Source organism: Papio anubis, chromosome 3 (genome assembly GCF_008728515.1).
Source record: "Papio anubis isolate 15944 chromosome 3, Panubis1.0, whole genome shotgun sequence".
Taxonomy (NCBI): Eukaryota; Metazoa; Chordata; class Mammalia; order Primates; family Cercopithecidae; genus Papio; species Papio anubis.
The window spans coordinates 2,224,626-2,368,804 of record NC_044978.1 but is presented as its reverse complement, the minus strand read 5'-3'; the positions used below and the strand labels follow the sequence as shown (position 1 = coordinate 2,368,804).

The following is a 144,179-nucleotide window of genomic DNA, read 5'->3' as shown; positions in this document are numbered from 1 at the left end:
TCTACTTCAGACTTTTGAATATTAACATGGTGATTTAAACATAAGACAGCTAATACACATATACTTCTGATTATGTTGCAAACTATGTTCTAAACAGTCTCATTTAATTCTTACGACAACCTTATGTAATAGAGACTTTTATTTTCCACATTTTTAAGATGCGGAAACTGAAGCCCAAAGATGAAAGACCGGTTAATACAGGATTAGTAATGGCAATAAGCTTTGAAAATCTCCTGAGAAGAAGGGAAGCATGACCCAAGATCCAGGAAATGCATTTCCACCTCCAGCCATTCTGGAGTAACTCTCTACAAGCAACTCTAAAACTAAACCCTAAAAACATATATGGAGAAATGGTTTTCTGGCATTGCACAATAGAATCACATGCTTCATGTGATCTCTGAGAGAACGGGCCTCGAAGAGATCAGATGCATGGCCGCCCCACTCTCAGCCTGGAACGATTTTCAGACCAAAACACAAGGAGTTGAAGTCCAAGCAGAGAACGATGGTCTCATTGGGATGAGAAGTGGAGATCAGAATCTGAGACTGCTGAAGGGGCTGCTATCTGCAGGGCAATGGACTGAAGAGATTCATACTGACACGATGTCTGTTCTCCAAAAATCTATACATGCAGTGCAATTCCAATCAAAATTCCAACTGACTTTTTAAAAATTGGCAAATTGATTGTAAATGTTGTATAAAATCAAATGACCTAAAAAATTCAGCAATTCTGAAAAAAAAAAGAAGTAACCTCAAAGTTGGAAGATTTAACCTACTTGACTTCAAAATTTATTACAGGGCTACAGTAAACAAAATATTTAATGTTGCATAGGATCAGTTAAATACACTAGAGTCCAAAGTGTGCCCACACATATGGGCAATTGATTTTTTTATAAAAGCACCAAAGCAATTTAATAAGGGGAAAATAGTCTATTTTCAACAAAGAGTGATAGAATAGTTAGACATCTGTATGCACATGAACAAAAATGAACCCTGAATAGGGTAGCGTGCTCCCTCACACTAACACAGTAATTAATTTTAAATGGATCATAGAATTCAATGTAAATGCCAAAACAAGAAAGCTTTAAAAAGGAAACACAGAGGAAAAACGTTTTTGACCTTGATATAGGCAAAGATTTCTTAGAGAATACTTAAAAAGCATGAAACACTTTTAAAACGATGAAACAGACTTTAAATTAATTCTGCTGTTAAAAAATGCCATAAAGAAAATGAAAAATCCAGCCGGACTGGAAAATATCTGCAAATATGTATCTGACAAAGTACTGATGTCCAGAATATAAATAGAAGTTTTACAACTCAATGGTGAAATAAACAACCCAATTACAAAATTGTCAAAGGGCTTAAAATAGATGCAACAAAACAGAAGATAAAGATCAATAAACACATGAAAATATCCTCAATATCCTAAGTTACCAGTAAAATATAAATTAAAATAAAATGGCATACTACTTACCCACTAGAAAGGATAAACTTAAAAATTGACAATATGAGCAATTGGTGAGAATGTGGAGTACCTGGAGCTGTCATACACTGCACGTGAAATGGTGAAACAATGCAACACCTGAAAACTGCTTGTTAATTTCCTATAAAGTTAAACAAATACTTACAACATTGTACAGCAATTCAACTTCTATGTATTACCTAAGAGAAAAAATATGTCCATACAAATGTCTATACAAGATTGTTGACAGCAGCATTATTCTTAGTAGCCTGAAAGTGGAAACCAGTCCAAATGTCCATCTACTGATGGATGCATAAACAAATTATATAATATTTATATGATAGAATACTATTCAGCACTAAAGAACAACCAGCTGATATGCTCAACAACACAGATCAATCTCAAAATGTAATGCTAAGTGAAAATAGCAAAACACAAAGATTCCATTAGGGTATCTTTCCATTCATAAGGCATTCTAAATAGGCAAAGTTAATCTGAAGTGATAGAACTAGATCAGTAGTTGCCAGGAGTGGAAGACTAGGGATTGTAAAGGGAGTGTTCCAGGGGATGAAAATGTTTTGTGTCTTGACCATGATGGTAGTTACAGAGGTGCGCATGCTTATCAAAACTGATCAAACTATACATTAAAATTATTGGTGTATATTAGTCTATGTAAATTAGACAGCAAGAAAGCTAAGTTTTTACAAATATCAGGACTAACCCTGGAGTCTTGCATCCATTGGCAAGAATATCAAGCATCCTATGGGAACAATTGTAGCCACAACTTTCCAATGGCTTGATCTTGGCTGAGTTTGCAACTCCTTTGGCTCTTGTCCTGCTTTAGAGCCTGAATTCCCAGGCTTTGCTTTGCTTGTAAGCTTGCCAATGCTTTCACTTTATTATTATTTGCTTAAGTTGGTCAGGGTGAATCTCTGTTGTCTGCCTACAAGTAGGCCTACCTCCAGATATACAGAAGCAGAGTGACATAGGCTGTAAATATGAAAAATTACAGTCTGCTTTTTAAAAACCTAACTCTTTCAGTTATGTGTTGTTTGATCTTCAACAAATTTTTTCCCTACTATGTGATACAGTCTCCTAATTTGGTAAGCATGCCTAATTTCCCATACAACTCTTCATTAGTACTGTGTCCTCTGCACATTGATTGACTGAAAGTTTTATTCCTCGTAAAGGCCCAACTATATCAATAATAAGTGACCAGTAAAAAATATGTTGGTAATTTACAGTATTTTCATTCCAACCTATCCTACTTTCCTTCATGACATGAAAATAAACTGTATGTATACATGCACCATTTGAAAACATCTTGTTTTGTTCATAAATGTTATAGGAAGTCACAACATAGACTTTAAAAACATAATTGAAATACTGATTACAAGGTAAAATCATGTAAGAAATATCACTGGGCATCTGCCTAATTTCACATTAAATGAGATCTAATTAATAGTTTCTTTCTTTGGAGACACATGTTCTACCTCTTAAATGTTTTTAAAATGTTCATTTCTTAATTCAACAAGTAAAAAAACAAATAACCCAATTAAAAAGTAGGCAAAAGACATGAATAGATACTTCTCAAAAGAAGACATACAAGTGACCAACAAACATGAAACAATGATCAACATCACTAATCATCACAGAAATGCAAATTGAAACAACAGTGAGATTCCATCTTACAACAGTCACAATAGTTACCATTAAAAAGTTAAAAAGCTCTCTAGATTCTTCCTCTCTGGTCAGGGCATCTCTGAAAGAAAGGTAGAAGCCCCAGTCGGGGGCTTATAGATAAAAATCCTGTCTCCCTGAGACAGAGCCCCCCTGGGAAGGCGCGGCTGTGGACGCAGCTTCAGCAGACGTAAACGTTTCTGCCAGCCAGCTCTGAAAAGAGCAGCAGATCTCCCAGCACAGTGTTCAAGCTCTGCTAAGGGACAGACTGCCTCCTCAAGTGGGTCCCTGACCCCCGTGCCTCCTAACTGGGAGACACCTCCAAGCAGGGGTTGACAGACACCTCACACAGGAGAGCTCCAGCTGGCATCTCATGGGTGCCCCCTGGGACAAAGCTTCAGAAGGAAGGAACAGGCAGCAATCTTTGCTGTTCTGCAGCCTCCGCTGGTGATACCCAGGTAAACAGGGTCTGGAGTGGACTCCAGCAAACTCCAGCAGACCTGCAGCAGAGGGGCCTGACTGTTAGAAGAAAAACTAACAAACAGAAAGGAACAGCATCAACATCAACAAAAAGGACGTCCACACAGAAACCCCATCCGAAGGTCACCAACACCAAAGACCAAAGGTAGACAAATCCACAAAGATGAGGAAAAACCAGTGCAAAACGGCTCAAAATTCCAAAAATCAGACCATCTCTTCTCTTTCAAAGGATCGTAACTCCTCGCCAGCATTGGAACAAAGCGGGACAGAGAATGATTTTGACAAATTGACAGAAGTAGGCTTCAGAAGGTGGGTAATAACAAACTCCTCCAAGCTAAAGGAGCACGTTCTAACCCAATGCAAGGAAGCTAAGAACCTTGAAAAAAGGTTAGACCATTGCTAACCAGAATAACCAGTTTAGAGAAGAACATAAATGACCTGATGGAGCTGAAAAACACAGCACGAGAACTTCGTGAAGCATACACAAGTATCAATAGCTCAATCAATCAAGCAGAAGAAAGGATATCAGAGATTGAAGATCAACTTAATGAAATAAAGTGTGAATACAACATTAGAGAAAAAAGAATGAAAAGGAATGAACAAAGCCTCCAAGAAATACTGTACTATATGATAAGATCAAACCTACATTTGATTGTGTACCTGAAAGTGACAGCGAGAATGGAACCAAGTTGGAAAACACTCTTCAGGATATTACCCAGGAGAACTTCCCCAACCTAGCAAGACAGGCCAACATTCAAATTCAGGAAATATAGAGAACACCACAAAGATATTCCTCCAGAAGAGCAACCCCAAGACACATAATCGTCAGATTCACCAAGGTTGAAATGAAGGAAAAAATGTTAAGGGCAGCCAGAGGGAAAGGTCGGGTTACCCACAAAGGGAAGCCCCTCAGACTAACAGAAGATCTCCCTGCAGAAACCCTACAAGCCAGAAGAGAGTGGGGGCCAATATTCAACATTGTTAAAGAAAAGAATTTTCAACCCAGATTTTCATATCCAACCAAACTAAGCGTCATAAGCGAAGGAGAAATGAAATCCTATAAAGACAAACAAATGCTGAGAGACTTTGTTACCACCAGGCCTGCCTTACAAGATCTCATGCAGGAAGCACTAGATATGGAAAGGAAAAACTGGTACCAGCCACTGCAAAAACATACTAAATTGTAAAGACTGTTGACACTATGAAGAAACAGTATCAACTAACGGGAAAAATAACCAGCTAGCATCATAATGACAGGATCAAATTCACACATAACAATATTAATCTTACATGTAAATGGGCTAAATGTCCCAATTAAAAGACACAGACTGGCAAATTGGATAAAAAGTCAAGACCCATTGGTGTGCTGTATTCAGGAGACCCAACTCACATGCAAAGACACACATAGGCTCAAAATAAAGGGATGGAGGAATATGTACCAAGCAAATGGAAAGCAAAAAAAAAGCAGGGGTTGCAATCCTAGTCCTTGATAAAACAGATTACAAAAGGGATCAACCCAACAAGAAGAGCTAACTATCCGAGATATATATGCACACAATACCAGAGCACCCAGATTCATAAAGCAAGTTCTTAGAGACCTACAAACAAACTTAGACTCCCACATAGTAATAGTGGGAGACTTTAACACCCCACTGTCAATATTAGACAGATCAACAAGACAGAACATTAACAAGGATATCTGAGACTTGAACTTAGCTCTGGACAAAGCAGACCTAATAGACATCTACAGAACTCTCCACCCCAAATCAACAGAATATACATTCTTCTCAGCACCACATTGTACTTATTCTAAAATTGACCACATAATTGGAAGCATAGCACTCCTCAGCAAATGCAAAAAAAAAAAAAAAAAGGAAATTATAATAAACAATCTCTCAGACCACAGTGCAATCAAATTAGAACTCAGGATTAAAAAGCTCACCCAAAACTGCACAACTACATGGAAACTGAACAACCTGCTCCTGAATGACTGCAGGGTACATAACAAAATGAAGACAGAAATAAATTAATTCTTTGAAACCAATGAGAACAAAGACACAATGTACCAGAATCTTTGGGACACAGCTAAAGCAGTGTTTAGAGGGAAATTTAGAGCACTAAATGCCCACAGAAGAAAGCAGGAAAAATCTAAAATCAACACCCTAACATCACAATTAAAATAACTAGAGGCTGGGCACGGTGGCTCACGCCTGTAATCCCAACACTTTGGGAGGCTGAAGCAGGCAGATCACCTGAGGTGAGGAGTTCAAGACCAGCCTGGCCAATATGGTGAAACCCTCTCTCTACTAAAATAGAAAAATTAGCCAGCCATGATGGAGGGTGCCTGTAATCCAGCTACTTGGGAGGCTGAAAAGGGAGAATGTCTTGAACCCAGGTGATGGTGGTTGTGGTGAGCCAAGATTGCACCACTGCACCCCAGCCTGGGCGGCTGAGCAAGACTCCTTCTTAAAAAATAAATAAAGTAAAATAAAATAAGATAACTAGAGAATCAAGAGCAAACAAATTCAAAAGCTAGCAGAAGACAAGAAATAATTAAGATCAGAAAAGAACTGAAGGAGATACAGAAACGAAATACCTTCAAAAAATCAATGAATCCAGGAATTGGTTTTCTTGAAAAGATTAACAAAATAGATCACTAGGGAGACAAAGAAGAAAAGAGAGAAGCATCAAATAGACAAAATAAAAAATGATAAAGGAGATATCCCACAGAAATACCAGCTATCAGAGAATACTATAAATACCTCTGTGCAAATTAACTAGAGAATGTAGAAGAAATGGATAAATTCTTGGACACATACACCCTCCCAAGACTACACCAGGAAGAAGTCAAATCCCTGAATAGACCAATAACAGGTTCTGAAATTAAGGCAGTAATTAATAGCCTACCAACCAAAAAAAAAAAAAAAAGCCCAGGACCAGACGGATTCATAGCCAAATTCTACCAGAGGTACAAAAAGGAGCTGGTACCATACCTTCTGAAACTATTCCAAACAATAGAAAAAGAGAGAATCCTCCCTAACTCATTTTATGAGACCAGCATCATCCTGATACCAAAACCTGGCAGAGACACAACAAAAAAAGAAAATTTCAGGCCAATATCCCTGATGAACATCAATGCGAAAATCCTCAATAAAATACTGGCAAACTGAATCCAGCAGCACATCAAAAAGTTTATCCACCACGATCAAGTTGGCTTCATCCCTGGGATGCAAGGCTGGTTCAATGTATGCAAACCAATAAACGTAATCCATCACATAAACAGAACCAATGATGAAAACCACATGATTATCTCAATAGATGCAGAAAAGGCCTTCAACAAAATTCAACACACCTTCACGCTAAAAACTCTCAATAAACTAGGTATTGATGGAACATATCTCAAAATAAGAGCTCTTTAGGACAAACCCACAGCCAATATCATACTGAATGAGCAAAAGCTGGATGCATTCCTTTGAAAATCGGCACAAGACAAGGATGCCGTCTCTCACCACTCCTATTCAACATAGTATTGGAAGTTCTGGCCAGGGCAATCAGGCAAGAGAAAGAAATAAAGGATATTCAAATAGGAAGAGAGGAAGTCAAATTGTTCCTGTTTGCAGATGACATGATTGTATATTTAGAAACCCCTTTGCCTCAGCCCAAAATCTCCTTAAGCTGATAAGCAACTTCAGCAAAGTCTCAGGATACAAAATCAATGTGGAAAAATCACAAGCATTCCTATACATCAATAATAGACAAAGAGCCAAATCATGAGGGAACTTCCATTCACAATTGCTACAAAGTGAATAAAATACCTAGGAATACAACTTACAAGGGATGTGAAGGACCTCCTCAAGGAGAAGTACAAACCACTGCTCAAGGAAATAAGGGAGGACATAAACAAATGGAAAAAGATTCCATGCTCATCATGGATAGGAAGAATCAATATCTTGAAAGTGTCCATACTGCCCAAAGTAATTTATAGATTCACTGCTTTCCCCTCAAACTACCATTAATTGTCTTCACAGAATTAGATAAAACTACTTCAAATTTCATATGGAACCAAAAAAAGAGCCCATATAGCCAAGACAATCTTAAGCAAAAAGAACAACACACTACCTGACTTCAAACTATACTACAAGCGTCGTACTGTACTAAAAGCATCACACTACCTGACTTCAAACTATACTATAAGGCTACAGTAACCAAAACAGCATGGTACTGGTACCAAAATAGATATGTAGACCAATGAAACAGAATAGAGGCCTCAGAAATAATGCCACACATCTATAACCATCTGATCTTTGACAAACCTGACACAAACAAGAAATGGGGAAAGGATTCCCTATTTAAAAAATGGTGTTGGGGAAACTGGCTAGCCATATGCAAAAAACTGAAACTGGACCCCTTCCTTACACCTTATAGAAAAATTAATTCAGGATGGATTAAAGACTTAACTGTAAGACTTAAAAGCATAAAAACCTAGAAGAAAACCTAGGCAATACCATTGAGGACATAGGCGTGGGCAAAGACTTCATGACTAAAACACCAAAAGCAATGGCAACAAAAGCCAAAATTGAAAATGGGATCTAATTAAACTGAACAGCATCTGCACAGCAAAAGAAACTATCGTCAGAGTGAACAGGAAACCTAGAGAACAGGAGAAAATTTTTGCAATCTATCCATCTGATAAAGGGCTAATATCCAGAATCTACAAGGAACTTAAACAAATTTACAAGAAAAAAACAACTCCATCAAAAAGTGGGCAAAGAATATGAACAGACACTTCTCAAAAGAAGACATTTATGCGGCCAACAAACATATGAAAAAAAGCTCACCATCACTGGTCATTAGAGAAATGCAAATCAAAACCACACTCAGATACCATCTCACGCCAGGTAGAATGGCAATCATTAAAGAGTCAGGAAACAACAGATGCTGGAGAGAATGTGGAGAAATAGAAACACTTTTACACTGTTAGTGGGAGTGTAAATTAGTTCAACCATTGTGGAAGACAGTGTGGTGATTCCTCAAGGATCTAGAACCAGAAATACTATATGACCCAGCAATCTCAGTACTGGGTATATACCCAAAGGATTATAAATCATTCTACTACAAAGACACATGCACATGTATGTTTATTGTAGAACTGTTCACAATAGCAAAGACTTGGAACCAACCCAAATGCCCATCAGTGATAGGCTGGATAAAGAAAATGTGGCGCATATATACTATGGGATACTATGCAGCCACAAAAAAGGATGAGTTCATGTCCTTTGCAGGGACATGGATGAAGCTAGAAACTATCATTGTCAGCAAACTAACACAGGAACAGAAAACCAAACACCACATGTTCTCACTCATAAGTGGGAGTTGAAGAATGAGATCACTTGGACACAGGGAAGGGAACATCACACACCGAGGCCTATTGGGGGGTGGGGACTAGGGGAGGTAGAGCATTAGGAGAAATACCTAATGTAGATGACGGGTTGATGGTGCAGCAAACCACCATGGCACATGTATACCTATGTAACAAAGTTGCACAGTCTGCACATGTGCCCCAGAACTGAAAGCATAATTTAAATAAATAAATAAATAAATAATTACAGATACTGGCTAAGCTGCAGAGAAAGGGGAACACTTATAAATGGTTGGTGGAAATGCAACCTAGCTCAGTTACTGTGAAAAGCAGTTTGGAGACTTCTCAAAGAACTGAAAACAGGTCCACTATTTGACCCAGAAATACCATTAACTGGGTTTATACCCAAGGGAAAGTAAACTATTCTACCAAAAAGTCACATACATCTACATGTTAATTGAGTCACCATTTATAGCAGAGACATGGAATCAACCATGGAATTGGAGACACGCCAATCAACGGTGGATTGAATAAAGAAAATACAGCACATATACCCCGTGAAATACTACACAGCCATAAAAACTAATGGAATTGTGCCCTTTGCAGCAACATGGATGCAGCTGGAGGCCATTATCTGAATTAAATTAATGCAGGAAAAGAAAACCAAATACTACATGTTCTCATTTATAAGTGAAAGCCAAACATTGGGAACTCAAGGAAATAAAGACGGTAACAATAGGTCAGGTGCGGTGGCTCACATCTGTAATCCCAGCACTTTGTGAGGCCGAGGCAGGCGGATCACGAGGTCAGAAGATTGACACCATCCTGGCTAACACGGTGAAATCCCGTCTCTACTAAAAATGCAAAAATTTAGCCCGGCCTGGTGGCGGGCGCCTGTAGTCCCAGCTACTGGGGAGGCTGAGGCAGGAGAATGGCGTGAACCCAGGAGGCGGAGCTTGCAGTGAGCTGAGATCGCGCCATTGCACTCCAGCCTGGGCGACAGAGCAAGACTCCGTCTCAAAAAAAAAAAAAAAAAAAAAGATGGTAACAATAGACGCTGGAGACTAATAGAGGGGACAGGGGGAGGGAAGGGTTGAAAAACTAACTTTCGGGTACTAGGCTCAATATGTAGGTGATAGAATCATCTGCACCTCAAACCTCAGCATCACACAATATACCCATATAACAAACCTGCATATGTAATACCCTTAATCTAAAATGAAAGTTGAAAATAAATAAACAAGTGAGCATAATACCTAAATGAATTTTTAAGAACCAAAAAAGCAAAAATATAAGATAAATGAAAGCGTTCATTGATTTTTAAATGCTCATTGAAGAAGCCATAATTTCTATAATATTATCATGTAACTCTAGTGGAATTTAAGTTCATATCACATCATGAATATATCATTTCTAAATTTTATTTGGTTGTATATATTACAAAATAGAGATATTCATTTAATTTAAAGAGTCTCATAAATGCAGGAAATTGTCTTGATTTTGTTTTTTATTTCATTGTCTATATAAATTTCATAATATAAGCAAACAAATTCCATGTTTAAAATGAAAGCATTCATATGATACTCAATTGCTATATACTTAGAGTCATCAGGCCGGTTCCTAATGATTTGACAGTCTGTCAAAAAAAAAAATGAAAATAGTCATTAGAACATTCCCTTTCCTTTCAGACTTAGATTGTAACAATTATACTGTCATGAAAGTAAGTCATTCAATCCCAGAAGACAACATACATGCATAATTTAAAATAGTAGGCCATAGTACGTTGTCTGGTCTAATTAGTGTCATAAATAGTGCACAACAATAACTGGATTTACAAGAAAAATTTTAAGCGATTAAAGAGATTTTAGGCATCACACAAATGATGAAAAAGAGGGTATTTTGAATCTGGACAGCTGCTAGAGATGTGAAAGAAAATGAGACATCGTGAGTGTATCAGATTTCACATATTAAGTGAGAGGCATAAAATACATTTTTGGTGAGCTGCACATTTGTCCATGCTTTTCTTTTCTTTTTCTTTTTCTTTCTTTTTTTTTTTTTTAAATTGAGACAGAGTCTCATTCTGTAACCCAGGCTGGAGTACAGTGGAGTGATCTTGGCTTACTGCAATCTCTGCCTCCCGAGTTCAAGTGATTCTTGTGCCCAGCCTCCTGAGTAGCTGAGACTACAGGTGCACACCACCATGCCTAGCTAATTTTTTGTATTTTTAGTAGAGACGGGGTTTCACCATGTTGGCCAGGCTGGTCTCAAACTCCTGACCTCAGGTGATCCGCCCACCTTGGCCTCCCAAAGTGCTGGGATTACAGGTGTGAGCCACCACGCCCAGCCTGTCCATGCATTTTCAAACCAAGGTTCATTTAATTATGCATAGTGTCTACACTGTAAGTATTTGAGACTTCAACTAAAAATCCTATCTTTTAAAAAATATGGGGTAAGAGGGAGAACAGTAAGCACAATGAATGGCCTATTCAACTTCTCTTCAACTTCATTTTAGATACTGTATATATTGTTTGAAGATATTATTCCTTTCTAGTGTTGGTTTTAATAAAAAGTGTTTAACTGTGTACATTGAGATCAATAATGTTTTATTTATAAAAATTAGTCATCTCTACTACAGATTCTTGCTCTCTGGCATGTAAGAATGATTTCAGGACCTTCATCGGGCCAGTTGTGATGAACTTCAGAGCCATTATTTTTCATCTAACATTTAAAAAATTGTTATTAGTGGTTGAGTGCAGTAGCACAGGCCTGTAATCCCAGCACTTTGGGAGGCCGAGGCGGGTGGATCACGAGGTCAGCAAATCGAGACCATCCTGGCCAACATGGTGAAACCCCGTCTCTACTAAAATACAAAAAATTAGTCAGGCATGGTTGTGGGCCCCTGTAGTCCCAGACACTTGGAAGGCTGAGGCAGGGAATCACTTGAACCCAGGAGGCAGAGATTGTAATGAGTCGAGATTGCACAATTGCACTCCAGCCTTGTGACAGAGTGAGGCTCCGTCTCAAAAACCAAAAATGTTATTAGCATTATATTAATGCATTTATGTATTTATTTAAATATTTCATTGGTAATAGAATTACCCATTTTGTTCCTCTTAATATAGTATTTTGTAGCAACGTTACATCAATGACTAAAATAGGTTTTGGAAAGAATTAGCATTCTGCTGAGGTAGCCTTGACTGCAGACTGAGAATGATAAGGTATATAAAATTAGTACTAAATGCCTTCCTAGGGTCAAAATAATGACAGATGTTAAAAATGCATGCCAGTATAACATTCTCAGATTAATTTCCAGAAAATTAAGTAAACACTATGGCGGCATATAAATCTTTGGAACTGTTCTTATTTACCTTTCATCTGTCGTTGCTAACGTCTCCAAATTGACATGACTTGCCATGGTCTCTGAATTGTATAAATGTGCTTTGGCTTGAATGAGCATGGGAAATCCCCACCAAGTTGCAAGTTAGGGAAATGTGTCAAAATATTTCATAAGTAAAAGACTATGAAAGCTGCTTCACTGAGGGATCCTAATGGACCTCAGGCCGACCTCCTTCCCAGTAAGATGGCCAGAACAGTGTGCCCACAGGATTTCAAGGGTTCTGAAGTGCCTGCAGTATATCTGGGGGTATCTGGCTTCCTTTTGTATGGAGAAGTGTCATTTTGCATTATGGGATGAGTAAATCGAGCCTCTCCATAGTTTGGATCAGCCTATCTGAAGTAATCAGTGTCCCTATGCTGTGAGTACATAAAGATGATCAGTGCAGCCCAGCTATTCCACTGTGCCTCAACCTGCCATTCTGTTCAGAGCAGAGTCTCTCTAGAAGCCTGTCTGGCTGTCACTAGCTAGGCCCATTGGGAGATGTCCATGAAGCATGACACCCACATCTTCTCCCAGTTGAAGTGCATCCAAATGGAGGCCATTTTCGAGGTCAAGGGTCATCAACTCCCTGGGTGGCAAACCAGTACACACAGCAGCAGGTGAGCAGGAACAAGGGGGCAATCCCGCCTGAACTCTGCCTCCTGTCAGATTGGAGGTGGAATTACATTCTCATAGGAGCATGAGCCCCATTGTGAACTGTGCATGCGAGGGACCTAGGTTGTGTGCTCCTTATGAGAATCTAATGCCTGATGATCTGAAGTGAAACAGTTTCATCCTGAAACCATCCTCCACCCTGAAACCATCCTCCACCCCATTCATGGAAAAATTGTCTTTCACGAAACTGGTCCCTGGTGACAAAAAGGTTGGGGATCAATGGTCTAGATGACATCAAAGTGAGCAATTTCTTTGTTTCCACTGTTTCAGCAAAAGCCCTCTGACTTGTGGATGCTTCCTAAGAGCCTTCACTTTGTAAAGGATCATCTTCCCTTCCCTTTCCCCACATGGCCTCTACTCCTGCTCTGCAAATCCTATCTATGATGCTCCAGGACCTGGGAAGATGGGAGAGGGAACCCCAGGAGACACCCCCACACTATCCAAGTCCAAGGACATCCGACGTTTGTGGAACACTAAGACTGTGAAAGAGAAACAACACTGCAGTGAGGACTGCTGATTCAAAGTGAGAAATGAAGAACTTTAAACAATTCTAATTTCGTAAAAGATGTGAGAACACACATTACCATAAAATAGTTATAGAGGCTGCAATGAGGAAAGACTCATCAGAGACTAGGAATCAACTCTTGGAAATTAAAATAAGGTTGTCAGGTAACTACCCATGAAGCTGAATTCCACACTAGTCAGCTTGAAAAAAAAATTTAAAAAAAAAAAAAAAAAACAGTACAGGACATTTCACAGAATACAAAATAAAAATGCAAAGAGATAATATGAAACTAACTGTAAGAGAAATGGAAGCTAGATCCAGATGGTCCAATAAATATCTAATACAGGTTTTTGAAGGACAGACCTGTGACAGCTTGAAAAGCCTCTCTTCTCCAATAATTAAAACGTAAGTCCTGGAATTCAGTCTCACTGGACTAACTTGAATTGCAACCCTATCCTTGAAGCAATTACTGTACCAGAGATATGGAGAAAAAAAAAGTGATATATTCATTTTCAAATGTTAAGATGGCTTAAAGACACAACAAAAATGTAACAATTTATGGATCTGAATGAAAATGTTATCAGTCTTGCCTATGTAAATATAAAGGTATAGTTTACATAAGATGAGAGAAAGAAGTATGTAAGATATGTGTAGAGAATAGGTCTCTTAAATGGAAGCTTCAAGTGATGTTTAAAATTGTCAAAAAAAAAAAAAAAAAGAAAACCATTGATGTATATTATTTAAAGGTACTATAATATTAACTGAAGAACTAAAATAACTTTCCTGAATTTAAGAAGAGGGACTGTCAAGCTAAATCCCTCCTTTTATGTAGAAGAGAATCAACAGTTAGCACCTAAAGCTGATAAGTATGTTATTTACAATTATGGTAGGGAACACCAGCAGAATTTAAAAGAGAAATTACTACAAGTTCTCTCTGAAGAGTTGGATTTGGTTTCAAAAGGGATTGAGGGGACTCGATTAGCTTTTATTTCATACCCTTCTCTATCTTTTAAAAAAAAATTTGCATGTAGTCAGCCCTCTGTATCTGTGGGCTCCACATCCGCGGATTCAATCAACTGTGGAGAGAAAATACTCAGAGGGAAAAACAATTGCATCTGTACTGAACACGGACCGACGTTTTTCCTTCTTGTTATTTCCTAAACGACACAGCATAACAACTATTTACATAGCGTTTACATCGTATTAGGTATTGTAAGTAATCTAGAGAGAATTTAAAGTATAAAAAGGATGTGCATGGGTTATATGCAAATACTACACCATTTTCTGTATCAGGGACTTGAGCATCCCAGGATTTTGGTGTCCCTAGGTGTCCTGGAACCAGTCCTCCATGGATACACAGGGTGAATTGTATTATTTTGTGATAAAGATGTGTGCCTAAATACATGAGTAAAATATCTAAATTATAAAACTAGAAAACATTACTTTAGATTATCTTAGAAAAGTATCTGTAAACATTTAAATGATATTACTATGTATACATGTAAAACGTTTCTTGTGTGAGCTTGGGAAATATACCTATTTTTGCACTTGTAAGAACTGTTAAGAGTTGGAAAATAGTTTTCTGTTCTGGCAGTTGACAGTTTCTTTCTGTAAAGGGCCAGACAGTAAATATTCAGGGCTTTGTAGGTCATGAGGAACAATTGAGGGCATTGTATATGTACATATGTAACAAGGGGAAAAAATCCCATGATTTATATTGTATTGTCAAAATTTAGAATATGATAAAAATTGACTATGATTTTGTCATAATACAAATTTACTAATGAGAAGAACCAAAACATTTTTTGAGGGGAGAGGTGATAATATTTTGCTTAGTTGGGGTTCAAAGTGAGTGTTCCCTCTTGTCAAATCAGTTGCAAACATTCATCTGTAAAGACAGACTCATCTGTGGGCCATTAAAAAAACCACAGGTGGTGGATGGGATTTTGTTCATGGGCTACATGCAGTTCACTGACTGCCGCTCTATTTAGTCTGCTGCCATTTAGCGGGAATTCAGACTTAGGCTTCTCAGCTATCTATGGTGAATCGCCAGGTTTCTTCCCAGATTGTTGCAGAATCAATACCCTCTTAAACAAAATACAAACTGAGTTATTATAAAAATGAAATTAAAAAAACAGACATACAAAATACTGACCCCAATATTTAATTATTGGAATCAATAAACAAAATTATGCTGCTAAATTACTACGAAAGTTTCTGAATACTTAACGTTTTCAACTTCCATATTTATATAGTGGCAAAAAAGATAATAAAGAGCTTTGCAGCCTGATCTCAAATAGTTCATTCATCATTTTGGACTTTAAAAAAATATATGTTTCTACCTGCAGTGTAGTATAGTTACCACCTTCTACGGCATTGCCAAAACTTGGAATGTGCTTTTCCGCGTCATTACTGACTTCTGACTCCTCCGATTGGAACCCACATGTGTTGGTTTCCTTTGCAGGCCTAACTGGCAACACTATAGACACCCTAGAGAAATTGAGGAAAGGTGGATAAAGCAACTGAATGCTTTCTTCAGGACCCTTTAGTCTATTTCCTTCGTGACTTCGTTCATTTGGAGGACAACCTTAGAATGAGCATTAATTACCCGATTGAGTCATCAACTAACTTCCAAGAGACAAACTATAATTTACTGAATTTATTACCCAGTATTTTATGCCAATTGTCTTGCAGTATTTTGCTGTCATAAGATGCATTTATTACTGATGATTTCCATCTACTAAGTCATAAGTCAAACCACCATTCCATTTTGTCACACTTCTGTATTTCATATTTAGCCAACTTAGAGTTTGATGGAATAGAAATACACTGTCTAAATTACTCAATTACTGTATTCAAAAGTTTCCACAAATGATGTAGGTACTATGAGAATATTTATGTAAATTCACATTTCCCAGCCATGCTCATCTGACTATGTTAGTTTAAAACGCAAGAGTTAAAATTTTCATTTTGCGGTGATACTATTCCCAAGTGCATTATGTTCATTGCATTGAAGAAACATCTATTACATCTTAAAACACACTTGCCATCATTTTCTTTCTTTGTAAGAATAAAAACACTTCAGAGCTACAGCAGACTCTCAATTAACTTAAGAAAAAGATGGAAAAAAAAAAGCCTTGCTTCCTTTCTCTGTCTCTATCAGGCTGCAGGAGGACTACATTCTTGAGTGGGAAATGAAAGATTTACGACATTTTCGAGACTACAATTTTTAATGAGATGCACATTCCTTTTCTCATGTAAGCCTCGCCTCAGGGGGTCTGGGAGCAGAGAGGGAAGCGTTTTTTGTCTGCGTCTCCTGATGGTCCTCACTGGATAAGTTTTGTGGAGTGTTCTTCTGTTTAAGAATTATCTTCTTTCATATTGTTTTCCCCATTAAACACATATCCTATGGCATATTTGTTTTGTGCCGTACAAAGGAGATGAAAACGCTAAGGCCTGTTTATGGCACCTGTTTACCTAAGTATCTGGAATCTATAGTGAACGGTTTTCTCCAAATTATTTGTACGTTTCTATTCTTTAAAGTGCAAGTTAATTTTAAAACAGTATTCTGATGTGTAACTTCCAAGATCCTAATTTCTCTCCTACATATTGCTACTAATGGCCTGACATAAAATGAAATATACTTCATAAACTTCTCTTTACTTCAGTCACATTAAACCTAAACTGTGTAAAATTGATCCTTCTTGAATACAGAGTTGGAGCTGAAACATTGTTGTATGTTCTCATGTCACTGTTAGAAAAACAAAAAGGTGCTTTTAAGATCAAAGAAAAACATAAACCCAGAATACACAGTCATGGTTTGAAAACATAGTTTTAGAAATGTACATTTTGATCTTAAAAGATCAATGAAGGAAAGGGTTTGTGCACTAGACTCTGCCACAAATGAGTACCTACACTTTGCATGTGACATGCTGAACGTAACCATATCAACACTAGTGAATGAACGTCAGGGCACGCCACAAACAGCAGCTCTTTCTGATTAACTGGTTCATATGCTGTTTTCAGTCTTCCTCTTGGGAGAAAAGTATCTCATATCAACAAAGTTGATGGTTCTACAACTAATGTAATTCCAAGCCACTGTACATAGCCTAACATAGCAACTATGAGGCGTTAAAGCATTTTTCTTATAGAATATTAGGACTCACAAATGCACTTCTAAATCTGCTTCAAAATACTTTGAGTTCTCATCAACATTGACACTAAATTATCCTGGGTATCCACATTATAAAGAAGCAGATGAGAATAATCTCATGTTTTTGCAATAAAACGATGCTATGTAGCTCATACTCCATAAAATTTTCAAAAATAAAAATTTTGGCTCCATAGCCTTCATTTCAAGCATCTTCTGAATGTGTGCCATTTCTGCAATCAGGCAGATGGCGGCTGGATGGTAGTCTGAAGGTGCTGATTAGAGGTGTTCAGGGATGAACCCAATCAAACCAGTTAAGGGCAGGGACCTGCCAGTTCCGGGGAGTTTCACACCGAATGGAAAATATTGAGCAATCAGAATCTCAAGCAGTGGCCAATGACACAGAAAACTCATAAATACTCTAAAATAAAAGTGTTGCAGGAATGCCACCTAAATTTTTAAAAGTCTTTAACAACAATTATAATAGCTAATATAGATTAAGTGCTTACTATGTGCCAGGGACTCTTCTAAACATCTTTACATCATTTGAGTCTTACAGCATTTCTGTAAGTATAATATTATCCCCATTTTTAAATGGGGAAATAAAAACACAAAAAAAGTCAATAGCTTGCCCAAGATTACACAGCACATAAATTCTGTAAATAAGATTTTAACTCTGATAGTTTGGTCTACAGCCTGGGCTCTTAACCACTAGGTATAATAGTAAGCAAACATTTGTGAAAAAAACAGTCCTTATCTAAAACTATGAAAATTAATCTTAACATCATCACCACCACCATCATTTAAACATTGGATATGCTTGGGTTTAAAGCACAATTTAGTTCTGCTACTTATGAACTCCGTCATTATCATCATATTTCTTAACCTCTGTAAAATGGTACAACAGCTGTCTTTCAGGGTTATTGCGAGATTGTTATGAATGTACGTAAACCGGCCGGGCGCGGTGGCTCAAGCCTGTAATCCCAGCACTTTGGGAGGCCGAGACGGGCGGATCACAAGGTCAGGAGATCGAGACCATCCTGGCTAACACGGGGAAACCCCGTCTCTACTAAAAAATACAAAAAAAAAAACGTAGCCGGGCAAGGTGGCGGGCGCCTGTAGTCCCAGCTACTCGGGAGGCTGAGGCAGGAGAATGGCGTGAACCCGGGAGGCGGAGCTTGCAGTGAGCTGAGATCCGGCCACTGCACTCCAGTCTGGGCGACAAAGCGAGACTCTGTCTCAACAAAAAAAAAAAAAAAAAGAATGTACGTAAACCACGAACACAATTTCCCGGCACATCGCAGGTGCCCCAAAAGGGGTATTTTTATTACAAGTATAAGGGGAGTGATACATGCACGCTGCATACATTAACTGCTTACCATATGATTAAGCAGATATAAGTCTGAATATGAATAAAAAATATAAATCCCACACCAAAACACGTCTCAATAAAACATTTCAAAAAATGCATTGGGTCATGAAAAAGAACTTCCTCGATGTAGTGTTTTACTGTTGTGTATCGCATACGTAGAACTTAGGCCACAAGAAGAAGTCTTGGCTCAGACTTCACAGCCTCAGTTTTGAAAACAGGGTGTCCAGGGAAGGTGTTTGATACATGCTTGGGGCTGATGTTTATGCTGAGTTTTGATGATCATTCTCCCACATTAATAGGTTTGGCTAAAAATATTAATATGCAAGTAGCAGATGTGTAAAGCAACTCAAAATGTGTATATAGCATGAAACTCATCTATGCAAGACACAGACTTTGGTGGTAGAATCTCCAAAGCTTGAAAGTAGAGGCCATTTAACTACAAGGCAATGATCCCAATCTGCTGGTCCCTAACACCACCCCTTAAGGGTTCCCCCAACCTACAATCGCACCAAGCACTATTTGCAAATGAATCACAAGCTGCTATTCTGAGTAACAGACTACAAATTAACTCAGATGGATTGTTAAAGTCATAGTAGAGTGTGTGTGTGTGTCTGTGTGTGTGTGTCTCTGTGTGTGTGTGTCTCTGTGTGTGTGTGTCTGTGTGTGTGTTAGTGTGTGTGGATGTGTGTGTGTGTCTGTGTCTCTGTGTGTGTGTGTGTACAGAAGATTTTCTTTCTCTCAGGTAAGTGCCCAAGAATGTGACTGCTGAGTCATAGGCTAAGTGCATTTTTAATGATTTAAAATGTAGTAGACTTTATTTTTAGAGCAGTTTTAGAGCAAGTGCAGAGAGTATATATACCCTCCCCCTCCACACATGCACAGCTTCCCCCACTACCAACGTCCTGAACCAGAGCAGAACATTTGTTAGAATCACGAACCTACTTGCACACACCATTATTACCCAAAGTGTCTGTGGTATATAGTAAGGTTCATTCTTGGTGGTGTACATTCTACGGGTTTTGACAAATGTATGAAGATATGTACCCACCGTTTTAGTGTCATCCAGCAATTTTCATTGCCCTAAACATCTTCTGTGTTCTGTCTCCTCATCCCTCCTTCCACCCCAATTCAAGGCATTCACTGATCTTTTTTCTGCCTTTTTCAGAAGATCATGTAGTTGCAATCACACAGTATGCAGCCTTTCCAGAGTGGCCTCTTTCACTCAGTAGTATTTATTCAGGATCCTCCATGTTTGCTATCCTTGACAGTTCGGTTCCTTTCGTTGAGGAATGCGAGTCCATGTCCTGCTGAAGGGCATCTTGCTTGCATCCAAGTTTGGGCAATTCTGAATAAAGCTGCTGTAGGCATCACGTGATGGTTTTCGTGCGGATGTAAGTTTTTAACGCATTTGGGTAACTATCAAAAAGTGCAATTGCTGAATCCTATGGTAAGAGGATGCTTAATTTTTAAAGAAACTGCCAAAGTGTCCTCCAAAGTGGCCATAGCGTGTTGCTTTCCCACCAGCGATGAAAGTGAGTTCCTGCTGCTCCTCAGCAGCATTTGATGTGTCCATGTTGTAGATGTTAGCCATCTTAATAAGTGTGTAGTGATATTTCATTGCTGTTTTATCACAGTAGCTTTTCATCATGATATAGTATCTCAGTAAAAACACAGCAAAAGTATAATTATTTAATCATAAGGGGAAACTCAAAATTTTGTTGGAAAGAGGGACTCTCATATTCAAAGAGGTTAGGAATCACTATGTAAAAGGATCCTGATAAGAAAATTGTGCATTTCAAAGTACATATGCAAAAATGTCCCCTTTTACTTTCTGGCCACACTCCATTCCTTTGCCTGAAACTCTGGTGCAGCCTCCCAGGTCAGGCTGCACCTCCTCTTTCTTCACAATTTTGCATTCACTCAAAGCACGTAAGGAAAAATTTCTCTTTCTCTTTCTCTTTCTCAAGAGGAATCCTCTAAAACTGTGCTCCATGAGATCCTGATATTATGCAAGATGTCATTAAAGGTTCTATGAAACAAAGATTCCATCTGTTTAATGTAACTCATGACACTTCTTCCTCTCTCCATGCATGGAGATACACAACATGTAGCAGCTCATTAAAGGGTTTGAGAAGCATTAGAATTAAAACTATTAATAAAGCAGCATTCCAAACTATTTATATTCACATGTCCGGGGCCCCATGGGTGGAGGAGAGAGATTCATCAGAATTTTTTTCTTTTGTTTTCTTTATTTTTGAGATGGAGTCTCGCTCCGTGGCCCAGGCTGGAGTGCAGTGGCCGGATCTCAGCTCACTGCAAGCTCCGCCTCCCGGGTTCCCGCCATTCTCCTGCCTCAGCCTCCCGAGTAGCTGGGACCACAGGTACCCGCCACCTCGCCCGGCTAATGTTTTGTATTTTTTAGTATGGACGGGGTTTCACCGTGGTCTTGATTTCCTGACCTCGTGATCTGCCCCCCTCGGCCTCCTAAAGTGCTGGGATTACAGGTGTGAGCCACTGCCCCCGGCCCAGAGATTTTTTTCAGGCAGCACCGTTAATTACCTAGAAAACATCGTGGTTAGAAGTCCTGTGTCTAAGACTATCCTTTCTGAAACAAGGGAGTAATTTCTACTTTAAAGATTTTTTAAAAGGTGAGAGTGTCTGGGCACAGTGGCTCAGGCTTGTAATCCCAACACTTTGGGAGGCTGAAGTGGGCAGATCACCTGAGGTCAGGAGTTCAAGACCAACTTGGCCAACATGGTGAAACCCCCCTCTCTACAAAAATACAAAAATTAGCTGGGCATGGTGGTGGGCATCTGTAATCCCAGCTGCTCTTGAGACTGAGGTGGGATAATCACTTGAACCCAGGAGGCGGAGGTTGCAGGGAGCTGAGATCACACTATTGCACTCCAGCCTGGGCGGTAGAACGAGACTCTGTCTCAAAAAAATAAATAAATAAAAGTGTGAGATAAAATATAGTGGAGATACGGATAAAGAAGTCAGAGGAGTATACAGGACATCACCCTTCCTTAGATCATCAGTAAAAGTCTGCAAGACAAGGAAAGTGGATGGTACTAGATTTCCTATATAAAACAGTGATGGACAGACCAGCACACAAGGTGGCCACATGGACAAGGGATAGTCTGCATGGACAAGGCACAGAAGGCCATTGTGGGCCCTGGGTTCCTGTCAATGAGATCACTCAGCTCTCCCTACCAGCCAGAATTCTGCCCACTCGAGTCAACCCAAGAAGCTCAACTCCAGATACCTGAAACCCTTTAGAACATCCTATGATAAGATGTAAACAGTGTTCCCTCTCATTTGTGATGGCTTAAACTAACTATACATTCATCACCTATAATGATAAATTCATCAGCTTTTTCCACTTAAACTTGGCCAGGCCACATAGAATCTTTGATCTTGAACCATACTTTTCTCCAGACAGAGACTGATAAATGACTTTTTTTGATAGTTAGAACTGAACCTTTATTCATTGTTTCAGTATCTTCGCTCTTTATGCTCCTTTATAAAAAACTATAAGAAAAATAGACATCTTCACTAAATAGAATTCTTTAAAAATTGTCTTTTATGATATTTGCTAGATTTTATTTGCTTATAATAGATGATGCTCAACACAAGGCCAGCTGTTGATAGTGTGTTATTACATAAAACTAAGCAAACTGTTTGGTCCATAGGGATGGGTCCACAGAATACCCCAGAATCAAGACAAGTGGGCTCTCAACACGCTGATTCCTAAGGCTGCCTTGGACCTATTAACCCTGAGGACCCAGGACGTGGCCAAGGAATCTGAATGTTAATGGTCTCTGAACCACTGGGTTGGATCTTCATAGATAGCAAACCTGGCCCAAACAATTACTCAGAGTACAAAGAGAACACAAAAGAATGAAGAAAAAGTGTTGAACGTTTTCCATTTAGGGGCTGTAAGGGGCCTTAAAGGACCATTTAGCTCAACCCTATGTCTTTATAGTAAAGGAAAAATATGTTATTTAACCCAGATCACCAAGTTGAATCAGCTGACATTCTTTCCCATCTAAAATGTCTTTAGTCTAGAAACTAAAGAAATGAAGAAAATCTGAAAGAATGAAAAAGGAAAGAAACATATATCTGGAAGAAGTCAACTAATCAGTTCCAGAGAAATGTTCTAATTGTTCAAGATGTACTCAACTTGAATCTGTGATCTTTTCTAAAGACTTATTTTTTTAACCCTTAAGATTTGCTTTTCAGTATTGGTGTTGCTTGAGACAATAGCAGCTCAATATTTGTGGTAATCTACATCATGAACAGGTACTCGCTTGGGCAGCAAATTACAGAATGAGTAATCATTTTCTAATTTCAAGGTTCCTATTCTTTTAGTCATTTAAAATTCAGACTTCAAGCCAATCTATGAATGCCAGGTTTCTGTTAATTACAAACAATTCATCTTAATTAGCCTGAAAGACTGTTCTAACAAGAAATAAATTATTGAGCACAAAAAGCAAGTTTTGTGACATGTTTAATGTTCATTTCAAATACCTTTCAAAACAAATAGCAGTTGAGAACATGGAAGGTTAAAAAGATAACTTTTGTTGCTGGATTGATTTCAAATCTTCCCTGGCTGCTTGCAGGTGTAGCACTGTTTACTTGTAAATCTACTGTAACAGATCACAATCATTATAATCACCATGGTAATCAATGTTCATTAAAGATACAATGAAAATCCCATGATTAAAGGCCATTTGTTTCATCACAATAAGATCATTTATTTATTATTGGGTAAATGGTTACAAATTGCACATGGTTGGGGCAGTCGAAACAGGGAATATGAGTTTGGAGATTGAGGTGGTGAGTGCCTTTTACTTGGTGAAATTCTGACAATTCAAGGAGAAGACTGCGTGTGGCCCATGAAAGAAAGTCAGGCTGTGCTTTTACTCACTGCACAATTCTACACGGTGATCTGATGGTCATTATTCCTCCCAACTCGGCTCTTCATTTTTCTAAATCAGACAACGCTGAACATATCCTGGTGCTATAAATGGTTTTAAACAGCATGCAAGTTGCACCTTTATTTAATTCCATTAGCACGCTTAGCTAGTCTACTATGTAATAAGATAGTTGAAGACATTATATGGGCTTCTTCTCTTTATTTTTGTTTTCATTTCAAAACCAAAGCAAACATCTCAGGTCAATTCAAAAGGAATGAGCAGGAAACCCTCACCAAGATGGAAAGTACTAACATTTCATGTGAAAATAAGGTTTTTCCCTGAATTATGCTCCCTGTTTAACCGTCTAACTCAGATTAACACTGTCATACTTGACAGCCACCAGCAAGATTCATCTACCCCTGCCATTCAAATGCCAAACAGTCAGTACACACAATTTTTTAAGACAAATTCAACTGTTCTAATGTAAAACGGTTTGGGGCTCATGTCCAGGCCGAACACACTGGCTAGAGAAACCTCTTTGCCGTGCGACAAAGGTTGTTGCTGTCATTCAGAGTTGTTCCTAGAGGATGGCCAATCAGACATGGTGAGTCAGATGGCCCCAAGGAAAGAGAAAGAAGACGCCACCCACCCACTCTGCGAAGGTTCCACTGGAAAGGTTCCATATGATCTGGCTGTCACTGCCCTTGAATTAGGGCTATGGGAGCACTTCGCCCTACAATTCACAGAGCAGGAAAGGGTCCTCCTGTTTCCTTGTGTACAGAGGGTGCACATTTCCCAAAACTCTCCTACTTGGAAGATGGACAATTGCCCAGGAATGCTAAATATAGCCAGCAAATTTTGTCCCCAAGAAATCAGAGTGATCTCTGAGGTCAGGCAAGAATGCAATAGCAGTTTAGAATTGGGTGGGGTAGAAAATTAAAATTAGTCATGAGGAAACATGCTAAAAACTTTTGCCTTCTCTGACTTCCAATCCCACGAAGCTGACTTCATGTTGCTAAATATTCTGATTACAAGTGAAAACTCAGACATATGAAAATTCTGTTTATGAAAACCAAAATCTAGAAAGAATACATTTTTCCCCAAGACACTAAACTTATGAGGCCTCGAGTTTATTACTCAGTCCTTAGTTCCTATTTGAGGTTCGCATTTCGAGCCCTCAACGATAGCTAAGAGGTTATGCCCTGATTAAGAATCAGTCAGAATTGGAGTTTTACTCAATGATATACTTAACTCTTTACTTAACCTGACTTAGCACAATTAATTATATAAGTCGCAATTTCCTACTCCTTAAAATGAAAGTAATAGTAATATCTGTGCCATGAAAATAGTAATAGAATTAAATGATATGATGTATGGATGCCTCCTATATGGCACATGCTTAACAATCAATGAAAGCTACTTACAACTAAAAAAAAAAAAATAGAGCCAGGCACAGTGGCTCATGCCTGTAATTCAAGCACTTTGGAAGACCAAGATGGAAGGCTTGCTGGAGGCCAGGGTTTCAGTGAGCTACGATTGCACCGCTAGACTCCAAAGATTTCTTTTTAGCCTAGGGGTTAATAATTAATTTCATCATTATTGCTTGCTTTATTTGATGTAACCACACACAGAAACTGTAAAACAGAAAAGAGAAGATGTTCTTAGGCACACAAACCACTGGAACAGAACAGATAACTCAGAGATAAGACTGCACATCTACAACCATCTGATCTCTGACAAACCTGACGAAAAGAGCAATGGGGAAAGGGCTCCCTACATAGGTGCTGGGAGAGCTGGCTAGCCATATGCAGAAAATCGAAACTGGACCCCTTCCTTACAACACACACAAAAATTAACTCAAGATTAATTAAAGACTTAAATGTAAAACCCAAACAATAAAAACCCTAGAATAAAATCTAGGCAATATCCTTCAGGACATAGGCATGGGCAAAGACTTCATGAAGAAATACCAAAAGCAGTTGCAACAAAACCAAAAATTGACAAACGGGATCTAATTAAACTAAAAAGCTTCTGCACAGCTTTTTAGTTTAGTTTTAGTTTTAGTTTAGTTTAGTTTTTGCACAGCAAAAGAAACTGTCATCAGAGTGAAGAGACAACCTACAGAATGGGAGACAATTTTTGCAATCTATCCATCTGACAAAGGTCTAATATCGAGAGTCTACAAGGAATTTAAACAACTTTACAAGAAAAAATAAAATAACCCCATTAAAAAGTGGGCAAGGGATGTGAACAGACAATTCTCAATAGAAGGCGTACGTGCGGCCCACAAACATGAAAAAAAAGCTCAACATCACTGATCATCAGAGAAAAACCACAATGCGATAACATCTCACACCAGTCAGAATGAGAGGCATTATTATTAAAAAGTCAAAAACCAACAGATTCTGGCAAGGTTGTGGAGAAAAAGGGATGCCTTTACACTGTAAATGGGAGTGCAAATATTTCAACCGTTGTGGAAGACAGTGTGGTGATTCCTCAAAGACCTGGAGGCAGAAATACCATTTGACTCAGCAATTCTATCACTGGATATATACTCAAATGGATATAAATCATTCTATTATAAAGATACATGCACATGTGTGTTCATTGCAGGACTATTCACAATAGCAAAGACATGGAATCAACTTGAATGTCTATCAGTGGTAGACAAGATAAAGAAAATGTGGTACATATACACCATGGAATACTATGCAGCCATACAAAAGAATGAGGTTGTGTCCTTTGCAGGGACATGGATGGAGTTGGAAGCATTATCCTCAGCAAACTAATGCAGGAACAGAAAACCAAACACCACATGCAGTCATTCATAAGTGGGAGCTGAATGATGAGAACACATGGACACATTGGGGGGAAGGACACACACTGGGGCCTGTGGAGGGGTGCAGGGAGAGGGAGAGCATCAGGAAGAATAGCTGATGGATGCTGGGCTTAATATCTAGGAGATGGGATGATCTGTGCAGCAAACCACCATGACACATGTTTACCCATGTAAAAAACCTGCACATCCTACAGGTGTACCCCTGAAATTAAAATAAAAGTTGAAGAAAAAAAAAGAGAGATGTTCCCAATTGCAAGACCCTAACACCTTCTGTTAGCATTTTCGTATAATTTTCCCAGCATTTTTTCCTGGTTGCATTTTTTTTACATTCTTTCTCTCTATATATATATGTGTGTGTGTGTGTGTGTGTGTGTGTGTATATGCATGTGTGTGTCTCATATATATGTATGTATATATATACACATATACATACATATATATGAGCCCATTTATATGTAAAACCTATGTATGTCCATATTTAGAGATATATATGCGCTGTCTTTCCAACATTTCTTATAGCTTTAATCGTGAAATAAATCAATGTCATAATGAATTTTGGCCCTAATTATCTGCCATTGTTTATCTGTCCTCATTCAAAGTCAATTAGAAAAAGAGAGAAAATTATCAAGTATTTATCAAGTTAAAGCTCCTTAATATTAAAAAGATTAATATAAGAGAAGATATGAGGATCTAAGCCTAAATCTTAACTGGCATGAAAAAACAATGACTTTATCCAGATGGTCCTTTGTTTCATTTAACACAACACACACAGGTAGGATGTTCTCTTCCTTCTTCCTGCCCTCTCAACAGAAGCGTGCGGCAGTCTACGCTGCACATTGCTGAGTTATCTTTAACTTAGGTTTTTCTACGAGAAGAAATATATGTGACTGCATGCAATAAAAGTACCCGCAGAGATTTAGTTTAGCCTTGAGACAAAAACTCATAATGGCTAATTTAAAGCACAAAGGTGAGGCCACTTTGCTGGAATGAATTTAGAGTTAAAACAATTGTAAAGCATCAGTCTTGTAGTCTGGATTCTCAGGGTTGTTGCTACTTTCTGTTTGATTTGGACTCACCATGATGTAACTCTGGCACTGCTAAGACCATGCCTGTTCATTTGAGGCCACATATAATCAACCAAATACACATTGTGTCCTTCTTTTGATCTCGTCACCTGTGATACAACAATAAACAGGACCAGTCTCTGACCTCAAAGAATTCATCCACTCATTCTACTGAGCTGATGTGTGCCAAGTTTGAGTTACAATTAGCTTAGAACAGCAGCAACCACAGATACTTCTCGGGTGTTAGGCTGATTCCCCATCTTCTAAAATGCACTACATTTCTTGAATAAATCGGTCACCCAAGGCAGGTATGTGCCTCTTCACTCATCTAATTCAATTCATCCATCCATGACTTTAGAATTGTTCAAAAATTGCCCAGCTTGCTAATACCTGCAAATATTGATACTTCCCTGTTTTATTTTAGATCACATGGTGTCTTTTCCCTAAACGTATGCAGCATCTTTGTTAAATAGCAGACTCCCAATCTGGGAAGCAATTGAAATCATAAACTTAGTGAAAGTACCACATATATATACACACACACACACACACACACACACACACACATATATGGGAATAATAACATTGGTGATTTCCACAAGGAATTTTTGTGAGAATTGAATGGAAAATGTTATAGATATATGTAATTTTTAAATTAATCTTAGCCCACATCACATAAAAATAGTAGTAGCAGATATTATCTTCATCATCATCAAGAAAATAGAACCATTTCAGCCCCTTTGGAAAATAATTTGGCATTTCCTCAAAATGTTGTACATAAAACTACCATATCACCAAGCAATTCCACTCCTAAGTAGCTATCCAAGAGAAAAGAAGCATATATCTACATAAAGACTTGCACGTCAATGTTTACAGCAGCATTATTCCTAAAAGCCAGGACCTGAGAACAACCTGACCACCCGTCAGCTGGTGAATGGATACAAATATGGTATATTCATATGGTGAAATCGCATTGACTAATAAGAAGGAATGAGGTGCCGGTACCTGCTACATCACAGAGGAACCTCAGAAACATTGCCCTAAGTGAAAGAAGGCAGACACAAGAGACCACAGACTGTGGATTCCACTTTTAATGATCAATACTAGATTGGTAGTTGCCTGGGGATTAAAGTGTGAAAAAGGATTAATTGTAAATAGGCAGTAGGGATTTTAGATGGGGCATGGAAAAATGCTCTGAGATCGATTTATGGCGATATTTCCACCATGCCACAGAGTTACAAAACAGTCACTGAATTGTATACCTGCAAGGGCTGAACTTTCGTGATATGTAAAACAGACTTCAATAAAGTTCTTACCAGGAAGATAACAGAACCAAGGTCTAAGCACATCAATTATCCAGTTGCCTCCTTCATATCTTTCATATATTTAGAGAATCTGTGTCCACTAAAATCGCATTTATGCAGTTAAAGATGAGATTAAGAAATTGTGTTATCCAGTTGATAACCTGAACCTTAACAGTATAGGTAATGTAGGACTTAATGTGATTTTTAGATTCAGAATGATGTATTCATTTGTGAACTGTTTTCTGGATCACATAAAACTTTATTCCAAACATAAACTGTAGCACAAATGACACAATCCTTCTTCACCCAGATACACACACACACACACACACACACAGAGCCATCAGTACGAGCAGAATTGGGCATAACCTTTCATTACGCGCATACCATCTTCTCCACGTGATCCTCCTGTCCAGTTAACAAGATGGCCCAAACCAAGTACCTCAAGTCCAGTGTCCCGAGAACTGTTTTCAGTGTTTGTGGTTGTGGACCTGTCTTTACTTGTTTCCAAATTATTCTAATTCTAATCCTCTCAGGTCTCATTTTGATCTTCCCAGCTCTGATCTCCCAACTCTGTGACCCCAATCTTGATCGCTAACGCTAGATTTATGACTTTCAGTTGATCTTTCTCTCTCTCTCTCTTTGCACAGTTTGTCTCCTGTGTGTCTGTCTCTGGGAGAAACTCTGCTCTAGCCATGTCAAAACCAATTCTGAACCAGGCCTTCTGGCTCTGTCCTCACCCCTCCCTCACCATCTACTAACCCCCTCAAAGAGGAAGCCGTCTTTTTCTTTTCCGCACACAGAGCCTTTTATCTGTACATCTATTATGAAGTTTAATACTTTCCACTCTACATTAAATATAGTTATTTATATTTATATAATTGAGTTGTTATAACCTCAATTATTTCATCTTTACTTAATATCTTTCAAAGTGTGGAATACAGAGGTTTGCTCACAAGAAAGTATATTTTCAGGAGTGTCCTGATTGATTGACATATCTGTTATGTTTAAGTGAAAGGGTTGGCTCTGCTACAGTTTATTTCAGTTATCAGTATAGCACGCACTGATGCCTGAGTTACTGCTGGAAAATACTACCTTCTTGTCTTCTTAAGGCATTGCAAAAGGTATGGGAAAAGACCCTGAATCTGCCCCAATTTTTAAACAAACCAGAGAAACATTAAAGCATTTAAATGGCTTATTAACGTTAACCTATTTATATCTACATATTTGTTAGCCTATGAGAAAATGGAACTTCGGGTCTTTGCAAAAAAACTGCCAGGTTGTAAACAGGACTGGAAAGTCAGGCTCACGTAGCAGTGTGCAGAGAAGCAGACTCTATGCCTGGAGCAAAATATCCCAGCATCCCCTCCACCTCTACGGTGTGATTTCTTAATGCTGTCCTTGGCTCCACAAAGGAAGTCTGATACTTCAGAGGTGAGTTGCAAAGTGGCCAAACCACTCTTCAATGCACTATAGCTTGACATAATATTTGCTGCCAGCTTCTTGTTTAAAAATGCCATCAGTTCAACATTAACTGAAAAAGTAATTATTCTCCAGTTTCACGGAGCTATTAAGAAAAAAAAAAGTTCATTGAAACTCCAGGATATGAAATACTGTGCTTTCAGGACCTTTTGGAAGCCTTTCAACATTCAGAGCAGAAAAACATAAATTTATTTTTTAAGGAGCAGATTTAGGAACTTTAGTGAATGGGAAGAGAAAGCATTAATTTAAGCCTCAGTAGAGATAACAATTCAACAAAATTCTGAAAGCCCTCCTTAGATCAGACTCTCATACATTCTGAAAACTCAGTATCATTTATTGTTACAAGATCCTTGATGATTTAGAAATACATACCCACACACATTAAGTCCTGTGTACTAAATCAAAGAAACTTCAAATTAGCTTGAACTTTGAAATGCTATAACTTGCATGAATGATGATTCATTTCTTTATATTCAGTCACCAAATATTATTGAGCTGACGATAAGCCTGAAGACGTTAAGGGCTTTGGGGTAGAGAAGAGAGATGCTAAAGTAACAGCCTGCACATGAGATCTTGACCTGTAATGAAGTGCCGATTTAGTTGTAAAGACAGAGCATGTCATCTATAACACTGAGGAAAATCTCACTGTGTATGTGGCATAACCTCAATTTATAAAAATTTGAGAGAAAATCACAAGAATAGAGAGGTTTTGCAAGGTTATGGAGCTTGTACACTATTTTTTTAGAACATGAGGTATGAAATCATAGGTAAGTGTGGACTCCACATCCTACTTTTTAGGTAACTTTGAACAAGTCACCTCTTTAAATCTCAGTGAAACGAAGCTGAAAGTTCTTTGAAAACTGTAACGATTATTTATTAGTGAGAGATGACTTCTGTGGGTATAAGCAGAAAACACTACTTTTTGAATGAATTACAAACATGTAACTATGACTTTAATGCTAACATTTTGTGAAATTTTTATAAAACATTCTAATTCACATGTTCCCCTACTGTTCCAAAGTCAGCAATTTTAAGACATATGATTTAAAAAGGAAAAAAAAAAAAAACCTAACTGTGGGGAAATATTGCTAACTAGGTCGATCGTGTCATTGCCTTATTTTTATAATTGAAAAAAAACCCCAAAACTTTAATACTCATTTCTGGTTGCTTAAAAACAAATTAAATATAAAACTGTGTAGCTGTCATAGATGATGATATTTTAATCTACTGAAAATTATTACAGTAGAAAATTTTTAAAGTCTAGGAAGCAATAGTCAGCACCAAAATACTGCTTTTGCTGTTGTATGCACAGTTTTAGTTTCCATTTTGTGAATAAATACATAAAAATATAGGGTAAAAATACGTATTTAATGGGATTCTTGCACAGTTTTAGTTTCCATTTTGTGAATAAATACATAAAAATATAGGGTAAAACTACGTATTTAATAGGATTCTTGCAACTTTCTGTTAGCACAATTAGTGCAGAGCATTTGTGAATAAGATAGAACTAGGGTCTGCCCTACAGCTTTTGAGTTAGTCTTTTTCTAACAACTGCTATTTATTCAGAGAGGATGCAAAGTAACAGGTCTAATCATTACACTGGCAAAGGAGCACCTTTAAATTGTATGTGGCACAAGCTAAATCTGGGAAGGGAAATGAAACACAAATGAAAGGGCAACTTCTTTTGGAAACCTTCCTTCCTTTGTGGTATTTTTGTCCTTCCTCCATTTCATGAATCCTACTAAGAAAAAACTTTCTCTTGTGCATTCTCATCCCCAGATCTTTATTGTTTTTCTTTACCAAGGCTTCCAAGAAGAATCGGAGAGTGAAGGAAAGGATGACCATAAAGAAAACCATTCTTTAGACGAGATTTTTGTCATATTGTTACCGAAACACCAGGGGTTTGGTTCAGGTCCTGCTGCTCCCGACACGGAAGACCAACGACTAGGGTGATGAGTATTGCCAAGGAAGAAGCTTTAATCAGGTGCTACAGACCAAGAGATGGGAACTCAGTCTCAAATCTATCTCTGGGACTTACTGAAACTAGGAGTTTATATAGCAGGAAAGGATTGTAACAATGTGTAAGAAAACAAGAACTAGGGAGGGGCAAGGAAGCCATCATGATGAATGAGGGGTCTGGCATCTCACTGTCTGGATGTGATGATCTAGTGAGTTTCAGTTCTTTGATACTTTTTTTGAGATGTCTGAAGGTCATTTTCCAAGGAAGGAACTCAGATAAAACAAATGTCAGTTTCAAGCTTTAAGACCAGAAGGATTGGCTGGTTGCAGTGGCTCACGGCCAGACGCGGTGGCTCATGCCTGTACTACCAGCACTTTGGGAGTCGGAGGCAGGCGGATCAGAAGGCAGGAGTTAAGACCAGCCTGGCCAACATGGTGAAACCCGTCTCTACTAAAAATACAAAAAGTAGTCAGGCATGGTGGTGGCGCCTGTAATCCCAGTTAGTCAGGGGGCTGATGCAGGAGAATCGCTTAAACCTGGGAGGTGGAGGTTGCAGTGAGCTGAGATTGTGCCATTGCACTCCAGCCTGGGCAATAGAGTGAGACTCTGTCAAAAAACAAAAACAAACAAAAAAAACCCCAGAAGGATCAATTTCTATGTTTATCCAAAAATGATTGTCTCTGGGACTCCTGGATCAGTTCAGGCCCCCCTTTCTATTTATCAATTCCTCAATCATGGGGAATCTGGTTATTGATCTTTCTGGCTGCCTCCTGCTGTGAAGGGGTGTCATGGGCAACTCCACACCATGGGTGACCACATAGCCACCCAGGAATCAAAGGTTAATCTCATTTTAGAGTTTTGTTCTGAAACACAGTATTTCTCTCTCCAGCCCCCAACAACCACCAGAGACAAACTGTTAGTGAAACACCAGGGATTTGGTCTGGGTCCTGCTGCTCCCACACAGAAAGCCAATCACTGAGACAACAGTGTTGCCAAGGGAGAAGGCTTTAATTTGGTGCTGCAGCTGAGGAGATGCCAGCTGAAACTCAAATCCATCTTCCTGACTGACTAAAACCAGGGGTTTATATAGCAGACAAGAAATGTAACAATGTGTAAGAAAACAGGAACTGCAAAGAGTCAAGGAAGCCATCCTGGTGAATGAAGAGTCTCGCATCTGGTGCGGTGATCTGGGTTCAGTTCTTTGATGCTTTTTGTAAGAGGCCTGAAGGTAATTTCTTGAGGAAGGAACTCAGATAAAACCAATGTAAGGCTCAAGCTTTTTTTTTTTTTTTTTTTTTTTTTTGAGACGGAGTCTCGCTCTGTTGCCCAGGCTGGAGTGCAGTGGCTGGATCTCGGCTCACTGCAAGCTCTGCCTCCCGGGTTTACGCCATTCTCCTGCCTCAGCCTCCCGAGTAGCTGGGACTACAGGTGCCCGCCACCTCGCCCGGCTAGTTTTTTTGTATTTTTTTAGTAGAGACGGGGTTTCACCATGTTAGCCAGGATGGTCTCGATCTCCTGACCTCGTGATCCACCCGTCTCGGCCTCCCAAAGTGCTGGGATTACAGGCTTGAGCCACCGCGCCCGGCCAAGGCTCAAGCTTTAACAGCAGAAGGGTCCATTTCTATGTTTATCCAAAATGGGACTGTTGGGGATGGTTTCAAAATCACAGCAGGACCAATCTGCCTGCAAAATAAGCTTCAGTCCCATGTACTAGCCTGATTACACGAAATGCAACAAGATCATTGTCTACATAGGCATTCCTGGATTGGCTTTGCTGGAACCTCTCACAAGTTCATTTCAGTCAAAGCCCTGGGAAATAACCAGTTCCTCCAACTGGGGGAGGGGGTTCCTTTATAAAAGAAAACATGTTGTTATGCAAACAAACACATTGCCATGAGTTAAGAATATTCACAAATAGTTTACAAATTATGGAGAAATTGAGCAGAGAGAAAAATAGGCTTCAAATTCTGTTTTTAAAAGTGTACTCTATTCAGTACACTTAAAGCATACTTAAAGCCTGTAAATATCTCCAAAGGAAAAAACTCTTCAGACTCTGAAAAACAAAACAAAAAGAAACAGCAATATTTCAAACATAAAAATCATAAAAGATTATTTCAGTCATTATTAGTTGAGTCTATGCAATCAGCTCCTGCTCTGCTTCATACTGGGTTAGTGGCAATCTTGATGAACACATCAGCCTTTCAGTTAGAGGCCTAGAAGTTCTCTCTCTAAGCCAATGACACAATCTCCAAAGTTACTGAAACTTCCATTCACGAGTCCTTTTTATGAACTCTTCCAAAGAAGCAATGTTTGGACTGTGGCTGATTGTAAGTCACTTTTTGAGAAGGATCAAAGCAAAACAACAATTGTGGATAACAAAAAGTCTTGAGATACCCATAGTTAAAGACACACACACACACAGTTGACAAGAAAATTTGGTCATTTCTGTGGCATACAACAACTTAATAATTATGATTATTACTGACAACATACATTTAAAAATATCAGAATTTTAAGAATCTCATACAATCCTGGAACACATATTATCACTATATTTATATAAATACAACCCAAAGGAAGCTAAACACCACCTCAGATTTGACAATGCTTCCTGCATAATTCTAACATAATGAATAAGCCTGTTATGTCTCTCTTGCATGTCAGGGAACCTAATATCTGGAAAAGTTAGTTTGAGGACAAAAAGACTGAATTCAGAACTTGAAATTTTACTCCTAGGAAGTTTACCAAATATCAAAGTTCTAAGACACTTAATATCACAAAATAGGATCACAAGTCACTACAAAATAGTCATTCATTTAGCCAAAGTGAAAAATCAAAAACATTTACATTTTGATAGAGAAGAGACTCTGTTTCCCAAACAATAAGACCTAATAAAGACAGCATGAGGCCAACGAAATCTGTCTCTACCCACTGTCTTTTCTCTCTGCAATTTACTCAAAAAGTAAACAAAATATTTTATCTCTCAATATTACATATTTTTAAAAAAATTTTCCTTTGAATGGCATTTTATTAATGTTAAAGCTAATTTTAATAAAATATTATAAACAAATGTAATATAATCACTTTTACAATAAGGTAAAGATTTCTATAAACTTTTTTTTTTTTTTTTTTTTTTTGAGACGGAGTCTCACTCTGTCACCCAGGCTGGAGTGCAGTGGTGCCATCTCAGCTCACTGCAACTTCCGCCTCCCGGGTTCAAGCAACTCTCTGCCTCAGCCTCCCGAGTAGTTGGGACTACAGGTGCCTGCCACCACGCCTTGCTAATTTTTGTATTTTTAGTAGAGATGGGGTTTCACCATCTTGGCCAGGCTGGTCTTGGACTCCTAACCTCGTGATCCACCCACCTCGGCCTCCCAAAGTGCTGGGATTACAGGCATGAGCTACTGTGCCTGGCCAATTTCTGTAAACTTTTATAACCTTTTTGCAATTTTCTATTAAGGAACAGATCAATGCTTCAAGAAAACTCTGTTATTCCAAGACGTGGATCCGGACAGTAGCCTGGTTTCAATGAGCTTTTGATATTAATGTTGTTTAATTTATAGAAAAGCTGAAGTAATCCTTTGCCTCAAAGATCAGCCCTGACAATCTCACATGCCTACCTCTTCCACAATAGTCCCTGGGCCTAGAGAGATTAAGTGGTTTTAATTTCTGGCCTGTGTCTCACGAAAGCAGTTCATTTTGATCGTCACCTTCTCCAGAGTCTGAAAACAAAGCTTTGACTGCTGTCAGTGCTCAAAATTTAGCAGGGATTGGTGCTTTCTTCAACCCGAGAGTCAAAGCCCTGTTACTTAACAGCACAAGCATTAGTTAATAGGATGTTTATACTACAGAAAGTCCTATCATTCGCTCTAACATGTCACAAATTAAAACACTGTGATTTGGCATTTGTGGATTACTGCCTGCAGTGCTTCAAACCACTGTATTAAAGTAGTTAGGTTATTCATTGCATAATTGCTAGTATTCTAGTGACAGAACTGTGACCAAAAGCATCAAAATGTGACAGGTTCTATGCCAAACTTTTCAAAGTAAGACAACTACGGTTTCTTGTTGTCATTAAAAAAAAATGGTAAATGCAAATATCAATTTTGGAAAAAATGTCATTTAAAAGATGGTAAATGCAAATGTCAGTTTTGGAAATTCAATATAAGAATTAATCATCTCCTTTCACTTAAGTACTATACAACAAAACAGGGACAAAGTAAGGAAAAGCACACAGCAATTTATTTTCGGCTATTTTAAAAGAGCATCATCACACTTTTCCAAGATTGGTTTCTCGATGCAGTACTGAGAACTGATTAGGTAAGTTTCACCACCAACATTTTCAAAGCAGTGCAACACTGGTGCGCATCTTGTTTTCAGGTACACACGTGAAGGTTCATCAGTGATAAACGACTTGGGATCAGAAATCACTACGAAGTCTCACATTTTTAAAATATTTTTACTGCTTAATCCAAATGAATGTCACTTAATGCTAGTAATGATAAACACAAATAAAATAGTTTGCGAAAAATCCCAATCAATATAATTTCCTTAAGGAAAAGGCCAATATTTCCTGAACATTAACTTTGTATGTGTATCAGGTTTTCCTCATTAAAAGATCTGAAACCAACTCAAATTATTGACTGTATTGAATTACCTTGGTAATAAATACCATTTAAACATTTTTATTCTCACTTAGGTTTTCAAATAATAAATAATGTACTGTTTCTGTTCAGAACTTATAAAAAAGTGTTTTATGCAGTTTATTGCCAGGAACCTTAAATCTCTCATAGCTCTCTAGATCAATCAGAGGTAAGGAAAACCAATAAAATTTTAAATGGCTGATGTCCTCTCTATCAATTTTTGGAGGCTTCACAAAGGCATATTAGGAACTTTAGATCAATAGAACAAATAATGAATTGTTGGAAATGTATAGAAAACAAAATGACTACTTATAGAACCAGATAGTTTCAAGCTTTAAGACCAGAATATTCGATTTTTACGTTTATCCGAAAACAACTGTCTATGGAACTGTTAGGTATGTGTTTTTGGTTTGTCGTTGTTTCGTTTGTTTGTTTGTTTGTTGCTGGAGTCTCTCTCTCTGTCACCCAGACTGGAGTACAGTGGCGTGATCTCGGCTCACCGCAACCTCTGCCTCCCGGGTTCAAAAGATTTTCCAGCCTCAGTCTCCCGAGTAGCTGGGCCTACAGGCGTCTGCCACCATGCGTGGCTAGTTATTGTGTTTTCAGTAGAGATGGGGTTTCACCATGTTGGCCAGACTCATCATAAACTCCTGAAATCAGGTGATCTGCCCACCTCAGCCTCCCAAAGTGTTGGGATTACAGATGTAAGTGACCACGCCCAGCCGGGTCTGTTTCAATCTTCCTATTTGCAACAGAATTGGTAAAGTGACTTAACAGAGTAGTATCAAAATGATGGTGGTATAGCGACTGGGACATAAGATGCGTAGATTCGTGATACAGTGACAAAATGCAGTGTTCAAATAGGATCCGCCATAACACGTATGCTGTAGGCATACCCAATATTGTGACTAGTCCACTTATAGGACGTTCTGTTTCCAAAGCTGGCACACACACACAAAAAATAGACAAAAAACAAAGACATGGCCAGTGAAGGTCTTGAGTGCTGGGATCCAGTTACAAAGGTTTGGGAAGTATATTTTCTTAATCTTAGAGGACGATTCACGGCTGATATCTTCTCAAACGTGCCTTACAGGTGCTTCCCTTTGCAGCACACATTCCATACACCACATCAATCACTCCGTTTAGTCATCTTCTGTGTCCTTGTCTTGCCACGCGTGTCTGCTATTCTTTCCACAATAGGTGACTCTGGGTCCGGGAATCGGACTTGCTGTAGCCAACAGGATGAGGTGAGATTGACAGTGTGGGCTTTACAAGGTTCACAGTAGCTCTGATTGCCCTTCTGTGTCTCGGCTCCAGTCATTTCTGGGCGTCTCAGGAGGAAGACAAAAGACCCGTGGGACAGAGCCACACCCAAGGACCCCAGCCCAACCCAGACGGCTAACACTCGGCTGGTGACATGTGCAAGTTGGTCCAATTAAGACTACAACTTCTGATCCTGTCCTGCCTAGATCCATCCACCCTGGGAACTTGTAAGAAATAGTGAATGATTTTAGTTTGAAGTAATTGAGTTTGGTGTGCGTGTGCGTGTGTGTGGTGAGGAGGAGGCAACAGGTAATTAATAAAAGTAACTAATCTCAAAATTGTGGCCTTTTCTATTTCCAGGACTTCTGTAGAAATCATGTTTTTAGTATATACAGACTGAATGCTAAACTTTTGTCTTCAAGAGTAAATACTGTCCATAGGGGAGGTCTACAGAAAAAAAGTAAGTATATGAGTCATAGTCAGTCTCAAGATATAGTACATATGTAACTGAATAAACTGATGAACGAAATGGCTGAAGAGGAAAATTTTTAATGCTCTACTTCACACTAATAAAACACAGTAGGCTCAATTTCCATATTCTCTGAAATAATACAAATGATTTTGCAATGATACATTTACTTACATTAATTCTGCTCATTGAAATATTTCCTTTAAGGAAATATATTTGGAATCCAACAAATTTCTTCACTCGGTATCTTCAGCACATATTCATACAGGTAAACAAGCAAACAGTTTTTATTTAATATTTAAAGTAGATCTGAATATTATCAAGAATGTAAATGACTATACAGCAGTTAATTTTTTTAAAGAAAACTTAATGTCAACTTGTCTTTCCTTTGATGGGTAGGATAAAAGGAGTAAGTTACAATGTCTTCCTTCATCTCTGCCTCTTTCAATGTCCCTTCCTTTATGCTCATCTCAGTCTCTCTTTAACCAAACTTGTAAGCTAAGTCTGGCATGCCACATAGCATTTTTTAAGAAGTCAATAAACATTTAGCCCTCTGAGGAGATATCAAAGAAGCAAATTAAATTTGTTACAACGACTTGATCTGTGTTCTCTTGGTCTAATGATTTCAGCCCCAAATCCAAAAGTTAAAAGAAAGCAGAATTAGTTTTAAATCACTTTGCACTTAATCTCTCTTTGCCTCTTCTCTCCCCAGAGTACTCATTTTTTTTACCTAGAATATTCTTTCTTAAATATACTAGGATACAAATTCTAATATATGCAGGGAAATTTGAGCCTTTAGTGCGCAAATTTGAAATTTGAGCCTAAGTGCCCTCACAGCACTTAGCATGGAGATTCGTGACAGGTGCGCACTCTACTATAAACCAGCATTGTCTGATACACCAGTTGACCTAGCATGACCATTCATATTGAAAGTCTTTGTGTTATCAAAGTTAATCCTTTCCTATTCACAAATTCCTTGAAAACATGATACATAGTGTCAAATATTGCTAAAATTGTGAGGTGTTATATCTAAAACTTAAGCCTTTATTTTTTAAGGTGTTATAATAGTAAAATTCCAAGACAAAATATGCCAAGATTGACAGAAATACTGTTTCACAAAGAAATCTCAATGTATTTATATGTACGAGTAGTCTTCAAATTTATAACAACAGAAAAATCAAATAAGAACTCTAACAAAAATGTCTGTTTTCCTTTTCGAACGTTGGCCAATTTGTGATTTTAAATTTTTTACTTGAGTCTCTGTTAAGTCTTTGAGACTATCCATTTTGCTTTTCTGATCTTCAGTTCTTTCCAAAACCACAGAAACTCTCTAAACTGTCATAGTATGCCAGATGGAACAAAAGTTGTAGTTTGCACTGGGCAGTGAATGCTGAACTTGAAATTAATCAGACCTCTACTCTAGTAAAATGAAAGCTATATCCAACGAAAAAGCACCTAAATATTGTACCCACACAGCCTGGAAAACATCAAAGGCCTTCAAAAAGCGAATACATCTGATGTTGACAACCTAGTACTACACAAGAACTATGGAAATTCCGAGGTTAGAATGTTCTAACAGAAGCCCCTCCACGAAGAGATGAAACACGGTTATAATGTTCTAAAAGAAGCCCCTCCGCGAAGAGACGAAATGGTCAAACGTCCAGGACTCTTCGAGAAGACAGGGGTAAATTGCTAAAGAGTATTGAGGTTGCTCCAATAGTCACCAGTATGTTTCTTCTGGTTTTTCTTCCCCAACTAGAATTAAAAATTGTGTATGCTACAATTTTATGCTTGAACTATAAAAGAATCAAAAATGTGAGTAACACCAAGTCGATGTTTTTATTTACTTTTTAATTTTATGGGTACATAGTACATGTAAATATTTATGGGGTACATGAGATATTTTGACATAGGCATGCAATGCATCATCATCACACCAGAGTAAATGGTTTCAATGTGGAAAGATATTTTTGCGGGATACAGAATTCTAGGTTGGGAGGGACTTTTGCTCTTATTGCTTTTTGGCCCAGTCTTGCTTTCCTTATTTATGATAAAAAGTTAGCAGGATTTCTCATTTTTGTTTCTCTTTATCTCTGACTGCTTTTAAGAGTTTCTCTTAATGTATTTTCAACAATCTTATTATAATGTGCCTTGATATGTTTTTCTTAGCCTTTCTCTTGCTTAGGGTTTGTCAAGATTTTTGATCTACAGGTACACTTTTATTAGAAAGGGGATCATGAGTTACCCAGACATGAGCCATGCTTGGGAAGCTGTTACTGCCCCTATGGCTACAGACACAGTGGAAGTAGGCAGGGTTTCCAGACAGACAATCATGGTGGGTTTCCTGACAGAAGCAGGGTTCACTGAAGGTGGGTGACTGGGAGAAATACTTTGATTTTTCCATATCTGTTCTTCCCTAATCTTCTGTCAGTACCTCCTACAGTCAGAATTTACCCTGTGATGAACAGCAGAGCATGTGAAGGCTGGAAACAGAGCTCAGAGAAAATCAGCAGCTGCCCCTCGCAAGACCAACGTATTCTGACTTCTTCACTGTGGGATTCATGCCATCTGGAAGAATAACTGGGCATATATTTGGTGAATGAATGAATGAAATATAACTAAACTCATGTTTTATTGCTGAGAAAATTGAAGCTCCTGCGGGCTTCACAATTTACTCAGGTGGTTAATGGAAGAACTAGGACTTAAATTTAGGCTCTCTACTTCATATTTCAACATAGCAATTGCCTCTGACTTCTGTAAATTGAATCATATTTTAAATCCATATGAGAACTTTCTTTCTGAAGACATTCTGTATTGCACTTTTTGCAAAACTGAAATCCTTTATCACCTTTGTTAGGTAGATTTTTCAAGTTTCAGTTTCTCTTCAAGCTTTCTGGACTATTTCTTTCGCTAGGAGATTTTACATAACAACTCTATTTTAAAAGAACAGAGCATTTCAAAAGGATTCTCATTTTGGTAAAAGAGTCAGCATAATGCGAAAGAAAGAGCATGGTTTCTGTGAACAGATAGTACTACATTCTGATCTAGGATTTGCAAGTAATAGCAAATTACACATTAGACAAAACACTTAACTTTTCTGGTCCTTGATTCCTTATTCTGTGAACTGGGGATAATAATGTCTCCTCTAATCATGCCACAGAAGTGTAAGAATGAAATTAGATGATGCATATGTTATGCAAATACATTTGTTACTATTGCTTAGCTGTGAGTGACCTTCTCTCCAGATTAGCTTTTATTACTGACATTCATTGTGGACATAGAGTCCAGCTGATAGCGGTGATAGGTGGGCATGGCTGAAGCAGAAGCATAGAATGTTAAGAGACCCAGCAATAGAAACTTCATTGTCCAACGAGATCTAGTGAGAACAGTAACACTCATAGCAGGTAAAGGTGCTGCAAAAAGTAGGTAAGAGGCAGTAAGAAAGCAACTGAGATGGATCTACCTATTTTGCATTTCCTATGCTAATGGTCATCTTCATTAATAATAAAGACAATCTAGTCATTTTAAACCAGAGGTTGGCATCACAGTAAAAGGGACCATTTTCATTCTTCCAGTATCTATCCTTGGCACTGAAATCCAAGTGATTTTTTAACAGCTTTATTGAGAAGTAATTCACAGAACACACAATTCACCCATTTAAGAACACAATTCAATGGCTTTTACTATGTGCACAGAGTTATGCATCTATTGTCATGATCAATTTTAGAATATTTTCACTACCCCCAAAAGGACCCCTCCCGGGTCCGTTAGCCATTAACCCTTGAGAAATTCCCCCAGCCCTGGGAAGCCCCTAATTTACTTTCTGTCTCTATAGACTTGCTTATTCTGGACGTATTCACATGAATGGAATTATACAATATGCAGTGTTTTGTAACTGGGCTTATTTCGCTTAACATAATGTTTTTGAGGTTCACCATATTGTAGCATGTATAGCTACATAATATTTGCTGTATTTTTTTCAAGCATTCCACCTCACTGTTATTTATTCTTCCACTTAATTTACCTGTTCTGATCATATGTAAGATCAAAGGAGTCCTTGGATGTTATGAATTCAACCGCCTTTAATCTTGAAGGGAGAAAGTCTAAATTGTGTGAGGGTCCTGAGTCCAACATTTTCCTGTGTGCAGGAGGACACAGGGCCAGACCCTGCCCTCTGACTGTGCGTCACTGGCTTCCTCTAACACCGACTCCAAAATCGTAGAAATTCTCCTCCAGACAACATTTAGTAGTTATAAAATGCTTCCCTATCTAGGAACTCATAATCTGATCCAAAATTTGCATTGGTAAATAGGTAAAAGAGAAGTAAATATTTGAAGCATAAAATATTATTACTGACCAAAATTATCCAGATAATTTTAAAATAGACATATTTTACAATGACCCCCCTAGATTGCCTTTTTAAATGATAACGTAAAATGTTTGCCTGGTCTCACTGACTACTTAGTAAATTCTAAATATGATGACTTTCTGTTCTTACAATCCATAAACACAACAGCTATAAAAGCCACAACAGTCTTGATGACAATAAAGAAGCATTTCTGTGCTGACAAAGTCATTCTGCTTTAGAGCGGTGGCTACTGTAAGCCAACATAAGTCTTCTCTTTTCCTCCCCACAGCATGCCATAAACTTTCTGAGACCGTTCGTACCACAGAGACCCAGAGCATGTGTTTATATGCAATTGCTGACGTTTAAAATGCGGTAATTTAATACCAGTACTGATAGAATATAAGCTGCAGAATCTAGTGCTATTGGTCCTGCTATTTACGCTAAAATGGGTAACCCCAGTGTGAGTAATGGTGAAGTCCTTTCAAACCTAGAGGTTAACATCTTATTTCCTTTCTCCCACTCCTTTTCATCTTTGCTTCGCTGTAAAATCTGCATGACTTATTATGCCATTGTTGAACTGTTCTCTGACCTCATTAACATTCTTATCTCCCAGAAAAAAATGTTACAAGAGACCTGTCTGGTTATTATCTCTGCCAGCTAAGACTTAAAACTTCCCTATAATTTCCAAATACATCTACCTTGAAATATCTAAGCTTATGTGTCTCAGCTACTTCCCCAAGTGTGCTGGGTTCTCACGGTAGAGATTCACTAAACCTATTTTCTTTTTCACACTTCATAATCCCTCATACAGGAAATGGCTCAAAGCACTAAATTTGATTTGTTTTTCAAAAAACAACAAAGCCATAAAATTCTAGAAGAGTAGCACTCAATCTTAGGATATACAACAGGATACAGCTACAGATAAGAGGTCTTGGTTTATTCCGGTGTTTCAATAGGTATGAAATTGATTTTTGCAAATAGAAAATTGGCAGATTATAATTTTACTTGTGGAATATGTAGTATACTAATTATGAGTTTGAAAATTGCATTTTCAAATGATAATGAGGGCAGCATAAGAACTGTGAAATGATAGAAAGCATATATCAAAAAAATTAAGATATATAAGTGATTATATCTTCAATGGTAATTTAATGATTGAAACAATATTACTTATAACTGTTTTAGGAGCACTTCCAGTTTACAGTAATGCGCTGCCAGTTCTGTACTTCTTCCCAGATCTTTCCATTTCTACCCCAACTTACAGAAAATAACATTACAGCTGAAATCAAAGAGAATTTAAGCACCATTTGGTTTGAGAATCATCTTTCTCACTGGGTAGTTGTAATGCACCCTAAACACTTGGCTTCTCTTACAGCTTCCTCCAAAAGTGTGATTCAAGTTGATATGAGGGTAGGGTGTAGGGCTGTTGGCCCAGACATTGTTGTCCCCAAACTCACACACACAAACACACACATAATACACCTGTGTATCTATATATGCCTATGTATATGTGTAAACGTGTGGATCTATATCTATAGATTCACCTACTATTGCCAATAGGACATGAAAAATATCCAAGTTTTTTTCATTCTTCTGCTCTGCTGGGGGTCAGGGGAATTGTCCTTTCTTCTCACAACAGAACTTATTTTCAGTATCGGTCCTCACTTCTTGCTCATTAATAAAACCCTGCATTTCAGAGGGACTCAGATAAAGGTCACATCCGTTTCTCCCCTTGAAGTCAGCAACAGTAATGCATACAACTTCCTGTACCTGTTCTTTAAAAAGGGAGCCTACTCTTCTCCTGCTGTTTCCTGTTGGCAGGAACACAGGCACACACACGCGTAAACACACACACACACACACACACACACGGTGGCAGAGATGGAACAATTCTTACCCCCTTGGACTGCAAAGTGGAAGCTGTATGCTCCCAGCTCCCAGCCTGCACGTCGCAAGCATGGAGGTTCCTGATGCCTGTGGAGCTCCTACACCCTCACTGGGCTCACTTCACATCTAAGTGTTCACCAAACGTAGGTAGGCTCCTCATCAATATTTATTGGGTCAATCTCCACTTTACTCTTCATGTCTACGTTAAGTCTTCTTAAGTTCTTATCTAGGGTTTGGTAATGATCTCAAAATTGTTCTTTCTCTCTCCAGATCTCTGCCTCCCCTGTTGTCTTCTGCCTGCTGTTGCCAAAATACAATTTGTAATGTACATGTCTGGTCATAGAAAAAAAGTAACAGAATCAGAATTCTGGCTCATGTCTGTCTTGATACAGAGCTAGAAATATTAGAGACATTGTGGATAGCTAGTAAAAAAGGAGAAATTTGACCTAAAAAGAGAGCCCATGGTAAACTCAAATGAGAGATTAAAGCTATGCCAGGGCTGAGCATGCCGGAAAAGACAGAACTGCTATGTTCCCTGTGTCCAGGTCATGGGTGAGTTATTGCTCGCCATTATTTCATTTGTACCTTTATATTTAGCATCTTATCTGAAACAGTCTTTACACAACCTGGAATTGCTGTGAACGAGCAGCCACTAAGAATGAGAGCAGCAGATGAGAAGTGAGTGACAATTCCCAGCAGTCAAAAACACTTCTTGCACAAAGCCATCCCTGACTCACATGCACCTGTGAAAATCATCCCCTCCCTGTAAATTCTGCATGAGAATAATCCTAGGTTTTCTCAGTTATTACCATGAATTGTTCGTTAGACTGTGCACATGGTGATTTTATGTGTTGAACAGTTGAACCTACTTGAACAATTCTATATTCTCCATAACAATCCACCATGTAATATCACATTTTTTAAAAACCCTAGATCAATCACCTTAATTGAGTTGGGTATTTTGTAATTGAGGAAGAGGCGAAATACATTTTTTGAAGAGTAACTCCTTGACGAGAGATGTTAAATAATTCATGAATCCACATCAGTGATGGGGCTAGATAATGCAGGGTTTTCATTCTCAGATCTAAATCCTTTGTCTATCAGATTAGGCCCACCAGATTCAAAAGATAACTTTATATAAAGTCAAAGAAATGATTTTGTCTACTTGATGTATAGCCTGGATCATACAGGAATATTTTCTTTTCATAGATGAAAAATAATCATATTTCCTCACTGATGTTTTACAATCCAAACTAAAGCAAATCCAAACTAAAGCAAAATCAGATGATTTTACAATCCAAACTAAAGCAAAATGGTTACTTTGAGAATAAAGAGTTAAAGACATTGCCTTTATACAAATAAAACACCATCCGTATTAAAATGTATGATCCCTAATGAGATGGTATTTGAATGAGAAAAACTGTGCACATCATAATTCTTTGACTAGATATTGTAACTGTGCTTTAGAATTGGACCATCAAGACACTTTCTTACTAAGTACTATCTTCATAATCCATTGTGTGCAAATAACTTCTTTCTTTAACTAGTTGGTGGCCTTTTATTCTGTGAGGTATTTAACATTTAAGTCTGAGTCACTTGCTTTTAATGTGCCACAATGATGTGATCCCTTAATATCGCTGAGCTATGACAGTGCCGTCCTCTTTGAAAAGACCAAGGTACCATTCGAAATGGGTCATGAAGCAAAAGTCATTAACTGATTTAAAAAAGGCCAGAGCCCAGCACTGCATTACTGACAAACCTCCTTCCTCTGTCCATTTGTTGTCATCAAATATCCCTTGAATATCCACCTCCCAAGCATGAGATAAGGCTGTGGAAGCAACTCCCTTTGAAAAATTAAAACCCTTAGCAATTAAATTTGCTTTCGAGTTTCACTTTAGGTGAACAACTTAATTCTTGTATGCAATATTATACAGTAAAGTAAGTATTAATAACTCCCAGTAATGCAAATAATGATTCCAGAGTTGCTACTCTGAAAACACTTGAGGACTCTTTTTTTTTTTTTTTTTTTTTTTTGAGACGAGTCTCGCTCTGTCACCCAGGCTGGAGTGAGTGGTGCGATCTCGGCTCACTGCAAGCTCCGCCTCCCGGGTTCCCACCATTCTCCTGCCTCAGCCTCCCAAGTAGCTGGGACTACAGGCACCTGCCACCACGCCTGGCTAGTTTTTTGTATTTTTAGTAGAGACGGGGTTTCACCATGTTAGCCAGGATGGTCTCGATCTCCTGACCTCGTGATCTGCGCGCCTCGGCCTCCCAAAGTGCTGGGATTACAGGTGTGAGCCATCGCGCCCGGCCTTGAGGACTCTTAAAAGAGGAAAATTCAGTTAATAAAGTCAATAATGAAAAACTCAAGGCAGAGTTTCTAATGCTTTCCTTGATGTTTTGCAGAAAGACAACATGAGATAGAGGTTCGTATCTTTTCCACATACCAAATGAGAGGTTTATTTTAAATAATGTTAAAGTAATAACACAAATGATAGAGAATAATATATGTCTATGTGAGTGGACTTCTGGTACTATCATTTTAAGTTTTATTTCAGAATGAGCTTCCGCCTTCAGCATTCAAATGGAAATTTCTCACAACAAGGAAAGATAATCTATGCTCTAGAAATCGCCTTCTGGTTGACAACTTTGGTAGAATCCATTTTTACATCTGTTTTCCTCTGTCCTATCTCTCAGAAAACAAAAAGAGTCACGAATTTTTTCTTCTCTGGGCTCTCAGCTACAGATGCTGTTGCAAAATGAGGCAAGAGTGAGTTCTGCCACGGGCAATGTCCAGCCATGCAAAACGCCTGCTACCTAGGAGCTTTCCGAAGAAGTAGGAGGAAGGCGGAACATAGTAGAAGTTTGTGTTTCTTGCCTGCAACTGACCCCGTGACGGGAAGCAAGTGCTGGCAGCTCTGTTTATCCAATAAAAGTATTTCTGTTTGTTTTGTTTTCTTTTGTTTTGAATGGAGTCGCCTATCATCTCAGATCGCAGATATACCTATAAATAAAATTTAAAAATTTAAATATTCAAATATTTTGGCCGACATGCAACACAATCTGGTTGCTCTTTTAAAGCAGAGATAAAACTATTTTATAGGCAAAGCAAAACACATAGTCATAACAGAACAGCACTGGATTTGTGCCTTTTACTTATTATTTTTATTGATTTTTATTTTTGTTTTTATTTTTTTTTACCAGACAGTGCTTTTATTATTGAACTTTAAACATGAAAGATTACATTTCAACAAATATAATAGAACAAAAATGAATGTGGAGAGAAAAGGAATTACGGTAACTGTACAGGGCATGAAAATGGGTACTTTCAGATGATTGAGCGAGAAATTAAGTACAGATAATACATTCTTTTTAGGTTTATTTGACACATTTTATATTTATTCATAAACTATTCTTGTCTTCATTTTCCTCCTACCCTCTCCCTTCCTCTTCCCCCCTTTCTTCCTTTGTCTACCACTCTGACCTTCATTTTTCATTTCACTTTTTTCTTTGTTATTAAGCATTTGTCATGTGTTTTATAAATCCGTACTCCTCTGTTACAATAGGTATTAGTTATTCTGCAGCAGGTCACCTCAGAGGGCCCCATGCACCCCACAGTCAATCCCTCCACAAACCCCCTCCACATGTGTTTCTCAGAGCTGTATCTTCAAGACCACCTGCTGCTGGGGGCAGCCGCCCTCCAATCCTGCAGCTTGGATGGAGCTGACGCTGTCCATGCGGAGGCTCCTGGGCCCCTGACCTGGCCTCACGGTGTCTCCTTCAGCTGCTGCTCCGTCCTTCCTCCTGCCGCTGCTGCTGCTGCTGTTCTATAATACATCTGACCTTGACCCAGCTCTGTCTGCAGTGTTGACTCCTGCCTGTCAGCACTCGTTGAATTTTAGAAAACGCTTGATATATTTTCTCCATCCTCTTGTTTTCAGTCTTTCTGAGTATTCCTGTTTTCAGTTTCTCTTCCAGACAAGCTATTTCTTCATCCAATTCAGGGCGTCACGTTCTTTTGTTTACCCTGGGTTTTAATTTGTGTAATTAGTATTAAACTAGATTTTATTTATGACATCTTAATTCACATTTTCAATTTAAGTATAAATTATGATTATTATTAAATTAAGGGCCAGGTGCAGTGGCTCATGTCTGTTATCCCAAAACTTTGGGAGGCCGAGGCAGGGGGGATCACTTGAGGTCAGGAGTTCAAGACCAGCCTGGCCAACATGGTGAAACCCCGTCTGTACTAAAAATACAAAAATTAGCCAGGCGTGGTGGTGCCTGCCTGTAATCCCAGCTACTTGGGAGGTGAGGCAGGAGAATTGCTTGAATCCGGGAGGCAGAGGTTGCAGTGAGCCGAGATTACACCACTCTACTCCAGCCTGGGTGACAGAGCAAGAATCCCTCTCAATAATAATAATAATAATTAATTAATTAAAACTTATTTCTGCCATCTTATATTGTTTTTTATTTATTCTCTCTCTTCAGATATTTCTACCCTCCTTCTTTCCTCCTTTCAGTAAGATAACATTTTCTCTTTCTGATTTAAAGGCAATATCTTTCTATTTTTATAATTATGATTGTCATATTTATGGCCCATACTCTTTCTATTTTGTCCTTATTGACTTCCTAAATTTATACATATTCACATCTTCCTCCTAACACAATAAAAACTAGATTGTTTCTAATATTTATTTTGTCTTGCCTCTAGTGATTACGTTGTTATTTCCCAGGGCTTCAGTGTTAGATTGCTGTGGATCGACTTTTACTTGTTTTCATCCTTCTACTTACCTAACATAAAAATGAGTTTTACTAAGATATTTATTTATCCTTAACATCTGCTTTTTTTTTTCCTTCAAAAAATGTTTTAAATGAGGGCCATTTTATAGTAAAAGTTCTGAGGCCTTTTATGTATGAAAATACTTTTATAAAGCCCTCATTTTTATGAGTCAACTTCTCTTTAGATTCATAGTTCTTTTTCTTTAGTACATTAAAAAGTCCTAAATTTTCCCATTATATTTAGTTTGCTGCTGAGAAGTCGGCTAATCTGATTATTTTTTTGCAGATGATCTTTCTAGGTGACAGTCTTTAAATTTTTTTGCCTTTGAATTCTTAGTTCTCATTATAATATTTAAATGCAAATTGTTCCTTATCTTTCCATTTTTCCCTGATAAACTCTTCAATTTGAAGTCTTTCAAGTTTCTTTAATTCTGAAGAATGTCTATTAATTTTCCACATTTTTTCCCTTATCTTTTCTCTTTTCTCCCCTTTTGGGACTCATCCAGGTATTGATATTTAGTCTATTCTCTATATCTTTCAGTTTTTCTATTATGTTTTCTCTTTCTTTATTCACTCAAGGAATTCCTCAATCTGATCTTTAAGCTCACTTATTTACTCTTCAGCTGTAAACATCAAAATATTTATTCCATCTATTGTGTTCTTTATATCAGCAATTATATTTTATTATATAATATTTTCCCTATACTCTATTTTATGATTATTTCTTATTTTATATTGTTAACATCTTAGATTATTGTCTTAACTATACTTATCATCCATTTATAAAATTCTTAGTCTATCTGCTCTGACAATTCTCATTTACAGGATACATAGTGACTATTTCATCTTGTTTCTTTATTTCAGCTCATAAAGGTGTAAGGGCAGTATTTGTGCCAGTCTTGGGTAAGTATGAGGAAAAAGTTAGGGTTAAGATAAAATGCAGAGAGCCCAGACACTGTAGGATCCCTCTCATCCAATGACATTCCTCTGAACAGTCCTTCTGATCACGGCTCTACTTCAAAGTCTTAAGATGAAGCCCCGGCCGGGGCTGGGATCACGCCTGTAAATCCCAGCACTTTGGGAGGCCAAGGCGGGTGGATTGCCTGAGCTCAGGGGTTCGAGACCAGCCTGGGCAACATGGAGAAACCCCATCTCTACTAAAATACAAAAAAAAAAATGGCAGGGCATGGTGGTGGGCACCTGTAGTCCCAGCTATTCAGGAGGCTGAGGCAGGAGAATTACTGGAACCCAGGAAGCGGAAGTTGCAATGAGCAGAGATTGAGCCACTACACTCCAGGCTGGGTGACAGAGCCAGACTCTATCTCCAAAAAAAAAAAGATGAAGTCCCACTGGGAAAGGGCAGCCTCTCTAGGATCCAGTCCACCAGCCCTGAGTGCTGTGAGACGCTAGAGGAGTGCATGTCTAAGGGAAGCTGTTAGATCCACATTTTTTCAAAGATTTCCCACCCCTGTAAGACTTTTGATCTGCTTGCTATAACTTCAGAACACATCTGTAAAAACCTGGGCTATTGTTACTTTTTGCCACTCTGGAGGAAATGTTTTTTTAATGAATTAACAAAACTTTTCTGCAATCTATTATGTTGTTCTCTTGCCAAAAGTTTCAACCATGGTTCAACCCAGGACCATCTACCTACTTATCCCATCCACATCAACTCAAGCCAGCCTTCAGTCTCCCTAGCGTGGTTTCTCTCTCGTCTCCCTCCATGTCTCCCTTCCTCGTTCCCTCCCTCCATCCCTTCTCTCTCTCTATGTCTGCCTATCTGTCTGTCTGTCTCTCTCTCTCTTCCTGGTATCTTTCCCCTTGTATCTACAGTTTGTCCCACATTGATTTTGGGGGACTACAGCAATAAGCAGCCTCAGCCATTCCCAGACGCCTTGCTCTTACCTCCCAGGCCTGAACACCTGAAGAACCCATAGCTGCTGGGCCCAGGAGGGACGATTGATCAGTTGATTAGCGTTAGGAGCAAAGCACAACTGGAATGTGTTCTAACTGCCATATCCCTAGAATCCTTTGGTTTTTAATATTTAGTGCAATAATTTTCACGTAGATTGAATTTAACTAAAGCAAGTGTCACAGCTTTGTCAGGAATCTTAATCATGAAACTTTCCTTGACTTCCAGTATCTATCTGTGGTAAACGTTAACAAGTATCTGACTAGATGGCTCTTGTTGAAAGCAATTGCAAAAATAAAGGCATAGAGAAGTATGAGTGAAGTTCTGGATTACACTTTCTTTCAAATAAGAATTCAGCATGCATTCTTTTTTCCAGAGATCTTAATTCAAGATCCATAATATTGTATCTTTATCTTTTTTCCTAAACCACAGGGTAAATGAGCCCTAAAATATGTGTGGGTTCTGAATCTTCCTTGGACTCTACTTATGTCATCTGTCTCTTACATTCTCTAACTACACCCTCCAGCCACAACCTCTGAATAAGGGTCCCCAAGCACCCGACGCTCTCACTTCCACGTCTTTGCAGATTCTTTCTGGTATGGAATACTCCGCACTTCCCACCTTATTCTCTTGTTCTGCCTGTTCTCTGCTCATGCTGAAGAGGCTTCTTGGTGCCTTTTCACCAAGACGAGTGGTGACGAGTCCTTCTCCTGGAAGCATGACATCACTCGCCTCTCCCAATCAACGCCATGCTCAAGTCTCCTTGCACGAGACCATCATACTCTGGTTTGGATTTTGTAGTTTTTATTTCACTTTTTCTGCTACTGGAATACAGGGCCTTTGAGGTCAGGGGCTCTATGTCCTAGACATTTTTACACTCAGCCTTAGCCCGTGTTAGCTATTGGGTAAGTAATTATTGAATGGCAGTAAATATTCCTTGGATTTCACTGAAGTCTGCTCTAAATGCAGTTGAGTTTAATGATCAAGAACTTGGACTCTAGCATCAAACGTGAGTTAAAATTATTTCTCCATTACCTACTAGTTGACTAATACCTACTTTCTGACTATATCAACAAATGTTACTGACAACTATTTCTAGGAAATTCATTAATAATGTGTCTATTATGCAGTAAGTTATCAATAATGATAAGTTGTTGTAATTTGATCAGGTCAGCTTCCTTTCATTAACAAAACAGGTGACATTAATTAAATTTATCTTTGGTATGCCCAAAACCACTTTCCCATCTCTCCAGTAACTTCTGTGTGTCTTTATGTGACTCCGGACACTTCTTTATCAGGAGATAAAATACTCTGATGAGGAGATTTACATAAAGGCATAAGTAAGAATGACTTAAAAAATTATCTTTGATAACATAGTCACTGCTAATCTAAAGGAGAAATGTTAAAGCTGGAATGTCAGGCATTAACAAGAAATAAATTGCTGGAAGTAATTTTGAACAGGATGGCCTAATGGGAAACATCCTAGAAATCTTACTATATAAGGAATCTACTTATTCATTTATTCACTGAGTTGAAAAATTCATACTGAATTCTTGCTGTGGGAAATAGTTTGCTGGGTGTGTAGAAATGTAGAGATTCATATTACTTTTATCCTCAAACTTGCTCATAATCTAACAAAGCAGACAATAATATATTTATATTGTTTTACATATATTACTCCATTTACTTACAATAACTATCTTATGATGAAGGTTAAGAATTCCATTCCCAGTGTTCAGGTTTGGAGAAGGAATTGGACTTACCCAAGGTGACACAGCTAAAAAGAGGAGCAATCTATACTCATATGCAGTCCTCCTGAATATAATTATTTTCCCCTATGCCACAATGCCTATACAACCATAATCCAAATAAATTATGGTAAGAATCATAAGTGCCAAAGTAGTAATACATTTAGATGAGAGTAAAATTAATGTTTGCAATTAACCAGTAATGGTTTCATACATAGGGCATTTCAGTGCATGGGCACTGAACAATGAACTGGATTTTGACAAGTGGAGATGGTGGAAAGGACATTCCAAACTGGAAAAGTGGAGAAAAACCAGGAAATGGACAACAGAGGTGGGAAAGAACAAGAACAGATTTTTTTTTTTTTTTTTTTTTGAGACGGAGTCTCGCTCTGTCACCCAAGCTGGAGTGAGCCGCGCCATCTTGGCTCACTGCAAGCTCCGCCTCCCGGGTTCCCGCCATTCTCCTGCCTCAGCCTCCCGAGTAGCTGGGACTACAGGCACCTGCCACCATGCCTGGCTAATTTTTTTTGTATTTTTAGTAGAGACGGGGTTTCACTGTGTTAACCAGGATGGTCTCGATCTCCTGATCTCGTGATCCGCCCGCCTCAGCCTCCCAAAATGCTGGGATTTCAGGCTTGAGCCACTGCGTCGGGCCTAGAAGAGATATTTTAGGAAGGCCAACTGCCCTGGCTGACTAGAATATAGGATATGTGAAAAAAAGAAGTGGTTTTGATAATATTTAAAATACAGATTGGAACTAGATTCCAGACAATTGAAGTTTTCACTCTTTTCCAAAGCCAGTAGTACTCAGCCCTGGCTAAGAGTCAGAGTCAATTTTATAGCTTTTTTGAAATGCCCACGCCCTGGCAGCTCTCCCAGAGATCCTATTCATTAGCTCTGAGGGGCATGGACATCTGCATATTTTAAGATTCCTCTATTGATCCTGCACGGTGGGTACAGTAGAGGATCCACGTCAGGGTGATTGAAGTGTGGTCCACTCCACGTGTGGTCTGTAGACTGTACTGGTTTTCAAAGGATTAGTGCCCATGAAGAGAAATGGAGAGTGAGAGTGTAAAAACTCTATAGCAGTTTGATGAAGTAATTTTATATCTGTTGAGACACGGAACTTAAAAGGGGCAATGTGTTTTATATGTGTTTTTTTAATCTTGCACAACTCATCTTATTTTACAAAGATATTGTTACATGAGAATTGTAAATTAAAACAAGAACAAAACTGGGTTTTTAACACAGATAATGTAAGAAGTGTCATCACTCCAGGCCACGGTGGCATTTGTGAATGGGAAACAATGTATGGAAAGCAGTGCCATTTTAACATCAGTGTGGCTCTGGCACGCTGGAAGGGTAAGATGAGTGGGGATCAGTGTGAAGTCCACATTGCAACGTGCTTGGATTCATTTATGCCAATGGTAATGGAAAGAAAGAGGAAAGGTTTCAGAGAAGTATGCAAGAAAAAAAAAGAAACAAATTGTCAATAGATAGAATAAAAGAAAAGATCAAATCTAAAAATGTTCTTGATATTTCATGCCTGTATGACTGGAAAAAAAGTGCTACTATTTAGAAGTATGTAGATATCATTAAGAACACTTGGGGCAAGAAGTGGGGTGGAAGTGAGGGTGAAGACAGTGATTTTAGCTCTAGGCACATTCAGTTTAAGAAGTCTGAAGTAAGTCAAATGGAAATGTTTCCAAGGCAGGTGAACATATGGGTCCCGGAACTGTGAGAGTCGCCGAAGTTGGGATCATAATCGGGGTGGAATTAAGAACATATTCAAAGCGGTCAGTGGAGCACAGCACTGACAGCCCTGAAGGCACAGTGGCCATAAGTGCGCGATGTTGCCAAGGGAGTGCCTACCCACTGAAGGGCAGCCCTGGGTAGAGGTGTGATAACCGGGGATAAGAGTGGGCAGGGAGTGGGATCTCTGAAATGCTAGAGAAAACAAAGAGACTGTAAAATAACTCTTAGTGAAAGAGAGGAGGAGAAAGGGGGATGCTGGAAAGGTGGAAGAATTCTATTAAATTGGTTTTCTTTCTTTCTTTTTCTTTTTTTTTTTTTTTTTTGAGACGGAGTCTCGCTGTTGTTGCCCAGACTGGAGTGCAAAAGTATGATCTTGGATCACTGCAACCTCCGCTTCCAGCAATTCTCCTGCCTCAGCCTCCAGAGTAGCTGAGAAGCTGAGATGACAGGTGCCAGCCACCACGCCCAGCTGATTTTTTTATTTTTAGTAGAGACGGGGTTTCTCCGTGTTGGCCAGGCTAGTCTCAAACTCCTGACCTGAGGTGATCCACCCGACTCGGCCTCCCAAAGTGCTGGGATTACAGGTGTGAGCCACTGCGCCCAGCCGGTTTTCTCTTAAAATCAGGAAGAGGAGAAATTTTAAAAGGGAAGAAAAAGTTGACAAACATTGATGAACTATACAGAGAAATGGAAGAGAATGAGAATAAGTAAAGACTAGATTTAAGGAGCAGAAATAAACAGGAAAACTTGAAGAAACCAGCTTTAGTATGTGAGGAAACATTTAAGATATAGAGCAATAAATAGCAATATTTGGTAAATGCTACCGGCTGGATTGTGACTCCCTAAAACCTGTATGTTGGAGCCCTCATTCCAATGTGATGGAATTTGGAAAAGGGCCTTTGGGAGGTCATTGGGTCATGACGGTAGAGCCCTCACGAGAAGATGCGTGTCCTTATTGGTTTTATTGTTATAGATTTAGGAGGTGAAAGTGCAGGTTTCGTTTTTCTTTGTTTTTTTTTTTTTTTTTTTTTTTGAGATGGAGTCTCGCTCTGTCGCCCAGGCTGGAGTGAGTGGCGCGATCTCGGCTCACTGCAAGCTCCGCCTCCCGGGTTCACGCCATTCTTCTGCCTCAGTAGCTGGGACTACAGAATGTGCAGGTTTCTTACAGGCATATATTGCGTACTGGTGAAGTCTGGCCATTTAGTGTACTCATCACCTGAACAGGAAACACTGTACATAAGACTTAATTTTCAACCCTCACCCCCTCCCACCTTCCAGCTTCTGTAGTCTCCAAAATCTAAATTTCCATTCTGTATGTTTTTGTGCACACATTGTTCAGTTCCCACTAATAAGTGAGAACATGCAGTATTTGACTTTCTAGTAATTTTACTTAGGATAATGGCCTCCAGTTCCATCCACGTTGCTGCAAGGCATAATTTTATTCTTTTTAAAAAAATTTTTTTAAATTATTTTCGAGACGGAGTCTCGCTCTGTCGCCCAGGCTGGAGTGTGGTGGTGCGATCTTGGCTCACTGCAAGCTCCGCCTCCCGGGTTCCCGCCATTCTCCTGCCTCAGCCTCTGAGTAGCTGGGACTGCAGGCGCCACCACCCCGCCCGGCTAATTTTCTGTATTTTTAATAGAGACGGGGTTTCACCGTGTTAGCCAGGGTGGCCTCGATCTCCTGACCTCGTGATGCACCCGCCTCGGCCTCCCAAAGTGCTGGGATTACAGGTGTGAGCCACTGCTCCCGGCCAATTTTATTTTTTTTTAAGTTCAAGTAGTACTACATGGAATCTATATGCCACATCTTCTTTATCCAGTTCTCTGTTAATGGACACTTAGTTTGATGCCATGCTTGCTATTGTGAATAGTGTTGTGATAAACACAGGAGCGCAGGTGTCTTTTGGATGTAATGATTTCCTTCCCTTTGGGTAGATACCCAGTAGTAGGATTGCTAGACTGAATGGTAGTTCTATTTTTAGTTCTTTGAGAAATCTCCATACTGTTGTTCAGAAAGGTTGAACTAATTTACATTCCCAAAAACAGTGTATAAGTGTTCCCTTTTTCTTGCATCCTCACCAACATCTGTTGGTTTTAGACTTTTTAATGATAGGCATTTTCATTGGTGTAAGATGGTATATTCTTGTGGTTTTAATTTGCATTTCTCTGATGATTAGTGATGTTGAGAATTTTCTTACATTTTTCTTGGCCATTTGTATGTCTTCTCTTGAAGAACTGTCCTTTCATATCTTTCCCCCACTTTTTAATGGGGTTGTTTTGCCTTGTTGAGTTGTCTGAATTCCTTGTAGATTCTGGACATTAGCCCTTTGTCAGATGCATAGCTCACAAATATTTTTTACCATTCTGTAGATTGTCTGTTTACTGATTGTTTCTTTTGCTGTGCAGAAGCAAATACAAAACACTGATGAAAGGAATCATGGATGGCACAATGGAAAAACATTCCATGTTCATGGATTGAAAGAATCAATATCATTAAAATGACCATACTGCCTAAAGCAATTTGCAGATTCAACACAATTCCTATCAAATTACCAACATTACTTTTCAGAATTAGAAAAAAGCAATCCTAAAATTCATATGGAACCAAAAAAGAACCCAAATAGTCAAAGAAATTCTAAGCAGAATGAACACAGCTGGAGGTATCACATTGTCTGACTTCAAAGTATACTATAAACTACAGAAACTAAAACAGCATGGTATTGGTATAAAAATAGACATGAAGAACAGTGAAACACAATAGAGAACCCACAAATAAAGCCACATACCTACAAATAACTGATCTTTGACAAAATCAACAAAATTATACACTGGAGAAAGGACACCCTATTCAATAAATGGTACTGGGAAAATTGGAGAGCTGTATGCAGAAGAATGGAGCTGGATTCATACCTCTCACTATATACTAAAATTAACTGAAGACAGATTAAAGACCTAAATGTAAAACCAAAAACTATAAAGATCCTAGAAGAAAACCTATGAAAATTCTTCTGGGCATTGGCCTAGCAAAGAATTTATGACCAAGTTCTCAAAAGTAAAGGCAACAACAGCAGCAAAGGCAAATGGGACTTAACTAGATTAATGTCTTTAAAAGACGAATAGGAGGCTGTCATCTGCAAGCCAGGAAGAGGTCCCTCACCATGAACTAATCTGCAGGCACCCAGATCGTGGGACTTCCTAGCCCCCAGAACTGTGAGAAAATTTTTCTGTTTTAAAAGCCACCCAAGCTATGATATTTTGTTCTGGGAGCTCACGCAGGGTATGACACTAAAGAAGTGGAGGCAGTCACTATAAAGTCTTCATAATGCCACCAAATAAAGAAAAGCTAAGGTTGTCGTTTAAGATGGTGAAAAAACAAAGGCAGTATTTGAAGAGTGAGTGGCTGAAAATTATTCAGAAATGATGAAAGACATCAATTCAAAGATACTGGAATCCCAAGCAATATCAAACAAAATAAACAATATATACTTCAATCCATTTTAATGAAACTATTGAACATCAAATACATGAAAATCTTAAAAGCAATCAGAGACAGCCGGCATGTAACTTGCTGCATAAACTGAAAACAGATTTTTCAATAGAAACAGGGCAAGTTGGAAAATTGTGGAATCATATTTTCAAAATGCTAAGAGAAAACTTAGAAATTCGTTTCCAGCAAAAATCTTCCAATGGGAGTGAAGGCAAAATAAATACATTTCCAGACACACAGAACAGAGCTTGTCACTAAATACATTTTTCTGGCAGGAAGAAAATGATCCCGGTTAGAAAGCTGTGAATACAGAAGGGAATAAAAAATGACAAGACTGGTAAATATGTGAAAAATTTAAATAAAGATTAGCTACATAAACTTATGTCTTGGCCCAGGCTGGAGTGCAGTGGCACGATCTCAGCTCACTGCAACCTCCACCTCCCAGGTTCAAGTGATTCTCCTGCCTCAGCCTCCCGAATAGCTGGGATTACAGGCGCCCACCACCACATCCAGCTATTTTTGTTGCATTTTTAGTAAAGATGAGGTTTCACCGTGTTAGCCAGGATGATCTGGATCTCCTGACCTCGTGATCTGCCTGCCTTGGCCTCCTAAAATGCTGGGATTACAGGTGTGAGCCACCACGGTTGGCCAAAACTTATGCTTATGTCTTGTGGACTTCAAGATATAGAAAGAAAGTGACCACAGTGTGTAAGTCACAGAACAGTAAAAGAAGTTGGAATATTTTACTGTAGTTGCAAAAAGGGGAGTGTCTGTGAGGCCAGGGCCTCTTTATATACAAGAAAAGGCAACACTGCCAAGTCTGAGTTTAGGGACCGGGAAAACTAATACAAAACCAGTGCCTGAAGGAAGAAAGTGTCAATGTCACCTTAAAAGTGAACAGAGGCACTGCTGTCATCAAAAAGAAAAACAAGTCATGAGGAAGAAGAACGTATTGAGTCATAGCATGCTCAAGGAGGTTTCCACATAGTAATATTATCTTAATTTATGTTATTTATTCTTGCTGTATTCTAATACTATGTATTATTATCTCTGCTAATACTATGTATTATTATGTCCTTTTTCCAAGGAGGAAACTGACTCTGTATGGTGAGCTAACTCATCCCGAATCAAAGCTGCAATGTGGAGACTGGTGTGTGCCATTACATCATTGCCTCTTTAGGAGGAGGCTATGCTGGGGACCAGAAGGAGGCCATTGGATGGGTGCCAGGAAGCTCAGGGCTTCAGGCACGGCTAACCTTGTTTCTGCTGGGCCTCAGGGAAATTAAAGCCAAATGTATGAGGATGGAACACTTCTGAGGCTTTCATAAGTTATGAGAAAGACTCATTTTCTGTAATCCATTGACCATCTTGATGATCATTTTTCCTCCCAGAAAAATTCACTTACCCCTTTTCCCCTCTGTGGACTGCACTGCCCGGTTTTCCCCTCTCATTTGATTTCACAAGTGTCCATAATCTTACTTGCTCCTTTTCTTTGTCATTTTCTCTTGAAATCTAAGTATCTCTGTGTTTTATATTTTATAGTCACTTGCTTCATGTTTATCCTCTTTTGGTTTTCTCTCTTTCTTTCCCAAAAGAAATAAGCCTTTGCTGCAATTCATAGTAGCTAATATTGAACCATACGTCCAGGGTATTACTTTACAATATCCATAAGCTCCCAGAAATGTACCAGAAATATGTCAACAATTAAATGACACTTTACTTCGGGGCATAGGTAGGGGATCCGGTTGCCCAAGCACAGCCTGGCAGACAGAGGCAGGACTTTAAATGACCACTGCAAGCCTCTCTTTTTGATGGATGCAGCTCATCCAATACACCAAGAGAAGGATTGTCCAAATTAATATCTATTTCTTATTATAACAGGAACCCATCAGGAACAATCCCCAATACTGTTCTTCCATGAAGAATAAAAAAGGTAAAAATCATGTAAAAGAGGTAAGACATGGCGAGATAGTTACAAGAATATTTTCAGAGTATAAGTTTTAGGAAATATGCTTAATTATCCAGTGTTTTAATTAACCTGAAGCTGGACTTTCCAACCAAAACTCATAATCTAATTAAGGAAGTGCATCATATCGACAGCACAAAAAGCAACGAGCAATTAACATTTTCTAAAAATGAAGCTGATGCAGGAGCATTTTGATTTACTCTAATTACACGGTGAATGCTGTAGCTAATGCAACAATGCCTTTGCATTTAAAAAATTGCCCTTTAAAGGCCTCCCGCCAAATTGTAAGAGGCTTATAGTTCTCCCACTCTAGCTGCCTGTAATATACATAAAAGTGAGAATTACAAAGAATCCTCAAATCATGGATATTATAAAATATAGATGACAGAAACCTGGCCCTGAATGCTCCCACGAGAACGGCTTGCAGCAATCATACTACAAAGAGTTTTAAGGATAGCACTTGGATCAATCTGCTTCATTCATCTCTATGTCCTTGGAAGACATGTCTTGGAAAGGGCTAAGAGCCAGCGTTCCCGCACCTCCGAATACAGTCGTTCTTGCACCAGATAGTGCGCCCACCACAGTGCAAGGCTCGCTGAGCCTTCAGGAAGCTGTTGTTTCAGGCCACAGTGGTGTGCAGTCCCCTAAAGCATACGCTGCAGTGTATGCCGGCGCCTTCTGTCAGCTGATGAATCGCATCTGACTCCTGGTGTTTCAAGGGTCTGAAAACAAGCATATCATTCTGCAAAGTCTGAGATTCAAAATGAAGAAATCCTATTGATCATATCAGTAGAAATGACAATCATGGGATTCCAGAAATACAGGGAAACTGGAGGGATCATCTCATGCAGTCGTTTTATTTTCTGGATGCGGAAGCTGACATCCAGGGAATACATAGTTGCCCGATCCTACACAAAGTGGGAACCAAATTGGCTTTATTGACTCCTAAACCTTTGGAATCAGAAAGATCTGGTTTCAGATTCAGCTTTTGCATTTAACATGGGAATGTGAGCGAGTTACTTCCCTAGCCCTTTGGTTTCGTGGTCTTTAAAATGGAAACAGTAATACAGACCCCTTACAACATGAAGATCAGATGAAATGACGCAGGGGAAACCTTTGATGCTCCTGCTGTTCTAAGCCGCAGGCCCCCCGAAGTGATCTTCTTCCTTCTAATGTCATTTTCTGAGGTAATAACAAGCAGATGTGAAGTAAAAATTTGTCAGATAATTAATAAAGAAGCAAAACCAGAGAACGCAGAACTTCTAGGTATTCAAAATCATAAAGTTGATGTTTTATCTAAATTCCTCAAGTCGACTTTTCATAGAAGCTATATAACCGGAGTTTCATATGCACTTCACGTTTTTACTGAAATAAGAGGAAGATTACATCTCTACATACAAATTTACTGCCAAATCATCAGGTGAGAATAGGAGAAATAACTTCATGGGACATTAGCCAAGGGCCGTGATAAAGAAGGAGAGAGAAGAAGGTTGGGTGCTAAGTTAGACGATAAAGTTACCATGATTTTTTAGCTAATAATTATCCTACATCCTCAGATGCCTGAAGGGAGATATATGTGTGTGTGTGTATATATATATATATGGCATGTAATATCATATATTAATTAGATGTGCCTTGTATCACATAGTCTGAATTAAGATCAAAGATAACAGAAGTAAGAACTTAAAAATAGGACCCAATATAAATATCTAACTGATTTATTGGTGAATTTATTAATTCATATAATATATTTATTGATACTTCCTCTGTGAATAACTGTGCAAGTTTTAGAAATATAAAAATGTGGCTGGTGCGGTGGCTCACGCCTGTAATCCCAGCACTTTGGGAGGCCGAGGCGGGTGGATCACGAGGTCAAGAGATTAAGACCATCCTGGCCAACATGGTGAAACCCCATCTCTACTAAAAATACGAAAATTAGCCAGTTGTGGTGGCGGGCACCTGTAATCCTAGCTACTCAGGAGGCTGAGGCAAGAGAATCGCTTGAACCTGGGAGGCAGAGGTTGCAGTGAGCTGAGACTGCAACACTGCACTGCAGCCTGGGCAAAAGAGCAAGATTCCATCTCAAAAAATAAAAAAATATATAAAACTGAATAAAATATGATCCCAGCCATCAAAGAATGCGCAATTCTAGAATAACAACGCATAAGCTTATAGCCCTGGGATGGTTTCCTGCTGAGTCTGTAGAGTCTGCTTCCAATATGACCATGCCACTGTCAAAAGACATACAAAATTAAACAATATTTTAAAGAGCAAAAAACCTTTGTGTCTCAAACTCCAACAAATACTATTTCCACAGGACATACAAGTTTTCAAATCCTTTGAGTTAGCCTTTCACAATAAATTACTTTCCAAAAAAATGATTTTTAATGTGTAAAAAATTTTCTGCTGTGAGAAAAAATAAAATATATTTTAAAATCTTAATACTTTAACACTTTACCATACTTTATATATTATGTTATATAATTGTCCTCATAGAGTATATGCAAGTTTGTGTCATGTTTTATATGCCTAGTGTTATATCCTAAACATGTCCCCAGTGGTAACCACTGTTTGTTTTTATGGCTGCACTGTATTCAATTTAAGTAATAATTTACTGAACCATGTCTGTATTGTTGGATATTTAGAATTTTTCTGCTTTGTGATCATAATAAACAATGTAATTGGTACAGGGTTTTAAAATGTGATTATTTTAGACTATCACTGAAGTCCCAAAATACTAGCTACTGTATCCCAAAGTTAAGTCAAGAAGCCATGAAGGGCCGGGTGCATTGGCTCACGCCTGTAATCCTAGCATTTGGGTGGCTGAGGCGGGTGGATCACATGAGGTCAGGAGTTCGAGACCAGCCTGGCCAACATGGTGAAACTCCGTCTCTACTAAAAATACAAAAATTAGCAGGGCATGGTGATGCACGCCTGTAATCTCAGCTACTCGGGAGGCTGAGGCAAGGAGAATCTCTGGAACCTGGGAGGTGGAGGTTGTGAGTGAGATAGCACCACTGCACTCCAGCCTGGGCAACAGAGCAAGACTCTATCTCAAAAAAAAAAAGAAAGAAAGAAACAGAAAGAGAGAAAGAGAGAGAGAAAGAGAGAAAGAGAAGAAAAGAGAAGAAAAGAAAAGAAAAGAAAAGAAAAAAAAGAAAGGAAAAGAAAAACCATGAAGGACTTGTGCAGATGTTGGGAAAAACCTGTGTTAAGCCGGGTCATATCCCTGCCCTCCACGAATGCTTCCTCCTCATCTCAAGTGACGGAAGGCGATTTCCAAGAGCATGCTATGAGGTTCTGGGAATTTGGAACCTCATGGCCTGGTCTGGCTCAGACATGAGAAATCTAAAACACAGGAGACCTTGGCTGGCAAGGAGAGGTTACTGCATTGTTGGACAAAGGATGTGTGGCAATTGTCTTAAATACTGTCTAAAACATGTCAGAAACAGAAAGGCTTCCCAGATGCCTCAAAGATTAGCAAAATCACCAGCAACCTGCTAGGAAAGAAGCCTCACTAATATCAAGAGAACTCTAAGTAAAAGACGCCCAGAAATACAGGTCTTCAAAGAGCCCATGTCAGCATCCAGGCAGGATGCGTTGACTTAAATACCTCCCAGACCAAAGGCGCACCTGTCCCTTCTCATTACAATCACAGTCACGTGAAACACGGCATGCCTCTTCTAAGTGAAATGTGTGTAGTGTGTGCGGGACGGGAGAGGGAAGCCGGAAAAGCAAAGGAGGGAAAAACAGAGGGGAAATCTTTCAGGGTTCCTCCCTCCCATCACAGGACCGAGGCTGAGAAGACAAGAAAGAATATTTTTGAATAAATATGAAGCTGTAATCACTCTACTAGAGTAAAGAAACTAATTTGTAAACGATTCTTCTTATTTTTTTCTAACCATAAGCATCAGTAGAACTTCTCACTACCTAAGAATGAGTTGGGGGACCATGAGATCTGAGCTCCTTGTCATCCAGGAACACGGGAGGAATGAGTTTTACAGAATGCTTTTAACAAGAAGTCAGCAGATAGCAAGCCGATACCTAATTTTGTACCAAGAGTCTTGCTTTTCCAACATAACAGTTAGACTATAATACAGAATACAGTAACAATACGTAATCCCAGCATTTTGGGAGGCCAAGGCAGGAGGATCCCTTGAACCCAGCAGGTCAAGGCTGCAGTGTGCTATGATCACACTGTTGTACTCCAGCTTGGGCAACAAAGTGAGACCCTGTCTCTTAAAAAGAGAGAAAAAGAAAAAAAATATATATGTTGCAATTAGATTTTGCATTCTTTTAGTATATCTCCTTTGGATAAATCCTTAGAAGTGAGATTGCTGGGAATTTCATGCAGGTGTCATCATTTACTTAATCAAACCCTACTTGCAAACAATCTAGGAGTTTTTCCTTCATTTTTTATTATGATCAATGATGTTGAAATGGATGTAATTTGATGTAATAGATTTTTCATCCTTTTGGGTTATTTACTTTACCCATAGGCGGGGGTCGTGTATGACCCGTGGGTGGAAGCTGTTTTTGCTCTTGATGCAATTTACAAACAGTTCCTTAAAGGGATCGTTCCCTCTTCATTACTACCAGTGGTGCGTGAACATCCCTGTTTTACAAGAACTAGATATTATTCAAATAAAAATTAATAAATATAAAATACCAATCTTTTAAATTTAAATCTCTTCTTTTACTAAAAATATTATCCCATTCACTTACCATGTATAATTTCTCCTTTGTGGAGTGGTCTATATTTTTGACAATTTATCCCAAAGGGATTTTCTGACTATAGAATGCTCATGTTCTCACCCCAGGCTCTCCAGTTGCATCTGTACCAGCAGGGAGAAAAGGAATAAAATAGGTGATAATATAGTCACACATATTTGCAGAATCCTGCTGTCCAAGTTTCCTACTACTCTGGGCATTCACATTTTATTTATTTATTTATTTATTTATTTATTTATTTATGACAGGGTTTGGCTCTGTCACCCAGGCTGGAGTACAGTGCCACGATCTTGGCTGACTGGAACATTCACCTCCTGGGCTCAGGTGATCCTCCTGCATCAGTCTCCCAAGTAGCTGGAACTACAGGTGCATGCCACCATACCTGGCTAATTGTGTGTGTGTGTGTGTGTGTGTGTGTGTGTGTGTGTGTGTGTGGAGAGAAGGGGGTCTCACTATGTTGCCCAAGCTGGATTCGAACTCCTGGACTCAAGCGATCCACCCACGTTGGCCTTCCAAAGTGTTGGGATTACAGGCATGAGCCACCACATTTAATTCTTAATAAAGACAATGGAATTTTTAGGAAGACCTTCCTCTTGTGAAAGCAGCTAATTTTTTTTCTTTTATAAGATATGTTGTATTTATCTTTATAACTTAGATCAAATGGAAAAAAATAACAAGGGAATTTTGCATCTTTTTGGTAAAAAACTCTGGTAAGTTTCAGCCATATTAAGATTACTGTAATGACTTCTTTTCACAAAGAGTCTAAATAGGACATTGAATAGCTTCTTAACCAAAGTGAAGCAAAATTTCTCATGTCTAAGCCAGGCCAGGGCATGAGGTTCCAAATTCCCAGAACCTCATAGTGTGCTCTTGGAAATTGCCTTCTGTCCCTTGAGACGAGGAAGCCTTCATGGGGAGCAGGGACATGATCTGGCTTATGACAGCTTTTTCCCAATGTCTGCTTCTCTTCCCCTCATCTCCAAAAGCCTCAGTCCTTTGACTCACAATTCCTTCATGGTTTCTTTCTTTCTTCTTCTTTTTCTTTTCTGAGTAAAAGGACACTAATTAAAATAGCAAGAAGATTTTTCTGTCATTACCAGAAATTTTGCTTTTATGTGGATAGCTTTGTTTTTCATTACTAAATATAATTTTGTGTTTCTTCTAAAAGAAATTATATTTTGCATCTAAACGATAGCCACAACAAAATGATTAGAAAGATATTATGCAACCATATCCAAGTAGGATAAATAGCTGTTGTAGAAACCATAAAGCAGAAATATGTTATTAGAATCAGTGAATTTGATTTGAATTTTAGATAATCATATATTTCTACCGAAATGAATCTTGTATTATATCTATGTGACAACTGCCAAACTGGCCTGGAATGGAATTTGGCTGATGTAATTTACAACGGTTCGTCTGTTTGGTTTAAACAGATAGCAAAGACCAGAAAGACCAGAGTGGAGACATACCTTATTTACAAACAGCGATCAGACGAATCAGTGTTTTCATTCCACTCAGATCTGCCCAGGTTGTGTCACTTTAGGTTAGGACACAGTCGTGGAGACTTTGTCTTTAACCGCTAGGGGTTTGGGTTGTAAGAAGCCAATCGCCTTAGAACTGGCTTCTGCCACTTTTTGGAGGGAAACAGCAGAAAAAAGGGGGAAGTACAGTTTTCTCTCTTTGGCTTTCTTTGGTTATGAAGAGCTCCCCACCCTCTCTCTAGTATTCGTGATGCTGCTTCTGTCCCTCCATTTAATCCCACTGACGTTCACATCACACGCTAGCCTGGCATCATTTCTGTGAGTCTTAGAGATAAAAATGATACTGGAAAATTACTTAATAAAACCCACCCACTTTTCTAAATACAAGCAAAACAAACTGACAAACAAATAGAACAATTACATAGCAACCAAGGGGTGGAGGACGACTTCGAGACAAAGGGTAGGTACCAACAATATTTAATCTGCAGCATATACTTAGAAGAAAACACTAGAAACCTGCTTGTTAAATATCCCAGCAACAAGACACAAATGCTCTCTATCACTGGTACTATTCAAAACTGTATGGAAAGTCCTGCCAAAAACAGACAAGCTAAACATGAGTGATAGGATTACTGGAAACAACAACAAAAAAATTCGACCTAGAAAAGCCAAAAAAAAAATCAACTGACAAACCGAAAGGCACTTTAGCCAGCTCAAAATATAAAATAAAAGCAGGACAAAATCAGTAACATCAGCACTAGCCTACTTGAAAATATAACTTAAAATGTTCAATTACACTAGAAACACACATATCTAAATAGGTACACACCTAATTTAAAAAGCGTGAGTTCTGTATGAAGAAAAACATAAAATTGAATTTAAGAACATCAAAGAAGGTGCAAACAGGCCTATATCCTATGCCAGGTTAAGAAAGTTCCATATAATAGAAATGTTTATAATTCCTAAATTAATAAATTCTGTTCAATGTTTAAAGATTAGCATGTCTTCCAAGAAACACTACCATTCAAAGCTTCATCTGGAAGAGTGAATTTAAAAACATAGACAAAGGAATTTTTTTTTTTTTTTTTTTAGACAGAGTCTCGCACTGTCACCCAGGTTGGAGTGCAGTGGTGCCATCTCGGCTCACTGCAACCTCTACTCCCCAAGTTCAAGCAACTCTCCTGTCTCAGCTTCCCAAATAGCTGGGATTACAGGCACCTGCCACCACACCCAGCTAATTTTTTGTATCTTTAGTAGAGATGGGGTTTCACCACGCTGCTCAGGCTGGTCTCAAACTCCTGACCTCATGTCATCCACCCTCTTCGGCTTCCCAAAGTGCTGGGATTACAGGCATGAGCCACCGCACTCAGGCGACAAAGGAATTTTAAAAAGAACAAGACTGTGAGGTGAAGCTCAAGAACTAGCCCTTAACAACATAAAAACAGACCATAAAATTGTAATAATTCAGTTAATCTCCATTACTGTTGTAAGTGTGGATTGGGTACAAGAAAAGAAAAAATCAATCAGCGAAACAGAATAGGAAATACAGAAACTGACCCATGTGTATAACTCATGTGCAGAATGATAAAGGCAAATCATTCAAAATTGTAGGAAAAGGGTGGATGGGAAAATGCAATCGAAATAGAGTTTGAAAACCTAATTATCCATTTGTGGGGTAAAAATAACTTTACAGCTCACATGTCACATATTCCATATTGAGTAAAACCATAATATTATCGTAAAAAATAGAATAATTTTCAGACTATGGAAGGCCTTGTAGGCAATAACTGGGAAAAAAAACAATAAAGGGAAAGAGAGACAAGTTTGGCTACATAAAATGTGAACTTTTGTATAATAATAATAATAAAAGTAATATAAATAGAAGTCAAGAGACAGACTGGGAGGAACTCTTCCACTTAGAACACGTACAAAGGCAATACCACACACTGATGAAGAAAGGATGTAGACTGTGTTTGTCTGACTGTCTGACTGTGTGCCCAGCTCTGCCACCAACTGTGACCTTGGACAAGGTCATTGTCATAAATTTGTTCAATATAGCTGCTGCTTTGGCATCCATTCCTAAGTCAGACATTATATATATATATATATGTATGTATGTATGTATTTTTCTCCCCCAGACGGAGTTTTGCTCTTGTTGCCCAGGCTGGAGTAGGAGTACAATGGCGCGATCTTGGCTTACCGCAACCTCTACCTCCCAGATTCAGGTGATTCTCCTGCCTCAGCCTCCCGAGTAGCTGGGATTACAAGCGTGCACCACCACGCCTGGCTAATCGTTGGATTTTTTTTTTAAGTAGAGATGGAGTTTTACCATGTTGGTCAGGCTGGTCTTGAACTCCTGACCTCAGGGGATCCACCTACCCCAGCCTCTCAAAGTGCTGGGATTACAGGCGTCAGCCATCTTGCTCAGCCTTTAATATATTTTTGAAGCTCAGCCGCACCCCATCACCTTTGTCCTAGCTGAGCCTCCCCTCGCGTGTGAGTCGTCGTGATACAGCCTGCTTCTTCCTCATCTCATCGACCCACAAGCCAGCACACCCCACGGCTGCTGATGGTGGTGACGCCTCCTGGTCAGCACCAGAATCTATAACAAAGTTCCTGCCTTTGTGGTGGTTTCTTTACAGTCGCCCATCCACACCTGTGCAGGGAAGGCCTCGGGGAAAACACCCACGGACCCCAACAAAGCCCCAGCCCCCAAGTCCCCCCTCCCTCGGCCGCACCTTCTGCTTGAGGGTGTGTCCCTGACAGCCCTGACTGCTCCCTGCTCCTGCTGGCCCACAGGACATGCTGCCCTCCCGCCGCGGGGTCTGAGAGCAATAAGACTGCTCTGTTCTGTGTTTGGCTGTTCTGCCTCCACTGTGTCTCACCCGACCGACTCACCTCAACCTGGCTTCTCCCTCCGTCAAGACTCTCCTGGAGATCGGCTATCCCGGTAGGAGTAAACTGCACACAGGTCAGGCAAGAGCCACAGGGTGTCTGCCAGTATCAACCAGTTTCTTGTGGAAGGGAGACCGGGTCACAGGTTGGACATTTAGGCAGGAGGCCATCTGCCAGAATGAAGTCGTTAGTAAAAGGCACATTGTCAACATCCGTGACCAAATGCCCGGGAACCCCATCAGGGCAGGGCTAAAGTTTAGAGCCACTCTGCTGAGAGAGGCCTCCAGATGAAATTAGAAAGCTACACACACACACACACACACACGTACACACACACACCCTCCAGTCTTCCAGCTCTCTGTGCCTCAATTCCCTTATTTGTAAAATGGGAACAGATGTGCCGGCTCCCTGTACTGAAAGAATGAAATGCAGTCATGTATACAAAGTGCTTAGAGCAGTAGCAGGACTCAATTACCACTGGGTGTTATTATTATCATATACAACAAAAAACATCTAGAATATTTGACTATGTGAAAAAACTCCTAAAATTAGTTTTAGAAGTATAAACAATACAATTTACAAACGAACGAAAGATAAAGACAGGCAACTCACAAAAGAAACATGAATAGCCAATAAATAGAAATCAAAAAAACCACAATTCTCAACCACAATGATAACCAAATAAATGCAAATTAAAATATCAGTAAGATGCCAACCTGCGGGTATCAGGTGAGAAAATGTATGGGGTACCTATGGCGACGGATAGGACACCACCGTAGTCCGACAGCCTGTTGACAGGCAGTCATTCCTACCAGTGTTGGTGAATGTAAACCCATGCACTCTTTCAGGGCGTTAATTTGGTAGAATATTTTAAATGTAAACACTGTTTGATCTAACCGCGCCCATCCTTGGGTCTGCACTAGAGAAATACTCTAAAAGGTATTGTTCATCGCTGAGGAGGTGGGGCAGCCTCTAAATGCCCATCAATACTGTAAGATAAATAGTAGTGCATGGTTCAAAGCAACGAGGCGTATCTGTACATATTGCCAAGGAATTTTCAGTCATACTGTTGTTATTTTTTAAATTGAAGAACAATACATTAAAAACTGGTCCCGTATATATTTTAAAGCCCACAATAAAAAATACTATATAATATAGAATTTATACATATAAACATATATAGTATATAAAACATATTTTTAGAACATGTGTAAAATCATATGTATCACATGTAAATGAAGAGCAACAATGATCAATTCTGAGGGGCAGGCATATGGGTAGGGGATTGGAGGAGCAGAGGTTTATCAAGGTTGAACTTTGCTTGCTGTGAATTGACTAAATTATTTACAATAAGAATGCATTCACTTACTGATTGTGAAATGTTAAAATTTAAAAAAAGACCTGACATATAGGTAATATTCAGTAAATAATTGCTGTTATTGTAGATGTGAATGTAATTATTAATCTTGAAATTATGTATTAGTCTCTTGCTCTTTTTTTTTTTTTTTTGAGATGGAGTTTCGCTCTTGTTGCCCAGGTTAGAGTGCAATGGCGTGATCTTGGCTCACTGCAACCTCCGCCTCTCGAGTTCAAGCAATTCTCTTGCCTCAGCCTCCCAAGTAGCTGAGATTACAGGCACACACCACCACATCCAGCTAATTTTTGTATTTTTAGTAGAGACGGGGTTTCACCATGTTGGTCAGGCTGGTCTCGAACTCCTGATGTCATGTGATCCACCTGCCTTGGCCTCCCAAAATGCTGGGATTACAGGCAGGAACCACCACATCCGGCTGTCTCTTGCTCTTACGGCACCAAGAGTCTGCTTTTCTGAGAACCAGAATGCCACTGTACTGTTAGCTTTTAGCAGAAGTCTTCAAACCAGTTTCATAAAACCAAAGCAAAGAGGAAGCCTGCAGAGTTTCATGAAGTGACCAGAAACAGCTGCCTGGATTGATTCAAAATGAAAGAAAAGCTCGAGCTTCCACTGCAGCAATCTTCTACTGCACTGTACTTCGGTAGACCTAGCCCAAGCAGCACAGAGTTTGGCATTTGCAAAGGAGAGTATAGTTTCAGACATAAAGGGAAAGACGAGAATTAGCATTTTAAGGGTTGTGTCTTTTTTGCTTTATTTATTCATGCTTTATTTTCATCTTTTTAAATAAATCACATTGATATGCTATATCTGTGGAGCAGTCAGAAATGTAATTTATTTGAGAAAGGCAAAAATAAATTGCAGTTGGTTTTTAATTTTGATTGTTAAAAAGATGATACAGTTAATGCTGACTTAAAACCTCCGCAAACAAGCTCTGCAGAATTCAAATTATTTCTAGATAAAACGTTAAATTTTCTATAACAAGCTTATATCGCAGAAACATCAGTAGCTTTGGGTCTGCCTTGCAGCTTATGTCACAGAAGCCTATCTTTTTTTGGTGTGTCCTTCAGTAACTAGATATAAGGTCAACAGTCTCATGTATTATACTTAATGCGGTGGTTGTGTCCAATCCATCTCTTTATCACCTAATGATAATTCTTATTAATGTAAGTTATTTGGAATAGATGGAGTCAGGCCAGTCACAAAATCCCTCGACTCTACTTTTGAAATACACTCAACATCATAATGATGGAAAGTCATTATTTGGAAACTCCTAGGGTATCTTCAACTTGGAAGTTAACTTCTCTACGTAAATTAGGATTGTCCTTGGCAGATCGGTGAAGGACCTCACAAATGAAATGCATAATTAGTTTTACACTGACATAAATACATCTCCTTATGCCTGTATTTGTTCATTTTAAAAATGAGATTCGATTGGATGATCTAATCCTATCTTCCAGTTACAAAGGAGTGCATATACATATATATACTCTTCTATAGATATCATACCATATAAAATTAGAACAACTGTAAATTATTTGTAAAGAAGAAAATAAAATACAGGTCTAACTCTGATGAAATTCCAGGACAGATCGTCAAAGATGTGATCCATTAGTAATAGGCAAATAAAAATAAAATAATAGTAAACATAGTAATAGTGATTAGCAAGGGTTGCATGAGAAATTTTATCAAACAATAGTTTCCTTTTTAAGCAGAGCAATTGTACTAAGCAGTAAATATGACATGCCTTCAGGTTGTTATCAAGATATTTTTTATAAGAACATTGAAAAGCTTCAACAGCAAGGTCTTCTTGTGGCTTGAAGAATAAAAAGGATTGATTATTCGTTCATTATCAAGCTGAAGGAGGGTATCTGTTTTCTTCTGAAGTTTTTGTCCATGACCCTGACCCAGTGCACACTTTTTTTAGATCAATAACTTGAAGATATAGAGAGTATCGAGTTTACAAATCATTTAAATCAAAGAGGCATGGCTAACTGTATATCTGGTAGCAAAAATATGATTCCAAAAGTTTAATAGGCTGAAAACAAGATTAAAACAGCAAGATGGGAGCTGGGTGCGGTGGCACACCACTTTAGTTTCAGCTACTCTGGAGGCTGAGGCTGGAGGACAGCTTGAGGCCAGGAGTGGGAGATTGCAGTGACCTATGATTACGCCTGTGAATAGCCACAGCACCCAGCGTGGACAGCAAAGGGAGACCCTGTCTCTAACAAAAGAAAAGGAAAAAGCTGAGCAAGATGAAATGTAGAAAGGATAAAATAAATAGAAAACCCAAATTAGCGATATTCCCTGTGAGTAAGACATAGAAGTTCATTTGTTCACAACAAGCTCAGTATGAGCCAGTGGTGTGATTGGCTGTGTTTCTTCCTTCCGAAAAAGACTGCAGTTTAAACTAAACTATTAGCGTTCAATACACACACAAACACAGTGGCACTTGGTTAGTCTATGTCTAGAAATCCGTGTTTAGTTCTGGTTACCATATGTAAAAGATTTGGTTACCTTTTTGTTTCTGGTTACTATATTTAAAAGCAGATTACGGACATGCATAGACAAAAGGTAGTTTTAAATATGGTAATGATATTGGGAAGTGTGTAATAGGAAGCCAAATGTTTTTAGCCTAGAAATGTAAGGTGTATGCATTTGTGTTTGGGTGCACACTTTTAGAGAGGGTGACTGTTATGATGATTGGGCGAGGAAATAAAGAGATACAATTACTGTGCAAATATTTATAGGACTATATCTTAGAAAACACATTTGTCTTATTTTTATCTTTTTACTGTGCTTATATTTTTAATAGATGTTTAAAAACAAAATTAAAATTATTCTTCACAGCCACCATTTTTGGAAAGACAAAAGTGGCAAAAAGAAAGATACCAGCTCATGCAAACTAAATAAAACAAAAGTGTTCATGTTTCTCCACGTGTATTCATCTTTATGTATTCAGTGTCAAATATACCGGCAGGTAAATGGCAGATGTTACATATATACTGGCCAAATGAATGAATAATGAATGAATAATAAATAACTATGAAGAGAATGGCTTGTGAGATCCTGCCACTAGAAAGGTCCCAGGCAAGCCTGGAGGATGACCATCTATGAGGGACTTCAGAGAAAGAACTGCTGAAAGAAGCCGACGGGCCTAGATGACTTCTAAGATACCTTTAGACATAATACTATTTAAGAGAGCAAGTAATAGCTAATTTCTTCCCATAGTTCTGATTATTATTATACTTTAAGCATTAGAACTTGTTCAAAGAAGCTTGGAAAACAAGCTGTCTTATCTGTTAAGAGGAGAGTAAGTGATATAAAAATGTAAAGATTAAAATTTCTGATAAGTTAAAGCTTGGTAAAATATTTCCACATATGTAAATGATTATGCCAATTTTAATTTTGTTTCCAAAATTGGAATATCCTTCAGAATAGAAATAAAATATTTAATCTGAATAGTAATACGCTGGTCTCCTTTTGTCGTGAACTACTGAGTCCTTTCTACAGTTTTGGCCATACTCATGAAAATTAAATTACAACATTTTAAAATAGTATTTGTATATTCCATTTGGGATCCTAACTTACCTATGCAGCTTGAATACATTTTAAATTAAAATCAAGTTTGTTTTTTTCCTAGATAAGTGACTATTGCAAATAAGTAGCTCTTTCTATTTCACATTTGTTTATGTTTTTATTCTAAATATTTTAATACTATAATTTAAATATTCGATTGGTTTTATTTTTCTTAATATGATGAGACAATATTTTTATAAAGTACTTAAAGTAAACAAAATGTATTACAGTTATTGTTAGATAAAGGTGATAGACTTAGATAAACTAAGGCATGAACCATATCTGGGGTTCATGGATATTGAAATAATTTATTCTTTTAAAGCACATTATTAAGATGTTGCACACGTTTGGAAACACAAAACGAATAACTTTCGTTTCTATCAATAATAAAAATTACATAACCTGAGGAATCTTTAGAAGAGCATAGCAATGTAAAAAAAAAAAGAAGAAGAGGCTAAAATAACACACATATGTTTTAACAGTGTTTGTGTTTTGCTGGTGGGACTATGAATGATTTTTTCCCCATTTTCTACATTTTTACAATTAACAATATTTTAACAAGAAGTAAAAACAGCGTGTTACTTTCTTTGAAAAAAAGTTGTTAAATGTTAAGAGTAAAATAATGGCACTACACTATTTCAAAAGCAAAATATTAATTTCATGTTAAGTATAAAATTCTTATTAAGGCTGAGTCTCTTTGTGTCATACTAATAAAAAGTTCTCCAATTATATATCTTCAGTATACCTGGCAAGAGCAGCCCTCAACATTACGAGGAAATGAATCCCTTCATAGAGATAAATTCTCCAAATCAGGGAAGTCACTTGCTTAAGCAATAAAATATTTGGAAAATTAAACTTATTTATAAAGTCTGATTTTCTACTAAGTCATTTAGCTCCTTTCTTCTTTCTGGTTGTGGCTATTTTTCATCCTTCTCTTAATGATTCAGAGATATTCTTGTGACTGTTAAAGACTTCACAATGAAATATGCAGCACCTGTTAGGATGTAGCGGGTATTAGTGACTAGCAAAGCTTTGGTTGTGAGTTACAGTGTTTGTTCTTTATAGAATTTCTGTATTTTCCCCTGTAGCCTTCTTGTTAGATATTACTGCTGTTACTGTATCTTTCTTTCACCCCCTCTTCTTTCCTCACCTTCTAGTTTCTGGCTTTTAATAAATGTGCTATGGTATAAAAATAAGGTAATATTGCTTACAGCTATGTGTAATAACATTCAGTAATTTTCTAAACAACAAATATCTTCTATGGGCAGGAATATCATGAGGCCATTAAGTAGCTGTGAGATGGGAGCAGAGTGCACCTGCAAGTGTCTGAAGGAGGAGAGCAGAATGAGAACACACTCACAGAGTTCATGCAGCCCCTTGTTCCCTGATTTGTAGGCCAAGAAGTGGTTCATCTGGCTTATGTTTTAAATATTGCTATGATTGGTCTATGCGAAATAGATTTTAGAGAAATGAGAGTGGTAGAAGTGAAATCAGGATAGAAATGACAGAGGCTTGGACTAGGGTAGCAGTGGTGGATATGATGAGAAGCAGTATAATACAATTTATGTTTTGAAAATATTAATACATAAAACCTTGTCAACTTTTTAAGGAGCTGAATATGGGCAAATGGGTTATAGATATGGGTAATGGCAAGAGCCACTGACAAGTTTAAAGGTGACAAGATGTGCTAAAGGTTTAGGTACGGGCTAAAACACAGAAAGAAATAACAAAGGACACTTCCCAGGTTTTGGCCTGAGCAACGGCCTGAATGGTGATGCCACTTATTGAGAGGACCAGCAAGAAAAGCAAACTTGGCTGGGGAAGAACTAGAAAAGCAATCAAGCATTCAGATTTGACATGTTAAATGTGAGATGCCTGGCAGCCGTACAAGTGAGGAAACCGAGAGTTCAGATCTGACATGTTAAATGTGAGATGCAGCCGTACAAATGACGTGATGACAACATTCTGTAGTTCAAGTGAACATTCTGGCTAGAGATACCAATTTGGGAATTTTCACATTGGATACAGAATTAAAACCTATGCAATTAGATGTTATCAACCAGAGAGCAAGTAATGATAGAGAAAAACAAAGCATAAGAAAAAAAATAACTTGGGCAGTCCAATATTTAGATGTATAAAGGGGAGGAAGATCCATCGAAGCAGATGGAGAAGATGCTAATGGGATAGAGGGAAAAAGCGACCCCACGGTACGTGGTGTCCTAGAGGAAAAACAAATAAGGAAAAGCGGATGGACTTTGTAATATGCTGTTGAGAGACTGAGTCGTCACCAGTGCTTTGGGTTCCAGAATCTGAGTCTAGAGGATCACACGTAAGACTTAATATTTAACGTATGTAATGTTAGTTACATGCCTTTTCTACCTCCTCAATTTCTCCCAAGCCCACCCTTCTTTCAGTTTTCCTGCCTTTACAATAAATGGCCTTTATTAACCCATTCACTCATATTGAGTCCATTATAAAAACACAACAGTCCTAAACACTGAAATGTATTTCAAATCTACTCTCTTCTCTCTGTCTCTACTGCCAACCTCCTTGCGTAAACCATGTTTGTGTGTGTGTGTGTGTGTGTGGTTTTTTTTTTGAGAACTCTTGTAACCACTTTTTAACCAATTCCTCATCATCCCTTCTTTCCACTCTTGGTTTTTATAATCTAACACGTGGAGCTCTCAAGGTTTGCTGCCGTGTTAAACAAGAAGTAGTAGAGAAAAACAGAAAACAAAGCTGATTCTAAGGTTTTGGTCTGAGAACTCCATGAATGGCAATGCCATTTATTAAAACAGGGAGCTCTAACGAAGGTGAGTTTGATGAGGGATTGAGAGACATGATAATCAACTATCTTATTCTATCATTTCCACTTTTTTTTTTTTTTTTTTTTTTTTTTGAGACGCAGTCTCTCTCTGTCGCCTAGGCTGGAGCTCAGTGGCGCGATCTCGGCTCACTGCAAGCTCCTCCTCCCAGGTTCATGCCATTCTCCTGCCTCAGCCTCCTGAGTTGCTGGGACTACAGGTGCCTGCCACTATGACTGGCTAATTTTTTTGTACTTAAAGACAGGGTTTCACCGTGTTAGCCAGGATGGTCTGGATCTCCTGACCTCGTGATCCACCCTCCTCGGCCTCCCAAAGTGCTGGGATTACAGGTGTGAGCCACCGCGCCTGGCCTATCATTTCCATCCCTTTAAACTATTAGTTCTAAAAAATTCTATTCACAATAGCATAAAAAGAATAAAATATGAGGGATATTTTAACAAAAGTAGTGCAGAGCTTGCACACTGAAAACCATAAAACATCGCTATGAAAAATCAGAGAAGATCTAAGTGAATAGAGAGATAGTCCATGTTTATGGATTCAAAGACTGAGTGTTGTTAAGGTGGCAAATTCAGACCAAATTGATCTACAGATTCAACACAATCCCTATCAAGAATTCAACAGGCTTTTCTCATTTAAAATTTTTGTAGAAATTAACAAGCTGGTGCTAACAATTACATAAAAACACAAAGGAATCAAATTGGCGAAATAATTTTGAAAAATAAAAATGAATTTAGACGACTTATACTTCCTGAATTCAAAACTTCTATAAAGATACAATAATGAAGACAGTGTGGTGCTGACATAAGCATGGAAATATAGATCAATAGAGTCAGAAATCCAAAATAGCCCCTTCCGTATAAAATCAACTAATTTTTGACAAAGCTGTCAAGGTACTTCAGTAGGGAAAGGACAGTCTTCCAGAAATGTGTTGGAACCACTGGATAAATTCATACAAAAAGAGGAATTTAGGCTGGGCACAGTGGCTCATGCTTGTAATCCCAGCACTTTGAGAGGATTACTTGAGCCCAGCAGGTCAAGACCAGCCTGGGCAACATGGCAAGACCTCATCTCTATTAAAAGTACAAAACTTGGCTGGGCGCAGTGGGTCACGCCTGTAATCCCAGCACTTTCGGAGGCCGAGGTGGGCGGATCACGAGGTCAGGAGTTCTAGACCAGCCTGACCAACAAGATGAAACCCCGTCCCTACTAAAAATACAAAAATTAGTTGGGCATAGTGGCAGGCACCTGTCATCCCAGCTACTTAGGAGACTGAGGAAGGAGAATTGCTTGAACCCGGGAGATCAGAGGTTGCAGTGAGCCGAGATCGCACCAGTGCACTCCAACCTGCGTGACAGAGCAAGACTCCATCCCCCCACCCAAAAAACATTAGCCAGATGTGGTGGCCTGCTACTTGCAAGGCTGAGGTGGGAGAAGTGCTTGAGCCCAGACGGCAGAGGATGCAGCAAGACAAGATTCTGCCACTGCACACTAGTCTGGGAGACAGAGCAAGACCCTGTCTCAAAAAAAAAAAAAAAATAGAGAGAAAGTTAGACACTTTACTCATATAATACACAAAAACTAACTCTAGATAGATCATAGACCTAAATGTTAGAGTTAATATTACAAAACATCCAGAAACAAAAATAGAAGTAATTTTTGTGAACTTGTGTTAGAGAAGAGTTCTTAGACATGACACTGAAAGCTCAATTCATGAGTAAACAAGAAAAGACAAATTGTTCTTCATCAAAATTAAAAACTGTATCATCCAGAATATACCATTAAGAAATGAAAAGACAAGCTACACACTGGAAAACATATTTACAAATCATATATTTGACAAAGGACTTATACCCAGACTATATAAAAGACTCCTACAGCTCTATTAGAAGACAACTCAATTAGAAACTGAGCATAATATTTGAATAGATATTCCCTTAAAAAGATACATCAATGGTTAATAAACATATGAAAATATTCTCTGTGTCATTAATTAATCAGGGAAATTCAAATTAAAACACACATGAGAAACTACTTCACCATCAGTAAAATGGTAATATCCAAAAAAAAGAAAAGATAATAATAATATGCCCCTTACCATATGAATCAGCAATTCTAGTCAGAGGAATCTACTCAAGAGAAATAACACACATAGCCACACAAGGACTTGTATGTAAGTGTTAATACCAGTAAGAAAAGGCAAATCTTATAGGGGCAAAAAGTCGATTAAATTAGTGGTTGCCTAGGGCTGGTGAAAGAGTGTGGATTAATAAAAATGGACACAAGAGATCTTTTGGGAGTGAAAGAAATATTTTAAAACTGAATTGCATTAATAGTAGCATAAGTCTATCAGTTTATACACTTACTGATTTGTACACTAAATCTCAGAGAATTTTGTGGTGTGAAATTATAACTGAATAGTATTGTTAAAAAATATAACATTCTTCCGGGTGCAGTGGCTCATACCTGTAATCCCAGCACTTTAGGAGGCCGAGGCAGGCGGATCAGGAGGTCAGGAGATAGAGACCATCCTGGCTAACACGGTGAAACCCCATCTCTACTAAAAATGCAAAAAATTAGCCAGGCGTGGTGGCAGCCGCCTGTAGTCCCAGCTACTCGGGAGGCTGAGACAGGAGAATGGTGTGAACCCGGGAGGTGGAGGTTGCAGTGAGCCGAGATCACGTCACTGCACTCCAACCTGGGCAACAGAACGAGACTCTGTCTCAAAAAAAATAAAAAATAAAAAATATAGCATTCTTTCTGCCCAAATAAAATCAATTAATCCTTGATAAAGGAGAAAGGCAATTCAACAGAGAGAAAAAATAGTCTTTTCAACAAATGGTGCTGGAATAATTGGATATGCATATGCAAATATAAAAAATAAATATACTGAACTTACACTTTTTACCAAAACTGAGTCAAAACAGATCTTCAACCTAGATATAAAACAAAATATTATAACACTTCTGGAATAAAAAAAGAGGAGAAAAATTAATGTGACTCTGAGCTTAGCAATGGATTTTTAGATATAACACCAAAAGACATAATCAATGAAAGAATAAAAATGATGTCAGTTTTATTAAAATTTAAAACTCCTCCACAAAAGACACTATGAAGAGAATGAAAAGACAAGCCACAGAATAGGAGAAAATATTTGCAAAACAGATATTTGATAGAGGACTTATATTCAAAATCTACAAAGAACTCTAAGAAACTCTGAAAACTCAACAGTAAGAAAGCAACACGATTCAAAAGCGGGCAAAAGAACTGGAAAAGGACCAGGCTGTCAAAGACACAGAGATAGCAAAGAAGCGTATGAAAGACGCCCAGTGTCGTGTGTCCTCAGGGAAATGTGATTGAGAACAGCACGCTGACACCATTATACACTCATTAGAATGGTTAAAGTCAAAGAAACTCACATTACCAAATTCTTATGAGGATACAGATCAACAGAAACTCTCATTTTTGGTGGGGATGAAAAATGGTATAGCCGCTTTAGAAGACAACTTGGCAAACTCTTACAAAACTAAACATAATCTTACCATACAATCCAGTAATCTCATCCATATTTGATTTGAAAATTATGTCTACACAAAAACATGTGTGAATGTTTAAGCAGCTTTACATATAATTGCCAAAATTGAAAGTAACCAAGAAGTCCTTCTACAGGTGAATACATGAGCTAGTAGATCCATATAATGGAATATTATTCAGTGGTTACAGAAAAAGTGCAATCAAGCCATAAAGACAAGGAGGAAACTGAAATGCATGTTGGTAAGTGAAAAAAGCCAGTGTGAAAGGCTACATATGATATGATCCAATTACATGACTTGTAAAAGGAGAACCTGCCATCTATGAAAACACAAAGCCTGACTGCTAGGAAGGCAAGTCAGAGGGGATCAAGCACAGGGGCTTGGGGAGATGGTGAAACCGTCCTATGTGATGCTGTAATGGTGGATGCATGACATTACGCATCTCTTAAAACTAGTCAAACTTTATAGCATCAAGAGTGAGCCTTAATGTACACACAATTTAAAAAAATAGGAGGCTGGGAATCCCAGAAAGATATGCAGAATATGACAAAGGAATGTAACTGTATCATAACTATATCAAATTAGCTCAGTGAATAGGGTCAGGAGAAAGGGCTGACCTAAATAACTTTAGACTTGAATAAAGTTTATAAAAATTAAAGAACAGGAACTGCACGTAAGCACTGTACTGGAGTTGGCAAAGTTGTCTCCCATCGGAATACAGCTTCACGATTCTTAGTCCTCCCCTTACTTCTCTGTAAATTATCAGTCTAACTGTAAGAGCCGGGCTTCTCTCACCCACCATCATTTATGTAGCTGTTCAGTGATGTGACACCATTATACAACTATTTGAATGGCTGAAACAGAAGCAACTCACATGACCAATGCGTATGAGGATACAGAGCGAAAGGAGCTCTCATTCATTTTTGGTGGGAACAAAAAGATACAGCCACTTTAGGGTTTGGCAAACTCATTCAAAGCTAAACCACGAATAGGTATATAAATGAAGGTGGGTTGGAAAAGCCAGGTTATGTTTTGGTTAGAATTTACAGATAAGTAAGAGAAGGAGGCTAGAATGATGCCTTCATTAGCATATTTGAATTGGAGACATCAGTACAAACTCACGTTTAGCTTAATATAGATACAGATGCCCACCTACAGAAATATTTATAGATATATGTATATACATGGGTTAGGATACACACAGCTAATTCTTTGCTCTATCAGCTGAGAGACCTAAAAGAAATGGCACCCTCGTATCAATGAACACACCTAGATCTTGCATTGACTGCATCCTCCGATAAAACAAACCAAGTCTTCCTGTGGAGAGGGCTGATACTAACACCGAGGCCAGGTGTACACAGGATGAGCCTGGAGCATCAAGTAGTCACAGAAAGCAGGGCATGCACCGTCCTCCCCACAGAAAACCTTACATCATGAGGGTGTGTCAAAGGGGCACAAAGCCAACTGAAAGAGCTCCCAACGGCCAAAGCTGGAACAATTTGAGCCACAAAATAAGTCATGTTGGATTATAATCCAAACTATAAAAGAAATATCCATGGCCGGGTGCAGTGGCTCATGCCTGTAATCCCACCACTTCGGAAGGTGGAGGTGGGTGGATCACAAAGTCAGGAGATCAAGACCATCCTGGCCAACATGGTGAAACCCCGTCTCTCCTAAAACTTCAAAAATTAGCTGGGCATGGCAGTGCGTGCCTGTAATCCCAGCTACTCAGGAGGCTACTGACATAAAGAAATGATTGAATAAATTAATAAATGGGAGAGTTGAATCAAATCCACTGCCGAATCATTTCTAATAAGTTATGCCACTGTTTTGCCTTTAAGGAAGCTCCTCTGACCTTAAGGGAGTGGAGCATAACTCCTATCCCTAAGTGTGAGCTACACATACAGATTCCCTTCCAAGGGGCAGATTCTGGAAAAGTGCAGGGCGAGGCGCGGAAGGAGCAACTTTACAGTGGAGAAAACACTAACTCAGCCAGGCGATTCAAGTCAAAGTCAGAACCAACAGTCACAAATCACGTTGATGGTGCTTGCCCACAATACGATGCCATGAAAATGGCACCTTAGCTTTGTGATTTTCCTCTACAAAAGACACAAACCCAGCCTAATGATGAGAAAAAAAGTCAGAAAATTTCCAACAAAGGGCAAGCTACAAAATAGGACTTCTCAAAATTGTTGGGGTCGTCAAAAACATAGAAAGTCTGAGAAACTATGACAGCCAAGAGGAGCTTGAGGAGTCATGGCCACTAAATGTAATATGGTGTCCCATAGGATTCAGGAACCTAAAACTGATGTTAGGTAAAAACTAAGGAAGTTTTTAGTTTAGTCCGCGGTGGCTCACTCCTGTAATCCCAGCACTGTGGGAGGCTAAGGCGGGTGGATCACCTGAGGTCAGGAGTTCGGGACCAGCCTGGCCAACATGGTGAAATCCCGTCTCTACTAAAAATATGAAAATTAGCAGGGTGTGGTGGTGCACGCCTGTAATCCCAGCTACTCAGGAGCCTGGGGCAGGAGAATCGCTTGAACCTGGGAGGCAGAGTTTGCAGTGAGCCAAGAGAGTGCCACTGCACTCCAGCCTGGGGAACTGAGTGAGACTAACTTCAAAAAAGAAAAAAAAACCTTAAAAAAAAAAAAACTAAGGAAGTCTGAATAAGCTATGGGCTTCAATTCATAAGAATTTTATAATATTCGTTCATTAATTATGCAAATGTACCATGCTAATATAAGCTGTTAATGATAGTGGGAACTGGCTTGGGTGTACGGGAACTATGTATACTATCTTCTTAGTTTTTTTAACGAAACTAAAACTGTTCTAAAAACTAAAGTCAGTCGATGTTTCTATCAGTCCTCCCTACTCTCCAGGCATATCTTTGTTTCTCTTCCTCGCGGTGCTCGTGAGGATTTGTTCCTTGGCCCAGAACACTGTTTATCTTGCTGTGGATCAATGGACGCCTAATAATCCACATCATCGTGGCGATCTCACCATCAGCTCCCACCTCACCTGCTCCTCTTTGCAGAGCCTTTTTGTCCCTTTCCATCTAGTCCATTGCACTCTCACCACTCCCTCGAGTTCTTCTTCACAGGACAAGCTGTATTTGTATGATCTAAGTGTTATTGATTAAAGTCTATCACCTCCAGAGACTATAAGCTCCATGAAAGCAAGGACTACGTTTGCTCCCAATTTCCATTCTGAGAGTAACATTCAATATTTGATCATTTTAATGAATGAATACACGACAGAAAAAACGAATCTTGACCTCTCAAAGATGATTTACTTATTTTTACTTCCTTCTTGGCAGCATGTAAGATTACATATATTCTAAATTATTGATAGTTAACTTCTATCTAACCCATGTGGTATTCTAAAATATGTTTTAACTATTCAGATACGGCTGAATATTTGTATCAGGATAATATAGGCATACATATCCAGTGGTTAAACCTCCATGAATGTACAATATTTTAGTCCCTATTTTACATAGTCATTAAATGCTTTATTGAAGCGAGTAGAGTCTGAGAACTAAAGCGAAATCCTTTGAAACTAAAACCATAAAAAAAATAAAGAGGCTGTACAAGCAACATAATGGTCAGTCATTTGCTACTTAACAAATGAGAAACAAACAAAATCCAAATCAATATAAACACTATATACCTCTCTGTTGACAATGACAACAGGTGCTATCAACATAGAAGATGATATTAATTAGAAAGTACTTTAGTCAGCATTACAGTCAGATAATAACAAGAACATTTCACTCTGCAATTTATAGGACCTGGTAGCAGTCGGCTGTTAAAGAAAGGTAACAATAATCAAACTGGGCTAAGTATTTCCTATGTGAAAGTATCATGAAATTTATGAAGTCTGCGTAAGAAAGATAAGGGAATTCTCTTTTGAAAGAACAAGATAGTTCAAACCTCAACATTCCCTATGGTTAAAATTGAGCTAATTTAAATAAATAGACCATGACATGGAACTTTGATTTTAAGCATTCCTGCTTTAGCTATTCAACTCTCAAACTAGCATTCTTTAAACTGTCTAACACTGTGAACTAGTTTTAATGCCTTCAGGTTTGTCTCCTGTTATTATGAGCACATTATATGGAGTAAACGAAGAAGAATATTATTGGGCTTAATAGTAAATGTAATATGGAAAATACTGCAATGAGCGCCTAAGCAAGGTTATAACCATTGTTAAACAAAAGAAAGATTGTATGTCTCAGCTACTGAAAGACATTCTAAGTTATTTGTGTGCAATATACTGTTGTTTGACAGAACTAACACCTAAATGTGAATGATGGTTTGCTTTCGCTAATATTAGAGCATGAATCTAGGTTTAATCCAGTCCAGTCAAACCTGGACTGTGCCTCACTTTTTCTTTATAGATTTGACAATGGGTCTTCATTTTAAAATCACTTACAACCAGGAAGAGAAAAAAAAAATAATCTCTTCACTGGTCTGTTTGGCAAATGACAGTTTGCTTGAGATTTTCTTGTGAGCTCAAAGAGGAGGAAATAATGTCACGCTGCAGGAATTTCTAATGATTAATGTTATTACCATGAGCACCAAAGGAAGTGATGGTAATTTGCCAATTGTGCTGTCTGGTTTTCCGGTATTAGCACATCACTATTTGCTCTCCAGAGTAAGGATTTCTCACAAATAAGGAAAAGGGATGAAGAGATATGTATCGCTCTTTTTTTCTGAGAATGCCGTGCATCCAGGTTGAGCACACCTTAGCGAGATTTTAGCCCATGCATGTGCGTCTCTCCCGCCCTTGCCTGTTTCCGCCTCTAGACCAGCCTCTCTCAGCTGTGGAGCTCGACTCCACGTCATTACGGAGACAGTCTTCCTGGGGTGCTCTGCTCCTACCTGCTCCCTTTTGGACTAAATAACGTGCGTTCTCTTCCGTTACAGAGTCAGTTCCTTCCACAAAATTACCATCTTGCTGTCATCAGTATGGCTGCCAGCAAACCATGCCAAGGGCTTCTGGCGTGCTTACAGCTAAACTTTGCTAAATATTTGAGGAGGAAGATGGGAACTTTGAAGCTCTTGATGCCACACTCAGCATGGAACAATTTTGGCAAAACAACTATTTGAAATATGCTTACTCTTCAATTTAGGGACAGCTCTGATGATTTATGAGTTCAGTGAGTTGAATTCAAAGATAGAAAAGAGCATGTTTCTCCTAGACAATTATGGAGAAAAGGAGCTTTAGCTGTTCCTTATTCTTCTTGTCAGTTAAGTCCTATTTGAACGGTTCTTGCCTCATGTGATAGGAATGTCTAAAAATGCCAAAGAAGCCATCCATTTATTTCCAGAATTAGCAAAAACCACAAACTTCGCTGCTGAAAAGTGGGCTCCCACAGGAACTCATACAATTCTGTGGTGGGCCATTGACTTTAAATGGCCCCAAATACTTTCTTAAAACTCTCTGATGTGATCTATCTTTGTAGTAACCCTCTACACAAAGTGCTGGAACAGTGAGAAATAGAAATATATATGCTTCATAATGATGTGCTAGTTTAAAATGAGTGCTTTGCACATGGCATTGGGTGTTCCCAGGCCCTCTCTTGCTTGGGCATAAAGCCAGTCTGAAAAGTGAATGTATAAATCATTCAGCTAGATATGTCAGCTTTTAGCATTATACGCTTCAGCTTAGAGTCCTAAAATATATCACACAGTTTTCAGAGTTTTGTAACTTATTATTGGAGCAATAGAGAAAAGATTTTGATAGTAGAATCAGTGTGTCTACGTGCATAGTATGGGGCAAACGTGGATATCTAATGAGTTAATTCAAAAATCATAAGCAAAGGCACTATTCTTGCTTCTTAGCAATAAAGTGTTCCTATTGTCATCAATGATAATACAACTTTAGTCTAAAGCAAGGATGGAATCAAGGAATTTTATTTATAGTACTGTAACCTGTTAATTTGATGGGCAAAGACTGGCAAACTCAGGAATGAAAAGAATGTGCTTTTCTTTCCCTTTCCTCTCCTCTCCTCTCCTCTCCTCCCATCCCCTCCCCTCCCCTCTCCTCCCCCTCCTCTCCTCTCCTCTCCTCTCTTCTCCTCTCCTCTCTTCCCCTCCCCTCCCCTTCCCTCTCCTCTCCTCACCTCCCCTCCCCTTCTTTGCCCTCCCCTCCCCTTATTTCCCTTCCTTCTCTTCTTCCTCCCTTTCTTCCTTTATCCCTCTGTCCTTCCCACTCTCTTCTCTTCCTCCCTTTCTTCCTTTATCCCTCTGTCCTTCCCACTCTCTTCTCTTCCTCCCTTCCTTCCTTCTGTATAAAGTAAGACAGAGGTAATACACTCAGTAGATTCGGTATACTGATAGCACATAACACTGACAAATCAGGTTGAGGTGTAAGACTTCTTTGGTGACCAGAGGCAAGCTCTGCAGTAGAATCTACAAGTGAAATGTCTAGAATTGTATTATTAAACCATAAAACATGCATCCCTCCCACACTAAAGCTATTTTTTCTTACCACTTAGATGTAAATCATCTGAAAAAAAGGTACGGATTTTGAGTAAGAATATTAGTATGTGAATTCGTGTTGCTACTTCTCTAAGAACCTCCTAGCATACCTGTCTGGAAGCCCCTGTCAACAGACAGAGCTGGTCGTCCCCACTTCACAAGAGCTCCTGCCGTTTAGAGTATTTCTTCAGAGGAAGTTACATTCAACAATTCTGCTGCTTATGGTTTCCTTTTTCTGTAAATTTACTAGGCAAGTAATCTCTGTCTGACTTGCAAATTCAATGCTTGACTCTCGGATGACTACTGCTGTCGTGTAGATGTGGATCCTCCTTTGCAAGGTTTTTTTTTTAGGCTGGAATTCAAATGTATTATTGAACCTCTAGAATCAACTAATATTTCTTTTCGATGGGACTATATCTGACATGCCTGCCTGAGTAATTTGTTTTCTATAATTATGGATTACCAAAGGGTAGAATCAAAATATTTCTGAAGTTCTTATAGAGTATAAATGTCTAGAATTCAAAACTTTTTTGTTAAGTGAAAAGACAGATTGTCTCATTCAAAAGGTACACATTTACTTTAATGAATGTTGACAAAGATTCTGTCTTTGAACTTTAGCCAGGCTTCTCTGAGCCCATTCTTACCCTGGCCTTGACCTTGGTCTAGAAAGACGTGTTTTTAGTGGCCTCAAAACACTAAGTTAGTTTCTTACAGTCTGAGGCTGCACCCCCAGCGCTGCTTAGGTGCCTGCCTGAGGACACTCAAGGCTGCCCAAAGTCTACTCTTTGCTCCAGCCAACCCCTGGAGCGAGGGCTCCCATCTCCTCCTAGCCTCTGTGGGAGGGTAAGGGTCTCACCTTGACAAGCTCCAGTTAACAGAACAATCTGAATTTCACACGGACCAATCCCCGATTTCCTGCTTTTTGTAATTTTCCACTTCTCTGAGCGGACTGATCCCCCGTCACCCCTGCTCTCTTCTCTCGCTCTTGCTTTAAAATGCCCAGTCTCCTCTGCACAAATAAAACTTGAGTTCAGTTCACGCTGGACCTTTTTCCTACTACAGTGGTACATTACGGATTAAAACCTGTCCTTCCTGCTTTACCTAAGGGCAGGCTTTGTTTCTCTTTGGACCTTGTGCATGGTGTATCTTTCTTCTCTGCTCTCAGTGCGTCAGAAGTAAAATTAAGGGATTGAACCAATGGTTAGAACATCTCCAAAATTCTTACTCACTCTGGGTATGGTCTGCTATTTTTACATTAAAAAAAAATTAACTTTTATTTTAGACACAGGGAATACATGTGCAGATTTGTTGCATGAGTGTATTACACCCAGGTGGTGAGCACAGTACCCAGTAGGCGGTTTTCCAGCCCTTGCCTGCTCTCTCCCTAACCCTCTAGCAGTCTGCAGTGCCTCCATTTTTCCCATGTTTATGTTCATGTATGGTTAAGGTTTAGTTCCCACTGGTAAGTGAGAACGTGATGTATTTGGTTTTCTGTTTCTGCATTAATTCAATTAGGATTATGGACTCCAGATGCATCCATGTTGCTGTGAAGGACATAATTTTGCTTTTTACGGCTGCATAGTATTCCATAGTGCATGTCCCACCTCGTCTTTAACCAGTCCACCACTGCTGGGCTCCTTAGGTTGATTTCATGTCTTTGCTATTGTGAATAGTGCTGCAATGAACATACACGTGCATGTGTCTTTTTGGGACAGTAGTCTATTTTCCTTTGGGTATACACACAGTAATGGGATTGCTGGGAGAAATGGTAATTCTGTTTTAAGTTTTTTGAGAAATCTGCAAACTGCTTTCCACAATGGCTGAGCTAATTTACATTCCCACCGACAGTGTATAAGCGTCCCCTTTTCTCCGTAGCCTGAGCAGCATCGGTTATTTTTTCACCTTTTAATAATAGCCATTCCGACTGGCATGATACGGCATCTCACCGAGGTTTTGATTTGCATTTCTCTGATGATAATGATGTTGAGCGTTTTTTCATATGCTTGTTGCCCACGTGTATGGCTTCCTTCGAGAAATGCCTGTTCATGTCCTTTGCCCATTTTTAATGGGGTCGTGTGCCCTTTGCTTGTTGATTTGAGTTTCTTATAGATTCTGGATATTAGACCTTTGTCGGATGCATAGTTTGCGAATATCTTGTCATTCCCAGGCGAATCATATTATACGGACCGCAGGTCTGTTAGCCTGAGCTGCAGTTTGAGATAATCACCAGTAGGTGGCAGTGCAGGTCACACGGTGGCCTATTCTGCACCAAGCTGCTTTCCCATAGGGGTACGCCCTTGAGTAGAGAGGCCTCGGGCACCAGTCTGGACAAGCACCCTTTTGTTAACACAGAGGAAATAAGTCAATCAAATCAACACCGGTAAAGAAAAGTATGGTTAGAAATACCAAACGGCAGTGTTAAAAGAAAAACGTCCTAGAGTACTGTTTTCTTTTCTTCTCTCATTATTTTTGAGTTTACGTTGCTGCTGCATTTTATGAACTGTTTTTGCATTGCAGCCTCAGGTTCCAGGCTTAGTGGAGTCCTGTAGTAGCCACCCAAGATTTCACTGGTCTTCAGAAACTTGGAAATAATCTCTCACAAATTGTCATAAAACCACTGAATTTATGGTTCTTATAGAGGAGAGGTTGGCTAAAGACAACGTAAATGTAGATTTTCTGTCTCATCACAGAGGTTCAGCAATCAGTCGCCCTGTCCTCAGTAGTTCCTCAATAGTGCCCTCCCAGGTCCCCACTCACCTGCCTCTGGGGTGCATCCCCCACTCCCTCCCCACTTCCCTGGGGTCTGAACAATAAAGGGAAAGGCAATTTGGCCTCTTGCCTTTCAAGGTGGATACTGCCACTCCAGTTTAGTGAAAAATCTTTCCCTGAAATGGTCAGGTTGATAAAAGATAGGCAATGGTTCAGGAATATTTGTTATTTCCGTTAGTGAGCTTTATGACCGTGTCCAACATTCTGAAACAATGGGAGCTGATGATACAGTTCCCTAAGGTTCTTTTTATAAATTTAGCTCTAAGGTCTTTATTTATCTGTGGCTTCTGTACTTCTCTGAGCCTGTGGTAGTGCACACCTCTCAAGCAAGGGCTGCTCAATTAAGAACACCCTAGGAGGCTTGCACCTGAAGGTTTGGCTTTATGCTAGACGCCGTATCTGCACTAAAGGAGCTTGTCTTACTAAAGGGGCTCAATCCCATTCTTTTCCATTTTAACAAAGTTTAACTTAACTTAAACATAAAATATTTGAAATAATTCTATAGTGACTGTCCCACAGCAAGAGAGGAAATGTATCCACATTAAGAGTTCTATGGAAATTTCATAAAGTGAATAGTTTTAAAATGAAAAGACAGAAATCACCAGCATACATTATATGTTCCAGTGTTATGAATTAAGTCTTAAAGAAATTAAGTTCTTAAATGTTCCTGTTATAATGACACATGCTGAACTCTGTGTGTGTGTGTGTGTGTGTGTGTGTGTGTGTGTGTGTGTCTGTGGGGCCTCCAATACCCTCATGTTTTCAGTTTATATTTTACAGTATTCCCATTTTTCAGCTGAAGAATCTTAAGGAGATGTTTTACATAGTTTGCCCAAGGACATCCAGTGAGTAGTTTGGTCACGCCAGAAAAATTGCAACAAAAGCTGGGTTTCTGCATTGCATCAACCTGAACCATGCTTTCTTGGAACTCTAACTCAGTATTACAATACTTTTGCTCTAATACCTTGCAGGAGAGAAAAAATACAATCTGATATTATACATACACCTTGGAATCCTTTAAAGTAAATGAAATATTTATGATTCGACTTGGGTTCAAATGAAGGAAGTGTCTTGTGAGCAGCTGGCATATCCGTTACAGTAAACCAACTGATGACTCAAGATGGCCAATGATGATAAAGCAGAGAGTCAGTTGGATTTTCACTGGGGCTGGCAGCAAGACCTGCCTGATGTTGAAAAAGGTAGGCACAACAGGTGGAAGAATGGGAGAGTGGCTCTTGCTTTTGGTCTGAACACTCCCATTGGCTGCAGCACTGAGTTCTTCCATAAAACCATCTGCTCACCTTTCCTCTTGGCTGGAAAGGCTTATACCAAAAGATTACAGGCTTAATGAGGAAGAAGTGTTAAGAATTAGAAAGACTGAGCAGTAGGTTTCATCTGGTAAAGAAGACGGGAAAGAGGCTGGGCACACTGGTTCGCACCTAGAATCTCAGCACTTTGGGCGGCCAGGGTAGGAGGGTCCCCTGAGGCCAGGAGTTCAAGACCAGCCTGGATAACATAGAAAGATCCTCATCTCTACAAAAAATCAAAAATTAGCTGGATGTGGTGGCATGTACCTCTATTCCCAGCTACTTGAGAGGCTGAGGCAGGAGGATCACTTGATCCCAGAAGTTTGAGGCTACGGTGAGCCCTGAGTGCACTACTGCACTCCAGCCTGGGTGGCAGACCGAGACCCTGCAAAGAAAAAAACAAAAAAGAAAAGAAAAAGAAAGATATTTACTCTTGCAAAGACTATGGGAATAAAGCCTATTTTTAAAGATGTGTGTGTGTTTATTTTATCTTAAACAAAGCTCTCTTTCTACAGAGCTATTCAAAAACACTATATTACCTACATGTAAGGTTTCTGAATTGTTCTTGAGAAAGGTGAGCTTAGGCTGGGAATTGTGACTCACGACCATAATCCCAGAACTTTGGGAAGCCCAGGTGAGAGGAGTGCTTGAGGCCAGGAGTTCAAGGCCAGCCTGGACAATACAGTGAGATCCCATCTCTACAAAAAAAATGTAAAAAATTAGCTGAGCATGGTGGCACACACCTGTGGTCCCAGGTACACGAGAGGTTGAGGCAAGAGGATAACTTGAGTCCAAGAGTTCACAGGTGCAGTGAACTATGATCATGCCATTGCCCTCCAGTCTGAGGGACAGAGCAAGACTCTATCTCTAGTGCAAATCAAAAGCACAATGAGATACCATCTCATATCAGTTAGAATAGCAATTATTAAAAAGTCAGTAAACAACAGATGCTGGAGAGGATGTGGAGAAATAGGAACAACTTTACACTGTTGATGGGAGTGTAAATTAGTTCAACCATTGTGGAAGACAGTATGGCAATTCCTCAAGGATCTAAAACCAGAAATATGATTTGACCCAGCAATCCCATTACTGGGTATATACCCAAAGGATTATAAATCATTCTACTATAAAGATACATATATACATATGTTTATTGCAGCACTATTCACAATAGCAAAGACTTGGAACCAACCCAAATGCCCATCAGTGATAGACTGAATAAAGAAAATGTGGCACATATACACCATGGAATACTATGCAGCCATAAAAAAGGATGAGTTCATGTCCTTTACAGGACATGAATGAAGCCGGAAACCATCATTCTCAGCAAACTAACACAGGAACAGAAAACCAAACATCGCATGTTCTCACTCATAAGTGGAGTTGAACAGTGAGAACACATGGACACAGGGAGGGGAGCATCACACACGGGGGTCTGTCGGGGTGTAGGGGGCAAGGGAGGGAGAGCATTAGGAGAAATACCTAATGTAAATGACAGGTTGATGGTGCAGCAAACCACCATGGCATGTGTAAACCTATGTAACAAAGCTGCACATTCTACATATACATCCCAGAACTTAAAGTATAATAATAATTTTTTAAAAGACAGTATCTCTAAAGAAAAAAAAGAAAGAAAAAGATAAACGTAACCTTGTCTGAAAATCTTATTTATTTTTATGAATCTTCATACTATATTCAAATATTCATTCAAACGTTTGATTTTAAAAAACCTCTTTCTCAATTTTCAGTTCTTTTTAAATAAGTTAGGCAAACTTACTAAATCATGGATACAGTGAAGATCACATTACATTTTAAAATTGCTAAAATATAAAAAAAGAACACTATATTTCTTGTTTTTGTTACAAACTCAGATCAAATCTCTGTAATATTTAGATTTGCGATTTCTTTGCATCTAAGTTTGCAAAATTCCATAAAAATACATCCCACAATTTTGTTTCTAGTCTTATTTAATTGAAACAAATTTAACTGATTTTTATGTAGATTAGCAAAATAAATGCGATTTTTATTTCAGCTGGAAGTTGGGATTATTTTTTGTAAGCTGGAAGGAGTGATTATTTACTAATCACTATACTAAGGGGTCACTTTTGCAAATAAAATATTTCTTTTACATCCCATTTCTTTTAAATATGATCGTTTTGTTTTATATATAAGCTTTCTTTGGTTATTATATGTCTATTCACCTTAACAATTTTTGTTTTACTTATGAATAAGAATGATAAAGATCACCATATGTGTAACAGCTGAACTGTTGCTCATTTTCCTGTTGAATATAACACGAAGAAAGAGTTTCTAAAGCATTGGAGGAAGCTGGAAGAAGCTGTTCTAACAAAGCGCTCATATTCACAACGAGGAACAGTTAAAACTCCTGCCACAGTTCCTAATTGATACGAAAATTGACTGGGTCCTGGGGGGAGTCAGTTTCCCAGTAAGCTCTCTTCAAGAAGTCCCTGAGTAGAGAATATTGCAAAATCAGAAGCTGAAGAGAAACATACAGAAAGATTCAGGTTGTGCCTTCCGTGCAGAGCATATCAAATAGCTAAGAGTCTGCTTAATAAAAGAGAATCAGAACAGGCAGATTGGAAGAAAATAATCTAACAAAAGTCAATTTGACTTTTTGTTTGTTGGTTTGTTGGTTTGTTTTTGAGACGGAGTCTTGCTCTGTCCCCCAGGCTGGAGAGAGTGGCGCAATCTCGGCTCACTGCAAGCTCTGCCTGCCGGGTTCAGGCCATTCTCCTGCCTCAGCCTCCTGAGTAGCTGGGACTACAGGTGCCGCCACCATACACGGCTAATTTTTTGAATTTTTAGTAGAGACGGGGTTTCACCATGTTAGCCAGCATGGTCTCGATCTCCTGACCTCCGCCTGCCTCGGCTTCCCAAAGTGAGGCGCCTTGGCACCATGTCCGGCCATTTGAGTTTTTAAAGTGTTTTAATTTAACAACAATGTGTAGCTGGCCATATATTGCTAAGGGAAATTAGTGAAGTCAAATTTGTACCTGAGGAGATCTTTTCTTCTGCATTTCTGCACCACATTGCTGTGTAAAGATGAGTGCAGGTGACTGCTGGTAATTCTGCATCGGAAACTTGGTTACTTTATTCTCCACCCTCCACGCGGCTCCGAAGCCCTGCTCTGCCTCAGGTCCCTGTGTCCAGGCCCTCTGTGGTCACATTCTCTCACCTACACTTGGGCCAATGACATGAACAGAATTGTGATAGTTTCACAAAGCACTTTCACCTTGTGGGTGGGTTCAGTGTATTTCCTTATAGGAGGATATTAATATATTTCCTTACAGGAGGATGTTAATATTGCAGATTCTAAGGTGAGAGGCTCTTTGTGATAAGAAATAAGGGATGAAGAGAGGCAGGGGAAGAGACTTTTGTGTGAAAATAGAAGAGGCCCATTTTAAGCACATAATTTTAGTTTTTTTCAAAAGCAATACGCAGGCAGGTTACTGTAGCAGAATCATAGACAAGCCAACGTGACTTAAAAGTAATTTACAAAATGAGTTATGGGGAAATGGAGGGGCGTGAGATCAGCTCCAGAGATCAAGCCTTCACTTTGCCTGCTTTGGGGACTCAGAGATCTGTTTGCGGGTTTCCTGACTCCTATGTGAGGTGTCAGAGAGAGCGGCAGTGATGTTAACTTTGAGGAAATTTAGTTCTCGTAACAGGATAGATAAATGAACTGTATCCGGGTTTCTTCATCTTTGTAATTGTGGTACTAAAGAGGGATTCAGTATCTGTGGTTGACTAATTCATTCCCCACCGGAAAAGATGCTTTGGCTGCAGATTTCACATTTAGAAAAAAACATGATCCTTTGGAAAAGTTGCCACCAGTTACTTAGCCTCCAGCTTCAATCTATCCACGGAACGATCTGTCTATACTTCTGTAATGTACTGCGGCCCCAGTCAGCCACTTGGCAGCTTCGCAATCCCATGACCTTTTTAAATCCTGAAAATCAATAGAGTTGCAACATTCTTGCCTTGTTAGCTCTTAAATTTGCAAATTTCTATGTGCCAAGTTGTTCTGGTCAATAAATCGCGAAGGAGGTATTGTCATGATGGATTCGGATTTCAGTATTGTATTTAGTTTACTTAAAAAAAGATTTGTGAAAAAAAGAGATAGCACTTTTAGCTATTGCTAAATGAGATCAGGAAATTGTCTTCCAAATAAGCAAGTACAAAGCTGAAAAAAAAAAAAGGAACAAAATCATCAATTTCCATACTGTAGAAATTGAGCAAAGGCTTAACACAAATTTGAGAGGCACGGATGCTTAAAAACTGTTAACTTCTGGGAAAAACGTGGGAAGTATGTCACTCTGGCCTGGGCTGACCCCCTTGTCCAGGGTGGGGGGAACTGTAGAGGGTTTTCTACTGCGCTGCAAGGGCCTCTGTGGCTTTGGGGAGGGGGCGGCGCTGGGATCCGTGGGGCAGCGGGAGGGACTGGGAGACCCACAGCCATCCCGTGGGAAAGCTCTGTCGGGATGGGCGGGAGTGAACATGTTGTGTTTTGTGGGCTGCAAACAGTGTCTATTTCTTCTCTGCCTCCTCCTCTTGCATTTTCTTCCTTGTCTTTTTTAAACATTTATTTTTATATGGAAAGCAGATTTTAGCTCACAGGTCATACGAAAACTGGCCAACGGCTGGCTTCGAACCGTGGCTGGCCTCGAACCATGGTGGCCATGTGCCTTCCGCTGCTCTGCTCGTCTGAGGTTGACCCTGGTAACCGGCTGGCTGCCTGCGGACACACAGCCTGGAGGGAGGGTGCAGGCCGAGACCCCGCCCCAAGGGCGCAGGCGTGCCCGAGAGATGCGAGCGTTAAAGAACCGGAATCCAGCGCGCACGTGGAAACGCCCGGACAGTGGCTGCGCCCCTCACCCACACACAGATGGCGGCAGAGGAAGAAAGCCTTGTCACACTGAAGGAGAGACAGCAGATGTTCTGAACAGTTCTGTCATGAAACGTTAGGCAACGTAGACGAAACGGGCACATTCCTAAGAATCCCACATTACTGAAACTCAGTCAAGAAGAAATAGAACATCTGAATACATCCATGGCAAGCACAGAAACTGAATTAAGCGTTTTGAAATCTTCCCACAAAGAAAAGTCTAGGCCCAACTGACCTCTGTGGTAAGTTCTATCAAATAGTCACAGAAGAAATCATGGCAGTTCATCGCTTACTGTGGATAGTTCAGAAGATAGTGGATTAAGGAACAATCCCAAATCATCTGACAAGGCTAGTATTACCCTGATAGCAAAGCCAAAGATATCACAAGAGGAAAAACATCACAGACCAGTATCTCTTATTAACATGGCTGCAAAATTCCTTAACAAAGTGTTAAAAAAGTGAATCCAGCAAAATATAAAAATGGTTATATACTATGACCCGATGGGGTTTATCCAAGAATGCTGGGTTTATTTGACATCCAAAAACCAATTTAATGTAATATACCAACCACATTCAATTTATAAAGAACTAAAATATTCCATGATTATCTCAACAGAGGTAGGAAAAGAATTGGATGGCATTTAAGACCTATTTATGATTTTTTAAAAAAATCTTTAAAAACTAGAAATAGAAGAAAACTTTTTTAAACTGACAAAGAGAATTTAAGAAAACACTACAGGTAACATCATATCTAATGGCAGAAGACTGAAAATTCCCCCTTAAGATCAGTAACAAAGATGTCTACTTTTGTTATTTGTATTCACAATTATACTGAATTTTCTAGCCATTCCAAGAAAACAACCAACCAACCAATCAATTAATTAAATGTATTCGAAGTGGAAATAAAGGAGTAAAACTATCTTTATTTAAAAAGAAAATGATTCTATATGGAGAGAATCCCCAAAAATCCATGAAAAAAACTAGAACTAATCAATGAGTTTAGCAAGGCCTTGGGATACGAGATCAATATATAAAAATCAATTGCACTTTTATATACTAGGAATACAAAAACACAAAAATTAAATGAAGAAAATTTAATTCACATCTATGAAAATGTAATCTTTTCGGAAATAACTTTAACAAAAGAAGATGACATCTATTGAAAACTACAAAATGTTGCTGAGAGAAATTAAGTATGTACATAAGTGGACATTTCATATTGATGGATTAGAAGACTCAAGATGGAAATTCTCCAAATTAGTTTAGAAATTCAACACAATTCGTATCAAAAGGCTAGGAGGCTTCTTTTGCAAAAATTTATAAGCTGATACTAAAACTTATCTGCATATTCTGACAACCTGGAATGCCCAAAATACTGTTAAAAACGAAGAACTGGCCAGACATGGTGGCTCACGCCTGTAATCTCAGCACTTTGGGAGACTGAGGCGGGTGGATCAGGAGGTTAGGAGATCGAGACCATCCTGGCTAACACGGTGAGACCCCGTCTCTACTAAAAATACAAAAAAATCAGCCGGGCGCGGTGGCGGCGCCTGTGGTCCCAGCTCCTCGGGAGGCTGAGGCAGGAGAATGGCGGGAACCCGGGGGGCGGAGCTTGCTGAGATCGCGCCGCTCACTCCAGCCTGGGCCACAGAGCGAGACTCCGTCTCAAAAAAAAAAAAAACCTACTTGATTTCAAAAATTATGTTAAAACCACAGTAATCAAGACAACATGGTGCTGGCACAAGCTTACTCATGGACATCAATGGATTATAATTGAGAGTCCATAAACAAATTCATGCCTTTATGGAAAATTTACTTTTCACAAATGTTCTAAAACAACTCAGTGGGGAAAGTATGGGACTTTCAACAAAAGCCTGCCCCGCCACACACACACAGCGTCTACCCTTAACCACCAAACCTCCTAACCTACCAAACCTGTGACTATGTTACATGGCAAAAGATAGTTTGCAGTGTGATTAAGGGTATAGACCTAGAGATGGGGGGGGATTATCCTGGATTATCTCCGGGCAGAGGGGGCCAGTCTAGTGACTTGAGTCCTCAAGAGAGGAAGGGGAAGGCAGAAGGGTGGGTTAAAAAGACTCACTATGAGAAGGACTTCATCCTTCATTTCTAGCTTTGAAGATGGAAGGGGGGACCATGAGCCAAGCAACGTGACAGCCTCTAGAAGCTGGGAATGTCTGTCAGCTGACAGTCAATACGAATTTGAGGACCTTCCTCTTGCACCCACAGTAAATTCATTTCTGCCAATAAACTGTAGATTATCTCCTAGAGCCTCCAGAAAGGAACGCAGCTTACTGCCATGTTTATTTTAGTTTAGTGAAACGCAATCCAGACTTTTCATCTATGGACCTACAATTTGAAATAGTTTGGGGGCATTCTTAGTCCAAAAATTTAGTCCAAATTTAATAACAAATTTGTGTTACTTTTAAGCCCCTAAGTTTATGATTAATTCATTAAGATAGCAATAGAAAACTAATACACAATGGGATGAAAAAGAAATTAAAGAATTATAAAAGGATTTATATGAACCATGTTAAGGAAGATTATTTAAAACTAGGAAAAAAGGCAAAAAAGATGAGTATCACGTCCTTTCAATGTCATATTGGAACACTGTTTATCAATTTCAAACAAGGATTATTTAATTTCCTATAATAATGCATCTTTTACATTTTGCTAATTTGATTTGACTGAGAGCTCAAGTTCTGTGAAGTAACATGTTAACTTGACAGGTTTCATTTCAGTAGAAGAGATATTTCCAAAGGTTATGGTTTCATTACCCTGTAGGGTATTAACCAGTTTTGTACTAACCTAGCAACCTTATGACAAAGGTCTATTTTTAAAATATCTATAAAGACTGTGTACTTCACAGACTCTTGGAAATACTTTATATTCTACCTAGTTTGCTCATTCTTGAGCTAACGAGTCTTCAGTGTATATTAATTTTATATTGGAATGAATCATACTTTTAACTTTTTAAAGCATTATAGCTGGACAACCATAATATATGACTTTTAGGAAATCTGGATAATTTTGAGACCTGCCAAATTAGACCCATTAGTAAAAAACAAGATTTAATAAATATAAAAATAATGAATGACCATATGAATAAATAGATACAGAATAAACAAATAGTACATAAAGGTTGACAAGAAAAAGCCTTGATGATTCTGGAATGTTACATAATAATATAGGAATCAACTTTGGCTGTCATTTTCAATATCTTCATTGCTATCAATTTATGAGGGATTTTGTTAGCATTAATATGATATACAATGGAAATCTGAGGGAAAAAATGTCATTGTTTTAGGTGAAAACGGAAAATTTAACAGGAGTATAAGGAAAAAAAATACTCGTGGAAAACAGTATTTCCCATACTTAAAGCAAGAAGACATTCTGGTGGCCAGTAGGCTCACATGTTAGTTTTGAGAGAATTTGTGTGGAAATTGATCAGTAAATTTTTTCTAAATGTCCTAGAGAGTTTAGGTAATACTTCGGACAATGATGGGATTTTTAAATTATATTTCTGTAGCTACTTCTATTTTTAGAGCAAAAGATAGCCATTTTCTTTTCTATCTCTTAGGTAGAATTTTGTAGTTTAACACATCTCTATAACCAAGAGTTCATTTTTTTCCCTCAGATCAGATCCTTATGCCTGTATCTCTAGCTCTGATAGAACTTACATTTCATTTTAATTATATAGTATTACATTGTCCCTCAAATGATGGACAATGCATTTTCCTGTTAAATTTTAAAATTGTCTTAATTATGTAGTTGAGGGCCAAGGTACTTTACATACATCACAATTATACCAGAGAGAACCATGATGCAATAGAGTTAACGCACTGCCTCATTCTTCTACTAAATTTAAAATAGTCTGGGGGCACTCGGTCCAAAAATTTGGATCCCGTTTCCTACTGTTCCTAACTCGGTTTCTTGTCTCACTTTGTATTCTCTGACCAAAGTTATTCAGGTTAAATCAGTTTTAGGAAACAAAGATTAGCAAGTGAATTGTACTTTTAATTATTCAGTATGCTTATCTGTAAAATAAAGCTGAACAATGGCCGACTTCAATTTGTGGTTTTAAAACAAGTGGCTAAGGAAAAGCCAAACTGCCACGTGGAATTGTTCTTCCTCTACTCAAGTTTATTTCAATCTCGGGCACCATCATAGCTACCAATCTGGCACACGTGACACACTTTGGGACTGAGATCAGCATTTTACGTACATTTTCAACCCAGCCATCCAACTTGAAAGACAGAAACTTGCATCTCCAGAGCGTGTTGATCACCCATGAGGAAAGCCAGCCCCAGAGAAGTTATGCCCCTTGGGTCTAGGGTCACACAGCTGACATTCAGACCCAGTTCTGTCTCAACCTGCAGGCTCTGTCCTTCCCATTAAAATGAGGGAATTGGGAAACCTGAGTTCTGGAGCTGCTTTGTGACTTAGAGTCAATCGTGTTACCTCTCTAGATCTTTGTTTTTCCAGCAATAAGAGAACATGACGAGGCTAAGTCAGGCTGAACATCTCTTCCAAACTTAAACGCAGATATGACGCATAGTGCTGTGTTTACTATACAACCATGTTGTACTTATCCTTTGAGGAAAAATAATGGAAATTTTAGGGCCAAACTTTTCAACTTTTTGGCCTGGGTGACTTGTTTTCCTCTTTAAAAAATCCATCTCACAGAGCCACTTGCTTCCACAGTTATCACATTAAAATCATCCTAGGATTTTACCACTGATCTTCATACACGTGTATGTGGACTGAGTCACATTTTGTTGTATAAATAAATGATGTCAGATAAAACATTGTGTTTAAAATAAGTGGTATGAATAATCTCTTTAAAATGCATGCCCATGAAACATGAGTAAGTTATTTGAAAGAAATATAATCTGCTTTCAATATATTTTCTCATTTAAGTTGAGCGTTGATGTGTTCAATTCACCCTAAACCTAAATACAAAATAATTCTCATTTTCCTAAGAATTTTTCATGAAAGCATGTTAGGTAACTGGTAATGCCAAAAGGAAACTAAGGCATTAAATTGTGATAATAAGAAGGAATTCATGCTGAGGGAAAAAAAAAGAAAAAGATGAGATTGGACTTAAAATAAGTTACATGGACCCATTTGGAGCTGAGTCTAACAAAATATGATTTATGTGCAAAGCATTTTTTGTTACATAATTTATGAAGCAAAAACGTGGAGCATAGTCAGCATATGGTGAGTTGATTTGGAAGAGGGGATTTAAGCATAATCACTCAGCCTGGGGTTTATGCCATATTTGAATATCTGCCGTCCCTCTGCTGGCTCCCATCCCCACATGTGACCTCCTGCATGGTGATACTTACATCACATCCCACACACTTTCTGGACTGTTTTGATTATTCACTGTTGTTAACCTTAAAAAGTATGGCTTCCTGTTACGCACTTTTATTTCATGCAGCACAAGTTGTATGCAGTGTGCTTCAACTAAACAACCAGCAAGTCAGAATAGCTTTTATGTATTTATTTTGTAAATCCCAGCTTTCTCTGGGTCCTCATAAAGAGGAATAATAGGGAAAACAGTTTCTGGCCACTATGCTTTGTTATTTCAGACATGCATGGCCTCCTATATAATTTGCTTATTGATTTCAATAATAAAGACCAGGAAATTACATCCTCTCTTGTCTATGGAGCTATGAATCACAGATTGCTTAACCACTGTCAAATTAAACAACTTGCCTGTGACTGAGAAAAGATTCATGTAAAAACTAAAATGATCATCAGCCTCCCACTAATCCAGTATGTCCCCCATGTTAAATGAAGTCAGCATCACTCTGGGCAGCTGTGCCGCCTCCTTTAATGAAATCAGCCTCCTTCTCAATCATTTGTATTTTGCCACACGGTTTGAATCCTGGATTCTGGAAGAAGATTATGCCAGATACCTTTCTCTCCTGTGAGATAACTGTTCAAAAACAAAGACACAATTAAAATAAAAATTAGACATTAGCACAGTGGCTCATGCCTATAATCCCAGTGCCTTGGGAGATGGATTCAGGAGAATCACTTAAGGCCAAGAGTCTGAGACAAGCCTGGGCAACATAGAGAATCCCAATCTGTACAAAATAAAAAAATTAAAAGAATTAGCTAGGCATGGAGGCTCATGTTTGTAGTCCCAGCTACTTGGGAGGCTGAGGCAGGAGGATCACTTGAGTCCAAAAGCTTGAGGCAGTGAGCTATGTTCATGCCACTGCACTCTAGTTTGGACCACAGAGTGAGATTCTATTTCTACAATAATAATAAAAATAATAATAATGATCATTAAAATCAAACAAAACATTGAAAGAACTCTGGTTTCTGATTATCTAAAAGCTCCCAGCCGATAGCGGAAATACTGTTTTGTAATGCTAACATTTGAATACCCAAGGTCTCTCATAGATTTATTGCATCAAATCCCTGGGTTAAATTTAGAACAAGGCTGATCTTCAGGAGCAGATTCTCATTCTAAATCACAAAGTTGTATCTAGAAGCTGAGTGTTTAAAAGGACAAAACCAACAGTAGGCTCTGGGTGCCCAGGCAAGCAACCTCTAGAAGTATTTTGCTTTTTCAGAAAGCAATGAAGGGGCTTAAAATCATTTGTGGAAATGATTTAAATGATTTAAGGATTGAAAGCAAAAAACTAACAAACAAAAAAACCTCATCTGGACCCAGTATTCTCATTATAGGTAGAATAATGATAGAAATTGCAATGCACAATTTTACTGCAAATTTTGCTTGAAAGCAGATAAATCATCTTGGAAAAGTAGATTTAACCCTCTGGACTTTTGTTTCCTTATCTAAGCCTGAGGGTTTGATGATGTCTTCGATGTTTTTAGGAGTTCTAACTCTATATATTTTAATGCCAAAATAATCTTTGAGGCCAATCTTAATTCTACAATTTGAAAATAGTTTTAAGTTAAAAATTTTAATGTGCTTGGATAACCTGCAAATTTACATTTAAACCTGTTTATATAATTATTCACTCACATTTAAATGTGGTAACTTCTGCCCATGTGATCTCATATTAAAACACCCATTGAAGCTAGAGGAATACTTAACATGTTAATAACATCTGATGAGACCCAAATGAAATCTGGTATGAAGCACTTCTTGGTCAAGAAGTTCTCTCTTTTTGTTAATGTACATTTTATTAGTTTCCATTACCCAATGAACAAGGTATATAAATTAGATGGGTTGTTCTTTTTTGAATTATTGTCAGGTTATACAAAGAGGAAAGGTGGAACATTAAAAGAATGAAAATTCAAAGGACTTGAATCATAGGTCTGTTAGTAAATCTGTGATTTGATAAACAAAGATTTATAGACTATTTGAAACATTACTATTTACCAGTAAAATTATCCAAAGCATACACAACTTTTGCTGTCTTGATTAGACTGCATCTTTTGTCTCCAGGTGAAAATAACTTTTAAAGTTATTTTCAAAAAATATTTATTTTTTGATGCTTAATTTTTAGTTGCCTAGTGATATGATTGCTATTCATATCTAAAAGGAAAACAAACCTCGGGTGGTATGTCATAGTGAAATGTCGTTAAGTTATTATTAAAAATGGCTTAAATGCAGTTTAAAGCCAGCTTCCACGAATGACTCTTGTGATGAACAAGAAACTAATATAGATTATTTGTAGAAATAAATGTTCTTTAGTTCCTAGACTCCTATAAAACCACCTGAATAATATTGTGCACTAACTGTGGAAAGATTTTGATAAAATGTATGTTTTTCATGTCAGAATGAATGAATTATATGCATGATAGAAAGCAATAGCTCCCAAATTTCCCATAAAGGACGTCTTTTGTTACAGCTTTTTTTTTTTCATCAATATCAGTGGTTTAAAAGGTATTTTTCTATTACAACTGGATAGCCAGCAGTACAATACTGGCTTTCTACAATGGCATTTTTAGGTTGTGAGGTGCTTCTGAGGCTAAAGATATGTGATATTTGACTTTTTGAAATAGTGAAATATAAATCTCTAATAGTCTGAGAAGTTGAAATTGGGAATTACTAATGTAAAGAAAATAACTTATAAACAAGGGCCTTGATTCAAGTCTTTTCCATGACTTTGGTTAACTTTATTTTAAAAAAAAGTAGGCAATTTTTAAGCTTCCCTTTTAATGCTAACATTTCATAATTGTGTTTTCAGCATCCCACTTGATGAAAATTCCTGTTATAATAAATTAGCCACTTGAGGTTCCTAGAAAAGCAGAGAGACTTGATATCACCTCCTTCCTCCCACTCTCCATGTACACAAACTCCAATTGATACTTTCTCTTATATTATTATTTAAACTATTTTCTTTGTGACTCTGCATTCTATCTTCTATCTTGACTTTATTCACCCAAGATGACCAAAAAGACAAAGATTTAAGCCATGAGGTATGTGTATGATACATAGGGGAAAAATACATACTTATATAGATTATATGTATATCTCCATATATATGTTATATACCCATAAAATATGTACCAAATTGCTCCTTCAAGCTGTATGTTAGACCATAAACACAAAATATAAAGCAAAATGAAAATATAATAAATGTTTTTAATGTCATTGACTGGTGTAAAGGCATTCATAAATAGCATTTTAAAGAAAAACACATTAAAAATAATTAAAATACAAAATATAAAATAAAGTAAGTATTTTGAAACACTATCTTTAATGTTTATAGCCTAAAATATATTTTAAATAAATAACCTACATTAAAAGATCTGTTTTTTTGACAAAATAAACACAAGTCTAAAGAAAAAAGGAAAACATAAATGTAAAAAAGAGAATGTAGTAAAACAGGAAATAACAAAGAGGATCAGTAAATACAAAAGTTATTTACCTTTACCCCCCCAAAAAATGAATAAAATATACGAGTCTTTAAGCCAACTTTTAAAGGGAGGTGCTGTGGTTTGAATATATATGTCCTCCCAAAATTCATGTATTAAAACTTAATCCCCAATGTGATAATATCAAGAGCCATGGCCTTTGGGAGGTAATTAGGTCATGAGGGCTCCACGTTTGTGAATGGAATAACACTTTTAATAAGTATCCTTACTTATTGAAGAGACTTGAGGGGAACTGTTTGCCCTTCCATCATGTAAAGACCCAGCAAGAAGGTGCCACCTATGAAAGAGAAGACAAGCCCTCACCAGACACCAAATCTGCTGATACTTTGATCTTGGACTTCCCAGCCTCCAGAACCATTAGCAAGAAATTTGTATTTCTATTTTACCCAGTCCAAGGTATTTTGTAATAGTAGCCTGAGCAAACTAAGACAGGAAGAAAAAAAGTATATATAGCTGTATCAGAAATTAAAAGGGGACATAACTACAGTAGAACATATACTTGAATATATATTTTTATATATTTTTGACAATATATCAAAAATTTAAGTTAATGCATTTGAAGAAGATAACATTAATACCTTTCTGAAAACATAATATTAAACTATTCTTTAAATTACAAAATTTAAATATAATTATAGAAATTGCCACACCCCAAGTTACCACAGATGTAATTTTGCAGATGCGTTTTAGAAAACTTTAAGATTTAAACTTCTTATTATCCCTTTTTAATTTCAAAATATAGAAAAGTGTTCCTCTTCCATTCGTGGCTAAGTAAATTCTTGCTGAACCAACAGATAGCAACTCTAAACAAAATGTTGAAAAAGCAACTACCTGCAGGCACTGGAGAGTGAAAACAGTCTGGTAGATGCTGAAGGGAAGTTATGAATAAGATCACAGGAGGGTTTGACTCTCCGGTTGTTGTCACAGTTGTTTTAAATGCTTTTAGAATGAGGAAGTCTGCAGATGTTGCCACACAAAGCAGCTAAAATTCATATGGAAACCCATGGACTTACTGACTTGAAAGGCCAGGGACAAAGACTGGGGCAACCGCAGCTGTTGGTAAGTGAAGGAGCATGTTACAAAGAAGAAGGGACAATCTCAGGGAAACAATTTTGCATAAAACGCAGTCCGAATCTCTAGACTTCAAAAGGCCAACTACGGTTTTACCCACACAGGGGAGATAGAATCAGAAGTTTGAGTTCAGCTCTTGCTTAACATTTTTTTAAATAAGAAGAATGAAAATCTTTCAGAGTAACATAATTTAGAATTTAGAGTTTCTACAATGTTTTGCAGTGTTCAAGATACAATCTTCTATTACTTAATATACAACAGAATAGAAAATAATAAACATTCTCAAGAAGAAAGACTGTCAGAGACTAACCCTGAGACCATCCAGATAAAGATTTTGAGGTAGTCATTATAACTGCGCACAAGGATAGCAAGGAATAAATTGTTAAAACAAATACAAGGTAGAAAAATTTCAGCAGAGAAGTTAAAACTATTACAAATGAAAATTAGAAAACTAAAATATATCTGAAATAAAATCTTGCTGGATAAGCTTATCAGCAAAATAGAGAAGACAGAAGAATTAGTGAACTTGATGACTCCTCAATATAAAATATCCAACCTGAATAAGAAGGAAGATGATTCAGAAAAATAAATAATAGAACCTCAGAGAACTGTGGGACAATATCAAAATGTGTATGTGTGTGTGTGTATGTGCATGTCTCAGAAGGAGAAAAGAGAGACAATAAAGCAGAAAAAAATTTAGAAGAAATAATGTCTGACATTACACAATTTTGATGGAAGACATAATTTACAGATTCAAGAAACTCAGTGAACCCTAACAGGATAAAGTCACACATACGTACATACTCATGCACATATATGCAGAGGCCTTAATACATCATAGACAGACTACTAAAGACCAAAGATAAAGAGAACATATAGAAAAAAGGCAGAGGAAAATGATAAATTCCATATCAGTGAATAATGATTTGAATAACCTCAGGCTTCTTATCAGAAATAGTAAGAGCCAGAAAAAAAACAAAACAAAACAAACAAACAAAAAAAACAGCTACTTTTTAAAAATACTAGAAGAAAAAAAAAATGTCAACCAAGAATTCTATATTCAATGAAAATATCCTTTAAGAATGTAGATAAAATGAAGACATTTTCAGAGAAATGAAATAAGTTAATCTCTACTATAAGAAATGCTAGAGGGAGTTCTTCAGGCCAAGATAAAACTATAAAGAAACATGAATCGACTGGAAGAAATAGGATGTATTGCATTTACATGTGTTACAATCCCTGTAATATTTTAAAATTACTATTACAGGGATTATAGCACATGCAAATACAGTACATATGACAACCAAAGAATCAAAACCAAGGGTGTGGTAAAGTGATCATGCACTTCCAGGATTTGTATACCGTATACAAAGTGGTTTAATATTAACTGTGTAAACTATGAGGAGGTAAGGATTCATTGTAATTATAGGAACAACCACTAAGAAAGAAAATAGCTATAAAATTTTTTTTTAAATTAAGTAAAAGAAAATAAAATTCCTAAAAAATGTATATATTCCAAAAGAATGCCAAACAGGAGAAAGAGAAGTATGAAAACAAAGAGACAAATGCAACTCTTAACAGGAAAATGATAGACATAATTCCAACTATATCAAGAATTACATTAGATCATCAATCACTCCAATTACAAGGCAGAAATTTTTGCAAGAAATAAAAAGGCAAGATCCAACTATAAGTTACCTACAAGAGAAACACATTACAAATAAAGAACTGGAAAGGTTTTGATTGACAGAAAGTATACCTACCATGCAAACAGTACACATAAGAAGGCTGGAGTGTTTAGAGTAAAATCATATAGATTTCAAGGTAAGGAATATTAACAGATAAAAATGATGAAAGTTTTGTCGGGAATACAAAACAATCATTAAAGTATATTTATCAAAGAATAGAAGAGAATGAAAAACTACTCATATCCTTAAAAAGATTATAAACTATACTGAAACTAGTCAATTTTAAGATAAGAAATAAGATGATAGTCTCACATAGTATATATACAAAATTTTTCAATAAGCTATCAGCAATTAAAATTGTCATTATAATAAAAAAAATTATAGCAAGTGTTCATCTCAGAAATATAAAGATAATACATCATAAAACGTAATACAACACATTTACTTTTTTTTTTTTTTTTTTTTTTGAGACTGCACCTTGCTCTGTCACCCAGGCTGGAGTGCAGTGGCTTGATCTCGGCTCACTGCAAGCTTTGCCTCCCAAGTTCAAATAATTCTCCTGTCTCAGACTCCCGAGTAGCTGGGACTACAGGCGCCGCCACCACACTTGGCTAATTTTTTGTATTTTTAGTAGAGACGGGGTTTCACCGTGTTAGCCAGGATGGTCTCAATCTAAACAAAATAGTATGTTTATAAAGGCAAAATTAATTTTAAAAATTTAATACTGACTCATCAAGAAAAATAACAACAAAAGAGGCCATTTTCAAAGCAGGAAGAAAAAGGACTTTTTTTTCCCCTGAATCAGAGTTTCTAGTAAAACCTTTAACATACATCAGACTTAATGGTGACAGGTTAGAAAAAGCATTCCCATTAAACATATGAATAAGAACCAAGATATCTGCAATGTTCCCTTACGTTAAACATTACACTGGAGGTATGTGTAAAGATAAAGATTTTATGAGGAGATATTCCAAAGACAGATTTGTGATTCCTTGGATGTGACACTGTTGAATGTGAATCTGAAAGCTTTTATGGAGCAATGTCAAATTTGTGAGCCACATGGAGATGGATGTGAGATTATAATACACTTTTATATGTACTATCATAGAGGTAAAACTCTCTATCTTAATATTAACTTTGAAAATGTTAAACTGAGAATCCTGTTAACTTACACTTTATGAATTGGCGTATTGTATTACTGCAAGATATATTTTATTTTCAGCACAATGCCAAAACAAAAGATTTTTTAAAAACTATAAAAATGCATATATTTTTCTAACTTTAATTTGTTTTAAAGCACATTTTAAATGTCATTTCTCATTGAGTAAAATTGTCAAATTTATATGGAAAATTTTAAGATAAAAAGAAATAGGCAAAGAATTGGAAAAAGACAAAACTGGCAATATTTATATTCAATTTAGTGTTCTAAGTATATAATCCAAGAAACCAACAGATAAATTACTAAAACTTGTAAGAAGATTTGATATAGTTGCTGGATTACTATATAATTGAATAATTACATAGAAAATAAGTAGCATTCTAAGTGCCTTTAATAATTAAAGAGGGACTTCCGATTCTAGCCACAACAAAATAGCCAGAACTGGATTAACCGTCCCAGATAAAAATCACTAAAAAATAATCAAAATATATGTTTTTAAAAACAGTTTCAGACTTTGAATAACATGTAGCCCAGGACAGAGATCCCCGAGAAAAGGAACACAAATGAGGTGACAATGTGATAGACCCAGATCAACGCCTGGAAAAAGTTTCAAAGCTACAATGTGAGGAGTGGGGACAAAACAGTCTAGTGGCTTTGCTGAGTTGAGGAGGCAAGTACTGCAGTTCAGGCAAAGTACTGGTGAACGGGGAGCCCTGGAGAAGAATTCTGGAGATCTGTAAGAGGGTCTCCTTCAAACTTTTGCTGAGCACAGTTCTGCACATGCACGTATAGAATTTACTCAAGATGAAGAAAGAACCAACCAAAACAAGCATAGTATAATGCTGAGAACTCATAAAACAGAGTAGGAAATCTTGCTAATTGAAAGAGCATTGAGACAGAGTCCTCAGAAGGAATTTTCTCAGTAATGGGTACAAGTTAGCTATAAACTCAAGTTTGCTCTGATATTGCTATAAAAAACTTAAAAGCAACTCTCAAAGGCTGAAACTGAGTACAAAACATCTCATTGGAACCCAGGATACTTCCCAGCAGGATTCAAAGGAATGAAATATTTTGTATATAATTTGTATTGCAGTAATATATTGGATTCCTTTATATATCATATTGTATTTCTTTACATATGTAATGATATATCATCCTACTTTAGAGGATGAAGTTACAGATGTATATTATAAACTCTAGAACAACCACTAACACTAGTTTAAAAAGCTATAACTGATAAGCAAATGGAGATAAAATAGGATTATAAAATATAATCAATCCAGAAAAAGGGAAGAAAAAGAAAAAAGGAGCAAAAAAATGAAAAAATGAAACAAATTGCAAGATGACAGATTTAAACCTAATCATATTATAATCACATTATATATAAATAGGCTAAATACTCCAATTACAAAACAAAGATTGTTGAATAAAAAATAAGACCCAACTACATGCTTTCAGCAAGAAACCCACTTCAGATATAAAGATATAGATTCAGTAAAACTGAATAAGTCAATGTCACAAATACATATATATAATATGCTCACACTAATTAAAAGAAAGCTGGAATGACTGCATTAATATCAGAAAATGTAGATTTCAGAGCAAAGAATATTACCGGGGATAAAGAGACTGAATTCACAATATTATAGGGGTAAAATAGTTGAGAGAACATAAGATTAGTCTATGTGTGTATCTGATAGGCCAACTTCAATATATATAAAACAAAAATTAGTAGAACTGAGTGGATAGATACACATATCCACAATTGTATTTGCAAAGTTCAACAACTTAATCATTAATAGATCAAGCAGTGAAAGTAAGGATTTACAAGAATTGAAAACATCACCAACCATCTTGACATTTATCGAGCAACTCCACCCAGCAACAGCAGGAGGTATATTCTTTTCAATTTCCCGTGGAACATTGAATCAAATAGATCATACAACAGGCTCAATAAATACAAAAACATTAAAACCACACAAAAGAATGGTCCATGTCCACAAATGAATTAAATTAGAAATCAACAGCAAAATATTTTAAATATTCATCCATATTTTCAAACCAAACAATATACTTCTAAATAACTCATGGGTCAAAAAAGAAATGACTGGGCAAGTAAGAAAGTATTTTGAACTGAGTGGTAATGAAGCACAACGCATCAAAATCTGAGGAACAGAGCTATGTAATTTAGAGAAAAAATCCTAAAATTAAATGCCCATACTAGAATTAAAAAATTGTCAAATCAATCATTTCGAAGCCTCCATCTTAAGAAATATTCAGCCTTCAATATGGTGGAATAGAACCTTTCAGCAGTTGTCATCAATTTGAACAACTATCCACACTTGAAAACGCCTTTGCAAGAATTAAGGAATCCAGGTAAGAGACTATGACACCTGAGTGTAGTATGGAACTAAGATACCCTCTGTGTGGGAAAGTAGAGTGAAGTCATCACCTGACTTCATGTGGAGCCCAGCACCAGGTACACTCCAGAGAAACCCAGTGCGGGGCTGATTCCAGCAGCCTCAGGATCCAGATTAGCCTCTGCAGATACGGGCTGCAGGCTTGCCCAGCATCAAGCTGGACCCTGCTGCCCCAGACTCTCGGCTGTCTCCCATGGCTGCACGCTCCCAGCTGCCTCAGTCCCCAAGCCCATGTTAGTGCCAGAGACCTAGCCACTGTGGACCTAGCCTTCAGGCCAGCCCCCACAGATGCAGTCTCTTGGCCAGCCTCCATGTACCCAGGCTCTATGCTAGCCCCGTAGTCTCAGGTACTAGGCCAGCACCCGTGGACACAGGCTTGAGACTGGCCCCTGCCGACCCAGGTTCCCAGGCCTGTCCCAGCACCAAGACAGCCCACGCTCCATGTCAGTCCCCACATTCACAGGCTTCAGTAGACCCAAGGTCCAAGCCTGCTCCAGTAGCTTCAGAGTGTAGGCTCACCCCAAAGTCAGCAGAAGGAAGGAAATAATAAATATCAGAGCCAAAATAAATGAAATAGATATTTTAAAAATCAGTATAAATATCAGTGAAACTAAGAGATGGTTTTTTCAAAAGATAACTAAAATTGGCAAGTCGTTAGCTAGACTAAAGAAACAGAAAAGACTCAAAAAACTAAAATGAGAAATGAAAGAGGAGGTATTACAACTGACATCACAGAAATACAAAGGATTATAAGAGAATACATTAGCCATTAGCCATATAACAGCCCGAGTCATTATACATAGCAAACAAATTGGATAACACAAAAGAAATGGAGAAATTACTGGAGTCATACAACCCACCAAGGATGGTTCATGAAGAAATAGAAAATCTAAATAGAGCAATAACGAGTAAAGAGATTGAATCAGTGATCAAAATATTTCAAAAAAAAAAAAAAATCTCAGGTTCTGATTACTTCACTGGTAAATTCTAGCAAACATTTAAGGAAGAAATAATATCAATTCTTCTCAAACTCTTCCAAAAACTTGAGGGGAAAGAAGTACTATCAAATTCAATTTACAAAATCCGTGTTATTCTAATATAAAAGCCATACAGGGACACTGCAAGGAAAGAAAATTACAGACCAATATCCCTGATGAACATAGATGCAAAAATCCTTAACAAATACTAGAAATCCAAATTCAGCAGCACATTACAAGGACAATTCATTATAATTAGGTGAGGTTTACCCTTGGGATGCAAAGACGGATCAACATATGCAATCAATAAATATGATATACTGCATTAACCATATGAAAGATAAAAATCATATGGTCATCTTAATATATGCAGAAAAATCTTTTGAAAAAAATCAGCATCTTTTCATCATAAAAACTCTTAACAAATTAGGTATAGAAACATTATATTTCAACACTATAGAGATCATATATGACAAGCCCACAGCTAACATACTTAATGGTGAAAAAGGTGAAAAACTAAAAATTTTTCCCCCAAGATAGGGAACAGAACAAGGGTACACACTCTCACTACGTCTATTCGTTATAGTACAGGAAGTCTTAGTCGTAGTAATTAGTCAAGAAAAATAAATAAAAGGCATCTAAATTGAAAAGAAAGAATTACAACTATCTGTTTCTGCAGATGACATTTTTTATATAGAGAAAATCCCTGAAGACTCCACCAAAAAACTGTTAGAACTAATAAATTCAGTGAAGTTGCAAGACATAAAATCAACATGAAAATCAGTAGTAATTTGTATACTAATAACAAACTATCTAAAAAAGAATTTTTTTTAAAAAATGCCATTTACAATAGCATTAAAAAGAATAAAATACTTAGGCATATGTTTAACCAAGGAGGTGAAAGATCTGTAGGCTGAAAACTATAAAACTGATTCAAGAGGCTGAAGAAAACACAGATAAATGGGAAGATATCCCATGTTTATGAATTAGAATTGATAGTGTTAAAATGTCCATACTAACTAAAGCTATCTGCATATTCAGTGTAATCCCTATCAAAATTCCAATGGCATTTTCCTCAGAAATAGAAAAAAAAATTCTAAAATTTGTATGAAACCACAAAAAAAATAGCCAAAGCAACAGTGACCAAGAAGAACAAAGCTGGAGGCATCACAATACCTGATTTCAAAATATACTACAAAGCTATAGTAATTCAAACAGCATGATACTGGGATAAAAACAGACATACAGAGCAATGAAACAAAATTTAGAGTCCAGAAATAAATCCATGCATTTTGTTCAATTAATCTTCAACAAAGATGCCAAAAATATGCAATAGGAAAAGGACAGTCTCTTTGATGAATGGTGATGGGAAACCAGATATCACATGCAGAAGAATAAAATTGGACTCATCTTACACCACATACAAAATCAACTCACAATAGATTAAACTTTAACTTACGACCTGAATCTTTAAATTTATTAGAAGAAACAATAGGAAAAAAGCTTCTTGACATAGAACTGGCCAAAGATTTTTTTGATATGACTTCAAAAGCACAGGCAATAAAAGCAAACCTAAACAAATGGGATTACATCATACTGAAGAGCTTCTGCACAGCTAAGGCAACAGTCAACAGAGTGAAGAGACACCCTGTAGAACAGGAGACAATATTTGCAAACATACATCTGATAATGAGTAATATCCAAAATATGTAAGTAACTCAAATAACTCAATGGCAAGAAAACAAATAACTGAATTTTTAAAAAATGAGCAAAATATTTGAACTGACATTTCTCAAAAAAAACAAAGGGCCAATAACTATCTTTAAAAAAATTGCTTATTATCACTAATCATCAGGCAAATGCAAATTAAAATCACAATGAGATAATAACAGTTTATATTTGTATTCTGTATATATAGGCCAAACATTGTTTCAAAAGTTTAATGTAAATTAAGCCATTTAATTCCTACAACATTCCAATGAGGTAAGTGATATTACTACCATTTTATAGAGAAGTTAAATAAATAATTTGCTGAAATTCAAACAGCAAATCAGTTGAGAGTCAGGATTTTAATCTAGGAAGATTGGTAGTCATTTCGCAAAAGTGAAAACAGAAATGGCCAGCAAACTTATATATATATTGTCTCAAAAATAATATGAGAAATATAAAAAGTGCTGTTATACCATATGCCAGCAATGATACAAAGAAATGAAAATGCTTACAAATGGCTGGTGTAAATACATGAAGATGGCAAGAAACACATACCAAAATGCAATAAATTTGAACATATTTTCATCCAAGCAACTTTACTTCCAGAAGACAAGAATAAAAACACACTGTAACATTTTTAACTTGTAACAAAATACTGGAAATAACCTAAGCACCCTGGACTGGACACGTAAATGGGCTAAAAAAAAACTCATGGCATATTCATTAAATGGAATAATGTGCTGATGGAGAAAATATATGAACTTGTAGTACCTGTACCATTTCAGATATGCTGAAAAATATCTCCTAAGTTAAAAACACATAGGGTTGCAGAATGATGCTAATTTTGTAAATCTAGGAAATCTCAAAGTTTATTCTACTGATTGATTTTGAAACAGGAAGTAAAAGTAGGAGAAACATTTGTGAGAATAATAGACATCAAACCAAGGAACGTGCCTCCGTCTGAACAGGGCAGATGGGAATCTCTCTTAGAGAAAAGTCACAGTACGCTACTTCTTCATGCACTAATGGGTTGGGATTTGAGGTTTTAAGATAATAGGACTTGATTTTACTTGAAGGATGAAAATTTTCTTCCAGTAACATGACTTTACCCTATTTCTTGTGAAGTGATCTTTCTTGATCTGCTTTGTATTTTAAACCAGACTCACACCCCTTTATTAACTGAAGCTGACTCGACCGGAACTATCTGGGATCACCCGTCAATGTTTTCCTTCTGATCTCAACTTTTCTCATTGTGGGGCGTGGAAAAGAGGAGATCGCAGCAGGGAAGTTTTTGTTCTTGTTCACATGCTAACAATGGTAAGCTTCTTCAAAGTGAATCACACTAGCATCACAAGAGTTAGGAAAGGTGATATAACTAGGAGCTGAGAAAATTAAGTGCCATAAAAGAATCATCTTTAAATACTGAAGCGCTTCTGTGTGATTGAATTATACAGCATTTCCTGATTCAAAGCAGTTTCACATAATCTCATTTAACACTTTTAAAGTCATAGTAGTTGAACTGAGTATATCACACTCCTGTTACAGCTTTTTCTTGATTATAGGACAAAATGAAAAGAACTTTTATTATCTGGCTCCAATTATACTTTCAAGGCCATCTGGTAAGATTTTTCTTCTTTACAAAATGCCCCAACTGAGGCACCCACGTACTAAGCACAGGAGACTACCTGTTTGAAATATCCCTTGCTTCTCCTAGAAATGCTGTTCCCACACTGAACTCATGTGCCAACTCTCAGCTCAAAAGTGCATGTTTGTCTCTACCAGTGGACTAAGGACCAGCTCCTACGATGGGAGCGATTTCTTACTCATGTTTATAAAGTGCTATGCAGAAAATAGCAGAGCTATGGGAAAGAAAGAGACCGGGGTAGAAAAGTCATTTGAATTGGATGTACATGAAGAAAAGGCACTTTAGGTAAGACCCGATAGCAAAGTGCTATTAAGAGGAGAGAAGGTCAAATCAAAGGTACCTACAGAACATATTAAGCATGGCCTAGGCTGAGCAAAGCCAAATTTAAACATGATTTTGTGTGTTGAAGCACGTTATTTTCCAATATGTTAATGTGTGGCCATTCTCATATACATAACAAAGCCAATGGATTATTTATTCAATTGTATGTTTTGTTATAGGAGCCTCTGTCATTAAAAAGAATATTTATTTTCATATTTGGGAAAAGTTGCCCAGGCAAACACACACCTGGCCATGCATCTTTAGTTTTGTTATTGTTCTTAGGTTTATTTGAAACTTACAAAGAAAAAGAAAATCAATGACTTCTCAGAAAAAGGAAAAAAACAGATGTAGGTGGAAGAGAAAGAATACATAGGATTATAATAGGTTTGGCGTGGATCTCGTTGCTGAAGAAAACGAGCCTTGGAATTCTTTGTAGTGGATTTTCAGAGAGACAAGTAAATGGTCACAAAATACACTGCTGAATGGAGCAGTGAGTGAGGACACCGGAAGGAGAAGAAAGCTAGAAATTTGAATAGAAAGTTGAACAAAATGCACTTTGGATACCAACACTCTTCAGTGAATGGGTGAAGAAGAAAAACCTTCCTCTAGTTTTGTTTCAAAGGCAATAATGAATAGAATAGCAAAGTTAAGCGTGAATGAAATACATATTTATCTATTTTTTGAAAGGTAATGCGTGTCTTATTTTCACTACATTATTTCCAGAGCATAATAATTTCAGCCTAAGTTAACTTTCAGTGGTCAGTCTTTGCTGTCCAGCTCTGCATTGCTCAGGAAATTCATTAATCATCATTCAATCGATCAATCAATCAATTCCTTCTGTTTCTTTCCCACCTGGAGCTCTGCTGTCAGAGTTGCACATGGCCAGTGAGATGTGGCTCACTCAGGAATCCACGCCTGCAGCTACCCTGGGTGCTGACTGCCAGTCTCTTCTCAGAGGCCCTTGTTCCTACAGGCGTTTGCTCTCTGCTGTATATAGTTTAAGTCAAATGATTCCAAACACATTCTCTAACATTTGGATAAAATCTGTCTAGTACTTTCTTGTGACACAGAAACATAGAGGGAAAATATTGCTATATTTATGCAAATATAGAATCTTTACTCTGAGGCTTTTCTTAAATTCACAGTCACCCATATGCCAAGTGGATTTACTGTTCATTACTCAGTGTCTTTACTGTTTGTAACTCAGATCACGTTTTCCTTCGTGGAGCCTGCTTACTGAATATTTGTGTGATGATTTGAACTCAATTAGCTGCTTATTACTAGAATATATTTTCCTCTTTGGAGCAAGCATGTCAAAGAGTATAAATTTTTTTAACAGATTGCTTTTTAATTCTATTAGTTGAAGGGTAGTCTTTATATGTAAAATAGTGAATTATAGTTAAGGAACCAAGGGCCCTTCTGTCTTAAGTTTTAACTGTTCAACAGATCATCTAATAGTTTTTAAAAATTTTATAGGAATGTCTGATCTTATTCACAAGCACTAACAAATGGGCATAAAAATATTCCTCCCTTGATTTTTCTGACCTGTACTTTTTGTTTTGTTTTTGTATTTTTTATTTTGTTCATTACTCCATGTCATTGGTCACTTCATGTCAGGATTATTTGCAGCAATCTTCTGTCCTTAATATATTGATGTTTTGGGGGGGTTCTAACCTAAGCTCTATTCTTTGTCCATTCTTTAAATTCTCTGAGTAATTATACATTCAGTTGGCTTTGATTACTGTGTATATTAATAATTCTGGCCGGGCGCAGTGGTTCACTCCTGTAATCCCAGCACTTTGGGAGGCCGAGGTGGGTGGATCACGAGGTCAGGAGTTCGAGACCAGCCTGGCCAAGATGGCAAAACCCCATCTCTACTAACAAATACAATAATTAGCTGAGTGCAGTGGTGGGTGCCTGTAATCCCAGCTACTTGGGAGGCTGAGGCAGGAGAATCACTTCAACCCAGGAGGCAGAGGTTGCAGTGAGCTGAGATCACACCACTGCATTCTAGCCTGGGTGACAGAGAGAGACTCCTTCTCAAAAAAACAATGATAATAATAATAATAATAGTAACAATAATTCCAACACCCCATCTCCATCTCCACCCATTTCTTTTCTAAACTTCAGACTCAACTGCTTATTCAAGCTCTCCATCATTTACCTCACAGGAATCTCATGGCAACTTGTTCAACTTGAGTGTCTCTGGACTTCTCTCCACTGGCTTCTCTGCAAATGTTTTTCTCAGTGAGTGGCATCTGGTTTCCCAGCTGCTCAAACCAGATTTCTAGGGCTCTCCCTTTGCTCTTTCCCATCCCACACTCCCCATCCTGGAAATCACATAGCTTTGTCAATGTCATCACTAGAAACACCAGCCCCTGCCCTTCTCCCCTACTGGCGTCGCTGTATGGCATGCTACTGTCATCTCTTGTAGCCTCTTTGCAATTTACCTCCCTGTTTCTAACTTGGCCCTGCTCCAATCTACTTTCCACACTGGATCCAAGAGATCTTTGTAAAATTCTAATCTGATTGTGCCGTTCCCTTGCTTGAATCAATACATTCCCAAAGCTTTTAAGTAAATCTAGGTAAATTGTTTATAAATTCCTTCATGTTATTATCCCCATTTACTTTTCTAACCTCATTTCTACCCGACCAAAACACCTTTAAATGCAACAGTCCCATAATTCTAAATTACATTTCTTTTTTATGGTATGCTATTTCTCCCTTTCGGCATTTATATTTGCTGTAAATTCTGCGCAGAATACTGTGGACAGTCCCCTCTCCCTGCCTCTCATGTTCATTTTTAACCAACTTCCACTCATCTTTATTTTTCATATGTCAACTTAGATATCATTTCTTCTGAGATGCAATCTTTAGGGCCTCAAAACTGATCTAGGTGTCTCTTTTATGTACTTTAATTTCTTGATCATATCAAACATAGTACTGAAATATTATTTTGTAGCGATGCTTAACACAGGTTATATTTTTATTTTTTAATACTTAGAAAACTTTCACTAACTAATTTACTATCGTTGAGTTTCTTGACTGGGGTCCCATACTTTCTTTAAAGGTGGATAATAGATTTGAAATAACCTCATGGGTGATTCCGATACATATCTGGGGCAACATCTCTGACTATACATTTAGAAACACTATTTATTGCAATTCTTGTTTATTTACTTATATTCTACATTAGCCTGTAAGCTAGCTCTGTGAGGGTTGTGACTGTATTTAAAAATCTTACTGCTGTATCCCCAGTACTTATCAGGCACTTTGAAAGTAACAGGAATTCAACACACAGATGATGGAGTCATTGAATGAACAGCTTTTGTCAATGAATGAAATGTTCAGAGCACATTCTTTTTTTTTCTTTTTGTTTGACAGAGTCTTGCTCTGTTGCTAGGCTGGAACGCAGTGGTGCAATCTCGGCTCACTGCAACCTCTGCCTCCCAGGTTCAAACTATTTTCCTGCCTCAGCCTTCTGAGTAGCTGGGACTACAGGCGCATGCCACCACACCCAGCTAATTTTTGTATTTTTAGTAGAGATAGGGTTTCACCATGTTGGCCAGGATGGTCTCAATCTCTTGATCTTGTGATCCGCCCACCTCGGCCTCGCAAAGTGCTGGAATTACAGGCATGAGCCACCGTGCCCAGCCGAGAAGGAGCACTTCCAAGGGAAGGAAATTAACCCTAGAAATGTCAGATTTGTGTCTACATAATTAATTTCTTCTGTTATTCCAGGAATGCAACCAAAATTTATTAGATCTATGCTTAAGAACAGTGAAGAACTTAAAAATTATCAAAAGCCTTAAAATGTGCATACAGCAATTCTAATTCTGGGAATTTATACTGGCAAAGCATAAAAATTAGCATTATATTTAATTACCTTGAGTTTTTATAACAGTAAAAATTGTGAGTGACCTAAATGATCAATAATAGAGAATTGATTTATGAACTTATGGTATATTTGTATAATAAGCTATAATTTAGACATTAAGTCATATTTTTCAGTGTTATATGTATTTTCTTTTAAACAAACTTTATTTTAGGTTGAGGGGTATATTGAAGGTTTATTACATAGGTAAACTCATGACACAGGGGTTTGGTATACAGATAATTTAATTGCCCAGGTACTAAGCCTAGTAGCCAATAGTTATTTTTCTTAATCCTCTCCCTCCTCCCTCTCTTCACCCTCAAGGAGGCCCCAGTGTATGTTGTTCCCCTCTTGTCTGTGTATTCTCATCATCTAATGCCCACTTGTGAGAACATGTGGCATTTGGTTTTCTGTTTCTGCGTTAGTTTGCTAGGGATAGTGGCCTCCAGCTCCATCCATGTTTCAGCGAAGGACATGATGGCGTTCCCTTTTGTGACTGCATAGTATTCCATAGTGTATATGTACCACTTTGTTTATTCAATCTGCCATTGATTCCATGTCTTTGCTATTGTGAATAGTGCTGCAATGAACATACACATGCATGTATCTTTATGGTAGAATAATTTATATTTGTTTAGGTATATACCCAATAGTGATATTGCTGGGTCAAATGGTTGTTCTGTTTTTAGCTCTTTGAGGAAGTGCCTCACTGCTTTCCACAATGGTTGAACTAATTTACATTCCCACCAACAGTATAAAAGTATTCCTTTTTCTCCACAACCTCAACAGCATCTGTTATTTTTTTACTTTTAACAATAGCCATTCTGACTGGTGTGAGATTGTATCACATTGTTGTTTGAATTTGTATTTCTCTAATGATCAGTGATATTGAGTTTTGTTTCATATGCCTTTTGGCTGCATGTATGTCTTCTTTTGAAAAGTGTCTGTTCATGTCCTTTGCCCACTTTTGATGGGATTTTTTTCTTGTAAATTTGTTTAGGTTTCTTATAGATTATGAATATTAGGTCTTCACCAGATGCATAGTTTGCAAATATTTTCTCCCATGCTGCAGGCTGTTTACTTTGTTGATAGTTTTTCTGTGCAGAATATCTTAAGTTTAATTAGATCCCATTTATCAATTTTTGCTTTTGCTGTGATTGCTTTCAGTGTCTTTGTCATGAAACCTTTGCCAGAATGGTTTTGCCTAGGTTGTCTTTCAGAGTTTTGACAGTTTGGGGTTTTACATTTAAGTCTTCAATCATCTTAAGTTGATTTTTGTATATGGTATAGGGAAGGGGTTCAATTTCAATTTTCTGCATATTGCTAGGCAGTTATCCCAGCACCATTTATTAAACAGGGAATTTTTCCCCATTGCTTGCTTTTTTCAGCTTTGTCGAAGATCAGATAGTTGGTGTGTGGCCTTATTTCTGGGTTCTCTATTCTGTTCCATTGGTCTATGTGTCTGTTTTTGTACTAGTACCATACCATTTAGGTTACTATAGCTCTGCAGTGTAAAGTGGGGCAACATGATTCCTACAGCTTTCTTCTTTTTGCTTAGGATTGCCTTGGCTATCCAGGCTCTATTTTGGTTCCATATTAATTTTAAAATAGATTTTTCTGGTTCTGTGAAGTTTCCAGTTCATTGGTAGTTTGACAGGAATAGCATTTAATCTGTAAATTGCTTTGGGTAGTGCAGCCATGTTAATATTTATTCTGCCCATGAGCATAGAGTGTTTTTTCATTTATTTGTGTCATCTCTGATTTTTTTGATCTGTGTTTTGTAATTCTCCTTGTAGAGATCTTTCACTTCCCAGGTTAGCTGCATTCCTAGCTTTCTGTGAAAATTGTAAATGGAACTGCATTCCTGATTTGGCTCTCAGCTTGGCTGTTGTTGGTGTATAGAAATGCTAGTGAGTTTTGTATATTGATTTTGTATGCTAAAACTTTACTGAAATTGCTTATCAGCTGAAGGAGCATTTGGACTGAGACTATGGGGATTTCTAGGTATAGAATCATGTTATCTGCAAACAGGGATATTTTTGCTTCCTCTCTTCCTATTTGGATGACCTTTATTTCTTTCTCTTGCCTGATTACTCTGGCCAGGACTTCCAATACTATGTTGAATAGGATTGGTAAGAGAGAGTATCTTTGTCTTGTGCTGGTTTTTAAGGGTAATGCCTCCAGCTTCTACCCATTCTGCATGATGTTGGCTTTGGGTTTGTCATAGATGGCTCTTATTATTTTGAGCTATGTTCCTTTAATGCCTAGTTTATTGAGAGTTTTTAATATGAATGGATGTTGAATTTTATCAAAAGCCTTATGCTTACTGAAATAATCAGGTGGTGTTTGTCTTTAGTTCTGCTTATGTGTATGTTGAACCAACCTTGCATCCCAGGGATAACACCTACTTGATTGTGACGAATTAGTTTTTTGATGTGCTGCTGGATTTGATTTATAAGTATTTTATTGAGACTTTCTGCATCAACATTCATCAAGAATTTTGTCCTAAAGTTTTCTTTTTTTGTTTTGTCTCTGCCAGGCTTTGCTATCAGGATGATGCTAGCCTCATAGAATAAGTTGGGGAGGAGTCTTTCCTTCTCATTTTTTGGTAACAGTTTTAGCAGGAATAGTACCAGTTCTTCTTTGTACATCTGGTAGAATTCAGCTGTGAATCCATCTGGTCCTGGGCTTTTTTTGGTTCGTAGGCTACTTATTATTATAAAATCATATTTTAGAAATGTATCTATTGGCCGGGCGCGGCAGCTCAAGCCTGTAATCCCAGCACTTTGGGAGGCCGAGATGGGCAGATCACGAGGTCAGGAGATCGAGACCATCCTAGCTAACACAGTGAAACCCCGTCTCTACTGAAAAAATACAAAAAACTAGCCGGGCGAGGTGGCGGGCGCCTGTAGTCCCAGCTACTCGGGAGGCTGAGGCAGGAGAATGGTGTAAACCCGGGAGGCAGAGCTTACAGTGAGCTGAGATCCGGCCACTGCACTCCAGCCTGGGCGACAGAGCAAGACTCCATCTCAAAAAAAAAAAAAAAATTAAAAAAAAAAAAGGAAATGTATCTATTGATATGCATTTAATAATATATAATAGACAAAAAAGATTACAAAATAATACACACATAATTTCTGTTGTTAAATTTATATTTTATACATTTAACATATTATGTAAGAAAGACTGTTCACTGATATGTACAATCATGTTCACAATTTTTATCATCCTAGCATAAAATAATTTTGTATATTATCTCTCTGTTTCTTTATTTTAGTCATTATTTTTTGTTACTCTGAAAGTGTGTCTCAAAAATCACAGAATATTCCTAAATATTAAACTATGTGGAAATCAAATAGGAGTATTTGCTCAAATTTTTACTGAAATCTTCTTCACCCATCATTTCCCACTAACCCAGTGTAACTCTCAGGAGGCCCACACAATTGTCCATTATCAAGAAAAAATACTTTCAAAAAAACTGAAGGGAGCTATGTCACAGTAATTTCAGACTTTTCATAGTTCAATACAAGTTATGGATATTTCCTGAAGGATAGTACCTTGTTCATGGAAATGCACCCTTACTTAATCAGATGATGACATGGGATATGGTGTTAACTAGATAAAAAAGTCCATCTGTGCCTGAGGCTCTTCTGGTAGGAAATACTTGAAGCTTAAGTTGTTTTCATTACTAGAATTTGCATGACAGTAGTTTTTAGTAACATACAAAGAAAAAGATGGTACTTAAAAATACTATTAAAATACTTTTCTGACTTTAAAAGAAAAAAGTACTATTAGATAGTGTTACTAAATATTAAAATGAACATTGTAAGAATTGTTACATATCTTATAGTGTGAGGAAAAAAATCCTCTTATTAATTGTACTATTTTAGACTTACTGCCATTACATTTCAGTTAAAGCTTTCCTGACACTTTTATTATTAGAAACAGATTAGTGTTATGTACTGTACCAAAATGATTGCTTTAGGATAAAAACACTGTTGAATAGTTTAGACTAAGGAACTTTGAAGGCTCATTAGTGTTGTTCATATAAATTGCCTATGAAATTAGGGATTCCTAAAAGGACAGTGGTATCTTTTGAGTCAATTGTGTTGTCAAAAAATAATAATAATAACTCCACAAGCCCATGCTTTGGATCCTAGCTCTGCAGCCATTCTGTAACCTTCCAGGCATTGAACCCTTAGAGTCACTGCTATAGAAGTCACATCTGCATCACAGACCTTAGAGCAACGGTTGTTCCACACAAACCCACGTTCTGGACCTTAGTTCCATAACGACTCTACATGTGCCAGTGCCTACCACACAAGAGCCACTACTGCTTTAGAAGCACCCACGCCCTGAACTGTACAGAAACTATAGGTATCCACATGCCTTTGTTTCAGACCCTGGCTTTCCAGCTGTTCCATAAGCATCTGTTCATTACACATTGAGACCAACACTGGAGCTGGGGTGCCTGCATCTCAGGCACCAGTGCCACTGCCACCGTGAACATAACCATGAACCAAACCCAACACCAAGAGGGATCCTCTTGGCCATGACTTCCCACACGGGAGAACAAGATATCAGGAGGGCTCCCAGCAACCTTCACCAACAATTAACCCGACAACGCTCACCACCACTGTGGAAATCTGCAGCCTTGGCCACTGAGGACCCTTGAAATCAACTTATGGAAACGTACAGAGACTATGCTTTTGTACTTTCACTGGACCTGGAATTGCTGCATCTCACCCATCAGTACCCTCATACCCACCAATAGGTGAAGGACTTTCTTCACGGAAACTAGCCTGTAAATTCTGGAATAGGTGACTGTCCCAACAAATATGCAGACATCAATGTAAGACAAGAGAAGCAGTAAACATCAAGAAAACATGACACTAACAAAGGAAAACCATAATTTCCAGTAGCCAGTCTTCCATAATGGAGATCTACAAATTGCCACAGAAAGATTTCAAACTAAATGTCTTAAGAAAGCTCAAGCTACAAGCAGAATCAATGATATCAAGAAAACAATACATGAACAAAATGGGGTAAATAAAGAGATATAAATAATTTTTAAAAACAACAAAACAAATTCTGAAGCTGAAGAATACAATGAATGAAATGAAAAAAAATACAACAGTGACAAAGCCGACTTGATCAAGCAGAAAAAAAAAAATTGCAAGCTCAAAGATAGGTAATCTGAAATTACCCAGTTAAAGGAACAAAAAAAAAAGAGTGAAAATGAGTGTGGAAAGCCTATAGGATGTATGAGATACCATCAAGCAGCCCAATTTACACATTTTGATAATGTAAGGAGAAGAGAGAGAAAAAGAAATAATATTTAAAGAAATAATGGCTGAAAATTCCTGAAATCTGAGGAAATACATATACATAAGGATACATGAAGCTTAAAATTTCCCAAACAAGGTTAACTCAAAGAGATCTCCACTGAGGCACATTATAATAAAATTTTTAAATATCAAAGGAAGAGAGATTTTAAAAGCTTCAAGAGAAAAGAGACTCTTCACATACAGAAGAAATTTCATTAGACTACAGATGATTTCTTAGCAGAAACTTTTCAGGCCTGAAGAATAGGCTGATAAATCCTAAGTACTAAAATAATAAGAAAAAAACTACCAAACAAGAATACTTTACTGAGCCAATCTGTCCTTAAGAAATGAAGAAGAGATAAAGACTTTCCCAGGTCAAAAAACAAACAAACAAACAAAAAACAAATGAGGGAGTTTGTTACCACAAGACCTGCCTTACAAGAAAGTTTTCCATGCTGAAATGAAAAGACCTTAGTGAGATGAAAATATAAAAATCATTAGTAAAAACAAATATATAGTCAAATTCAAAATATTCAAATACTGTAACAGTGATAGATAAATCACTCTTAACTCTGGTATAACAGTTAAAAGACAAAAGTATTTTTTAAAACTATAGTTAAATTTTTCAACAAACATACATAATAAAAATATGTGAACAGCGAGATCGAGAAACATAAAATATGTTTAGGGGGAGTGGAGGAAAGAAAGAGCAGAGTTTTTGTATGTGATTAAGGTTAACTTGTTAGTATAAAATAGACTGGTTTTTTTTTTTATTATTATGCTTTAAGTTCTAGGGTACATGTGCACAACGTGCAAGTTTGTTACATATGTATACTTGTGCCATGTTGGTGTGCTGCACCCATCAACTCATCAGCACCCATCAACTCATCATTTACATCAGGTATAACTCCCAATGCCATCCCTCCCCTTCCCTTCCCATAATAGGCCCTGGTGTGTGATGTTCCCCTTCCAGAGTCCAAGTGATCTCATTGTTCAATTCCCTCCTATGAGTGAGAACATGTGGTGTTTGGTTTTCTGTTCTTGCGATAGTTTGCTGAGAATGATGGTTTCCAGATGCATCCATGTCCCTACAAAGGACACGGATTCATCCTTTTTTATGGTTGCATAGTATTCCATGGTGTATATGTGCCACCTTTTCTTAATCCAGTCTGTCACTGATGGACATTTGGATTGATTCCAAGTCTTTGCTATTGTGAATAGTGCCGCAATAAACATAGGTGTGCATGTGTCTTTATAGCAGCATGATTTATAATCCTTTGGGTATATACTCAGTAATGGGATGGCTGGGTCATATGGTATTTCTAGTTCTAGATCCTTGAGGAATCGCCAAACTGTTTTCCACAATGGTTGAACCAGTTTACAATCCCACCAACAGTGTAAAAGTGTTCCTATTTCTCCACATCCTGTCCAGCACCTGTTGTTTCCTGACTTTTTAATTATTGCCATTCTAACTGGTGTGAGATGGTATCTCATTGTGGTTTTGATTTGCATTTCTCTGATGACCAGTGATGACGAGCATTTTTTCATGCGCCTGTTGGCTGTATGCATGTCTTCTTTTGAGAAATGTCTGTTCATATCCTTTGCCCACTTTTTGATGGGATTGCTTGTTTTTTTCCTCATAAATTTGTTTGACTTCTTTGTAGGTTCTGGATATTAGCCCTTTGTCAGATGAGTAGATTGCAAAAATTTTCTCCCATTCTGTAGGTTGCCTGTTCACTCTGATGGTAGTTTCTTTTGCTGTGCAGAAGCTCTTTAGTTTAATCAGATCCCATTTGTCAATTTTAGCTTTTGTTGCCGTTGCTTTTGGTGTTTTAGACATGAAGTCTTTGCCCATGCCTATGTCCTGAATGGTATTACCTAGGTTTTCTTCTAGGGTTTTTATGGTTTTAGGTCTAACATTTAAGTCTCTAATACATCTTGAATTAATTTTCATATAAGGAGTAAGGAAAGGATTCAGTTTCAACTTTCTACTTATGGCTAGCCAATTTTCCCAGCACCATTTATTAAATAGGGAATCCTTTCCCCATTTCTTGTTTTTCTCAGGTTTCTCAAAGATCAGATGGCTGTAGATGTGTGGTATTATTTCTGAGGGCTCTGTTCTGTTCCATTGGTCTATATCTCTGTTCTGGTACCAGTACCATGCTGTTTTGGTTACTGTAGTCTTGTAGTACAGTTTGAAGTCAGGTAACTCTAATGTGTTTTGTGTTAGCCTCATGGTAATTGCACAGGAAAAACCTATAGTAGATACAGATAAGATAAAGAGTAAGGAATTATCACATATCACTATAGAAAATCAATGACAAAGGAAGTGTGCAAGAGAGGAAGAAAGAAGCAAAAGAACTACAAAAGAGCCAGATACAATTGAAAAATGAAAATAGTAAGTCCATGCCTATCAATATTTACTTTAAATATAAATGGATTAAATTATTCAATCAGAAGACATAGAGTGGATAAAAATAAACAAATGTGCACACACGCACACACACGCACACACACACCAAACTGTATGCTGCCTAGAAGAGACTCACCTCAGCTTTAATGACATTTATAGGTTGAAAGTGAAGGGATGGAAATGGATATGGAAACCAAAACAATGGAGAGGTCACTATACTTACATCAGACAATACAGACTATAAGTCCAAAACTGCCACAAGAGACAAAGAAGGTCATTATAGACAGACAAAAGAATCAACAAATCCAGAGTATATAATAATTGTAAATACATACACCCCCAACATTGAGGCATATGTTACATATATAACATAAATATTACCAGAACTAAACGGAGAAATACACAACACTACAACAAATAGTAGGTAAATTCAATACCTTCACTTTCAACAATGAACATACTTTCCAGAAAGAAAATTAATAAACAAACATTGGATCTGAACTACACTCAGACCAATTGTCCTAACAGACATATGCAGAACATTCCATCCAACAGTAACTAAATACACATTTTTTTCAAGTGCACATTAAACATCCTCCAGGACAGATCATAGTTGAGGCAAAAAAAAAAAAAAAAATAGGCCATAGCACAGGTAAAAAAAAAATGTTCCAACCACATGATGTGAAACTAGAAATCAACAATAAGAGAAAAACTAAACATTTATAAATATGTGGAAATTAAACAACACACTCCTAAACAACCAATGAATCAAAGAAGACATCAAAAGAGAAATAAAAAGATTGTAAAACAAATAAATATAAAAGTAAAACATACCAAAAGTTATGGGATGCAGCATAATCAATACAGGGAAGTTACAGTAATAAACACCTATATTAAGAAAAAAGAAACATTTCAAATAAATAACCCAACTTTACAGCTTAAGAAACTAAAAAAAAAGAACAATCTATACTTAAAATCAGCAGAAGAAAAGAAATAATAAAGGTCAGAGCAGAAATAAATAGATACTTAAAAAACAACGTAAAAGATCATGGGCTCGGTGCAGTGGCTCATGCCTGTAATCCCAGCACTTTGGGAGGCTGAGGCGGATGGATCACCCAAGTTCAGGAGTTTGTGAACAGCCTGACCAACATGGAGAAACCCCATCTCTACTAAAAATACAAAATTAGCCAGGCATGTGGCACATGCCTGTAATCCCAGTTACTCATAAGGCTGAGGCAGGAGAACTGCTTGAACCCAGAAGGTAGAGGTTGTGGTGAGCCAGGATTGCACCATTGCACTCCAGCCTGGGCAACAAGAGAGAAACTCTGTCTCAAAAAAAGAAAAAAAAAAATGTAAAGGATCAAGAAAAAATTTTTTTGAAAAAATAAAAAAATTGACAAACATGTATTTAAATTAACTAAGAAAGAAAGAGAGAAGACCCAAATAAATAAAAGTACACATTAAAGAGAAGGCCTTTAAATGACATCACAGAGACACAAATTACTGAAAGAGACTTATGAACAATTATATGCCAACAAATTTGATAAGCTAGATAAATTTGGGTAAATTTCTAGAAACACCACCTACCAACACTGAATCATGAAGAAATAGAAAACTTGGACAGACTAATAATGACTTAAGGAAATTTAACCAATAATCAAAAATCTCGCACCAAAGAAAAACACAGGACCTGATAAAGTTTACTATTTGGTAGACCTCACTATTGAGTTCAACAGTGAATTCTACCGAACATTTAAGGAGAATTAATGTCAGTCATTTTCAAATTCATCCAAAAAATTGAAAGATAAAGAATATTTTTAAACTTATAAGGCTAATATTACCCTAATACCAAAGCCAGATAAAGACACAAAAACATGAAATTACAGGCCAATATCCCTGAGGAACATAAAGGCAAAAATCCTTAACAAAATGTTAGCAACCTGAATTTAATAGCATTAAAAGGATCATATACTTTTATCAAGTGATATTTATCTCTGAGATGCAAGGATGGTTTAACATACCAAAATCAATAAATGTGATACACACTAACCATATGAAACGTAGAAATCATATGATTATCTTATAGATGCAGAAAAAGTATTTAACATAATTCAACATTGTTTCATGATTAAAGTCTCAACAAATTGGATATAGAAGAAGTGTATCCCATCATAATAAAGGTCATATGTAACAAGCTCCAAAACAACCGTATACTCAAGAGTGAAAAGGTGGGAAGTTTTTCTTCTATAATCAAGAACGAGGTTGTCCACTCTCACCACTTCAACTTAACATAGTACTAGAAGGCCTAGTTAGGGCAATTAGGCAAGAAGATGAAAAAAAAAAAAAAGCCATCTAAATTAGAAAGGAAGATGTAAAATAGTCTCCTGTTGCAAATGATATGATCTATATATAGATAGTCCTAAAGACTCCACCAAAACAAACTGTTAGGACTAAGAAACAATTTCATTAAGGTTTCAGGATACAAAAGCAACATACAAAAAGTAGTGATATTTCTATACACTAACTGAAACTATTTGAAAAATAAATGTTTTAAAATCCCATTTAGAATAGCATCAAAAATAAAATATTTGGAAATAAATTTAAACAAGAAGGTGAAAGATCTGTACACTGAAAACTATAAAACTTTGATAAAGGAAATTGAAGAAGATGCAAATAAATAAAAAGACATTCTGTGTTCATGATTTGGAATAATTGATATTATTAAAATGTCTACACTATTCAAAGCAATTTATAGACTCATTGCAATCCACATCAGAATTTCAATGACATTTTTCACAGAAATAGAAAAAATATTCTAAAATTTTTATGGAACCACAAAAGACCCCTAATAGCTAAAGCACTCTTGGGCAAGAAGAACAAAGCTGGGAGTATTACACTTCCTAATTTCCAATTATGTTACAAAGCTATAGTAATCAAAACAGTATGGTACTGGGATAAAAATTAGACATATAGATCAATGGAGCAGAATAGAGAGCTTAGAAATAAATCCACACATATGTGGTCAACTAATTTTCCACAAAGATGTCCAGAAAAAACAATGGAGAAAATACACTGTTTTCAATAAATGGTGTTAGGAAAACTGGACATCCACATGCAAAAGAATGAAATTAGGCACTTATCCTACACCATATAGAAAAATCAACTCAAAATGGAGTAAATAATTAAACTTAAGACCCAAACCCTTCAACTTCTAATAGAAAATACAAGGGAAAAACTCTTTGATATTAGTTCTGGCTATATATATTTTTAGGTTATGACCCAAAAGTTTCAGGCAACAAAAGCAAAAATAATAAATGGTACTACAAAACACTAAAACATGTTTACACAGCAAAGAAAACAATCCAGAAAATGAAAAGGTGACCTACAGAATGGGGGAAAATACTTGCAAACCAATTATCTAATAAGGAGTTCATATTCAAAATATGCAATAGCCCCTCAACCCCCATCCACAGTTTCACTTTCCATGGTTTCAGTTACCCATGGTTAACTGCAGTCTGAAAATATTAAATGGAAAATTCTCAAAATAAACAGTTTACAAGTTTTAAACTAGCATGATGAAATCTCACTGTGACCTGCTCCATCCTGTCTGGGATGTGAATCATCATTTTGTCCAACATATCCACACCGTATATGATATTCATCCTTTAATCATCCACATGGCCTGCTCCTGGCATCTGACCAGTAACATCATCATGGCTTGAAGATAAGCAACACCCACAGCAGATGATCCTCTTTCTGACATATCATCAGAAGGTCAATAGTAGCCTAATGCTACATCACAATGCCTGCATTATTTACCTCACTTCATCTCATTAGGCAGGCATTTTATCATCTCACATCATCATAAGAAGGGTGAGTGCAGTACAATAAAATATGGGCCAGGCATGGTGGCTCACACTTGTAATCCCAGCACTTTGGGAGGCTGAGGTGGGTGGATCACTTGAGCCCAGGAGTTCTAGACCAGCCTGGCCAACATGGCAAAACCCTGTCTCTATGGAAAACACAAAAATTAGCCAGGCATTGTGGCACATGCCTGTAATGCTAGCTACTTAGGAGGCAAAGGTGGGAGGATCGCTTGAACCCAGCAGAGGTTTCAATGAGCCCAGATCATGCCACTGTCCTCCAGCTTGAATGACAGAGTGAGACTCTGTCAAAAAAAAAAAAATTTAGAGACCATATTCACATAATTTTAATTACAGTGTATTGTTATAACTGTTCTACTTTACTGTTAGCTATTGTTGTTCATCTCTTACTGTCCCTAATTTATAAATCAACTTGTATGGTAAGTATGTACTTATAGAGAAAAAAGCATAGCATATATAGGGTGCTGCGGGAAGTCAGGGACTCCAAACGGAGGGACTGGCTGAAGCCATGGTGGAAGAACATAAATTATGAAGATTTCATGGACATTTGTTAGTTCCCCAAATTAATACTTTTATAATTTCTTACACCTGTCTTTACTGCAATCTCTGAACATAAATTGTGAAGATTTCATGGACACTTATCACTTCCCCAATCAATACCCTTGTGCTTTCCTATGCCTGTCTTTAATCTCTTAATCCCGTCATCTTCATAAGCGGAGGATGTATGTCACCTCAGGACCCTGTGATGATTGCATTAACTGCACAAATTGTTTGTAGAGCATGTGTGTTTGAACAATATCAAATCTGGGCACCTTAAGAGCAGGATAACAGCCATTTTCAGGGAACAAGGGAGATAACCTTGAAGTCTGGCTGCCTGTGGGCCAGGCAGGACAGAGCCATATTTCTCTCATTACCAAAAATGGGTAAGAGAACTATCGTGGAATTCTTTCCCAAATAAGGAATATTAATAATTAACAGCCCTGGGGAAAGAATGCATTCCCAAGGCAGGGCCTCTAAAATGGCCACCCTGGGGAGTGTCTGCCTTATGCAGATGTAGATAGGGATGAAACACGCCCTAGTCTCCTGCAGCGCCCCCAGGCTTGCTAGGATTAGGAAATTCCAGCCTGGCGAATTCTAGTCAGACCAGTTCTCTGCTCTTGAACCCTGACAATGCGTGCACAGCAGGACATGGAAGTTCATTAGTGATTCTAGTTTCACCCTGACCTTCTGCCTTGTGATCTTTTGTTACCCTTGAAGCATGTGGTCTCTGTGACCCACACCCTATTCATGCACTCCCTCCTTTTTGAAAATTGCTAATAAAAACTTGCTGGTTTTACGGCTCAGGGGACATCATGGAACCTGCCAACATGTGATGTCACCCCGGGACACCCAGCTCTAAAATTTCTCTCTTTTGTACTCCTTCCCTTTATTTCTCAAAACAGCCAACACTTATGGAAAATAGAAAAGAACCCATGTGAATTATCAGGGGCAGGTTCCCCCAATAAGGGTTTGGTACTATCTGCTGTTTCATGTCCACTATAGGTACTGGAAGATATATCCCCCAGAAAAGCAGAGACTACTCTATATAGAACATATACAACCCAATAGCAAACGAAACAAATAGCCCAATAAAAATGTAGGCAAATGAGCTGAATAGACATTTTTCCAAAAAAGGCCATGCAAATGGCCAACAGGAATATAAAAATATGCTCAGTGTTACTAATCTTCAGGAAAATGCAAATTAAAACAACAATGAGATATCTCATAGCATTCAATAAGACGGTTATTATCAAAAGGCAAAAGATAGCAAGTGTTGGTGAGGGTATGGAGAAAAGGGACTCCTTGTACACTGTTGGTGGGAATTTAAATTGAATCAGCCATTATGGAAAACAGTATGAAAGTTTTTCAAAAAATTAAAAATGCAATTACCATATGATTCAGCAACCCCACTTCTAGGTATATACCCAAAGGAAATAAAATGATTGTCTCAAACAGATCTATGCACTCTCATAGTCATAGCAGCATTGTTCATGATCGCTAAGATACAGAAGCAATCTAACTGTTCATCACAAATGAATGAATAAAGAAAATGTAGCATATATATATAATGAAATATTATTTTGTCTTACAAAAGAGGGAAATCTTTCCATTTACAACACAATGGATGAACCAGGACATCATGCTAATTTAAATAAGCCAGACATAGAAAGACAAATAAATATTGCATGATCTCACATGTGAAATATAAAAATGAATAACTAAATAAACTTATTACCTCACCTCTTTCCTATTTTTGTGTCTGTGGCAAAAACACTTCAGATCTATCTATTCTTTTAGCAAATTTCAAGTATACAACGCCTTATTATTAATTTATATTCAACATGCCATACATTAGGTATCCAAAACTTATTTATCTTAAAGGTTGCATCTTTTGACGACCATCTCACACTGCACAGAAAAAATAGGTATGAAGTGAGTTGATGGATATGGTAGTTAGTTTTATGAGGTAAGAATTTCACAATACATAAGTATATCAATGCATTATATCATATATTTCAAATATATACAATTTTGTCAATTATACCTCAATAAAGCTGGAAAAAACAAATCTAATAGCTCCACTTAAACAATGTTCAGCTTCAATGACTTCGTTTGCCAAAAAATTTTGTTAAAAGGTGTTACAATAATAATCATCTTCTTTAAAATGAGCACTGAAACTCAAAAGATTAATATAGATGTACATAAAATAATGTCAATTTCTTAAATTACAGAGCATTTGGTTTTTAAAACAAGAGTTGTGATTTCTATTTTGATTGGGGCTCTGATAAAAGTCAGCCAGATTCATTTGCTGCATAAATTACTCTCAGATTGTTAACAGAAGTTTTTTCTGCAGCTGCAATAACTCATCCAGGCTGTTACAGAACTATGTAACTCACTGCAGGCAGAACTTCCTAAATGTCAACTTAGGAACCAAAGAGGTTTCATGGATCTATATGAAGCTTTAGCACCATCCTGGGTTTTGAACACAGATGCTCCACAGACCTGTGACTGTATTTACAGTAGCATAATGATTCAGTTGCTATCTTACGTCTAATCTCCAGACTCTAAATATGCCACAAATGCTGCTGTTCACTACTTATGTGCTAGACTTGCCCACCTTGTCTCATACCTACTTTTAACTACTCTTCTTTATGCTTCTCTCCATAATTTTGTGCTAGGCAGTCACCTCCATCGGAAATATTTAGAAAGAGCCAAAAATATATTTAAATGTAAGAAATGCAAGGAGGAATGCACACTCAAGGAGGAATGATGAGGAAATGAGGAGGGATGCAAATAATTCACAGGGTACTAAATATTTTTTGATCTTCCAATTTCCCTCTGTAGTACATTTCCGTATTCATCCTCAACTTGAGCTTCTAAGATAATAAGGCAACAGCAATTCATATCCCGAGATTATCCACAGATAAAATAGACTGTAGCAGCTGCTGCCCTCTGCCCAAGTCCCCCTTCAGTTTTGAAGGATGTAGTCCCTCAGCTGCATAGAGTGCTATGACAGTCCTCAATGGTCACCTCTGTCTCTTGAAATTGCCTGTTGGTAGAGAGAGCTGCCTCTCTTGATGTCACAATCCTTTCCTCAGGGAAATCTGTTTCCAATGCCTGTTGAGGAAGCTTGGCCCCTCACTCACTCAGGTGTGGCTTTCAAAGACAGCTAGGAGGGGGAATTCTCTTAATGGGCAGGGCTTCACGCGCTACACTTGGTCATCTAATTCATGTAGAAAGAGATGCAACCTCAGCCTCAGTTTGGAATATACACAGACGTGTGGGTGCTGAATGGCACAGACAGATCATCAGAGGCCTAGTGGGAGAGAAATTCGGAGATCATAGGCAAGGATATCTGGAGTAGTGTTGTGTAGATGACACTACGGGAGAGGACACAATGTGGGAAGATCTTTCAGTTGCAGGTTAACACCCACCAGAAATCATCTAGTTTGAAAGAAGCACTAGACAGCCAAGTAGACGGAATGACTCAGCCACTTGATGTCAGCCAGCTTCTGTCATTGGCCATTCCAGTGCTGCTGAAATGAACACATGAAAGGGGTAGCTTTAGTGTCAGAGATGTTAGGTTATGCTTGGGCCCAACAGCGTGGGTTCCCACTCATCAGAGCTGGTCTAGCTCCGGGTGCTGCCAAACGGCAAACTTGCCAGCAACAAAGATGTCATCTTCATCCCCAATACTGCATCATTTCTTGAGGAGACCATCCCATCACTAAGTGGCAAGTTCACCACAGTCTACTTCTTTCATCTTGCAAGGGTCAGCGGTTCATTTTGACAGTAACAAACAAATTCTGAACATGATTTTGCTTTTTCTGCCCCCATGGTTTCAACCAACACCGTATCTGAATGCTTACAGAGTGTCAGATCCAACAACAGCAATTTCACTTGTAATTATGTCAGGCTGAGAGACAAACCTTAAAACCAAGCAGGTCTATCAGTGGGTCCGTAATGACGGGATCTGCTGGTCCTATCCCATGCCACACCACTCTATCGCACAACCTGATGGAGTGCTGAAATAGCCTGTTGAGACACAATGGAGGTGTAGGCCCAGACATGCTTCCCTGTGAGAATGAGACAGCACCCTCTACACAACATACTCCACAGTACAGGACATAGCATCTATCCTGAATCAATGAGCATTCGCCGGCTCTGGGTTCCTGATAAACAGAATACATAGATGAGCAACCAAAGTCAAGAGTGGCCTCTGTTACCAACATTCTCAATGACCCACTTGAGGATTTGTGCTTCTTGTTCCTGCAACTCTGGGGTCTGTAGGTTTAAAGATCTTGGTTTCCAAAGGAAGAACATTTCTGCCACGAACACATCATCATTTCCCTTGAATCTAAGTTGTGGTAACTTCCTGAACACATTAAATTTCTCATGGCAAAGGACCAAAAGACAAGAAAAGGAGTCACCATCCTAACAGAGGTAGTGGCTTCTGGCCCTCCTTTATCCCCCACCTCAGGAGGAGGAGCTGCTGCTACACAAAGGAATTTGCTGGCAACATACCTTTGGAAAGTCCTTGACCAATTGTTTTGGTAAATGGACAAGTGCGGCAGCCCCAGCCTGAGGCAGGTGTAGTGCCCAGGATTTCATGCCAGTAGATGACCTGTCTAGAAGAGCAGAGGTAATATCTGAGGGTGAGTAGAATCTAGGATGGACAGTAGAAGAGGGAGACTGTACTAACTGTGGGTCTTGAGACCAACTGCAGTGGTCAGGCCTGTAATCTTCCTTGAGGACCCTCACTGGAATCCTTGGAGAGGCTGCCCCAACATTTATGTAGAGAAGCAGAACAAGTACAGCAGGGAATGAACTATAGTAGACACAGCCGAGCTGCCCAGATTCTCCTGCAGGATTGAAGGGCCTGTTCCTTCCCTTTCTCCCGGCACTGGTAGGCATCAGCCCAGAGACGTGCAGTGTACTCTGAGTGCCTCAAGTTTGGGGCTTGACTTACAGTGCCATGGTGCTTAACACACTTGAAGAGAGGGTGAAAGATCTTGTGACTGAGTGACTGTTTTAATTATAGCATAGCAGGGTGTTGACTCTTCTTTTTGGCTTTGAGACAATGTGCTTGTTCAAGTCATGAAATCACCTGTTTTCAGAATCACTAAGAGTTGGTCCAAGATAACTTAGTTGACTCAAACACTACATTAATCATATTATGTGACCTATGAAATAGTCTGCTGGAAAGCAAATTATGTCATTTCATTAAACCATCTTATCAAGGATGACAAAAAAACCATGAAATAAGCCATTTTTTCTTAATTTCTTCCATGGATTTTGTATTATTCATAAACTAATTCTTAAGAAAGTAATTTAATTTGGGTACAAAAATTAGTATATATTAAGATACAATGGATTTTATGTTATGATTGGAAAGTCATATTCATCTGGACACATTTAGGTGGCAGTTGTAGGATCTTATGTAAGTTTCTGAACTTTTCTGTATTTTAATTTCTGTGCCTTATTTGTTAAATATACCTTCCTTTTTAGCGTTGATGTGAAAATTATGAGTCAGTAAGGCACTGAAAATGTGCTTGACAGAGAATAAGCAGTCAAGTTATTACTATTTTTGAATGCCCATCACATGTCAGAGACAATAAGAAGGTTTCACTTGGATAGTTGCTTGTACACACATCATCTCATTTAATGCACACAATAACCCTAATGCATAGCTGTTCTTCGTGTTACTTACGAGGAAAATGAGGGCCAGAAAAATGGACAATCGGCTCAAGGTCACACAGCTAGACAGTGGCCATGCTAAGGCAGCAAAGATCACAGCTAGACAGTGGCCATGCTAAGGCAGCAAAGATCACAGCTAGACAGTGGCCATGCTAAGGCAGCAAAGATCAAAGCCAGAAGAAACAATCCTGTAGGTACCTTAGCATTTCTTCATAGCCTTTCTTTTCTCAGCTTTATTACGAATCTTTCCATCTGGCCATGTCATCTGTTTGGCCTATTCTCCAGAAGTCAAGAGATTAGATCTAAATCTCAACAGTCTTGTCCTTGATGCAATAGAGAGCTGAAATCCTCTCTTAGGATACATATTAATATAGGCCAGGCACGGTGACTCAAGCCTGTAATCCCAGCACTTTGGGAGGCCGAGGGGGAGGATCATGAGGTCAGGAGATCAAGATGATCCTGGCTAACACGGTGAAACCCTGTCTCTACTAAAATTACAAAGAATTAACGGGGCGTGGCAGTTAACCTGTAGTCCCAGCTACCCAGCTTCTCGGGAGGCTGAGGCAGGAGACTGGTGTGAACCCGGGAGGTGGACCTTGCAATGAGCTGAGATTGTGCCACTGCACTCCAGCCTGGGTGACAGAGTGAGGCTCCATCTCAAAAAAAAAAAAAAAAAAAAGAGAAAGAATACACACAACATAAAGCTTGATTCTTCCAGCAGCCCTGAGAGCCAGCTCTAAGTTTGTTGATGAAATACCTGTTCCAGCGTACCCCTCAAATATTGCTCTCCGAATATTTTTTGTTTGATTCAAAGAAGTTTGCATGCTTTTATCCATTTGATAACAAAATTTTCTGCAAATCCACCTGAGACATGGACTATATGCATGTGGATTTTTTATTGAAAGCAAGTTTACCACTCTATCCTTCCATTTGTCTTCAAAGTATCAAAGTATCAAGTGTACTGAAGTTTGTTACCTCAGTGTTGAATGCCATTTTTTGTTTGTTTTTTTGAGACGGAGCCTCGCTGTGTCACCCAGGCTGGAGTGTAGTGGCGTGATCGCAGCTCGCTGCAACCTCCACCTCTTGAGTTCAAGCGATTCTGTTTCCTCACCCTCCCAAGTAGCTGAGACTACAGGCACTCACTGCCATACCCAGCTAATTTTTGTGTTTTTAGTAGACATGGGGTTTCACCATATTGGTCAGGCTGGTCTTGAACTCCTGACCTGAACTGATCCACCCACTTTGGACTCCCAAAGTGCTGGGATTACAGGCGTGAGCCCCTTGACTGGCCCATTTTTATATCATAAAATAAAGCTACATATTTATTTACCTATAGTTTTCAAAGTATTGTCGCAGAGTTATTGTATCTAAAGCAAGACTTAACTTTCAACGTTCAATTACATCATTCACTATATTGTACTTATTTGACATTATATCACCATTGGTTCATATTGGTTTTCCTCCTTTGAACTGAGTCAAATATTAACAGTAAAAAGTTATATTTTTGATAAAACTTTGAAGCACACTAAATAGGAAATTTATAATTAATCTAAGTTATAGATCTGTTAAAATATGTTTTTAAAGGTATATTTCAAGTTTTCTATCAGAAAATATAGCAATTGATGAGAGATATCTAGTGCCTTTTTATTAATAGAAAATGGCCGAAGCTTAGTCATCGCTCTTGGAAAATCACAAATAATTTTTTGAAAACCACATACAGATAATAATGAATGTCTACATTTATAAGAAAGTAGAATAATGTTTTGTTATGTCATCATCTATTAGAAACATATAATTTTTTAAACTACAATAACTATAGGTCCATGGACTGAGTTGAATTATTTCATTAGAAAATAATTTTAAAAGAAAGCCAATTCAATTATCAACATAAAATATTGTGAAATGGAGTTAATATCTTACTTGTAATACTTCTAGACTTTTTAAAAGGACTAATATTAAAAGAGAAAGAGAGCGAGAGAAGCTTGATTAGCCATTAGGGAAATGCAAATATAAACCAAAATTAGATACCACTTTGCACCAAGTGTAAAGTGAATGGCTACAGTAGAAAAGACAGATAATCACAAGTACTGGTGAGGATGTGGTGAGATCGGACCCTTCATGTTCTGCTGGTGTGTATATAAAATGTGCAACTTCTTTAGAAAACAGTCTGGCAGTTCCCCACACAGTTAGACAGAGTTACCATATCATCAAGCAATTTCACTCCTCAGTGAATACCCAAGAAAAATGAAAACAGGTGTCCACACAAAAGTCTGTACACAAATGTATACAGCAGCATTACTCACATAGCCCCAAAGTGGAGTCAACCCAAATGTCCGCCTGAAGAAGGGACAAACAAATGCCACCATTCATACAATGGAACACTATTCAGCAATAAAAAGGAGTTCAGTACAGATACGCGTTACAACGTGAAGGAATTTTGAAATCATGTTAAGTGAAAGAAGACAGTCACCAAGGATGGCTGTATGATTCCATTTATAACAAGTGTCCAGAACAGGCAAATTTATAGAGACAGAAGCTAGATAGGTGATTACCTAAGGCTGGGGAAATGGGGAGATTTAAGAGCCCTGACTGAGTACAGAATTTATTTTAGAGATCATAAAGAGTGTTTTAAAACTGATTGTGATGATGGCTGTACAACTCCGTAAATACACTAAAAATAACTAAATTGTATTTTAAAAGTGGGTAAATTTTGTGGTGTGAAGATTATATCTTAACAAAGTTGTTTAAAAAAGAGAAACAGTGAAGTGTGTCACACTTAAATGAAAAAATCTTCATTTCCCTCCAGATTTATTTAGAAGTCTTGCCAAAGTATAGTGTATGTAATAAATTGAACCATGAATAGTACTGAATTTTAATCATACTTTACTAACTCTTAATCAAAATATATGCTAGATTAATACTGTTCAATTTATAATTACTCTGAATGGGCTTTTAAATAGTACTAAATTACTCTAGGTATGAAAAGTCTTTGAAATGAATATTCCACTTATAGAAATATATCCTTCAGAAATAATTAACCACATGTATAATTATTTCACTTCAAGAATGTTCACTAATAATGTTTCTGATAATAAAAATTTAGGACAATCAAAATGCCCAACATTAAGTATTAGTTTAGATAACTTCACATTATTTAAAGATTCAATAAGAGATTTTTTTTAAAAAGCTATGAACGTACCTATTGAATTGAAAATGCTTATAATATAGAGTGTAATGACTAAAACAGTTTTAAATGATCATGTACAGTGTAACCATTTTTCTTAAAGATATCCAGGGAAAGTTGTCTATTAATAGTAATAGTTGTCTCTGGGCAGTGTGAGCATACGCTTATGGTGTGTCTCCTTTTATTCATCTATATTTAGAAGTCTTTCCTATAATGAGTATCTATTGATTTGGTAACATGTAAGATATTTTTAATTTTAAAAAGTAACCAAATCTCATTTTATGGTTAACAGCAAGCAGCACAAAGTACTGTGTCGCTCCCTGAATATTTCACCAGAAGGGTTAACTCACATTACCCTGGAAGGAAGACAATAAGAAAGGGTGAGCCTGACGGAATAGAGAGAGATGCTGAGGAGTAGTTCTATCTGCTTGTTTTTCCATGGTGACAGTGGAATATTCATCACAGATGGATGAGACTTAACATTGCTCAGACTATCATTAGCTGTTTTCATCAATCACTGTCCAATTACTGCTAATCCTCTACCATCCTCATCCTGTGGGGGGGAAAAAAAAAATGACAGACTCTGTGTATCAAGCAAGGTTCCCAGGTACAAGCAACAAGAAAAAAAATGAAGTTGGCCATTTTAAGATAAATGAATCAACTGGAAGTATGTAGAGGACTCAGAAAACAAAGGTGAAGTAGGGGAACCTGCTTAAACAACCAGTAAGAAGCAAAGAAGTTCTAGAAACCAAGTTGCAACAAATTCCTAGATGGAACGTTAGTACCCAGGACCACTCTTAGGCCCAGGCAAGAAGGGCCATTGCCCCAGCTCTGGGTTTTAAAGAAACTCTGGTCCTGTGGCCTTGTCCCTGAGGCAACAGTCTATGAAGTTGAGGATACATGTTACCCAGAGCCCAAGCCCTGCCTTGAGACCATGTTGGTCTCAGAATTGTTTGCACAAGTAGTCCTGAACCCACTTCAAAGCCTATGCTGTCCTCTTCACAGGCTCCACCCACTCAAATAGAACGTGCATACGGGCGGACCTAGGTGAAGAGTAGCCAACGTGCAGCTTTCTCTTGGGGGTGATGGATGAAGCTTAGATCTACAGGTCAGGCTGTCCACTTGTGTAGGCACAAATTTCTGACAGAGCAAAACACAGCCAAGAGTACGAATGTAGGGGAATAGGGCTCGCAGACTAAGACCAACCCTGGAGGCCAGTATTACCAAGCTTCCGGAATCCAGCATGCAAGCCCAAGGGATTTAAGAATTCTAAACTCAAACCTGGCCACTTGGGTTTTTATGAGGGCACATTTTTCCAGGGAGTAGAATGATACATATATATATATAATGCATATGATTAAGGAGTTTTTAAGATTAACTTGCAACTTTTAAATATTTAGTTTTACAGCATGTGGACTTACATGTATACTGTTGGGTCTTGCAAATGTCATCATTGCCAGACAAACCTAACAAATTCTAAGTACACGCTGGTCACTCCTTTATCTTTGCATTTCTTTTCCCTCAAGATTCAAAGTCTCAGGTAACAAATGTATTCGTCCCAGGTCATGAGCCATGCCCTTGCTGCCAGGTCTTGAGAGAGGGGGGATACGGCCTTTGGCATCTTCTCCAGTGGGAGGCAGGGCCCTATTGACCCACAGGTACATACACAATGGTGACAACCTGCTCTTCTTCTGTTAATAAGGAGAGGTAAGTATATGCTGGACCGCCAAACAAGGCAAAATCCAAAGAAATATGCATTGTATTGGGAGGAAGAAGGCCAACCTTAGTCAACTAGCTATGTGAGGTCAATGTCATTAGGCCTCTTTCTCTCCCATATAAAATAACCATAATAACGCCTACTTTATTGGATTGTTAAGAGTATTAAAAAGATAATATGTGTGAACAAATGCTCTGCAAACTGCAAAGTGCTTTACAAATTAGCGTATTAGTGTTACACTCTTGGGAGAGCTCTGGCAGTTGCTAATCAAGAATTAAGAGAAATATACTAATTAGAGGAGACACTTGACAATGATGAAGAGCGGTGGCAGGCAAGACTCCACCTGCTTCAATGCAGCCCTATTCAAATCTTTACATTTTGTGTGCTGCTGCTCAGCCCCACATTACAATAAATATCTCCCATATAATCTGCACAATTTCCCTACAGTAAATTGTCAAGCTTCATTTGGTCATCCCTATAAACTCAATATACTCTAAGCAGGTTGTTAAGTACATTCAAGGATTTCACAATAAACAGCTGAGATCCAGTTATCATTAAAATGAAGTGCTGACATTGGAATAAAGCCACAAGAAAGTGTTTACTGCTACTGCTGCTCTGGAATTATAATTGTTTCTTTGCTTGGCCTTTAGAGGACTGAATCATCTGATGCATATCTATCTTGTTTAGTAATAAGATTTGAAACCTAATGTGGAAATGTCCATATATATGTTTATTAGAACTAGAAACCAGGTCCACATTGAGCTCACAAAACCGTAGCTTCTTTATTAATTGCCTACATTTATTATCTATGCTGGCTGCATATAATTTTATGAGATGATAACTATTTTCCAATTTAACAGAGTATAAGCAGCAAAATGGAGAGTTTGGGAAGAAGC

At 38.0% G+C, this 144,179-nt stretch overlaps 1 long non-coding RNA gene across 2 annotated transcripts; it reads right to left on the bottom strand.

Moving 5' to 3' along the window:
- Positions 1–47,470: 47,470 nt before the first annotated feature.
- Positions 47,471–132,188, bottom strand: LOC110743368. 2 transcript variants are annotated; one of them, XR_002522334.2, is made up of 5 exons: positions 88,642–89,530; positions 87,896–88,137; positions 69,998–70,164; positions 65,610–65,719; positions 47,471–48,238 (listed from the first exon to the last, which is right to left on the bottom strand). It is a non-coding gene; the product is annotated as an uncharacterized LOC110743368 (long non-coding RNA). The 2 variants fall into 2 exon arrangements; XR_002522335.2 differs by lacking the exons at positions 87,896–88,137; positions 88,642–89,530 and adding an exon at positions 131,855–132,188.
- Between the last annotated feature and the right edge of the window lie 11,991 nt (positions 132,189–144,179).